Here is a 127,649-nt window from a genome sequence, read left to right as displayed (position 1 = left end):
GGTGAAGCTAGGCTGTCTTCAGTGCAGTAATGTGCATTTGGTTTTTGGATCAGGATAATCTAGGAAATATATAGTGCAACCTCACTATCAAGTTTTCATGAATGAAGTGTCATTCTACCATAAACAGCTAAAGAATGCAGTTTGAATTGCTTTTATCCCTGTTCTAGTTAAATGCAGGGGCAGAATTCAGATGATGTGCTGTAGGCAGTTTATGATTCTTATACATAAAAGGATTCGAAACACCTCCTAAAAAAAGCCCCATAATCTTCAGTCTGTTTGCTGAATGTCAAACATTGTAAAATGCAGTAAATAGTACTGATTGTGTATATAGTTCAATCCCTGTGCATGGTGCTTTAGACTATAAGAGGACACATCACTACCTGAAAATGTTTACAATCTCAACATGGAAAACAATGGAAATGAAGGTAGGGGAATACACACACACTGCACACAAGCAAGCTAAAATATTTTAATATTAAAATAGTATTCTGTGTGCATCTTTACATAGAAAGGCATTATATTGCTTGTAGATAGTACATAACTAATGAGAAGAGACTTTGTTTTAAGGCTATCCATAACTAATATAAATTATTTATACATAAAGATGCTTGTAGAAGACTCCATAATAATGCCACAGTAAAATATTTTTAACTTGCTCCTTGCAAGATATTTTAAATTTAACTAATGGAGAACGGTATAATGTTGCCTCAACTGTATTAACAAACTAGGTTATGTGCTTTCTTAGTGATTTGTGACATAGATACAAGATAAAACAGATGATTAAAGGGATTTAGAGGTAGGGAATATGTTCATCATAATAATAATTTATTGCTTATACCCTACACATCTTGACTGGTTTTCCCTAGCCACCCTAGGGAAATATATAAGAATATAAGAAACATAACGAAACATCAAACATTAAAAACCTGCTGATACAGGGCTGCCTTCAGATGTCTTCTGAAAGTCGTGTAGTTGTTTATCTGTGTGACATGATGGGAGGGCATTGGACAGGGCGGGTGCCACTACTGAGAAGGCCCTCTGCCTGGTTCCTTGTAACTTCACTTCTTGTAGTGAGGAAACCACCAGAAGGCCCTCTGAACTGGACCTCAGTGTCTCGGCTGACCGGTGGAGGTGGAGACGTTCCTTTAGGTATACAGGGCCAAGTCCGTTTAGGGCTTTCTGATAACATAGTTCTCCTTACTATAGCATAGTATTCATTTTTTGTTTGTTAGTACATTTTAAAAAATAAGTCTACGTACAATTTAAGAAATCTAGATTATTCTGTGATAAAGATAAATGACTGAAGCATAACTTTGTTTTATTTCCCATGCGTAACACATTTATTTTTACAGATGTTGAAACTATAGTGGCAATTTGAATGATGAATTCACCACTATGCTCCTTTTCAGAGTGGAATCTTCCCAAAAGACATCACTAGGAATTACTTGGAATTTAGCCTTGTATATCATCTCTCTTATGTGAAGTGAAATGTTTTTGAATGTGAAATTCTGAATGTTAATAGGAAAACTTTTTAAAGTTAACATAGTTGTACTGAATTAGTTAACTTGGACAGCACAAGATTAAAGCTAAAACTTGTTTGCAGGAGTTTAGAATCTGGTTTCTGTTGCCATTAGTTGGTTGGAAGGGAAAACAGAAAAGCCGTTGTCTTCGATATAGAAAACCGTTTTGACTCTATTTCTTACAAACTGTAGGACTCCAAGCCCATTGATACTTGATCAGAACTACATAAACACCAAAAATCAAGTAATCAAAGCAGAAAGGAGGGTGCTGAAGGAATTGGGATTTTGTGTTCATGTCAAGCATCCACATAAGGTGAGTACACGAAAGTTTCTTCAATATTGAACTGCGAAAATGTCTTGATGGTGACAGGAAAGGTAAACAATTCCTAGACATGACAACCTGTATAACTCAAGAACACATGCCTGTTTCTAGGAAGAGGGTAAAACTCCTAATTGTAAGCTAAGGTTAGGGGGAGTGGAATTTTGAATTTTCATCAGAAATGGGGGTTGATAGATTATGAGATTTAAGACTTAAGTTTGCCTTGCTTTATGTTCAAGATGGATGTTCCTTAACATTTAAATGGTGTTTTAATTACCTTTTTGTTTTTCTTCTTCTCTCAGATCATTGTTATGTACTTACAAGTCTTAGAATGTGAACGTAATCAAACACTCGTCCAAACAGCCTGGTAAGTTTTTCTCTTCTCTCTCTTAGCCAGGAAAATAGTAGCAGAAAAAAAACAAGCTTGGTGTCCAATATACCAAAGAATGAACTGTAAGTTTGTAAACGCTTTGTGAAATGTGTGTCGTTGCTTGTTTTCTGCCTACTATTTTCGTGGCTTTCATAGCACATTTTCTTGGAGAACTCAATTTAACTTTGTTCTTTTTTCTACTCTTTGATTAAAGGGTAGCCTCTGATGGTAAGTCATAGAACTCTGCCCTCTGCACCACAGCTCATGACCTGAGGATGGCCTGATTGGCTGCCTCTCTCTCCAGCCAGTGCAGTGCAAGCTCTCAGCCAAGATTTACTGAAGTGGTCCATATCCATCTGGCAGCATCTTCTAGTTCTGTCCGGGTGTCAAAAGGATTTGTATATCTGATTCTAGAAGTATCTGTTCAACATACATATGAAATGTGTATTTGTTTTCCTAGTTATTCTAGTTATGACATGACCTGTCAGCATAAATGGTAAAGTCTAGCTGTAGCACAGATTCCTAATTAACTGCTTTTCCAGTTTTGTCTCAATTTGGATTCTAGTGGTTGGGGGTTTTTTGGCGGTGGGTTGTGCATGCAGAGGGACTAGCACATGCCTAACTATTTACTGTTTTGTGTATTGAGCATATTTTTCGCAACCAGCAAACATCCACAGTAGATTAGTTGGCATGTTTGGAGGTCTCGCCCTTATGTTCAGAAGCAAAAGTTTATTACTAAATTCTGAAATAACAATTTTGAGTACCAACATTTTCAGTGATTAAGAATGTTTTTAATTTGTTAGAACTTGACTTCACAGAGTTTTTATAGTTTATATTTGTATCTCATCTGTATAGATGTCATTCACTTTGTAAAGTCTTTGCAGCCTCTCTGCACATGGGCCGTTAAAAGTCCATGGAAACAGCTGATAAAAATGATTTAGCAAGTTCCAGTCACATCCCACTGTTTTTAGTAGAAGTGTTAAGCACGTACTTAAATCATTCCCATGACATAATTGGAATGCACAAGTGCTTAACCGTTTACAAAAATAAAATGATGCTAAATTGGTATATAAATTTTATGAAATGAAGTACATATCCTGTAGATCTTGTTTTTACATTGTATCATAGGAGATGCATTTAGCTATTGTAGCTGTTAGCACTAAATAAAACATACTGATTTGTTTGACAAAAGAATGAATTAACAATTTAAATATGTAGTTAGACTTTTTTAAAGTGGTCATGTGAACAGATGATTTTAGAGTTAAATCTTAGTTGATGGACACTTCATAGAATAATCATGAGTTACATAATAGTATGTAAAGCCATAGTGACGACTTGCATAGTGAGGACTTGTGGTGATAAAGATTGAACTCAAAATAAAACTCAGCTTGTACTTTCCTGAGTTCTAGAGAGATGACAAGAGCCTGTATGTTGGAATGATCCTGGGGCATTTGAGGCATTTTGTCTTTAAGACTTATTTTGACGTTTTGGAATCTAAATTAATAGTATGAAGGTGAAGAAAAAATAATAAAGTAGATTGAGTCTCCAACTTCATGTTTTTGATTTCATAATAGGCCTTAGAACTTGGAACAAATTCACATTCATATTTTTCAGGAATTACATGAACGACAGCCTCAGAACCAATGTATTTGTTCGATTTCAACCAGAGACAATAGCATGTGCTTGTATCTACCTTGCAGCTAGAGCTCTACAGGTAAGAATTTGTCTTCTGTTTTCATTCATACCTTTATCTCAACAATCTCAAATAAAATTGTCTAGTTTCAGATTCTGACCTGCTTTTGTAATAATTTCTCCTCCAGATTCCTTTGCCTAACCGTCCCCATTGGTTTTTGCTTTTTGGAACTACTGAAGAAGAAATTCAAGAGATATGTTTAACAACACTTAAGTTGTATACGAGAAAGAAGGTAACTGTCTGTACTTGCAGGTGGGGTGAAATGTACTACATACATCCTAAAGATGTGCTCTTTTAGGGAGTTTTGGGGGGGGGAGTGTTGCAATTTCTTACACAGAAATATTTTAAAATTTATATCTAGAAGCCTTCACCCACATCAAGTGTGTAGGAGTGTGTGCTATGCTTTTGAGAGGCTCTGTTTTGCTTCCAAACTCAGCCATTAGAGGAGGGTCTGAACAGCCTGGAACAGAAGCTGTGTATTCCTGGGAGCAAATTCAAGCAACCCTGATGCAATTGCTAAGTTGTATAAATTCCAGGATTCTGTGCTGCATGGAAGTTGCTAGCATGCTGTCATAAAGTAATTTAATTTTAAGCTCCATTTTGGCAACTGACAAGGTTTAGTATTTTAATTGCTTTTTAAAACTTGTATTTTATTTTGTGTGCCTCTTTGGCCACAGTCGAAAGGAAGGGTGGAATAAAAAATTAAATAAGATACTTTGCTAAAAATCAAAGAGATACATGTGTGTGTTTATATGCCCACTCTGGTTCTCCTTGCAGCCTAACTATGAATTACTTGATAAGGAAGTTGAAAAGAGAAAAATGGCACTTCAAGAAGCTAAACTAAAAGCAAAAGGATTAAATCCGGATGGAACGCCTGCCCTTTCCACGTTGGGAGGCTTTTCACCTGCTTCCAAGCCCTGTAAGTTTTTTGTAACAATGTCCACTTGATTCTGCGTCTACTTACTTAATTCTTAAAAGAAAAATCGGAGCAGAATTAGGAGTCCCTGAATGTCTGACTGAGCAAATATTACAGCCTTTATATACAGGCATCTCCCCACTTACATGGGGTTAGGTTTCCAGGTACTGCGTGGATATGGGAAATATAGTGGGGAAACACCCTATAAACCTTTGGAAACCCCTTTTAAAAGGCAGCAGTACTTGCCAAACTGGCATGAATGGTGACTGTCTTCCTCATTACCAGAGGACTCCACTAAACACCACAGCTGCTCCCACCAAACCTCCTTTTTCAAATTCTCAGCACTCCACAGGCCTCAAGAGTCTGTGCAAAAACTGTCATGGGATTGCTAGCTCTTTTTCTGCTCTTTTTGTGCCATTCTTAAGAGTTTAACTTGATTTATTGAATTATTTACTGGCACCACACATATATACAGTCATGCACATGTGGTAAGATACCTGTGCTAATCATTTTAAAGATGAAAATGAATTAAAACTACGTTAGAAAGAAAATAGGGGGAATGTGAAATCTTATAGGAGTAAGAAATTAAATGTAAATCTGTCGTGTGATCAGAACCTTGTTTGATGCCATTTGTAGAAACTTACATTAGCAAATTCACTATAAAGTATAACGTCAAGAGTTCTGTTTCTTCAACATTCTTACCATAAGTTATTTCAATTAATAGGCTCTCCAAGGGAAATGAAAGCGGAAGAGAAATCTCCGTTGTGCATCAATGCAAAAATTATCAAAAAAGAACCAGAAGACAGACAAGTGGTTTCCAAGAGCCCTTACAATGGGTAGGTAGCCGTCTGTAAAATATGATTTATTCACTTCATTCTAAGTTGTATGTCGTTATATGCATTTGTAAATTGATATGATGCTTACTGTTTTAATCCAGTATGAGAAAAGAGAGCAAAAGAAGTAGAAGCAGCAGAAGTGCTAGCAGATCAAAGTCAAGAACAAAGTCCCGGTCCAGATCCCATTCCCCAAGGAGACAGTGAGTATTTAAATAATGGTTAAATATAACTTAAAATATGCTTTCCTTCTCCTATATTTTTCTGAAGGGAAGCTTAGTAACATGAAAATAAAGAGCAGTTAAAGGCTTCTAATGTGAAAATATCACACCTTCTGCTTTGAGACAACATACAAAGTTACTAAAGCTGTTTGAGTAACTTTTATGATTAAACATCAAAAGTTGGCAACTTATAAGCTCTTGGAACACTGAAATGAAATAATAAATATCACCACAGTGTTTCAGCTTAAATATGCAATAAAAGCAAGATTATCTTTTGTGGATTTGGTACATGCGACCTAGCCACTGCTGTGCCAGTAAACTAAATTTTGTCACCCTACTTAACTGAAGAAATACTGCATGAAATAACATTTATGGGAGTTTATGTAGCCCTGGGATTCTCCCAAGTGGACAGATGCAATAACACATTCTTGCACCTAAGAAATCCCGTCTGTTAAAATTTGAAAGCAATTTTTATATATTGTAGACAGATACAGATATGAGTGAGAGAGAATCTCAGGTGTCTGATACGGTTTTCTTTAGTAATGAGGTGGGGTGCTGTTTCACATACTGTAGGCAATAGATAATTTGTGTATTGGGACAAGTTTAATTTTTATTTTGCAAATAGTACAATTAAGAAACAGTAACAAGATACAGCCCCTCCAAAAACCCAGCACAAGTAGTAGGAGGTGACCTCTCAAGAGAGCTATTCGTGAAAATTAGGAACAAAAGACCATATAGTGTCAAATTGATTAGATGTAGATGCTGTTTCACGTTGCGTAAGCAATAGACAATTTGTATGCTGTGCAAGTTTAAATACTGTGCTGTTTTGCATTTTAAGTTACAACAATAGACGGAGTCTCTCTGGAACCTACAGCTCAAGATCCAGAAGCAGATCACGTAGTCACAGCGGCAGTCCTCGGAGGCATCATAATCATGGATCACCACATTTAAAACCCAAGCACAGCAGAGAAGAGTTGAAAGGTGCAAATAGACACGGTCACAAAAGGAAAAAGTCTCGCTCCCGTTCTCAGAGCAAATCCAGGGACCACACAGATGTTACCAAGAAACACAGGCACGAGCGAGGACACCACAGGGACAGGCGAGAGAGATCTCGCTCCTTTGAAAGGTCGCATAAAGGAAAGCACCACAGTGGCAGTCGCTCAGGACACAGCAGACACAGGCGCTGACGGGGCAGACTGAACTGTCCTTTAGTTACACTTGCATATTATACCATGTGCGGGACTGTTTGAAACTTGAAAAGAAGTCAAATTAGGATTTGATTTGAAGCCCAACACCTTCAATAAGTAGGACTTTTTTAAAAAAAAAAGGGGGTGTTGAATTTTTGCACATAAAATACCTTAGCAGTATCAAACTGATTTAAAACAATGATCAGGTTAAATTGTATGTGTTAGAGTTGTATCAATATGAAAACTGGAGAATTTGTTTCTGTACAAATGTACCTTATTTTTATACACACATACTGCAGACATTTCTATTTAAGTATAGTTATTTGTTTAAAATAATGGTGAATACTTTCTTACACTGGTTTTAGTCTGCATGTGTGAAAACCTTTTTACAAGAAATAAAATATACCAACTGTTCTTTTTTTTTTTTTTAAACTACTCTGTTGAATACCTCATTAAATCATCAAAATGTGGCTTTTTTCATACCAAATTGCTTTAACTCTTTAATGCTTGGTAACACAGACACAAATCTGCTTCACTGGAGCTTGATGTTTTACAAGTAGCATGGCTTGATTATTTTTCAGAGTATAATTCAAGGAGTGAGTTGGGTGGAACTAGTCACTAGACTTTCGTGCATGTAAATGGCCAGTAAATATTTCCTTTCCTCCTCATCCCTACTTAAACTTCATATTAGTGTTTTGCAAGCTTGCTGCTCAATTGCAGTAATAAAAAGGACTACAGCCAGTCATCATTGCAGCTTAAATACAAACTGAAAAAGCTGTTGTGCTAGTAATAGGAAGTGCAATAATATTACAATATTTTTAATTCTTGGTTTTTCATGACTAGGAGAAGAGGATGGCCATAATATGTTATCTCTCCTGGAACAAATACTGTGGATCTATTGTAGCTGCCCTGAGCTTTAACTTTCAGAGAGCCTTTCGGTAGCAGGAAGAGGACCCCCTGTATCTTATTCCTCATGTCTTACGTCCTTTTCTGCCACAAAAAAATGTTCCTAATGGTGACCTGTAAACATGCTACCCTTCCCAGCTTGTACAGGAATTTATATGTAGAATTTGATGGGATGTGGCTTAGAAGTTTTGATGGGATGTGGCTTATGTGTAGAGACAATAAGGATAACACTGTCCAACTGGAATAGAGATGGCACACTAACAAATTATTTTGACTACGCCAGCTCGTTCTGATTTTGTTCTTGGCAGACCACTGCATTTCCTTTAAAGCCCCTATTTGGAATGCCACTTAGACTTTTGAATTCAACCTCAGCTGCTGGAGGACTTTATTTAATTTTGCATTTATCACTGCTCAGAAAAAGTCCTAGCATTTTCTTGTTTAATGTTTGTGGCCCATGAATCCTGCTCTGAACCCTGTATCATAACTTTAAAGCCACGCAAAAAGAAAAATACAGGCCTGGATGTTAGGAGGCTAGGCTTTGAATTCTGTTGCCTTATTTACAATAATGCTCGAGGGTTGCTTTCCATCCAAAAAGTAGTCTGCTTTAACCATGTGATTAGACCAGGCTTCCTCAAACTCGGCCCTCCAGATGTTTTTGGCCTGCAACTCCCATGATCCCAAGCTAGCGGGACCAGTGGTCTGGGATGATGGGAATTGTAGTCTCAAAACATCTGGAGGGCCAAGTTTGAGGAAGCCTGGATTAGACTGACCTTGGTGTAAATATTTCCAATGGTGTCCTCTTGAAATTGTCCCCAAAAAGTAATTTTGAGGTTTGGTGTATACCGTATTTTTCGCTCTATAAGACGCACCAGTTTTGGGAGGAGGGAAACAAGAAAAAAATATATATTCTGAATCTCAGAAGCCAGAACAGCAAGAGGGATCGTTGCGCAGTGTGATAGATGCACAGCCTGCATTCGCTCCATAAGACGCACACACATTTCCCCTTACTTTTTAGGAGGGAAAAAGTGAGTCTTATAGAGCAAAAAATACGGTACATACAAGCATTCTAAACTGCTGCAATTGTACAAAATGAGTGCATTGGTTGCAATTCATGGCCCATCTGAAGTACTAGGGATGGCTAAATGAAGGATATTGATGGTTATCACTGAGGAAGGTCAGGAAATAGCATAGAGATGGCAATGTCCTGTCCTGAGTAACCTTGGAATCATAAGTGATCTGAGAAGCTGACTGCCTGGTGTGAGTTTATCATGCACACACACACACACCCTTTTTAGACTGAAATCAGTAGCCCCAGGTACATTCATTGATTATGGTCACATCCATGCCATACATTTAAAGCACATATCCTGGCAACTACTGTTTAAGGGTACTGGGACTTGCAGCTTTATGAGACAAATTCCCAGGATTATTTGATGTCAGCCACACAAACTTTAAGTAGACAGTGTGGATGTTACCTATAAGATGGCATGTGCTGCTTTCACATTTGGGAGCAGGTTATGCTTAAGTTTGAGCCCAGAACATCTGCAGGAAACTAGGTGACACACTACTCCTAGGGTTGGAAAGAGGGCTAGACAGATGTCCTGGTAACTTCCTAGCTGCCACCACCTTGCATTCTCTGCCACTGCTGGTTGTATTGCTGAAAGCAATGTATGACTCCCATTGATTATAGGAGTTGGATTGCACCCTTTGTCCCATGAACCTTGACCTGTGGTATCATCTTTGAAGATAGATTTAATATAGCCTGCTATTTAGACACTGAATTCTTTATAACAACTGACCTCAACTGGAAAAAGACCAAGTTCTCATATGATCATGGCTTTTGCAAGCTCAGCTCACATCGCAAATTCCTTTTGACCTCAGAAACATAGCAAAGCCTTGCTTGATGAGCTCCGAGAGCTAAAAGCACATTTTGCATTCAGAGTTTTAATTGCAGGGAGGACTGCAAGGTGCTATCCAAGTATTAATTTACTTGACCCCAGCCTGCGTCTCTGATATCAACTTTGACGACTGGCAGTCAAGCACAGTCAAAGCACAGCTCTTGGTACACCTATTTGCCACTAGATGACAGTGTTTATTAATAGGAATCGGGATTTCTGATGATGGTCCACAATAACTTGAAGAATGTTTAAAAAATGATTTTTACATCGAGAGCTGCATATGCTAGAGCAGGGGTCAGCAACCTAAGGCCCATGGGTCAGAAGCGACCCACAGAGGTTGTTTGACCGGCCCACAAGCCACCCCTGAACCGAGCGACCTGCTCGTGTACTGCACTAAACCAGCGCAGTATAGGTACTCGCTTCCGCGGTGCCGGAAATTGCAGGCACACGTGGAGATCCACAAAGGGATCTCCATGGGACCGATCCGGCCCAGGCAAGATATACAGTGGTGCCTCACAAGACGAAATTAATCCGTTCCGTGAGGCTCTTCGTATAGCGGTTTTTTCGTCTTGCGAAGCAAGCCCATTGACAGCTTAGCGGTTTAGCGGCTTTTAGCAGATCAGCTGATAAGCGGCTTAGAAAGGGGGGGGAGGGGAAAACCCGCAGGAACTCGCAAGACATTTCGTCTTGCGAAGCAAGCCCATAGGGAAATTCGTTTTGCGAAGCGCCTCCAAAACGGAAAACCCTTTCGTCTAGCGGGTTTTCCGTCTTGCGAGGCGTTCGTCTTGCGGGGCACCACTGTACCTTGCTGACCCTTGTGCTAGAGCTATCAAAAAGTAGGAGCATACAGATGGCGGCAATTTTATCGAGGAGGCTTGGGCTTTCTACAGATTGCTGTTTTCCTGCCTTGCTTGAAGATTCTCTTTTTTTTTAATTATAAATATTTATTAAGGTTTTTAAATATAAATGCACACATAATAAACAATCTTACTTCTTTTACAACAATTTCATCACTTCTTTGGACTCCCTCGCGTCTCCCGCTCCCATTTACATCGTTAAAATTTTTTTCCAAACAAATTATCAACTTGTTTACAATCTCATGTCCACTCATTCAAATATAATCTAGCACTTCTTCCAAAAAATTTTTATATTTTCTTTAGTCTCACTTATCATCAAATTTAAATCTAGTTTAATGGTGGCCAATTTTTTATAATCTAGCATCCTTCTTAACATTCAACCAAATTACAATGTTTTTGTAGATACTTCTTGAATTTCTCCCAGTCTTCCTCCATCTTCTCTTCTCCCAGGTCTCGGATTCTGCCGGTCATCTCGGCCAGTTGCATATAGTCCATCAGTTGCATCTGCCACTCTTCCAGTGTGGGTAGATCTTGAGTTTTCCAGTTTTTTGCGATGAGAATCCTTGCTGCCGTTGTTGCATACATAAAAAATGTTCTATCCTTCTTTAACACCTTCTGGCCAACAATACCCAGAAGGAAGGCCTCTGGTTTCCTTGCTTGAAGATTCTCAGCTGAAAGGCCAATACTACCTGGAAGCACAATCTTGCACAGCAGGTGAGCAGAGGCGTGTAGCCTCGGCTGCTTCTCACAGCCTGCCAAATTTTCACTGGCTGAGGAGCAGCTGCTGAGGAAATAGTATGCCTACTCCAGGACCGATGCTGTTTCCTTCCCTTGTCCAAGGCTGACCCAAAGCTTCCCATCATTCACTATTGGCATGTTGTTGTCCCCCCCCCCCACCTCCTTCACTGCTGTAGGAACACCAGCAGTGGAGGAGAGACACCCATGGAAGATTATGCTGCTACAACCATAAGTATCTCTGGGGGGTGAGGGAGGTCTTCAATATGTCATCCTCCCAGGACAACTTCCCATCCTTAAAAGCACTCTTGTGTTACTGTTGATTTCATTGAGATTTTGGCATGTGCATACTTTTGGCCCATTGAAACCAGTAGTGCTTTGAAGTGTGTCTTTGATTTGTCTGCTCTCAAAGAGAAGTCTCTCTTACAATATGTTGTTGTTGTTGTTTAGTCGTTTAGTCGTGTCCGACTCTTCGTGACCCCATGGACCAGAGCACGCCAGGCACTCCTGTCTTGCACTGCCTCCCACAGTTTGGTCAAACTCATGCTGGTTGCTTCGAGAACACTGTCCAACCATCTCGTCCTCTGTCCTCCCCTTCTCCTTGTGCTCTCCATCTTTCCCAACATCAGGGTCTTTTCCAGGGAGCCTTCTCTTCTCATGAGGTGGCCAAAGTATTGGAGCCTCAGCTTCAGGATCTGTCCTTCCAGTGAGCACTCAGGGCTGATTTCCTTAAGAATGGATCGGTTTGATCTTCTTGCAGTCCATGGGACTCTCAAGAGTCTCCTCCAGCACCATAATTCAAACGCATCAGTTCTTTGGCGGTCAGCCTTCTTTATGGTCCAGCTCTCACTTCCATACATCACTACTGGGAAAACCATGGCTTTAGCTCTTACAATATACTGTATATCAATTGCTCTTACGTGCCACTTGTAACACTCCATTAGCCAGTGTGCTTTCCAAAAGCCTCTGGGTAGCTATTGTGACGAGCCAAGTGCTGTTTTGATCCATCAAGTGATTATATTTTTATAATGGCAGCTGGTTTGCTAATGTGTCTGAAACGGAGGGTCCAACCTCCGGGTTCTTACCTCTCCCAGAGAGGGAGAAAGGTCTTAGGAGTATTATCATACAGAAATACAGGATCAGAAGCATCTTACAGGTCACACTGAGCTCTGGGTTAGCATTGCATCCCAAGTGGGCCATTGTGTGCCCCAGATGGATGGAACAGCTTCATTTAGTTTGGCATTTTTTTCAATAGAAGGGAAAGCAAAGCAGCAGTCTCTATACTCTGGGGCTCCATCTTGAGAATCCCCATTCTCAAGACTTGTCGGTTTGCTGAACACCTGTCTCTGAACCAGACACCTGAATGATGGTGAATGGTGAATGGTCAAATTTATGCAACCATAATTTATCAGTATTTTTTTAAAAAAACCCTTCAATTTCAATTCATATTTTGTATGAACTGAACTAGTATTTTAAACTCTCTTTTTTTAAAAAAAAAATGCTTTGGACAGCCTGCTGTCTTGACAGTGAAATAAGGGCAACCTTAAATGGCTTGACACCGACAAACAGGCTTTGCCCTCCTGTAACACAATATGGCTGAGCAAGAGAATTCACAGCTTCACGCTGGTAATTGCAGCTGCAGCCAGTGGCTTGGCAAGTTCCCAGAAACTCAAGTCATCTAGTGAAGTCATGCCTTGCCAGGAGTCCTGAGTGGAGGGGCCTCGTAATCTGTATAATCTTTGTGCATAGTCAATGTGAGAGGTGACAGTCATCACACTCCCTCTATTGCAGATGCAGAAAGCCAAAGAACATTTAGCAAGAGAAGCTAAGTGGAGTAGGGGTTACCCTGACCAACAACTTGATGGAAATCGAAATGACCTCCTCTCTGACATATGCTGGAGGGAGAACAGCTGTAGCTTCAGCAAACAAGACCACCAGGAGACTATACATAAGATCACTTGGCAAGCGTAATTTGCATTTCCCAGCTCTCTTGAACATTGCAGCTCAAGGGCCGCAAACCTTTCCAGGAACCGCCTGAGGGCCACATGCTAGTGGCAGAATGGTACTTCCCAGCCAAAGAAATGCACACAGCACCTTCACTGACAGAAATAACACAGTTCCCCTCCACCAGTTGATGTACCTTTCCCCAGTGGCCTGCATGCATGTAGCTGGAGACTACGCCTGCACTGAAGCCTCCTCTGCTCTTCCTGCTTCACTCCTCTCCTGGTCCTGGGAGCCAGTGGTGCAGGAGAGCATGGGGAAGCACCCGGCCTTTCATTTGCCTGGCCTGCCTCTCCTCCTCTTCCTTCAGCTCTGAAGCTTCCCCGCCTCTGATTCTTGCCCCCTGACTGGCACAGGCCCACACAAACCACTGCACCCCTCTCCCGAGTCAGACCCCAGGCCCCCTTCCCCTGGCGCACCCTCGTCAAGCGCCCTGCCAGTCCCTGGCACAAAAGTGGCCAGAGCAATAAATGCAAGTTTCACAGTTCCCAGGCAGGCTCACGTATCCTCTATCCTCTGCTGAGACAAGCAAGAAACATGATCAGAGTTCAAGGCTGAAATGGTAGCAGTGCCAGTTAATGAAACAGCTTACTCTTGCTCCGTTGCAGGAAAGATGTAGCTCAAGGCACAGGGCTCGCTCTTTGCCGGTAGCGGTATGTGATGTGGCAGCAGGTCACATCATGTACTTTTGAGAAAGGTACGCAGAGGGATCCTGGGCTGAGGTGCCACCATGTCACTAGGACACAAAGGTTTTAAGAGGATGTTGCTTAGAACACTGGCTTCTTTCTAAACAAGCATTTTCAAAGTTCTGCGTGTTTGGGGTGGGGATAGGGAAGTTCAGGGCGATCACTTCGTAATGTTCTTTTCCGTTATTGTTTTGGTTCACCAGCTTCTTTGCACAGGATCAGGGCTTGTACTAGTGAGTTCTGGAGGGTTCTCAGATAGTTCTTTTGAGGATGGTGTCCTGAGTTCAAAGTATCATCAAGCTAAGTTGCTGTTGTTCCTCTGGGGAGATCATTTCAACCTTTCAAATTTCAGTGTTTTCATACTTTTCTTGTTCTTTTGGATTTAGCCTTGAGCTTTTGTACCTTCACTAAGATGTTGGCTGCTGTCTTAGTCTCTGGGGACCAATACAATTAGCTGAAAGGGCATGACTCAAACTGTATAAAGCTGCTACATCATTATCATTATTATTATTATTATTATTATTATTATTATTATTATTATTATTATTATTATTGTGACACCTGGAAGTGCAAATCTGAATCTTTTAGCAGTAGTGTCCTATTTTAAATTGAGAAATCAGTTAGGGTGGTGCTTGTTTCATTAAGGCTTGCCTGCTTTTGGGGGCCTATATTTCATTTGCTTTGTAGGTCAAGGTAGGTATTTTGCCTGTTGGGGAGTGGAGGGGTTCTGAGCATCATTAGTTTTTCTTCTGCAAAATGGGCATTTTGTGGTGCACATAACCATTAAAACTCCGGTGAGGAACCTGTGACGCTCCAGATGTTACAGGACTACAACTCCCACCAACCTTTGTGTCATTTGCGCTGAAGCATGGGACCTACAGTGGCCCAGGTATTTCTTTTCGCTAATGCAGGGATGATGGGACTTGGAGTCCAGCAAAATCTGGAGAGCTTTAGGTTCTCCATCCCTGGTCTAGAAGATCATAGTAATTTAGTGGAAGAGTTTTCCAGGGCAGTGATGTGACTTCTAGCTAGGCTAGAAACCCAGAAACTTTCATTCCCCCCCCCCCCCAGAATAAAACACTGTCAATACTAGACTGAATTGCCTGTTTCCTACCCACAATTCATTTTCCAGTTAAACAACTATTCGGGTGAATACTTGCTACTAGTAACAGGTGGGCAGCGCAGGACTCATTGATTCACCTAATCCTCTGTCCCATTTGCTCAGGAGGTTGGTACCTGCGGCAAGCCAGATGTTTCTTCTGGGCAGCTGCAGCTAAAGCATGCTCTTTGGATAGGTTTGCTGAAACTAGGGCTGGCCCAAGACATTTTGGCACCTGAAGCAACCCACAAACTGGTGGGCTCCCCCACCAGGGAAGAAGGAGTGAGCAGAGAGTCGGTGGGAACAAAGTGGGGAGGGGGCCAGCAGCACCTCCTGTTCGTCAAGGGGCTGCACTGGGGGTTGGGGAGGGGTCTGCCAAGGACACGGCAGATCCGGTCCCTAAGGAGAATCCCACAGCTGTTGTTGCTACTGCGGCGACAGCAGAAACCAACACATTCCTTGGAGGCCGGATCTGCTGTCCCTGTGGATCTTTCCGCCTGAGGCAGTCTCCTTACTTTGTCTTATGGGTGGGCAGGCCCTGGCTCAAGCCCAACTTCTTCAAAGCAACGGATAAAACTGCCAGTGACAGAATCCATCTTTAAACTGTGACTAAATGCAGACTCCATCAACATCAGCCAGCTTCCCTCCCCCCCCCCCCCGCTCTCCCCTCAGCCAGTGTTTTGCTTAACACCTAACCTGATGAAGAGTTCTGGCAAACTGGAAAGCTTGCCCGCTATTTTGAAACAGTCTGTCTGGCTTGATAAAGGTGTCATAGCCCTGCAGTGTATTTTTGTTGTTGTTTAGTCATGTCCGACTCCTTGTGACCCCATGGACCTGAGCAGCCAGGCACTCCTGTCTTCCACTGCCTCCCGCAGTTTGGTCAAACTCATGCTGGTAGCTTTGAGAACACTGTCCAACCATCTCGTCCTCTGTCATCCCCTTCTCCTTGTGCCCTCCATCTTTCCCAACATCAGGGTCTTTTCCAGGGAGTCTTATCTTCTCATGAGGTGGCCAAAGTATTGGAGCCTCAGCTTCAGGATCTGTCCTTCCAGTGAGCACTCAGGGCTGATTTCCTTCAGAATGGATAGGTTTGATCTTCTTGCAGTCCATGGGACTCTCAAGAGTCTCCTCCAGCACCATAATTCAAAAGCATCAATTCTTCAGTGATCAGCTGTTGCTTTTTGCAAGCAATTCTGACTACCAGTCGGTAGGTGGCAGTTTTGCTACACAGCCACAGGTACGCCAAGCGTCCTTGCTTGAGGTCTCGCATCAGGCAGAGACATCTTAATGCACATGTTTTGAGCACAGGGCATGCATTACAGTGAGGTGGGGCTGTTAGAGCTCAAAAGCAGAGTTAAAAGCACACGCCCCTGGAGACATGTCTGACCTCACTTGAGACCCTGGAGAACTGCTTCCAGTCAAGACTGGGCCAGATACGCCAATGGCTTGACTCAGAATACGGCAACTTCATGCAGTTTGATGCTGGGCAAATCCTACAGCAGGCTGGAGGCAGGAAGCTAGGGCCCAGCCTAATGCAACTATTCCCAACTTTTTAAAACTCTGGTTAATTTATTGTTTATTTTAGATATTACGTTTATGCACCACCTTTTCCTCCAAGAAGCTAGGGAGCGTCTGTAGCCAAGCCTGCATTACTTGCCTAAACCAGACCTCAAGTGCCGCAGTATGGGCTTGGAGGATGGGGCTTCTTTTTGCAGTCCCAAACAGGCAATGAGAAACAGGAAGTTTATCGCACCTTAAAGGTAAAGGTAAAGGGACCCCTGACCATTAGGTCCAGTCGCGGATGATTCGGGTTGCGGCGCTCATCTCACTTTTTTGCCAAGGGAGCCGGCGTACAGTTTCCGGGTCATGTGGCCAGCATGACTAAGCCGCTTCTGGTGAACCAGAGCAGCGCACGGAAATGCCGTTTACCTTCCCACCAGAGTGGTACCTATTTATCTACTTGCACTTTGACATGCTTTTGAACTGCTAGGTTGGCAGCAGCTGGGACCGAGCAACGGGAGGTCACCCAGTCGCGGGGATTCGAACTGCCGGACTTCTGATCGGCAAGTCCTAGGCTCTGTGGTTTAACCCACAGCGCCACCCGCGTCCCTATCGCACCTTAAGCGGGGCCAACATATACCATATGTGCCTGAAGAGCTGTGGCTGAGTTAGGCAACCCAGAAGTGGGCTCTTGCCTGGGTAACAAAGGCTGTGGCCAGCCCTGAATCAAGTCAGCAGGACTTCCTTGGGCCTTATCACCACTTCTCTGTGTGCAGCTCTGTTCCTGGCAGTCCTCCCAAGTACGTTTCTGAGCAATTCAAAGTGCTGGTACCGACCTTCAAAGCATTATAAGAGTGCAAGGGTGCCTTTCGCCCAGGCAAAGAAACTTCAGGGGGGTGCAGGGCACGTCTAGGGAGGGTATGTGTCTTGAAGTGAGTGGTGCATGATCTAGGTATCTCCTGCTTGGACTACTGCAATGCGCTCTATGTGGGGCTACCTTTGAAGGTGACCCGGAAACTACAACAAATCCAGAATGTGGCAGCTAGACTGGTGACTGGGGGCGGCCGCCGAGACCACATAACACCGGTCTTGAAAGACCTACATTGGCTCCCAGTACATTTCCGGGCACAATTCAAAGTGTTGGTGCTGACCTTTAAAGCCCTAAACGGCCTCAGCCCAGTATACCTGAAGGAGCGTCTCCACCCCCCATCGTTCCGCTGAGGTCCAGCGCTGAGGGCCTTTTGGTGGTTCCCTCACTGCAAGAAGTGAAGTTACAGGGAACCAGACAGAGGGCCTTCTTGACAGTGGTGCCCTCCCTGTGGAACGCCCTCCCATCAAGGAGATAAAGAACTATACAACTTTTAGAAGACATCTGAAGGCAGCTCTATATTGGGAAGTTTTTAATATTTGACGTTTATTATTTTTTAATATTTTGCTGGAAGCCACCCAGAGTGGCTGGGAAAACCCAGCTAGATGGGCAGGGTATACTTCTTCTTCTTCTTCTTCTTCTTCTTCTTCTTCTTCTTCTTCTTCTTCTTCTTCTTATTTCTTCTTTCTCCTTTTCCCCCTATGCATTTTACAGCAAGGAATTATTGCTGCACAGCTGTACTGGCTTAATAGGCTCAGCTTCAGTTGTGCCCATTTATTAATAGTTGCACTGCCTGTTTTCTCACTGCGTGTGCTGGTTGCTGGTGTCTATTTCATTTGAACCTAGCACTGGAACATACCATTCAGTATCGGATACAAACAGACTGTGTGCCATTGATTGTGTCCTCCTCCTGATTTGCAACAGCAAATGACACTGCACTCATTTTCTGCTGATGTCACCCTTGGGCTGGCAGCTGCTCGGCTCCTGGGCTTCCCCCCCCCCCAACATCCCTGCTGGCTGGGGCTGATGGGAGTTGCAGTGCAAACCATCTGAAGGGCACTAGGTTGCCAAAAACTGTGCTACAGCAATCTGTCTTTGTTTCACCACGCCATTAAAATTGCTTAATAAGATGCCTATTCTTGGATTTGTCTTGCTGTGGTTGGCATCCGTCTGTCTCAGGAAGCAATAAAAGAGTGCACCTTTCAGGGTGAAGTCAAACTGTTGTTGGAAGGTTTCAGTGCCTGCTTGTGGCTGTAGAGACCAATATGGGAGAGACATGTTTTCTTGCAACTGGGGCAAACAAAGGTGTTTCTTCGCTCTGCGCTTCTTTCTAAATTCCCAACATTCTAAAAACTCTGCAAGTGTTCCAAGATTTAGGTTGTATCCAATGGTAGTTTTGTCTTGAAGAAAGTGCTTCTGCTCCCACAAGTCTGAGCTCCCCTGCTTTTGAACAATTTTGCAATGGCGAGCACCATTCAGGGCTTTCTTTTGGCTGGGTAGCATAATGAAATGCCAGACAAGTATTTATAATATCTCGTGGTGTAAATGGTGTTTTCCCAACTCTGTAGAAGTGTAGATATACTTCTACACTTCCAAATTAATGAATGGCTTATTTCTGTAAATTTAAACATATTTAAATAGCATTTGCATATTTATTCAGTTAGGACTTCCAAATTTACTTCCCCATGGAAGTGATTCATTTCTTTGGCTTGCTCACTGCCGCCCTGTGAGTGTTGCTATTTCCACCCCTCCCATTGACAGAATCTCCTGATCTGATGTTTTGAGAAAGGAGGGGGTGGAAACTGCTCTTCTCTTCCGCTCCTGCCTGACTGCCTGACTCTCTGTGCGGAGAGAGTCTTTTCTATGTAGTGACTAGATGGCTGAGAGGGAGATGTAACACTCATGCAAGCCAGTAGTTTATTAGTTTGTAGTATCTATTAGAAATAATAGAAGTTATGCTTCACAGCTAGCTTCTGCGTCATTTATACTCTGCATGAGTCTGGTGCTCACAATGCACAGCTGTGAGTCCAGTGCACTGGGACCTGTTTTCCAGGACTGAAAGGTCTCTGAAAGTGCTCCAGTCTCCTAGCCCAGTCGGGGCAGAACCAGTTATTGAGCCCAGTCACTGCACATCGGTCGAAAGGCCTACTGACCGTGAGCTCCTGATTCACTCAGTGTGAAACAAGGGTGTCTTGTTTCCATCTGTTGAAGTCGTGGTGTGTGTGTGTGTGTGTGTGTGTGTGTGTGTGTGCATTTCCTGTCTCTTTTCTGCTTGATACCTGTTGTGCCAGCAGCATGTTTTGAAGGGCCCTTGGCCAGATGCCTCCAGTGGGCAACTTCACCAAGCGGCCCCAACTCCTCCTCCTTCTGCCATTTCACACTTGCTTCCTCCTTCTGAGCCCAGAAGGATTAGCGCATGGACAAATGGAGGGGTGCTACTGCAGGTCTCCTCATTTTGGTCGCTGCTTGCATGCTCAGAGAAGGCAGGTGGTCAAACAGTGTGGGGTGAGGAGAAGCAACAGAAGCAGAGCCAGAGGTTGACAGAGGGCCCTGTGCAGAAGGATGGGCCTTGTCAGGTGCCCAGTCAAGCTTACGCATGGTGCCCACTCTGTCCCTCTTCAGCATAGTTTCCCCATAGCCAAAGGAGACACTTTAATATGGTTGCTAGGACCGCCTGGCAGGTACATCAGAGGCTTAGCCAAAAGCACGCTATGTAGTTGGCCCGCGGGGAGAATGACGGTGCCTGCTCTGCTCTGTGCCAGTCGGTCGTGTTGCGGCGCAGCAATTAGGGCAGCGTCACTCACCAGTCTTGGCAGGGGAAGAGCTCCTCTTTCCAAGTGCAGCAGCCTAATTGCAAACATAAAAGTGCTTCCACTACAAGTCCGTGGCACTTAATTTATTGTGGCACAAACAAACGAGTGAACAGGGCATTCTCTCCAGCAGCCTCATTGTGGGCTCAGGAGAGCTAGAAGGGATTAGAAGAGAGAGGCAAAACAGGGTGGTGGCGTCGGAGGCATTTATCTCATGCCCTGGACTCGCAGGGTCGTTTGGGCACTGGGAAGTGATCTCCAATAAAACTCCTGGAAACAATTCCAGAAACCCAGCTGGCGGGATGCAAAACGTGTTAATAGTTTAGAAGCTGCTTTTTCACCCAAAGGCCGCCAAAGCAGCTTACAGTTTAAGACGCATGATCAAATACAAAATCACGGCCATGAAGCAATTAACTGAAAAATAGCAGGCACAAGCAGCAGTTAAACAGAACCCCCAAATGTAAAAACATGACAGCCAGCCCAAAGCATAGAGAATGTGAGCAAAGTCCCAGAAAAATAAAGGTTTCGTATTTGTAAAGGTAAAGGGACCCCTGACCATTAGGTCCAGTCGTGGCCAACTCTGGGGTTGCGGCGCTCATCTTGCTTTATTGGCCAAGGGTGCCAGCGTACAGCTTCCGGGTCATGTGGCTAGCATGACTAAGCCGCTTCTGGCGAACCAGAGCAGTGCACGGAAATGCCATTTACCTTCCCGCCGCAGTACCTATTTCTCTACTTGCACTTTGACGTGCTTTCGAACTGCTAGGTTGGCAGGAGCAGGGACCGAGCAATGCGAGCTCACCCCGTCGCAGGGATTCAAACCGCCGACCTTCTGATTGGCAAGTCCTAGGCTCTGTGGTTTAACCCATAGCGCCATCTGCGTCCCTGTTTCTTATTTGAGACCTTAGCAATTGTTTTTCCTACGTAGCCCACTGACAGTCTAGATCTACTGCTTTTTGCTTTTTTCTTTGCCTTTGAATAGCATTTCTTGACAAACTGGTTTCATTGAAAAAAATATAAGTTCATTGCAAATTGGTTATGCATTACCCCACAGTGTGTTCATTCGAAATCAGAGGTGGGTGGTCCTGGCAATGGGGAGGGGGTGTATCTACACCTGCCTGACGTTGTTGTGTTTTACAGGGTAAAAGAGCTTTAAGCAACAGGAAGTACTGGGATGAGGTAAAACTCTTTGAAGAGCCATATGGCCCGTGCAAGTCACATTTGAATGCTGAGGAAGTGCAAGATGGAAATTTGTTCTGTTAAGTGAGAAAGCAGCTCATCAGCGTAGAGTGACTTTTCTCCTTACCTGGATGTGGGAGGAGTGCAGGGGAGAGAAAGCTTGGCTGAGCCAGGCTTCCTGTTTATGTGTGGCAGGTACAGTGCTTGAAAAGGAATTTGTGTGGGGATGCCAGGAGGGATGATACACAAGTTCTGGGGTGTGGGACTATCTTGCACAACTCCAGTCAGAACACTTTGCCTGCTGTGAAATAAATAAGCAGCACTCACTTGCCCTATCTCATTGCACCAAGGCAATAAACAAAGCAGTGCTATCCATCTAGTTCTGCTGTATTCCTTGGTGATGAATTCCACACCTTTGTGGAATTTTGGAAATCAAAGGATGCATTCATAGCAATGAACTCGGGGCATATACACATGAGGAGCATAAAACTCGACAAGGACGTTTCTCCTGCTGTGTTTCGGGCTGCCTTTTCTATTCCATCACCCGATCACCTAATTTGTTTCCCCAGGTCTGCAACCCCTCCCCAAACTCCTAATCCATGAAGCTGTCATCTGCACAGGTGCAATGGTTGTCTCAAACAATGTGTACATCTCAGATTAACTCTGATCCAAGTTTTCAAATTGGATGGAAGCTGGTTTGAGGGAAAACACATCAAAGAGCAGCATTCCTCAAGAACGTACAGGATAGGTATGGATTGAGGCCAACACCATGTGTTCTAGGTTTCCAACAAATGTGGTGGGAGCACACTAGAGCCCAAGTAAAGGGTAATATGCGCTTTGTAAGAGTGTGCACACACTGTGTTTCACCTAAATGTACAATTTTCTCTTAAGCACGGAACTCAAGAGAACTGCGTTCTCAGAGCCAACAATAGAGACTGAGCAAGGAACCTTCTGCACTCAAAGCATATTTTTAAAAAGGTGAAAAAAAAGGTAAAGGACCCCTGTATGGTTAAGTCCAGTCAAAGGCAACTATGGTGTTGCGGCGCTCATCTTGCTTTCAGACCGAGGGAGCCAGCGTTTGTCCACAGACAGCTTTCCGGGTCATGTAGCCAGCATGACTAAACTGCTTCTGGTGCAACGGAACACTGTGATGGAAACCAGAGCGCACGGAAACGCTGTTTACCTTCCCACCACAGTGGTACCTATTTATCTACTTGCACTGGTGTGCTTTCAAACTGCTAGATTGGCAGGAGCTGGGACAGAGGAACAGGAGCTCACCCCATCGCAGGGATTAGAACTACTGACCTTCTGATCGGCAAGCCCAAGGGGCTCAGCATGTGTGCTACCACTGAACAACAGCCCTTTGCTCAGAATAATTGCAAAAGAACAATCCAAACAGAGGGCTCATCCACACGTCTGCTTGCCTTGCAGCTTTCCCCTGAGGAACCTGCTCTTTGGCACTCAATTGGAGCAAACATTGATCCATTTCCCCCCCAGGAGCAGTACAAAACCAAAACCACTCAGATCCATGTCTAGAAAGCATGTGTCAAGTGCAAAATCACTCTGAGCCATGCTTTCTAGGCAAGGGGCAGTCGGAAGTGTGGATCAGCCCTAAGTAAATGCATCCACCAAAACAATCACAAAAACAAGGTTGCCGATTATCTGAAAACCTAACAGGATAAACACACCCAGACATGTATATTATCACTGAGGAGGAGTCACAGTGTCCGAATGAACTGCCAGGGTTCAGCATGCACCAGCAAGAGGGAACAGGAGAGAGCTGATCAGATTAACGAACAAAAGCTTAAGTATTTACACAGCCTTCCTGTGTGCCTGCGAGTGATGCATTCAGTAATAACAGTAAGAAGGGCTTGGACACATTGCCTCCCAGAACAGAATGGCTACTGACCAGTGTCACGAATGAAAGGGTACAGAGGGAAAGAAAACTCCCTCTTGTTGTTTGTTCCTCTTTCAGCGCATTAATTCTCCATGGTGCATTCCATCTGAGGTGGGGTGCAGCCAAACTTGTGCCGCTCAGATGAACCAACGCACTGAATTTAAGAGCTTGTGCTCCATGTACAACTAGCATTTCCAGTCTCCTTGTGGGTGAAAATATGTGAGTTGGTGTGTGTGTGTGTTCTGCATGTGCAACCTGTCTGCGGTGAGTGTGTGCTCTGTGTGAGTGTGCATGAGAGGAAGGCTACGCATGCACCACAGGTTTAAAGGACATTTAGAGCGCATTCCCCCCTCCCAAATAACCCTGGGAACTGTAGTTTACCCCTCACAGAGCTACAGTTCCCAGCACCCTTAATAAACTACAATGACTAGGACTCTCTGGGGTAAGCCAAGTGCTTTAAATTAGGGTTGCCATATTTCAAAAGTGAAAATCTGGACACAAAAGCTTTTGGGGTTTGTTTGCAAAATCCCTTGACATTTCTAAGCTATTTTTAAGGAAGTTCATCAAGAAATCAACACCAATTTTTGGAAATTCTTCCCAGATGCTATTTTCAACAGACAAATACCAGATATGCCGGGAAAATCTTGGACATATGGCATCCCTATTTAAATGCATTGTGTGGCTGTGACCTTAGCACATTCAACAAGTAACCAAACAAATGAAACAGGTACAAGTGTTTTTCTGATTTTTTTCTGGCTAGTTAAAGAACCAGATATAAAGGCTTAGTCCTAATCGCATGGACCTGTTAATCCAGTCAGACTCACAGAGTTAGGACTGCACTGTTACTAGAGGGTCATTGACTGTACATTTTATTTTTGGTATTCTAGGTGGGAATAAAGGGGAATTCAAATGAAAACTATGGTGGTTGGTGGAAAGGAATATACATGATTACTGCTCAGGGAACCAGAGAAAGTTCAGGTGAGGTTGCAGCTCTGACAGCACAAATAACTAAGTTTATTACTCAAGTTGAACAAAATTAAACGTGATTGGGCCATGACTGTAGCAGCGGCTACAGGGTTAGGCCAGGAACCTACATATGAAACGGGAAGGAATTCATTAGCTGGTTTGAACGCACACACAAATGTGCAGAAGGAGAGAGGGGTATTTTAAGAGAAATGCTTGAAGCTCTGTGCTTCAAGAGTACATCAAGGGGCAGGCAATATCCAGACTGCATTATTCAGAGTTTGGTTAAAGCAAGACCCTTTGTTCCATATCATTTCATTCCAGCTGCTTCTTGTTGTGCCAATATACTTTCCACATACTTTCAATATGTACACACAGGGATTTGTGCTGCTGGGAAGATCATAGGCAGGGAATTAAGATGAGGCAGTGTGGCATAGTGATTAGAACATTTGACTTAAGACCTGGGAGACCAGGATTCATATCCCCACTTAGCCATGAAGCTCTCTGTGTGAGCTTGTGTCCAGTCATGGCCGACTCTGGGGTTGCGGCGCTCATCTTGCTTTATTGGCTGAGGGAGCTGGCGTACAGCTTCCGGGTCATGTGGCCAGCATGACTAAGCTGCTTCTGGCGAGCCAGAGCAGCGCACGGAAACGCCGTTTACCTTCCCACCAGAGCGGTACCTATTTATCTACTTGTACTTTGATGTGCTTTCAAACTGCTAGGTTGGCAGGAGCAGGGACCGACCAACAGGAGCTCACCCCATCGCGGGGATTCGAACTGCCAATCTTCTGATCTGCAAGTCTTAGGCACTGTGATTTAACCCACAGCGCCACCTGCGTCCCTAATAGTAGTAGTAGTAATTATTATTGTTGTTGTTGTTGTTGTTGTTAATTTATTTTATTATTTTTACCCCACCCATCTGACTGGGTTGCCCCAGCCACTCTGGGCAGCTTCCAACATAAACTAAACCAGCCATGGTGCACTTTTTAACCCATTCTCAGTGTTGTTTTTAATCACTGATGCCAAAAGCTGAATTTGAGTAAATATTGAACAATTGGTTTTCACAGCTTGTCATTTTACTTCAGAAAGATGCACTGAAGACACTTTTAAAAAATTGGCCTGCTCTCTAAATTTTGCTTTCAGATTGCACTGTAAGTTCAAAGTTCCAATATTAGCTTTTCCGATTTCACACAAACTCTCTACCATACCCCACTTTCTAATCATAGGAAAGAGGGAAATCAATTTATGGCTAAACCTTTAAAAAAAATGGCAAAGAACATGCTGTGATTTGATGCAAGCTTCCTTTAAAAATAAACAAGTTCAGGCAGTTTCCCACCACTGCTTATCCTTTGATTCCTCTATGACTAAGTGAAATATTTGCCACCAGTGTTAATTACTATGTCAATAAGGATAGAGACATTTTAATGAGAGATTTCCTGTGAAATTATAGCAGTCAGTTTAGTGCCAAGGTTCTGAAGAAAACACAGATTTTTTTCCAGCTGATAAATCACATGCCTGTTATACGAGTTGACTGTTTTTAAAAGAATAAATGGGAACCAAGAGATACTAAGCCTTTGTAGCTTTCACTGAACTCATTTCCGCATAGGAAATGGCATTAATCCCATGTGTATTTGGCTCCATGTACACCTATAGAGGCATAGGCATTTTTACATGTGATGAATTACACACTGGAGTCATGCAATGCACATCATTCTTCTTCTTGCTATTGTTCTTTACTATTTACATCTCGCTTTTCTACTCCTAAGAATGCAGGGTAGTCTATAAAAGGACGAATGGTAATGCAACACAGAATAAACATATTAAATAAAAATAAATAAATTAATGTCCAGTCGCACCTTAGGGACCAACTACGTTTGTTCTGGTATAATAATAATAATAATAATAATAATAATAATAATAATAATAATAATTTATTGTTTATACCCCGCCCATCTGGCTGAGTTTGCCCAGCCACTCTGGGCGGCTCCCAATCAAGTGTTAAAAACAATACAGCATTAAATATTAAAAACTTCCCTAAACAGGGCTGCCTTCTGATGTCTTTTAAAGAGAAGATAGCTGCTTATTTCCTTCACATCTGAAAGGAGGGCGTTCCACAGGGCGGGCACCACTACTGAGAAGGCCCTCTGTTTGGTTCCCTGTAACCTCACTTCTCGCAGTGAGGGAACCACCAGAAGGCCCTCAGTGCTGGATCTCAGTGTCTGGGCTGAACGATGGGTGTGGAGACACTCCTTCAGGTATACAGGACCGAGGCCGTTTAGGGCTTTAAGGTCAGCACCAACACTTTGAATTGTGTTCGGAAACATACTGGGAGCCAACGCAGATCTCTCAGGACCGGTGTTATGTGGTCCCGGCGGCCACTCCCAGTCACCAGTCTAGCTGCCGCATTCTGGATTAATTGCAGTTTCCGGGTCATCTTCAAAGGTAGCCCCACGTAGAGCGCATTGCAGTAGTCCAAGCGGGAGATAACTAGAGCATGCACCACTCTGGTGAGACAGTCCGTGGGGAGGTAGGGTCTTAGCCTGCGTACCAGATGGAGCTGGTAAACAGCGCCCTGGACGCAGAATTCACCTGCGCCTCCATAGACATCTGTGAGTCCAAAATGACTCCCAGGCTGTGCACCTGGTCCTTCAGGGGCACAGTTACCCCATTCAGGACCAGGGAATCCCCCACACCCACCCACTCCCTGTCCCCCCAAAACAGTACTTCTGTCTTGTCAGGATTCAGCCTCAATCTGTTAGCCGCCATCCATCCTCCAACCACCTCCAGGCACTCACATATAAGCTTTTGTGTGCATGCTCCATGATGGAAGAAAGTCAGGATATAAATGTTAAGAAAAATAAATAATCCATTGCCCGAGGCAGCTGCTACACTCTGCCTAATGGTAGGGCCAGTCCTGTAACCAGTTTTTTTCCTCCTTTTTTGTGACGGGGGGGGGGGGGAGATGTAACAGGGGAAGAGGTCTGTTGGACCATTATGTCCTTATATCCTTGAGCTGCAGTGCATTTTGTGGATTAAATTGTTTATAAAATGACTAATGGCACAAAAGGCTCCCTGTTCATTCAGGGGTACCAGAACATTACACCATAACCATGGCTCCATGTTGGCTGGGGTGTGTGAAACTATAGACAGTTATGAGTCTTTACTAAATCAATTATGTTTGAGTTAAACTCAAATTAAACTCAAAGGTAAGAGGAAATAGAAATGCTTTTGATAAATTCCATTTCTGCAGATGGCCTCTCTGTAACCTATTTCCAGGCAGAGGTATGCTTTTTAAATATAAGATAAATCACTTTTACAGCATCTTCGTGCCTCGTGATGATTCAGACAAATATTTCCTGATTCCAGAAGCCCTTCGACGCATCATTACATACAATGCAACAGCCCTATATGTGACTATTTCCTAGTCAAATAATAATATATTGCAGAACAATGGTTTGCTATCAAGGAAACCAAGCATAACAAATAAACAACACTGTCTCTTGACACAATAAAACTTTGGGCTATTTGTTTGCCAACTAATCCTAGTTGCCCAAGCAACAGCAAAATTAATTGCTCTGGTACTGGAGCAAAACACATACATACACTCCAATGTATAAACAGATGCCTTGCATATATAGATACAGGGCAACTTAGAAACATTGGCTTTGTCCCAAACATATTCACAACAATCAAAGATTGTCTTGACAACTCTATTTTGTTATGGTTAATTAGAAACAGAAACTTTACTAGGAAATCTCCAAACCAGGATGTGCCAATTTAAGCACTCATTAACCACTTTATTTTTGCACAAGTAGATTTGACCCTATGAAATACTTTCTGTTTTCACCTTTAACGGACCACAGGCTGTGTAACTTATTAAAACAAGAAGTGAATTGCAGTAAAGGGAGAATGTCCTGAAACAGCCGAAGCCAGGACTCAGAACACATGCTCATTTCACAAGCTTTGCAAACGAAATTCTCATAGGCTATTTCATCAGTAGAATCAATGAAATGAAGAAAAAAATGAGCATTGCAAAATACGGCTTTTTCCTATCTGTTGCCCCAGCAAAACTGTGGCTCCTGTTCCGATGGTCAGTTTTTGCCTTGACTACTGCAATTTTCGCTCTGGTCTTCATTTTCTCACGTTGGCCCTGCGTTCCCAACTCCCTCTCTCTAAGCTTCCCCCTCCCTCTTACAAATCAGTTGCAGAAACCGGGGGGGGGGGGGGGGGCGAGGATGCTACCACAAATGCTAACCAACCCCTGCTGAATTCGCACGATATGAGTGGCGTGCACGGCACTCCTTCTGTTAGCACAACAATTTACACTTGTACAACAGAACTTCCTTCCCTCTCCTCCCCCTGGCATGTGTCCCACGACTGGTGCAGTCACAAAATTTTAGAGTTGCACAGGGAGCTGCTGAAATTTGTATGCCCAAAGTCCGCCACTGCCCACCCCGTTCCCAAATCTGCTTTGGAAGTTCAGGAGAAATCATTTAGGGAGCAGATGGGGGGAGAGGAGAGGAAGCTCTGTTGCACAAACATAAATCCTTGCACTGATGGAATGGGGTTCTAGCACATTGGTTGCAACCCTAGATATATATAATAATAATTTACTATTCATTATCATTCAGTTTCTAAGCAACATAAAGCATGTGCATTTTGTACCCTGCTCCCTGTTCCCAAGCTTTTAAAATATCATAAAAAGCACCCGAGACCAAACTACTGTATTTCAAACAGCACATCATTTATGCTATTGCTTTCTGGGCTTCTGGCTTGCTTGTGTCTTCTATGTATTCAATGCAGACCAAGATATACCATTTTGTCGCCCGGCCTAAATCTTGATCCCTTGACAGGTGACCTTGTATTTGGCTGTATTGGAACACACTGCATTTGAACACAGAGAACCTTGCAGGCAGGCAGGCAGGCCAGCTGCCTTTTAGATGTTCTCATTATCATTACTGCACCAATCTTTTTATTATCTGCCGATCCTCAATGGCCAGCAGTGATTTTCGACTTCCTCCAGATCCCTGTTGAACACATTTAATCACATTGGGGCTAATAAATGGAAGGATATTTTTAACCTAATTTTAAAATCCCTCTGCGTGTCCTTTTTCATTTTGCATTTCTCAGAAACTGATAATTAATTACAGCTCATTTGGTTTGGTTTCGTGCGCAAGCGTTTTTAAAACCATGCGGCAGTGCTGGTTTGGCAGACTGACGGATGAAAGTTACCTCCACCCCGAAATGTCAGCGAGGGTGATTCAGCCCAGCTTGTCCCCATTATTAAACATTTCTATAGCACATTTATCTGTAGCGAAGTGAGGCAAAGTTTACAACAGGAAAACCTTGCTTCTTGGGTTTTGACCATATTACATTAGACAATATAAAACTTATAAACACTGTAAGATTTAGCATAAGACAAGTTGCAGTATAATCACATGCCAGTTTTCCTCCACCCATTTTATTTGTAAGCCGTCTTTCCGCAGTTCAAACCGTGCTCAAGGCAGCTTACAACATGAAAAAAATACATAACTACTATATAACAAAAGTAGTCATAAACAATAAATAAAACACTTGAATTTTACATTGACACCACAACCAGCAGCCATTCAACATTCTGTGAACAAATTCAGTCCTCATTTGCTTGAATTTTCTTTTTTGGGGGTAGGGTTCTCCACAGTAGGTTACTTTCCAGGTTTTGCTTTCTCTCTACTTTTGCAAACCTTTGGGTTCCACTAATGAGCCTGCTGATACTTTCCTATTTTGTGTGGAGTGTGCCCTTTTTGCTATATAGGGAGTGGCACTCAGATAACTGAAATTGCTATTAACATATATGATAAAGAAATGAAATTAATATGCCTCCCCAAATTCTCCATTGCAAATCACTGACACTGAATATTCACTAAAACTTTTCATTTGAAGAGCAGTATTTGATAGCTGACACGAAGCCATCCATATTTGACAGCCAACATGCAGTTGTATTCAGCATTTCAATGGAATTGTGACAGCTGGCAGGCAGTGATGTTTAGATTTTGACAGAACTTGGCAGGAAACACAGCACTGTTGAATATTTGACGGTTGACACGAAACTGTATTTAGCAAATAGCTGGCTTTTGAACTATTTCCCCACATTCATTTAACCGACTGGGGAACAGTCCTGCTAAAAAGTCAACAGAAACAATCAGACTTTGAGTTTGGGAAGCAAGTAATTCATTTTAATGACTTTTTATTCCCCCCTCAAAAAATAATAAAATAAAAACCTGCTGGCATCTAATAGCCATTGATGTCTCACCCAAATCTGATGTTTGGTGCTTGAACTCCCCACACAGTCTTTGCCCTGATTCCCAGGAAAACTGTGATTGCAAAAATGAACTGCAGAAATTGGTGCTCAAGGATAAGCCTTTGGTGTGAATCACTCATCTGAGGTTTTCAGCTAGATTAATCATACTTCCTTTCTGTTCATAGACACTTGTTCGTGTGCCAAGACAGCAGCCATTTGTTGATCCTGGTGGCTCATCCTAACTCCAGGGAAAAGGGAGGGGGGAGAGGAAATTGATTTACAGTGGTACCTCGGGTTACATACGCTTCAGGTTACATACGCTTCAGGTTACAGACTCCGCTAACCCAGAAATAGTGCTTCAGGTTAAGAACTTTGCTTCAGGATCAGAACAGAAATCGTGCTCCGGTGGGGCGGCAGGAGCAGGAGGCCCCATTAGCTAAAGTGGTGCTTCAGGTCAAGAACAGTTTCAGGTTAAGAATGGACCTCTGGGACGAATTAAGTACTTAACCCGAGGTACCACTGTATTTATTTTGCGGCATAAAACCAGTGAAAGAAAACCCTTACTCACAGGGTCTTTATTTCTTAGCTAGGGTGGGGAGCATTATTTAGTCCATGGGCCACATTGCCTTGTAGGTAACCTTATATGGGCTGTTTGCCAGGGGCGGGTGGGCAGCAGAGCCAAAAGTCAAAGCCAAAGGTTTCTTCTACACATGCACACACACATATCCAGACAAACATGAGACAATATTGCAGTTTAAGGACACATTCTTGAGGAGGGCCGTTGAAGAATGTGGCCTGAGGAGAATTCCTGTGTTGTGTGCATGCACATCCATGTGCACTTGAACGTGTGCATGTGCAGCTTAATAATTTCAGTGCTTTTCTTCCTATATACCGACAGGGGGCCATGCAAATTGTACCATGAGGGCAGAACAGCTCACTCAGACAGATGGGCACCCAGGCAAGTCAGAGAGGAACAGCAGCAGCTGCCCTCTCCTGTCCTGATAGTTACTCTATAGCTTGCCTGGGCCATAGTTTGGCAGGTGGGCAAGCAAGTGGCCAAGGCCAGTGAGGGGCTGAGGAAGTCAAGAGAAGGTAACTGGAGGTCGATGCCCGGAGCAGGGCCGGATTTAGGTTTGATGAGGCCCTTAAGCTACTGAAGGTAATGGGGCCCTTTATATGTCCAGCTGTCCTTTGTCAACAACAAATTGTCACTGTTTTTTGTGTTGAACATATGCTATATGGTGATTTATGGACCTAATCGGTGTCTAAAGCCATTCGCACATAACAAAATATGTATTTTATCAAAGTAATTGTTGAACTGAAATACAATTAAGATGAAGTATATTAATAGTGAAATACAGTGGTACCTCAGGTTAAGAACTTAATTCGTTCTGGAGGTCTGTTCTTAACCTGAAACTGTTCTTAACCTGAGGTACCACTTTAGCTAATGGGGCCTCCCACTGCCGCACGATTTCTGTTCTCATCCTGAAGCAAAGTTCTTAACCCGAGGTACTATTTCTGGGTTAGCGGAGTCTGTAACCTGAAGCGTCTGCAATCTAAAGCATCTGTAACCTGAAGCGTCTGTAACCCGAAGTGCCACTGTACAATTAAGAAGAAGTATATTGGGGGGATCACTGCAGATAGTGACAGCAGTCACGAAATTAAAAGATGCCTGCTTCTTGGGAGAAAAGCAATGACAAACCTAGACAGCATCTTGAAAAGCAGAGACATCACCTTGCCAACAAAGGTTTGTATAGTTTTCCCAGTCGTGATGTATGGAAGTGAGAGTTGGACCATAAAGAAGGTTGATCGCCGAAGAATTGATGCTTTTGAATTATGGTCTGGAGGAGACTCTTGAGAGTCCCATGGACTGCAAGAAGATCAAACGCATCCATTCTTAAGGAATTCAGCCCTGAGTGCTCACTGGAAGGACAGATCCTGAAGCTGAGGCTCCAATACTTTGGCCACCTCATGAAAAGAGAAGACTCCCTGGAAAAGACCCAGATGTTGGGAAAGATTGAGGGCACAAGGAGAAGGGGGCGACAGAGGACGAGATGGTTGGATAGTGTTCTCAAAGCTACAAACATGAGTCTGACCAAACTGCAGGAGGCAGTGGAAGACAGGAGTGCCTGGCGTGCTCTGGTCCATGGGGTGACGAAGAGTCGGACATGACTAAATGACTAAACAACAACAACATATGGGGGGGGGGTGCAAAAGAATGGGGCCCTAAGCTTATATGTAAATCCAGCACTAGCCTGGAGGCAGGCAGGCTGGCTGACATGCTCTGAGGCTGGGTGAGACTGAGTAATCCAAGGTCATCCCGTGAACTTCCATGCCTGAGCAGGGATTTGAAGTTGAGTCCCTTTGCTTCACAATCCACATTCTATCCACTAGCAATTGGGAGCTGGCCTGCCTGATCAGACACACTGATAAAGCAAGCTCCCAGACCACATGAGGCGCTGTAGATGCTTATTGTGGACCTTGCTTACTTAACATGGGCAGGCAGTGTTTTTTTCTTTAAAAAATGTTGAGGGGTCCTCTCATTTTGACTCAAGAAAAGCACCATTTTATAGTTCAAAGCGGGGGAAATAAATACAGTAAATGGACCAAAAGCCGTCATTGGGGGGTAGCAACAGAACGGACGATTCACTGGGCTAGAGAAGAAACTAAAAATTTTAATTTTTTTAGTTTCTTCTCCTGTTAGATTCACAAAATGTTTAGGGGTATGCACCCCCCTGTGTCCTCCTAGGGAAAAAAAGCACTGGACATGGGGACTAAGCGGGTGTATGATGCACACAAGGATGTTGTGAGGGGCAGGGTTAACATGCACACCCTGATCCTGTCCACACTTTTGAGTGTTTGCATGTTCAGGCCGATACCTAAGCACACCTTTTCGAAGAGGTGCTCCTAACAGTAACAAGAAAGCAGCTTATGTTGTCATTTGCACCTCTGTTTTTGTCCTCTCCCTTTCCACTTCCTAGGTACCGCTGTTGTCAATTAAACCTAATCCTAACACTTCTGAGCGGACAGGGGAACAATTTGCAAAAAAGAAGGAGGCCCTTTTTGTAGCCTCAGAGAATTTAGGAGTTGCCTCGTCTTCCATCTGAAACTTGGTTCCTAACGAGTTTCGACCGAAATAGAGTCAAGGCCACACGCTTCCTTAAGTATTAGTGGTTACTCAAAATATTTCAGAGAACAGCTGAATAGTATGCTGCTGACACAGCCAGGGTTCCAAAGTCTAGTAGCAAAATGTGGCGCTGAAGATAATCAGTCTGAAAATATGTCGAAAACAATAATAAACACTCATCTCCTGTTTACAGTGGTATATTCTTCAGCAAAGGAAGCGGAACCTACAATCTGGAACAAAAAGGAACCAGCCAAGTGTCTAAGCAGCAGTACTCTGAGCAGCCCTCTGCCTGACAAAATGATTCAGCCACATGGTTTGGCAAATATTTATGAATAACGAATTTGTCCATGGAAATCTGGAGGAGTGTCTGACAAACCACCAGCTGGAAGGGGAATGTGGCTGACATAAAATATGACTTGTAACAAACAGCTGTTTCAAATTGGCCCTCGCAAATCAGCCAAAACCCAGCAAAACAGTGACCTGCCTGCCTGCTTGTTGGTTTATTTATTTTTTGCTGCACAGAAAATCCACAGCGAAGACAGCTACTCAGTATCAAGTCATACAAGCTGGTCTTTCGAAAGTGGTTTTGTGTCTGCTCCGATATGTATCTAGGCTGTGATTCATCACACCCTGGAAAACCCTTTGGAAGCAGAGAGATTTCTTAGAGTAAAAACAGAAGAAAAATACCCGTGGATCAGCTCTGTCTCTGCCCTAGCTAGGCATTAGGCATTACCAACAAAAGAGGGCACCTATTTGCCTCCAATCTGCATAGTCTAATTGATATGTCTAGATGTACATGTAGAATAATTACTATAATCTAAATGAAAATGCATTAAGCTCACCATAACAGGGAAGGCTGTGGCCTGGTGAACTTAGTCTGCTGACCAGTGTTGATGGACAACTTCAAGGCCCCTTTCTGCTCTCCCTTATGTTTCTCTATGTGTATCCAACTAAGTCAAACTCAAAGGAGACCCTTGAAATTAGTGGACCTGGCTACTAATTGGAGGCAGGAACGCTTCTGAATACCAGTTGCTGGAAATCCAGAGGCATAGGAAGGGGGGTGCAGTGGGTGCGAGCCACTCCAGGTGTCAACCCTGAGGGGGGTGACAAAATTATCAACAATTACCGCCCTCCCCTTCGAGAGGTGGGCGGGGTTTGCGGCCTGGATTCCAGATGCCACCCTCCTTGCCTTGGGGCAATCAGCTGCGGGTTGGGGCAGGGCAAAGGCCAGGAAATGGCTGATGCTACTCGGCCCAGTCTCATTTTGTTCCCCTCCAGGCCGACTTCCTGTGTGGTGAGCCAGTGTGGTGTAATGGTTAAGAGAGGTAGACTCGTAATCTAGTGAACCGGGTTCGCGTCTCCGCTCCTCCACATGCAGCCGCTGGGTGACCTTGGGCTAGTCACACTTCTCTGAAGTCTCTCAGCCTCACTCACCTCACAGAGTGGGGGATGAAGGGAAAGGAGAATGTTAGCCGCTTTGAGACTCCTTTGGGTAGTGATAAAGCGTGGTACCAAATCCAAACTCCTCCTCCTCCTCCTCCTCCTCCTCCTCCTCCTGCCGCTGTGGCAGCCTGCCGAAGATGCTGCCTGTCCTGCGCGCCCTCTTCGGGCCCCAATCCCCCTCTGAGAAGCCCCTGCTGCCCCCGAAAGTGGAGTGTGTGGGACAATGGCACCGGTCCCATTTTGCCCACGCATGGCGCCGGGAGGAACAGCGCAGCGCTACCCTGTGTTTTCGGCAGCCCGGCCTCCCCTTTGCTGATCCAGCAGGCTCTTCTTGTGTCCAAAGTTTGGCCCAGCATTAATTTTTATGCTGAAACCTTGAATTCACAGCACCGCTACCCACCTCTTGGCTGTGATGGAGGAGGAATATATGTTTTGGAGAAACTGTTATATTCAGAGTTTGCTTCTGTTAAAAGGAGGGGGGTGGGAAGTGGTATCCATGAGAGTTGTAAGTGAAAAATCATGCATGGAGAGGTGGAAGAAGCTTTTTTTCTTTTTTGTACAGTGTGGAACTCTCTGTACAAAACCTTCACAAAGTTGGGCAGCACGTAATGCCAGTCCTTGTTAACAACAGCTATATGGAACGTGTGTGTTCTCCCTCACAACCAATTATTTGGACAAGTGAACAAAGTCATCTTCATGCTGATGTCGTAAAAAGCAGAGCATCACTGCAAATTAATTCGTGACATGCCTCATCTTGACTTTTATGGCTACATAAGCCAGAAATCAGAGTTACTCAAGGCTATATATATATATATATATATATATATATATATATATATGATTTACACACAAAGAAAAATACTGTGGAGCATAGCATGTAAGATTGTGTAATTTAGTATCTGTGGGTTCTCCTGATTCTGATGGGCAAAACACATACATTCAGACTAATCAAATCAACACATTAGCTCAACCACATGGAAACCATCACAAAATGGAGGTGCCTCTACATGAGGGGCAATAAACGTGCACCATTTTGTTGCCCTGAATGAAATGGAATGCCACTAACTCCAGCCAGGAAGGGGCAGTGTCAACATGCAGAGACTCCATGTACTGGTAATTTGAGTCAACTCATGCAAAGTGTTTCTATATATTACAGCCAGTGCTATTTTTCTAGAAAAAGAGTTGCTGGAACTTGCCATGAACACCTCCCTCATTCTCCTAGAATGGCAATGGCGGTCACCTGAGAGGTGACAGAACTGAGTTCCAGCGAGTTCCGGCTGAAAAAAAGCCGATTACAGCTCTTCCAATCATAGAGAGTGGCAGCCACAGGGAAGCACTTCTCAGTAGGTTGGCATGACCAAGATAGTACACAAATTGGCCCTGAACTCTGGCCAAAGGAGAGAATTACAGGAAGCCAGACTTACAGGAGCCATCCAATGCTGTATAGGTCAGAGCAGACCATATTATATACCCTACACTCTGTAAAATCAGCCAGGCTATGAACTCAGCTTAGGAATCTTCTCTGCTCTGGAACATTTCAGAAGCATAAGAAGAAGCTGCCTCAGTCTATTTGTCTGTCTAGCTCAGTGTCGTCTGCTTGCGCCTCTCTATGGTCTTGGTCTTTCATCACCTGCTGCTTGTTGACTGGATATTCCAGAGACTGAACCTGGGGGACCTTCTGCATGCATAGATCTACAAGGTTGCACAAACTCATTCTCATAATTATCCTCTATCTTAGAATAGATTTTGAGATTTTTCCGTGTTTTGTGTTTCAACATGTAATCATCTGCTTCAGATTTGCATGCAGAGCAAAACTATACTATAAAACAAAACTATAAACACAGAAACCAACAAAGGAAACCGATGAAAACCAACAAAATCTCATTCCCACGATATGGTCTGAAGGCACATGGGGCCACTATCTTGCTAAAGCTAAGTTGCAGTCGGTGCTGGGATAAGAGACCACCTTGGATGCTACTTTGAATTCCCTGGTGGAAGAAAGGTGGGACGGAAAGGTAAATTAAGTCAATAAACAGTGACACATCTCTGTTGTCTTTTAACTTTTCTGCACAGATAGCAGAACTGCACACAGCAACACACTGACAAATTCAGCTTCAGCCCACTGAACCTCATCCAATCTCCTCTCGGCTTTCCTAGACTTGCTGCATTCCTCTGAGCATTGCCTTATCTCACCTTGACCTTTGCACTTTTGTTCCTGTTCAGGAGCTTAAGCCTGATAGGGAGATGGGGTTACCTTTGCAGCTCAAGCCATTTTGAGCTCTAAAAATAAAAATAAAAATGTCATCTTGAATTGTGCATGAAAGGTTATTTGAAAGCGACTGCAGGCTCCAGAGCATATCAGACACACCAGCAGTCTGATTACATTCACAATCTTTCTCCAGTCAATTACAATACCATTCCCCATTGAGGAAGGGTAGCTATTTTTAGCAGCATGTGAGAAAACCAGCGTCAACAGCCACAAACAGAGATTAAGCCAGCAATGGGTGGAACATGAAAGCAGAATGGTTCGGTCACCACACCCAGGGAATCAGCTGACACACGACCTTTCTCTTGGAACTATTTTCTACTTTATGGGGTGTCTATTTGAGGCTGGGTTTCATCTGGTCTGCACATGTGGTCCTTTCTTGAGGGCTTTACGGCGACAAATGCTTACATTCAGACCTCATAACTGGAACAATGAAATTTGCCACCCACATAATGCTCCACCCACATGTATACAGGAAACAACTGGCTAGTAAATCAATTTAGCATGGGGTCTGGGCATGCTTATGCTCAGGAACATGGTGTCGCTGGTCACAAACCATACGTGCAGTTTTATGTGGCTCAGAATGGCCTGGAGGTTCACGCACGTACGCAGCGTTTCAGCATGTCAACAATGAGGTGTGTTCCGAACGCGGAGCTGATTGACTGCAGGTAAATGGCTGTCACCAACCTACCTTTGTGGTGGGTGTGGCGAGTCAAATGTACAAACTTTATGGTCTGGGACACCCAGAAGCCCTTGCATATCTGAACTCTGAGGATCAGCAAAAAATATTGGTAGTGAAAGAAGTCCATCTAGACAAGACTCTCATTGTGAGGAAGGACATACCAGGCCTCCCCCTTTCCATTGGCTTTCTGATAAAAAGATCTGAGACCAAGAATACAGCACACATCAAGAACGCATGGCAACTTGCCTAACGTGTTACAGGAAACTAGTAACACACAGTGGCACAGGTCTTCACCTGGGTGTGCTGACAGCCTTGTGACCTGTGAATGGCTTGAAGCAGGTTATACCAGCAACACCCCCTTCATTATCCTTTTAAAAGAGGTTTTGTAAGAGAAGGAGAAAGAGATAAGTAGAAGGGGTTTTTTTTGGGGGGGGGGGTTAGAGAGAGACAGAAGGAAAACAGAGGGAGAAAGATAACGGAGGGGGGATGGTAGGTTTTTTTAAAGTAGATAAGCATTTTTTTAAAAATTGCTTGGTGGGTGCTGAATTTCTACTAACTCCCGGGGCTTACCTGACAACCATATTTATTTGGATTATCAGAACATTACCTGCCTTCCTTGGAACACAGTCTCACAATGTTACCAGCATGTTCTCAGTTTTGACGTATATTAGCATTAGGAGATTTAGGAAACACTGCAGGAATAAAAATGTAGACATTTATAACTTTCACGTGTGTTGTAAGAAAGCAAATAATTCAGCACTTACTATGGGGGGCTTTGTCCTCCAAAATATGAAAAGGTAGAGGTCTCCATGCATTGTTCTCAAAGCTCAGCACGCCACTGTAAATTATACATATTACCTTGTGCATGACAAGACGTGGAATTGCTTTGGTTTTTCATTTAAAGATGCTCACATCATGGTTTTTCTGCTACTTATTAAGGTCAACCCCTGGTTACAGGTTACCCACAGGACAGAGGCATGCAGGGCATGGAATGAAACCTTCCAAAAGCTTATCCACCCATGTTTTCTCCTGCCAATTAAAGGCTTTGTAGCTGGGCCTGACATAGGGCAGTGGTGATTTCATATGTCAAGGAGAGCTAATGCACTTGTAATTGATTATTTTTCCTAGGTCTATCTATCCTCAGGGGAGTTGTGGAAGATATCAAGAGGCAACAACAACAGAACATGACAGAAAAAACGTGTCCCACACATCAGCAACTCCCCCCCCCCCCGAAAATCTAACCTATGATTGAAAGGCCATTTTTCATGGGAGGGAGGTAAACAAAAACAAATTGCTACCCTGCCTATTTTAGGAACTGAGAAATGAAGGGAAAATGTTCTTGTCCATCGAGTCCACTGTCCTGCCAATGTACAAAGGTTCTTCAGATAATATTTTCCATGGGATTTTCCGCCCTGTCCAGTTTTAAAGTGAGCAAGTTATGATGTTTCCATTTCTATTCTAGCCTCGAGGGAACAGAGCACAGAGGACATCCTGCCCTCTCCATCTTGTTTGCCCAAACTTTCCATTGCTAAAAGTTATCTTCTAGCCTTGGAACATCCAACCTTCTTTTACTTTTGGGGGAGTTGTTGATGATTGCAATAAAAAAATAAATATAGATTTAAAAGAGAATTCCTGGATGCCAAGAACCAAGTTTGGGGCAAGTAGTTTTTGGTAACAGAACCCTAGCAGAGATCTTAAATCGCGAAATATGTAGCAAAGCATGGAAATATAGGCTGCCAGACCTTTAAAATATGCCCTTGTGAGTTCCAAAATTTCCTTCTTCTCCTAGCATAGAACCCCCCTCCCCCCCCACACACATTATGTATTTGCTAGGAGATGCCTGATCAGTTCTTTGTGTTGGCCAAGATATGACAAAACATCATTGTTGAGACTCATCCCTGTAGAGGCAATATTGGGATAACATTAAAGGCCCACCTTACTTGGCCTGTAAATGCTCAAATATGTTAAATGTTTTGAGTGCGTAAGAAAAGCTGCATATCAGTGCGCACGATTGTGAACACAATTCAGCCAAAACTCAAATGAAACACTTTTATAGCAATTGGTGACAAATGTTGAATTATTTACTTTTTAAAACAATTCATGGTGAAAAATTCACATCTAGATAATAGATTCTTGTTCATACCTCACTTCGCTTAGAGATAAACTGCTGAAAGTTTTTTTTTTAAGTGGGATATAATTTTCTTGAAATAAAAAAATAGAAATAAAAAAAATAAAAATAAAATAAAAAAATTGAAATAAAAAAATCTCCCAGGACATTCTATACAAGATCTCAAAGTAGCTGTTTTACTACAAAGGAATTTCAGAAATAGACTGGAAAGAGAAGCTGCTGAATTACAACTTATCACCAAACTTAAAACCATGGAGAAACCTGGTCTGAACAAAGACCTTGGATTCTTATCTCATTATACATGACAAAGCCATTTTTCACCTTTTCACCCCTTGCTTTTTCCTGTAAGACCTATTGCAGTCGTTAAGAGTCGTCAACAGGCTCATCACAGCTATCTGCCAATCACCCATTCCCACCACCCTTCTGAGTAATACCCCTCCCCACCTTCTCACTATATAGAAGGGTCTGGAAACTTCTGTTTCAGTGTATCTGAAGAAGTGTGCATGCACACGAAAGCTCATACCAAGAACTGACTTAGTTGGTCTTTAAGGTGCTACTGGAAGGAATTTGTTTTGTTTTAAAAAAATAGAAACGCTCATGTATGCAACTTTCAGAACAATGTAGTGAAATCGCGATGTCCGGTTCTCAAGTAAGTCAAGCAATACTGTTGCTGTTGAAATAAATATGGCTCTTAGCAAACTCCTGGAATTTAGAATGCATACACCATATGCCATCAAACCACATGCAATAAAATGAAAAAAGCAGGTGATAATATAAACGTTTCCTTCCTTTGCTTCACTTCAGCCTGCATTCTGCCACTGGGAGGCACCTCTGACTTCTGGAAGAAGAACAGAGCATCACCAGAATTAACAGTTTGTTCCTTGGAAAGTCACAATAAAATGCTTTGACGGCTGCAGGAGCTTGCCAAGAGTAAGGAAGAAGCTGGTGAATTATGCCTTAGATGACTTTGGGTTTATGACTAGCTGATTCCTACAGTTCCCCGTGTGCTAAGCAGACCTCCCCATGGCTCTGCAAATATTGTTACAAGGTTTAGGTGCCCTTGCTTCCTCCCAAATGGCTTTCTATTCCTACTTATGTTCATGTTTGCTGAGCTAAGACTGAGCTTGCCATCTATGACCTCGTTTATATACCGTATTTTTCGCTCTATAAGATGCACCAGACCACAAGACGCACCTAGTTTTTGGAGGAGGAAAACAAGAAAAAAAAAATTCTGAATCTCAGAAGCCAGAACAGCAAGAGGGATCGCTGCGCAGTGAAAGCAGCAATCCCTCTTGCTGTTCTGGCTTCTGGGATAGCTGTGCAGCCTGCATTCGCTCCATAGGACGCACACACATTTCCCCTTACTTTTTAGGAGGGAAAAAGTGAGTCTTATAGAGCAAAAAATATGGTAAGCAGCAGAACTAAGGGAGTGGGAAACAACAGGATGCTGTGGACGAGATAGGCTTTTAATTTTCTCCAGCAGGGCTTTTCTTGCTGTACCGCCTCGGACTGCAGACAGGAAATCCAGTTCCCAGTTGCTTATTAATGTGAAAATTCCACGCAAGTAGAAAATCAGCACACCAGGAAGAAAGGTTCTTCTAGCCCAGTTCTTTCCCTGCTGTGCTGTCCTCTTCTTACAAGGATTTTCCTTTTTCTTTTTCTAATGTCGGAGAACAACGATGGGATTCACGCATCTGCAACCTCAAGTGGTTTAGTCAACTCAACCTCTCAGAATTCTTCCAAGTAATACCGTGGTACCTCGGGTTACAGACACTTCAGGTTACAGACGCCACTAACCCAGAAATAGTATCTCTGCTTAAGAACTTTGCTTTAGGATGAGAACAGAAATTGCACGGCAGGAGGCCCCATTAGCTAAAGTGGGTACCTCAGGTTAAAAACAGTTTCAGGTTAAGAACGGACCTCCAGAACGAATTAAGTACTTAACCCAAGGTACAGCGAGGTGTGAATGGATTGCAGGCCGGATATTCCATTTTTACATGTTTCCTCCATGCTCTTTCTTTAAAATTCCCAATATGTAGAAAATCAGCACAGCAGAAATATAGCTAGGCTAGCCTCTTATCTTCCCTGCTTTGCTGGCTTTACATTTGACTGGAGTTTCACATTAAGGAAGAATTCAGAAGTGTGATCTCCTTCTCAGAACCCACTCTGTAACCTCGGCACTCGGTCGCCTTGTTCTGCTGCAAGGCCTATGTTTTCTTTATTAGCAATGGCATTTATATTAGTTTTAACTTCCACCTTTGCTAGGGGGACACACCAGTTCCCTTTTCCCTGCAGGAGCATCAGGAATCCATCTCAGAATACAAGACCAACCCTTTGCATAAGCCATTTAAACCCTCCCTGACCCTCCCACCAAGACTGCGATTTAAAATATATATATATATATATTTAATTTGGCCCGACCCTGAGAGATTTATTACCTCAGCCTTTCGGCAGACAGACATCCATGGAGCTTTGTTTCAGAAGAGCCCCCCAAGAAGAGCCCTTTTGGTGTCTTTCAGAATTCCCCCCTCTGAGAAGCTTGACACAGAGAACGAGCGACCAAGACCCTCTTTGCGCCTCCTGGTGACCCCCTCCATGGAGAAGGTCAACCTTCCTTTCATGAACAAGCACCAGCCACCCACCGAGCTATTTAGAAAAAAGAAGCTTAAAGGGCAGCTCGCTGCCAGCACTCACATCTCTCCAGGTTCCCTTTTGTCACTGAAACAACCCCTTGCCCTCTTTGCTTCTCTCGCCTCCCTTTCTCAGCTGTTTGCAAACTTTGCTAAAACGGCCCCAGATGAGTCAGAGTGATCAAGTCGCACTGGCGTAGATCTCTGGCTGATCCAGGAAGCTCCAGACTCAGCCAGAGATCCGCTGCACCCTCAGCTGCTCAACCGGGCAGGTCTCACCATAGGATTGAGATTCCTGCATCGGTTGGGAATCCTGCATTGCAGGGGGTTGGACTGGATGATCCTCAGGGCTCCTTCCAACGCTGTGATTTCGTGATGATGCCATGAAATCATCAGTGAGTGCATCACAATGCATTCGCTGTGGCCAATTGCAGTTGGGGTGAAGAATGTTACTGAATACATCATACCAACCGTCAGAACGAATGCAAGTCATACTAAAGAGGAAATAAGCTGTTATCTCCAGAGGTGATGCTGTTATGTGAACAGAAACGGCCCAAAAGCTCAGCATCTCCTTCGCTCTGCTGAGATTTCATTGTGAAACAAGATGGCTGCCTCCTCCCTACTTGTGTCCTGGGAGAAATGGACAATTGGGCAACTGGGCATGTGCAGGACAGCTCCCAGTCAAGGATCTTGTGTACTGCTGGTGTGGAAGGGCCTGTCTTAAAGAGGGAGAAGCCCAATGCCTAGGTTTCCCCCAAGATTTATGGATGAAGGGTGTCATACCAATTTAATAAATAATAACCAATGAGGGACTTGCTTGCTGGCAATGTTGCTGAGTTAATGGCGACTGACTTGACTATAAAGGAGGCAGGCAGGATTTTGTACAAGATTCTGGAGGGGCCCAGAAGTGTGGGGCCCAGGCAGCTGCCCTTCCCTCTAAAGCCAGCACTGTAGGACCCTTTGTCAGGTCATCTCACCCCCACTCCATTGCCATTTGCAGAGTTGTTCGCCTTCTTCCCAATGAATATTTGAAAACCCGATATTCTTTCTAAATCAACAAAAGTGTATAATAACTAAACCCACATAGATTTCTTTCTTCTTCTTTTTTTGTAAGGCCTAAACTAGAGGTCGCCTGATGGGGCCCTAGTCTGTAAATATAACAAGGGTGGTCTCACTTTAACAGCCAGATGAGTGTTCAGGAGAGGGGCCTTCTTTCTCTCCCTCCATTGCTCCAGGCACTTTCCCTCCTTTCACTAGTGGAAAAACAAGCAGAAATCTTTCCTACGTCTTTCACACAGTGGGCCCCCTGCACAAAGATTGCAGCTCTTCCACATCTTCCAAATTGTTTGAGAGCTGCAGCCTACTCTGGCCTTTACTTAGGCTGCAATCCTCTCCCTGTTTACCTGGGAGCAAGCCCCACTTCATTTACTCCTGAATAGACATAGAATTGCACTGTGAATGGCCCAGCCCAGTTTGACATGACTGCGCCTACTTCCAGATTCTGGTAGTGGGGCTCGTCTCACAAAAGAGTTCTTCAGATCCAATAGGTCTGTGTGTGCATTTGGCATGTTGGCTTAAAGCAGGGGTAGGCAACCTAAGGCCCGGGGGCCAGATCCAATCGCTTTCTCAATCTGGCCCACGGATGGTCCGGGAATCAGCGTGTTTTTACATGAGTAGAATGTGTCCTTTTATTTAAAATGCATCTCTGGGTTATTTGTGGGGGCTGCCTGGGTTGCTGACCCCTGGGCTTAAAAACATAGAATTATAGAATTGTACAGTTGGAAGGGACCACAAGGGTCATCTAGTCCAACCCCCTGCAATGCAGGAATCTTTTGCCCAGTGTGGAGCTCGAACCCATGACCCTGGGCTTAAGAGTCTCATGCTCTACTGACTGAGCTCTCCAGCCTTGTCAGAACATAAGAAAAGCCTTCTGGGTCAAGCCAATAGCTTGTCCTGTCCTCACAGTTGTCAATCAGATGCTTGTGGGAAACTGGCAAGCAGGACCCGAGCAAGACTTGAGCACAAGAGCCCTTTCTCTGCCCTTGTATGGCTTCCAGCAACTCGCATTTAGAAGCATTACAGTGGTACCTCAGGTTACAGATGCTTCAGGTTACAGATTCCGCTAACCCAGAAATAATACCTTGGGTTAAGAACTTTGCTTCAGGATGAGAACAGAAATCGTGCGGCGGCAGCGGGAGGCCCCATTAGCTAAAGTGGTGCTTCAGGTTAAGAACGGACCTCTGGAACAAATTAAGTTCTTAACCCGAGGTACCACTGTACTCTCTTCAGCATAACCATCATGGCTAAGAGCAGTACTTTTTTTTCTGGCAGTACTCAATGGTACACAGTACCATTTCCATCAGCAGGTTGCACTGTTCCTCTTTGGCTGCCCTGCAATGCGCACTCTCCCTGGACGCACTGCTGTGCTGCTGCCTTGCTGCACCATGAATTCTCTGCCCCACTCTATGGTGCAATTATAGTGTCTGCAGGGCCGTCTTTACCTGGGGGGTGGGGGGCAAGGGGTGCAGGGCACCCAGGCGCCAAATTCTGGGGGGGCGCCAGGCGCCCGCCACTGAAACCACCTAAGCTCTTAACTATCTACCTGTTATGAAATAATAAATAATTTTGATCAAGCTAGAAAAACAAAATACATATATACCTACGTATTACTGAAATGTATACCTACTGTTTCACTAAAGGACTTTCAACTTTGTGCACTCATTTACCGAAGATGCGCCATGCCAGCAGCGGCGCTTGTCATTCACAACAGTGGCGCTTGTCAGACTAAACGACAGATTTTCTGCAATAAAGAGAACTGTGCATTACGTAACTGCAAAGGAGTCGGGGGGGGGGAGCTTTCATAACAATGGCATTGTGTGGACAAAAAAAACTTGTGCGCATAAGCTGCACTGACTCCACAATAAGCTGTTTATCTTGCAGTGATATTTGAGAATGCCTTTGGCAAGCAGCGGAACTGAATGCAAGAACTCAGTTTATCTCTGCAATTATTTTAATATATTTATTCAGCATTGCCTCTGCTTCAAGCTACAGTTTCTTTTCATCACCTGAGTCTTGGTTACACTGAATACCACTTCCAATTTTCATTTTTGTTACTGATCTGCTCAGATATTCACTGTACAGTGGTACCTCAGGTTAAGAACTTAATTCGTTCTGGAGGTCCGTTCTTAACCTGAAACTGTTCTTAACCTGAGGTACCACTTTAGCTAATGGGGCCTCCTGCTGCCGCTGCGCAATTTCTGTTCTCATCCTGAGGTAAAGTTCTTAACCTGAGGTACTATTTCTGGGTTAGCGGAGTCTGTAGCCTGAAGCGTCTGTAACCTGAGGTACCTCTGTATTGTTTCCTAGATACTTTTTTTTTTTTTTTTAAGGTATGGTTTTGGTTCAGCTCCCCTCTCCTCCAATATCTGAGGGATCTGTTTGGTGCCTGGTGGGCCTGTTTGATGTCAGTCAGCTGAGTACATATTTGCAGTGGCTACACCTTAAGCACTGAGCAAGGTGCAAATGTTCCCCTGAACATTTTTAATGGGCTGTTAAGACCATAAAAAGTGTCACCAAAACAGAGCGCTCCATTTAAGTAATTGAAATGCAGTAACACGGTGCAGCTGTTGGGCTGTATATTCAGCTGACCTAAAGAACAGATTGAAAGACAAGGACATGAGGCCAGTCTCCCCCTCCCTCTTTCCATAACTCAAAAGAAAAGCAGAGCGAGGCCCTTAAACAAACTTACCCTTTCATGGAATGTGTTCTGTCTGTAGGCATCAGGGTGTAGTTGGTCTTTGTAACAGCTGGGGTACATTGTAGGGTAAGCAGTCAGGTTGAACAAATCTATCAGTTTTGGCTTCTCTCTATTTCTCACTTTTCCATCATAAAATTCAGTTGTGTACATTTCCACAGAAATTTGCAGTGTTAAAAAAATCCTCCTGAAAATTCATCAGTTTTGTGTGAATTCCCCACCACCACCACCTTTTTAATGTTGTTTTGACTAATCTACATATTTGGCAAGCATTTTTCCACAATACAAGGCATTTTTGCATGTTATTTTAACAAATATAGACACTATCCCGCTCCAAGGGCCTTCTGGCAGCTCCCCTCACTGTGAGAAGTTGAAGTTACAGGGAACCAGGCAGAGGGCCTTCTCGGTAGTGGCACCCTCCCTGTGGAATGCTCTCCCATCAGATGTCAAGGAGATAAAGAACAACACAACTTTTACAAGGCATCCAAAGGCAGCCCTGTATTGAGAAGTTTTAAATGTTTGATGCTTTATTATGTTTTTATATGTGTTGGAAGCAACCCAGAAGGGCTGGGGAAACACAGCCAGATGGATGTGGTATAAATAATAAAATTATTATATTATTAATGCTTACTTATCCCTAAAAGATGCATTCGTGTACACATTGTTTGGTTGGAGGCCCTTCTTTTAATCCTGCCACCATCACAGGCATGATTGATGGTGACGTGGGAGAGGGCCTTCTTGGTGGTTGCTCCCAGACTTGGCATTCCCTTCTTAGAGAAGCTAGACCAGCTCCCTGCTTCTTGCTCTTCCACCGGCAGGTGAAGACTTTCATTCCTGCAGGCTTTTTGGAACTGACTGCTCTGAAGCAAAGAATAGTGCTGACAGTCAGGTGCCTGACTTAATAGAGATGGTTGCCTCTGTATAATGAGCGAGATTACATACAGCCCAATCCACTGCGTTCAAACTCAGCAGTCTCCCTGTATTTAACAGGTTTGCTCCCTAGTACTGTAAGTGGTTTTAGAACTGCAGCTTTGTGAATGTGCTGGGCCTGGGGGTAACCCGTGAAACACGGTCTAGGACCAGTCCAGAATCCAAAGGTTCCACTAGGAGTCAGTCCGGCAGGGCCAAGGCAGGACATGAGGCAGGAAACCAGGCGAGGATAGGTACAGGATCTCAGGCAGGATCTAGCATACAGCAATGTTACTCCTGTAACCTAGGGTGGGGTCCGATAGCCTTTTATCTTTGACAGGGTAGCAGCCGGTCTTGATCCCCCGGCGACTCACCTCCCTGTTTCGCCCGAAGGCGAACGCTCCTCCTGTGAGTACTCAGGTCTCTTCTTCTCTCAGACCTTAGTCTCTGCAGCTCGGGAGACGTCGGTGGGTTACTAGACCCAGAAGCCGCCTCAGCCTCCCCTGACCAAACCAGTAGTGGAGCAGCTGTAAGTGATGGCCCTGCTGAAGGCAACGAGGTAATCCCCACATCTGGAACCAGGGCAGGCTCAGGCCCCTGACTCGGCCCAGCTGGTGTTTGTTGCAGGGGAACCTGTGCAGACTGGGACTCTTCAGGATCAGGCCCCAGACTTGGTTCAGATGATGCCTGAGGCAAAGGATCCGGTGCAGACTGAGTCTCCTCTGGTTCCTAGTCCGACCCCAAGTCCCAGGCCATTACAGTGAAGCAATCCTGAGCACGCTTGCTTCCTTACTCAGAAGCGAGTCTTGCTGATTTTACTCCCAGGTTCCATGGGTCTAGGTTTGTAGCCCAAACAAGTTTTGCAAGGATCACTAGTAAATGCACCCACCTGGTGTGAACAGAAACAGCTTTGTTTCAGAAGACAGAGAGCCCTTGGTTGAAGAGCCTCTGAGAAGGTAAGAAAAGGCTGTTCAAGCCCAATTGCAAAAATAAACACAAGAGCCCTCCTTCCTCTTAGAAGCTGCTCCACTCTACCATGAAAAGAAAAAGTGAGTGCCAAGGAGTGTCCAAGTAGGGCTTGAGAGCCCGTCAGAGCTGCTCCCCAATCTGTCATAACAGCCTGTGGTATTGCTTGGTAATGACTTGTCCAAGTCTCTCTAGCCCAATTCAGAATGGCATTGATCTATAGCGTAATTGCATCAATGCATCCGCCTCTGACCCAGGTGGCAAAGATCTTCCAGTTCTGCGGTATGAAGGACGCAGTGCTGGAAACACAAGCTCTTCACTCCCTTTATACAGTTATGGGGTCTACTGGGCAGTGGGCTTCTCATACTGTTCATGCATATTTCCCCATCCCCCATCTTGCTGTACTAAGAAATATGCAAGTACTCAAAATGTTGATTGGGGATGCAACATTGCAAAATTGCATGCACTGTTAAGTGGGAAGACATACCCTTCAACCTTTCTTCAATGAAAATTGGGAAGTCCTACTCATTGTTGTTGTTGTTGTTGTTGTTGTTACTACTCCGCCCATTTGACTGGGTTGCCCCTGCAGCTTCTAGCTAATAATAATAATAATTTATTATTTATACCCCGCCCATCTGGCTGGGCTTCCCCAGCCACTCTGGGCGGCTTCCAACAAAATATTAAAATACAGTAATACATCAAACATTAAAAGCTTCCCTAAACAGGGCTGCCTTCAGATTTCTTCTAAAGGTTTCAAAGTTACTTATCTCCTTGGCTCGGGGGTTGCATAACTCCATATCTTCCAACATTTCTCTGATGAAAATAGGGACGTCTTCAGGAAATGTGGGACATTCCGGGATCAAATCAGAAACCGGGACGGCTTCTGCAAATCTGGGACTGTCCCTGGAAAATAGGGACACTTGGAGGGTCTGTGAAGATCCAGTCCTGCACTGTGTTGCTTCTGGGGGGAGGAGGAGTGGCCCCGACTTTCTCCCACAAAGATGCAGCTGCTTTTCATTGTTTCTCATTGTTCTCACTCACACCTGACTTTACTTTCTGCCCCTGACAGCCCCAGATGGCTCCACGCCATTCAACACGACCAGTTGTGATCAAGAGCTGTCTCAACCCAACTCAGATGAGACCCGGATCCCTCCAAAGAGAACCAGTTTGGTTTAGGATATGGGCTTCAGCCAAATAGTAGCCCTAGTAGTTATTACTTGGACAGCAAACTAAGCAGGCTCCATAGGTCACCTGGTCTCAGTGTCCCCCTTCTTTGGTGACAGGTATTGTATTTATATTTAAATTTCTAAATTTGCATCTAAAAATATAAAGGTAACACTTTGATTAAAAAGGACATGGCAGAGTGAAGCAGCCTCTAAGAGGAAGGTGGGCTCTTGTGTTTATTTTTGCAATTGGGCTTGAACAGCCATTTCTTCTCAGAGGCTCTCCAGCCAAGGGCTTTCTGTTATATTTACCGTGTAAGGATAAATTAGCATATGCTTTTCTTGTGCAATGCTGCATCCTCTTCTTTGGCAATGTGTAAGCAGCCACTAGAGGCACCTTCACATTTTTATTGAGATATGAGCTCAATTTTGTGTTCGCAAGCATGGGTTAGTTTTTCCCCATTTTGCTTTATTACCTTTTAATATTTTAATGCTTTGATTAAAAAACAACCACCGTTACCCCCCTGGAAATGTCTCTGTCTCCTTTAGGATGGAGCCTAGTAAATCATATGGAGGAACGCAATCGGTTGCCTTATATACCGAGTTAGACTTTTGGTCCCTTCGGCTCAGCACTGTGTACTCTGACTGGCAGCAGCTCTCAAGGGCTTTAGACAAGACTGTTTCCCAGCCCTACCTAGAGATACTGGGGATTAAAAAAGTACCTTTTGCATGCAAAGCGGATGTTTCACTGCTGAGCGATGGCCAAACTTGAGTGGTATATAAGCAGAGACTATAGAGATTTATGGCTTCCCAGTATGCGTTGTCTGGCAGAACATGGTATTACTGCTTGCCCCAGGAAATGCTGGCTGATCTGCAATCCTAGACTTTATCTCAATGTTGCTGAGGATTTCCAGTGTCAGGCCTTGGTAATCCTTTGCATACAGATGCTTCTCATCTTGCAGTTTCAACTCCCCCTTGTAAATGGCTCTGGGATTTTGCACAAGCCTCAAGCATTTGTATAGGAGCAGACTTGATTTGCACAGTAATGAAAGCAAACAAGATCCTGACCTCTATCTATGGGGTACCATTTGTTGACTGCAAACGGCCGCAGGTGCCAAAACCAGACCTCCAGAATGAGACAGGTGGGGACCTCTTTACAATCAATGCTTTTATTTCACTCTGACTTTCATACACAATCCTCCTTTTGAAACTTTGTTACACACACACACACACACACACACACACACACGCAAAAAATCCGAGGAGAGCTTTAAAGACCTTTTTCTATCATGCTGTTCCCTGCAGCTGGCCTTTTGATTCGGAATGTGTTCAATGTAATCAAATGCCTATTTATGCTAAATTGTTCGTCAACTTTTTGCTGCAATTGAGACATTCAAAAGCTCCGAAATATCTCCAGCTGTAAACACGGACCCTGCCCCACACCTTGATGCCTGGAATCAATATGGGTCCCCCCCCCTTTTTTTTTTTATCGCATCTGCAAGAAATAAACAAGACATTTTGACAAGCATCTCCTACCCGGGTTGCCCAGGAAAATGCAGAGTGCATTGCATGTCCTTCCTTGAACTACAACCAATAACAACCTCTAAAGCCTTTCCTTTGACATTTTTATGGTTCCATTATGTCATCTTCATTATGCTCTCAGCAAGCTGATGTTTGGAATGGCCCCCAAGTAACTCGTTCCTTTTAATTAGAAGACTTAACAACCTACATTGTCGTTAAAGCATCGCGCTGAAGGACTGCTTGCGAGGTAATCAAGGAGTACCCAACATACTGGCAGCTGTGCCATAATTTTGAGGGGGGAAGTGCTCTTTCTCAAATTTTCTAACAAGAGCTGGACTCTGAATCGTGCACCAAATACAATACCTAGTCCTGTTTTCAAGAAGAGATTGTGAGGTACAAAGACGGAACGCTATATGTTATGCCAGAAAAGGAAAACACGTCAAACCTTCATTTTTCCAAATGAAGCAAGAAAGCTGTACCGGATGCTAAAGGGCCCTTTCAGTTCTTTAAGGCATGAGGAACCTTTGGCGCTCCAGATGTTGCTGAAGTGTAACTCCCAGCAGCCCCAGCAAGCATGACTAAGCGCCAAGGATGTTGGGAGTTATAGTTCAGTGACAACTGGAGGGCCAAAGGGTCCTCACACCTGCTCTGAGGTGATCTCTGGGCCATTCCCTCTGCTGGCTTTTGTGGCATGTGTTGCCACAGACATTTTTTCCTCTGTTCAAAGGTCAAAAGCTAATAGGCACCTAACTTCCTCTGCACAAGACACAATTTGTCTATACAGTCATACCTTGTCGAACAGCTTAGTTCCCGAACGTTTTGGCTCCCGAATGCCGCAAACCCGGAAGTGTCTGTTCCGGTTTGCGAACTATTTTTGGAAGCCAAATGTCTGACGGGGCTTCTGCAGCCAATCAGAAGCCGCACTTTGGTTTTCAAACGTTTTGGAAGTCGAATGGACTTCCAGAACGGATTCCGTTCGACTTCCAAGGTACGACTGTACTGCCCTTTACCGTACAACATATTGAAACACACTAATGAAAATTTCTAAAATCAATCAAAATAACAATACAAGTAAAACATAGCATAAAGCTAATAGAGGACAACATGGGATAACGAGTAAGGTAAAAGATAACAAGTACCAAATACTAAGCTTACTTAATTATATTTCCTCATTTCCTGGTGGAAGGGGTACCTCAGTTATGCAGACTAGGTATAAACATAGTATTGGGAAGCAGCCCAACCCAACACAGATTCAACTTCTCAACAGAGTCAGGGCCAGTCCAAGACATTTTGTTGCTTGAGGCAGAATCGCAAATGCTACCCGCTCCCACCAGCAGAAAGCACCCAAGGCCAGTTTGAGACAGAAAAATCCCACAAGCACCTCTCTCCTTTCCTAGACAATAATACGAAATTGGGTCCCGTCCCCCCACCGCCCTTTCACGACACCCAAAATCATCCACCTGAGGTACCAGCCTCAATCTACCTAATGTACTAGGACCGGCCTGGAGAGGTGATAAAGATTTTCACTTTGATGCAGCCCTGGAAATGCAAGAAGGAACACCTGAGATCAAGAACGCTTCTTCATGTACTTAGGAGCCTCAGATGAGGAAAACGAGTTTTGGTAGCCAAGAATATAAGATAAAAAATGGAACACACCATGCAGTGAATCCTCAAATGCTGGTATTTATTAACTTAAGAAGCAAATGAGGTCCAAGTTAATTGCCCTCCCAACCTCGCCGATGGGAACCCATCATTCAAAGAACACATTCAAGTTTCCAAAATGAGCAGGATTTAGAATGTAAAGGTTATTTAAACAATAATATGATGTGATGAAGGGACACGGGTGGCGCTGTGGGTTAAACCACAGAGCCTAGGACTTGCCAATCAGAAGGTCAGCGGTTTGAATACCCGCAACGGGGTGAGCTCCCGTTGCTCGGTCCCTGCTCCTGCCAACCTAGCAGTTCAAAAGCACATCAAAGTGCAAGTAGAAGGTAAACGGTGTTTCCATGTGCTGCTCTAGTTCGCCAGAAGCGGCTTAGTCATGCTGGCCACATGACCTGGAAGCTGTATGCCGGCTCCCTCGGCCAATAAAGCGAGATGAGCGCCGCAACCCCAGAGTCGGCCACGACTGGACCTAAAGGTCAGGGGTCCCTTTACTTTTATGATGTGATGAATCTCTGGTAACAATATAATTTATGTCTAAGAAGGCAATGCTGTCAGTTCACGCTGTGTCAGTCTCCTGCAGCGTGAGATGGAAGAAGCCATGCAGAGCTGCCCCCCCCCCCAAAAAATTTGCTGCCTGAAGAGACAAAATGGCAGCCACCATTCCCTGCCTCACAAGCCAACTAAACTGATGGGTGAATCTTGCTTCAACGCAGAGGGACTGTGTCATGGCAGAAGGGTCCTTTGGAGGGCACCGGACAGGACACACCCAGCTCTGTTTTCCTGCAAAGGAAAATGGCTGGGGAGGACTGAGGGAGAACGGCAGGATGGAAGGCACTACTATAGCTGCTTCTCACAAGCCCCAGCTCCTGCCACCAGAGGCATCTTGCTCATTTGGTCCACTGGTAGGGCTGGCCCTGGCAGAAACACCCCCACCCCTAATCTTTCCTCATCCCGAGCTGGACTTTGCAGCCAACTGCAGCCAGCATTTTTGCATGTGTGATACCATTTGTGCTAATAACGCAGCACGCTGTGATCTTCGGGCTGATGCAGTCCAGAACTAGGTGTCTTTGGATAGACTGTGCCGTATTACTAACCCTTTGGGATCAAGAGTTTTGGGAGCCTACGGAAAAAAACATTCTGTCCTGCAATAGGCACAGAGCGTTCACTAGTAACATTGGGCTTTCATTCTGAGACTTGTGTTAGCGTCAGTCATCGTCCCTTAAGGAATTATGTGAAATATTTTTAACTCCTTGGGCCTGCTTGCTCTGCATTAACTATAAAACGAACCTTTAACGGATGCTTGCTTACTAGACTTAAAGCAGTGGCAAAACATCAAACAGCATGAGTTCCTGTGCACGTCTCTCTACTTTCTGTTCTAATAATTGGGGAAATTTTGTTTCTCCCCCATTGCATATTCTAGTTTAAATAACGGCGTAACTCTGTAATAAAAGGATATTTGCTGCCTTGTGGGTACAAAAAGAACCTCCTTTTATTTATTGAGAACGCAGGTCATTTATTATCCTGGTGCCAGTAGAAATTCATGACAAACACAGGGTTCTGGGTGGCAAGATTGTAATAACTCGATATTTGTAACCCTATGTTTGCTCAGTGGACAGAAGAGTCTCTCTTGAGGGCTGGACAGAGATAATGTAAAAAGGCAGTGCCTTGTTGGAGAGATTTTGTGTCTCATGTATTATCAAGTTGCGATTCTGGCATTGCAGGGGGTTAGACTAAATGACCCTGCAGGTGCCTTCCAACTCTACAATTCTATGGCCCAGGGAGGAGTTCACAATACGACATTGGGGGCTCAGGGTGTCCATTGCACAAATTGTACCTCCAGCAGAGAAACCTTTTGCCAAAAAAAAAAGAAAAAGAAAAGCCCCTGGCAGAGCGCTTTTGAAACAACCTCTTTAAAAGATGGCGGTGATTATTATAATCTGCTTCAGAAAATGATGGATGCTGTTGAAGACTGAGCATAAATGAATACTCATTATTATTATTTGTTCCTGGAGCGTGTGCAACATACTAGGTACTTACAGGAGGAATAAATACTTTCCAGTTGCTGTAATCAAGAACACATATTAGCAAAACAACAAGGCTTGTTGAAAGAAAACAGAATTCTGAGTTGGTAGAATGAACTACACTGCTTCAGACTGTAGGAGGCTGGGTGATTAAAAATAAATAAATTAATATTTCCAGGCCTAGCATGAGCCCAAGGCATTACCAGTCAGCTGCCAGGGCCTCAGGACCCAACTGTTGCCCAGGGCCCGCTGTTGCCCAGCCCAGCCCAGCCCAAGCCCCCTCTCCACTCCAGCACCAGGCACAAGCCTGGGAGCCACTTTTCAGATTTCCTACGATGTCTCTGATGTAGCATTTGGTCAGATCCCTCTTGGAAGGCAGGTGGAAGGAACTGTGCTCATCAGCCTGTCACTGAAGCCACTGATTTCGGAACAGGCCCATCCTCTCACCCCTTTAGCCCCCCACATGAAAAGCTCCCTGCAGCTGTGTTTATTAAAAAGTACTCTTCCCATCCATTTGCTGCTGCCTTTCCTGTTCCACCACTACTCTCCTCACCCCTCAGTCACCTTCCACAGAATCCCCATTGTCCTTCCCTCCAAGTTTACCAGGCAGAAGCAGCAGTGGGGGTCCCTCCTCTCCCCCTTTACATCTAGCACATGGCTGGTAAGGCTCCAGGCAGCCACCATTTTATTTTCCTAAGACTGCTTCTGGGCCTACCAGTTGCCCCAGGCCTAGAATTGAAACATTTTTTTAAAAAATTGCAGGAGCGAGGTGCCACTTTTAGGGATGGTTGGACTAACATAAAATGGCACCTTCCGTGCAACTACCAAAGCAGGAAATGCCTAATTAAAAATCTCAGAGAGCCTTTTGCTGAATCGGGTTTGCTTCTGAGTAAATATTGTGGAAGGATATTTATTGGCTATGCTAGGGAGACAGGAATTGATGGAAAATATAGCACTGTATTAAGCGCTAATTCCACCTGCTAATTGCAGAAAAGCATCGCCTCAGCCGTAGAAGCAGCTCCATGGAGAATTCTTTCATGAAACATGCACTTAGGATAATATGACATGGCTTCTTTGCCTCCATCATGACTAATTAAATCCACTTACTCCAGCCTAGCGGGTCCAAAGATCAGACTGATAAAAGGTTCTTATATTTCTGTCTAGTTAGAAGCTAGTGTCTTCCTGCATGCCCTAGAATAAAATATCCATCCTAATATGAAATACCTTGCAATATTTTCTGCCTCCTCCAGACATGCCTTGTTTTTCCCCTCTCATTCACTGGATCCATTAACCACGATTCCAGCTTCTTTTAGCTTCGGTCTTCAGCTAAAAGCAGAAAGGAATTAAAAGGAAACAATTCCCGTTTCATTCCGGCCTGAGATGGCACACACTTGTTAGTGAAATCTAGCTGCACCGCTTGGCAGAGCACTTCAAAGATACGATAGTTACAGAGGGAGCCTTTTTTATTTTTAAAATGTGCCTTTACTAAAAGGAACATTCCAGAATAAAACCATGCTCCTTGTAATATGCTATTCTGCTGTCAAACAGTTTGTGCCACAAACCGTACCAAATTTGAAAGTGCCTTAGCTTAGTGAATAATATAACTGGCCACATGAAGAAGAAAACATTGTGATAAAGCTAGTTCTGGCTGATAGGATTCTTCATGTTTAATAGAATCTAGGTTTGATGGGGGCATCTCAGTAGGACACATATAGTTGATACAGAGCAGTGGAGGTGTTGAAAATAAACACACACACACAAATTTATTTGCTTGTAAGATGAACTTTTGAAACTATTGCTTCTGCTGCTTCCTGACACTCATTTAGCAAAAACTTCCAACAATTTTGCTGTTATTATACAACTTATGGCTGTTCAGCTCATCGCTGAGCCACCATCAACATCTTCAGGTCATTTGGCTTCCGCTCAGTGTGATGTTTTTAAAATTTTGCGGTAGTTTCCTTTGCCCCACAAGCAGTTTGTTTATTCCTCAGGCAAATATTCTGCTACCTCTCTTCATTCTGCAGTGCTTGGCTATTTGCACATCTAACCTCGAAGTCAGAGTGAGAAATACTGGTCCTTTACGAATACTATTTGTTTGAACAGAGCAATTCCACCACAGTACAATCATGCGAAGTAGGACAAAACCAGAGGTTGCGAGGTGGGGGAAAATATTGCATGTTTTTATTAACTTTTTAACAATGGAGGCACGCAGCGTGAAAAATACCACTTCAGGATAGTGTAGGTGTGAAATACTTTAATCAATTTACTATATCCTCTACACCCGTTGTAGAGAGGCCTCATTCTCATCAACGTGCTATATCTGTGTCTGCATTGTACCACTTCAGACTGAATACATATCCTGTACACACACAAATGTTTTAGCCCAGTCTTCTCCTTGCCACACTAGTTTTCTACATGCAGGAACAAGGCTAGGCTTGACACCCCTGACATCTACTTTGCTGTAGGGAAACATTCCCACCCTGCTCTTCAGTTTATCCTTTACGTGAAGCCCCATCTGCAGGCAGAAGCCCATACACAAGATTGCTACTTTAGTCGGAACCAGACCTAAGTCACCAGCATTTACTAAGCAAAATGCCGATTCATGATTTCAGTATAAAACATAAACATGTGTGAGATTAAAAACCACTGCTTAGCTTAATTTGATGTTGCTTGTATATAAAACAACAACACTCAGCGCTAGAAACATGCTAATTGCCCGACAGTAAAATCTGGTATTTTCCCCTGTGGGCCACACTGAGGTGGCCTAATGACCTATGCCACTGTTTTTTTCCTGACTCTTCTCAATAAAAGAGAGAGAGAGAGAGAGAGAGAGAGAGTGTGCAGCCCTTGACTCATCACAGCTCACTCATCTGTCTTTTTAGAACTGCTGTGATTCTCTTCCTGGATTCATCTAGAGATGTTTTTCTGCTTGGGGACTGCAGCGCAGGAAGAGCAGGCAAGCTTGCGTTCATGCTGCTTTTGTACCTATTAGAGAGCGGTGCTTTAGTGGCTCTTGAAATCCCACAGTGTCCCGAGAATGTTATTCCTTTCCCACAGTTTGGGCTCCTCTGCCCGTGATGGCTGACCAGTGCAGCGGAGGTTAGGCTGCCCTGACTGAGAGAACACTGTGACAATTGGAAGTTTCCACCGAGTTTCTTTAGCTCCACGACTTGTTCTTTGGCTTGAGCCAAGGCTTCGGTGAGCTCATACCGTTCCTCACACTCCCTGCGCACTGTGTCCTGGAGAAGAGCATTCTGCGAGCATAAAGAAACACATATTTCATAAGGCATTTGTCAGGGAAGACAAAAAGGAAAGGTATAAATATTGTGTGCTTTCTTCTTAAAACGTAGAGGACTCAAGGAACAGAGTGAACAAGCGACTACGCATTATGGGCTGAAACGCTTGAAAACAGATAAGCAACGTATTCATGTCAGTAAAAGTATTGGCTGCCGCATTCTTCTGCCTTGGGTGTGGTGACAGAACATCTGTGCCTAGGATGCAGAGAGGTACTTTAGAGTTCAGATGCGCTCAGGGCTCTCTAAAACTGTCTTTCCTTTGAACAGTGCGGAGTGCCATGATTCATCACAAACTGCTTTTGAAACTCACCTCAGCTTCAAAAGAGGTTTGCTTTTTTGGAAATGCTTGCTCCACTTGGTTCTTTGGCTAGACACAAAACTGTCCCTGGATATAGCTTGATTAAAATACTATATACCACTGTTCATTTGTTTAAAATACCAAATATACAAAAAAAACCCCACATAGTCAAAAGGTAACTTAGGCAAGAAGAACCTGCTGCACAAATATAAGATTGGGGGGGGGGCAACCTGGCTTTCCAGTAGTACATGTGGAAAGGATCTAGGGGTCTTAGTAGACCACAAACATAACAGGAGTCAACATTGATGCAGCAGCAAAAAAGTTAATGCTATTCTAACCGATAGTGTCCCAATCAAGGGAACAACAACAATTTTATTTATATGCCACCCATCTGAATGGGTTGCCTCAGCCCCTCTGAGTGGCTCCCAACAAAATATGTAAAACTCAATAAAACATCAAACTTTAAAAGCTTCTCTATACAGGGCTGCCTTCAGATGTCTTCTAAAAATCAAATAGTTGTTTATTTCCTTGACATCTCATGGGAGGGCGTTCCACAAGGTGGACGCCACTACCAAGAAGGCCCTCTGCCTGGTTCCCTGTACCTCCAGAAGGCCCTCAGAGCTAGACATCAGTGTCCGGGGTGAACGGTGGGGTTGGAGGTGGTCCTTCAGGTATACAGGACTGAGGCTGTTTAGGGCTTTAAAGGTTAATACCAACACTTTTAATTGTGCTCAAAAATGTACTGGAAACAAATGCACCAGTGTTATATGGTCCTTGGCAGTAATCCTTTGTATGCGAGTTGTGATATTGTTGAATGTGAGTAGTTTATGTTTGAGTGGCTGGTCGATAAGACAAAATGTATGAGGCAGTGAAAGGTTCTGGTGGCTGTGCGGACTGCTGAGTGAGATTGGCAAATTGCATGAAAGTGTGCTATATTGCTTGAATAATCTTCATTATGCTGCCTTATTAATGCTCTCTGGTTTTATCTGTATGGATATTCTTTGTACATTTGTTCCTTTATGTAAATTATTTGACATGGTTTTTATTGTACAGTGATACCTTGGTTTAAGAACAGCTTAGTTTATGAGCAAACCCAGAAGTAGGTGTTTCGGTTTGTGAACTTTGCCTTGGAATAAGGACACATTCCGCTTCCTGTTGAGTGTGTTCCATTTGTAAATTGAGTCCCCCGCTGCTATGGGAAAGCACGCCTTGGTTTAAGAATGCTTTGGTTTAAGAATGGACTTCCGGAACGGATTAAGTTTGTAAACCAAGGTACCATTGTACTTATTATGTGTGTGTATATGTGTCTCATTCATACACTCTCTCTCTCTAAATGGTCTGTAAATTAAATAAACAAAAAATAAACAAGATGAATTATGTCTACATCATTCATAATTTTATAAATCTGCCTTGGGTTGTCCATTTTATTTTCAACCACTTTTCTCAACAGAATTGTGGTTAAGGTTAAATGAGAAAAGGATGATAATGGTAGAGGAAAACATCCACAATGATACTAGATCTTCAAGCTGCATTTAATAAATGGAGCAAAACCCTTTTTCCTGAGTCATAGTGGGTAACCCAGCATTAAGAATTATACTGTGCAAGCCACATTGAACTGAATGTCAGTTGGATGCCTTTTCCAGCAACTGTATAGAACTTAGATTTGCTGACAACAGAACTGCAAAGGCCGTATATTCCCCCCCCCCCCCCCCAAGGAAGCTCACATGGTTCAGAAATGTCTTTGGCGATGTCTATGTGCCTCAAGCCCTTGGAAGGAGTGAGTTGGAATTTTTTTAACACACACATCTACCTTCACCTTCATTGCAGCAAGACCACTCATCTTTAAATGGATCCGAGGGTGTGGCTTCTGTCTGATGCCTGGATGTGGGCTAGGACTACAGCTGTCAACTTTCAGATTTGAAAATAAGGGATCAGCAGCCTTGAAAACAAGGGACCAGCAGCCTCACCTGTCCCGGGGACAGTCTACGGGATATCTAACAATCCGGGATAGCAGCGGGAAGTAGTGGGAAACAGCGCTGGAATAAAGGAATCCCCCCCCAAAGGGAAGGTTGACAGCTATGGCTAGGACCATGCCACGAACCCAATGGGGACCCCTCGGGGTGGCCCTATTTTATGTAAGTTATAGGGCTCCTCTTATTGGTGATTTACTCTTAGTTGGACTCCCTGCAGACAGGTGGGAGTCGAAATACAGCCTGGCTTCACCCAATGCCTAAGCCAAATCACTCACATCTGTAACCAATAAAATTGTGGCCTATTTGTACCTATAAGCCAAAATACTTGTGTACATGTGTTTATTATCTGCTAAGTAACTGTGGGTCATGGGGCCTTGGCATGCAATAACCATTGAGCATTAAGGGCTGGAAAAGCGTTAGATGGTTTTGCATTTTATAAAGAATTAAAAGCAAAAAAACCCCAATAGAGTCAAGGACATTGTGAAGGATCTGATTCTAAATTATGAGCTCAGTCTGATTTCATTAGTAGTCCTATTTCAATCTGAATCTGAATAATGAGGTCTTATTTTAGTATGAATCCAAAATAAGACCTTGTTGAGAGAGACAAAATCACATCAAGCAATTTTTAAAATATTTAAAAGCAAAGGTGGTTCTAAAATATTTAAAGGTGATATATTCACTCTTTCATCAATACCCCAAAATTTACCAGCTCCCACCCTGCAAGCAAGATCAAGAAAGTTTGAGGCAAGAAATAAAACTGAACAGCCTCTGGTTGCAAATGTCTATTTGAATGGCTCAACTTTTCCACCTTTCAGTGGGAGACAGGGGGGCATATGGTACAGTCTCAGAAATAAACATATTTATTTTAGTGGCAAAGTTTTATGATGAGCTAAAAAGCTACCCAAACTCACATGGGTCAGTACCATATGGCCTAGTTGTATCGGTTTATGTTTGCTCTCAATTCGATATTGTGTTTAGCAAAATTTTGGGTTTGCTTTATTAAAAAGAGATATGAATCAAGGACTTTCTCTCTTATTGACTGCATAACATCATTAGGGTGGTCTACACCATTAACAGTTGTACAGAAGAGGAAATTTCAGCAGGTGTAGCTTGCACCTGTCTACCTTCGTTCTAATGCCACACAAAGGGAAATATCTGGATTGTGGAGATTTAGCAAAACATGCCATCATTTTACCCAAACAAAAGGATAAAACCTAACCCTCATGCTTCTATCTCTTTCCCCTAGGACTAGGATAGTGAACCTGTGGCCCTCCAGTTGTTGTTGGACTACAACTCCCATCCTGGCTGGCCATCAGCTGGGGCTGATGGGAGTTGGTGTCCAACAACATCTGTAGGGCCACAGGTTCCCCATACCTGATTTTTGTTTTTATCCATTGATCAGTACTGTGGCAGAGGATCTCACTACGGTCCCTATCTGAATTGCTGCTTTGCATCCATGCTGGCTATGCATGTTTTAGAAAAGGGCTTATTCACATGAGGGCTAAAGACATTAATATTGTCTTGTTTGGCCCTTAGGTTGCCTTATCTGCAGTACCCTTTCCAAAATATGGCATGAATTTGTAGAAAGGGATGTAATCACCAGGAGATGGCCTATGTCCCTGAATAGGCTTATCTTGCCTGATCTCAGATGGCTGCCATTTTGTGAACTCTTTTTGATTTTGGTGTTTGGCTTCTCAAACGTTTTATACTCTCAGGAATCTGAGCTATTTAAATCATTTTTATTTTTTTAGAAACCTCCCAGTTCTTAGCCTCTTTTTGGCTGTATTAGGGTTTTGATTTTTTCACTGTTTAATTATTTTATTATAAGCTACCTTGGGCATTTTTAAAAACCCAAAACTGGGGTACAAATTACTTTTAATAAGTAATCCAATCAGTTGTCACAAGGAAAATTAGCACGTCCCATTTGGATTGATAATTTTTGACATATGGCTCATAATTCCCACCCACAGCTGAGTCTTTGGAGTTTATTGTATTTTGGAATATTCTATTTTGGAATGTCTTGTTCTGCCCTATGTACTACTATTCCTGCTATATTTTGCAAGATTCAAGGTCACTACCACAGTCTGACTGAACTTGACAGCTACATTTCACAGGGCACTTTTATTGTGTCTGGGGCACTTTGTCTGCAGCTAGCAGAGAACTCCCTGGAGACTTCAAAAGGATATGTGCTCTTTGTTGGAAGAGAAGCGGGAGCGGGGAGAAATGTGGACACAGCTTCTGTTGAGGGTCACGCGCAGAGTGAGACAACCTTGGTCAATCTGCAGCATGACACTGCTACCACAAAGGATGTCTTCACCCTGGGGCCAGACGATACTCATTCAGGAATGATGTTGCCATGGATTTTACTGCATCATTGTTGCTGTTTCTATAAGCTGATAAAATTCCATGAATATGTCCCAATAGAAAGGTTTCCTTAGATCTTTCCTCATACTCTGGGGCTTGGATCAATTCCCCATATTCCTGGTTGTATCCTGCAAACCAGACATGCTCGAGGGATGAGTTCACACACAATGGCTCATCACTTGATGGCAGCAACACTCAAATGTGTGAAAGTCATTGCAGCTCAAATGCTACACAAAGATGTACCTCTTCCCAAAAATTTGTTACATCTGACATGACACTTATCAGTGGAGCCAGTTCTATTCAGACAACTATGGGTGCTTTCAAGTGCCGAGCAATGATACCTTTTTGCATGTTGCTCTGAACATCTGAAAGTCAGCAGCATTGTGCAGTGTCCCTGCTCTAGACATCCCTGTGCCTGACTGTTTGCAAAGAACTTGGTTGGCATCCATCTGTCTTGGGAGATAATGAAGGAGTGCGCCTTTGTGGGTGAAAACAAACTGTTGGGAAGTTACAGTGTCTGCTGTGGCTGTAGAGACCAATATGGGAGAGACATGTTTTGTTGCAGCTAGGGCAGATGAAGACATCTGGTTGGGCTGCTACAGATGCACCATGGTATTTCTTCTCTCTGCACTCCTCCCAGCAAATAACTTATGCATGTACTATGGTATACTTGTAGGGCTTTCTGGGAAAGCGGGTTTCTTAAGTATTGGAGGACGCGGGGAGAACCCTACTACACTGATGCAGACAGTCAAATGAGCATGTAGAATTTGGGAGCCAGGTCAGTATGTGCAACCCCACTCCCCTCTTCCACATGTTCAACATAATGGGCTTAACAATCCTAATGCAACAAACCACTGTTTGTTCAACCAGGAACAAGCTCTGTGTTCCCTCCATCTCTTCCATTGTGTCTTAACTGAATACTTCCTTATTTCTTAGCACAGATTCTCATGATGTCCAAACCGGGAAACTGTGTTTTGAAAGATCCCTACATACCAGGACATCAAAACACAAGTTGATCTTGGTTAGATATTCTAGTTTTTGGCTCTGATGTCCTGGACGAACACGTACACATTAAGCAACCAGGAAGGTACACAAGAGAGGAGGAAAAGGTTGGGGAAGAAAGACTGTGCAGGTTCATGGCTTGCTCCCTAGTTTGTTGGACTAGGATGGCTAGGTCTCAACCAAGACAAGGCACGAAAAGGACTTAAGAGATGAGACATTCAATTGTGAACCCTGGTTGAATTCATACCTCCTCTTGAACCTGACTCATTTTCTGAATCAACTGCGTTTGCTCTTGAGTCAGTTTTTCCAGCTCATAAGTTTTCTTCTTTATTTCTTCTCTCATGTCTTCTGTCACTGAATGATGGGCGCTCTGTTCCTCCTGCAGCTGGAGCTCAAGCACGGCAACTTGTTTTTTTAAACTTAGCCATTCCTCCTCTCTCTCTCGGTGCTTCTCTGTAAGCTTGATCTGGGCTTCACAGAGTTTCTTTTCAAGGGTGCCCACTTCCATCTTCAGGTTATTCGTGGCACTGGATATCAATGCAGGTATCTGAAAGACAAATAATGGCATTCCTTGGTTTGCAAGGCGTGATGGCAAGGCACCCCTTTGGTTAAACACATTTTCAATAGGGTTAAGTGAGGTTTCAAAAGATGGAGAAAGATGTGAAATCATCACTTCATAAATCAGCAGTGCTAACAATAGTTCAGATAAAATGTGTAGCCTTTTTTTCTTTAAAAAGGGGTGGGTTTTTTCCAGTTTATTGTGGACTTGATGCTTACACATTTTACACCGTGGACCCACACAATATTGTCTTCCTTAAAATGCCATTAAGTATTATTTTCCCATTTAATCAGGATTTATCTTTTCAGGGGGGGGGGAATGGATGTTGAAAGGAAAAGCAGAATGGCATATCTGGTTTAAAGTGGGGGCATGGGACAGCATCTTGATGAGGATAATTTTTTGTGGAAAATGCAAAAAATATGCATTATTATTATTATTATTATTGCCTCACCTTTTTCCTAATGGGATTCAAGATAAAGATAAAAACAATAATTGCAAAAAACATAGAAAATAATAATAATTAAAAACAATTAAACCATGACAGAATTAAAACTATATACATATATAATATCTGTTTAAATCCAAGTCCACGATAAACAGCTGTGTGGGCATGCCTGTTCTTTATACAAGTGTATTACTGCAATAGGACAAGAGAGAGAGCAAACTGCACTAGATCAAGGACAGATCACAAATGAATGAACAAGGAATATTTATTATGTTATATGTTTTATTCATTAATTTACTTTGTTTTCCAATAAACGAATAAAATAAACGGCGAAGAACTAAAAAGATCCATAAATAATGTAGTTGAAAAGTTTTAAGTATCCAGAAGTCAGCATTGAGATAGAAAGTTTTACTCATGGAAAGCCTTGCAAAACAAGCAAGAAAGCAAGCAAACAAACAAACAAGCCTTTGTGACTCTGTGTGAGGTGGGGATGTTAGCTACTGGATTTACTCAGGGAGGCAGTTCCATAATGGAGCCTGTCCAATGAAAAGGCCCTGTTCCAAGTGACTGCCAGTCTGATCTCAACAAATGACAAGGCCTCCAAAGGAGATCCTGTTTCTCAAATTCAGAAATTCTGAGGTGATCCTTGCCAAGTGAGCTGCAGCGCTGCACCAAGGCATGGCGAGGGCTGTGAGAGAAGTTAGTGGCTGTTCCCCTCTACAGAAGTGGCTGCCAATGGCTTCTCAGCTTCCGGTTTTACTTGGGGTTGCTGTATTTCAAAAAATGAAAATTCAGACACAAAAGTTGTTGAAGGTTGGGGTTTTTTTGGCAAAGTTGCTATATACGCTCAGGTTTCCCCGGACGTTTTTACCGATTTCTGCAAATTCCGCCTGGATGCTATTTCTGACGGGCGAATCCTGGCTATGACCGGGAAATTCTGGACATATGGCGGCCCTAATCCTATCTTCTTCCCAGCCAGCTTCTCTTTCATTGAAGAGGAAATGTCCATTTTTGAGGGTGGTGGGTGTAGAAGTAAGAAACTCCTAGCCACCTTGCATACAAAAGGTAAGACACACCTCTTCCTCACAAAAATGTGAAGAATTTGCTTTCCTCCACCTCCAGCCAACTGGATTAGGGAGAGAGTTCATTCCCTCTCCAAAACTTACAAAAATCACTGGGAAGATACTTGGGTCCAGCGCTATTGGAGATGGAACCTGGAACTTTCTGCATATTCTCCTCTATTGAGCTTTGATCACTCCCCCCCCCCCATGGTCTTTATGCATTTTCAAAACTGGAGAAGCCAGAGCAATTTTTTTTCTTTTAAATAAAGAATCGGGTTAGGAATTTTTGGCTTCTACCAAAATGTAACACTGCATTGGTACGTGGGTGGCGCTGTGGGTAAAACCTCAGCGCCTAGGACTTGCTGATCGTATGGTTGGTGGTTTGAATCCCCGCAGCGGGGTGAGCTCCCGTCGTTTGGTCCCAGCTCCTGCCCACCTAGCAGTTCGAAAGCACCCTTAAGTGCAAGTAGATAAATAGGTACCGCTTTATAGCGGGAAGGTAAACGGCGTTTCCGTGTGCTGTGCTGGTGCAGGCTCGCCAGAGCAGCTTCGTCACGCTGGCCACGTGACCCGGAAGTGTCTTCGGACAGCGCTGGCCCCCGGCCTCTTAAGCGAGATGGGCGCGCAACCCCAGAGTCGGTCACGACTGGCCCGTACGGGCAGGGGTACCTTTACCTTTACCTTTAACACTGCATTAGCTTGATTGCACATTCTTTTATCATTTGATAATCAGAATTTACTTCAAGCACATAGAGACATGAGAATTGCCGTGTTTACATGATGAGTTTTCCTGGGAAGTCACTTCGGACTCTTTGAAGAATCAGCCTCAAGGGGCAGAGCTCAAGAAGTAAAATGAATGGAAAGAGTGTTCCTGACTCATTTCTTTTCTGAAGTTGGGTAAATGTGTTTAACAGCAGAACTGCTGCCTCTGATTGATGGATTTCACAGTCACACAGAAGAACATTGTGATCTGTAAAAGTCCGAAGGGAGTCGCAAAAGGGTGTGCCTGAGACTCCCAGGGATTCCTCAAATTTTGTAGACAGGATTACAACTCAGAAATGACAATCTGGGCGTCTTGACTGTATAAACAAGTCCAGTTTGAGCAACATGCTGTAACTAAAACACTCTTTTGTTGCTTGCCCATGTCAACAATAACTATTGATTCTGGGATTGTTTATTGATGTCAGCTCTAAATCTTCAAAACCTAGACTGTGACTCTGTCTGTGTCTAACACCCTGACTGTGTCTAACCGCCCCATGGTATCATTTGATCTACATGATGAAATTAAGTGAATTCCCCCCTGCCGGTGCATTTGTCAAAATCCCCAAACAGTTTATTTTTAGTTGCTAAAACCTTAAGGTGTAGCTGGTCATCGTGATCTTTCTGATATTTTGCAATCAATTCCTGATGCTTTTGTTTCTCAATTTCTAGTTCCATTCTGGCTTCCTCTTTGAGGCTGAGAATCTCCTCTTTGTGACGAGCTTGTTCCTTTGCTCTATCAGCTTTGATCTAGAAAGCGAAAAACCTGGGTGTCAGTAAGTATCTGTTCAACTCGTATCTTGTTTTACAATGAACGTACAGGCACCCAATTCAGAAAAAGGCGGTGTTAAAAAATTATGTTCATCAAGATGAACAGCCTTTATGTATCTATTTATATCTATACATTTTCATTAGTATGAAATATACAAAGCATGCAAAACCATAATATATATATAATGCTAATCACAGAGAAATATAAAAGCTATCAGCAATATTGTATGAATACACACAGATATAGATAGCTGTTGTTGCCATCTGAAGTGCCTGATGCACCACTGGTCTCTAAGCTTCACACAGCCAGCTAATCATATGCATGTTTACTTGGAAACAAGTACCTCCCTGCTTGATGATGCTCAGTTCCAGTTAGTGTACATAGGACTGCAGTCTAAGCTCCATTCCAATTGTTTTCAATAGAACTTAAGTGCATGCCAACATATTGTTTTGATGATCTGAATATGGGTTGTATTGCTACGAGTGAATCATTAACACAGTGATTTTGCCTAAAGAGTTGCCTAAATGGGTTCAGGGATTTGTTCCCCGATGACTCTCACCTCCAAAATGCAACACCCCTCAGAGCTAGAAGGCAATGCAAAGAAACAGCTTGAAGCCAGTCTGAAGAACGAATTTGGGGAGAGGGAATGGTGGGACATTTGTCTGTGGAAGGTGAAGTACGGGCTCTTTCTGGAAATCTTAAAAACTGTTAAACACGTCTCTTTGCTTCCATTTGCATAGGTGAAAATAGTCTCCACTATTCTTTCCCCCTCTCTCCCAACAGAACCTAAGCTCTGTAACGGAACCTCAGGAATTTCTCATTGCTCAAGGAAGTGAGAGCACACCCAGAACTTTTGCTTGCTCTGAAAAGCATTATTTCGATTGTATCTCAAAGGCAAATTAGCAGAATGACTGGAGCCCCCACAAAAGGATGTTCTCGTTATTGCAGCTTTCTAATCAGAGATTCACACCTTGGCGCACTCTCAAGCTCTCATTATGAGAATTTCATGAACATTTACGAGAAATGTCAACATTTTTTGGCACAGAAAAGCAGTGGGGGAGCTCCAGCCTTTCAACCTGGCAGCTGTACGGATTTGGCCCACAAGGCAGTTTGGTGCAAGCCATACCCACGTTCCCCACACTTGATATAATGTCAAATGTGGAGCAAGTTGAAGACACGGGTGAAAAGGAACATGGCGGCAAAGGACTATCAGGAGTCTTTAAATGCACCTTCAATAGTTCCTTGGCAGGCAGGGCTTATACTTGATGCCTTTTTAATGTGCCCTTGCCCTCTGCTATGCTCATTTTGCTGGGCTGATGCCCAACCTAGAAAGAACCCCAACCCCAGTCAAATTGAGTACTGCTGGACATCTCTTTGGGGAAAGAGGGGAGCACAGCCTCAGCTCCCAGATCGGGCTTTTTAACCCTGTGAAATGTGTGTGCAGCACCCATTCTGTGTATACTTCTGCTTACAAATCAGGATAATTGTGTTTTTCCTATCAGGACATCACCTCTGTGCTGGTAAAGAAGTGGACCTCATCACTGCTGAAGTGCAGCACAAGTGTTTATTATATGTTGCATGTGCAGGTCAGGGAAGTGGCTGAAGTACACTTAAAACATTACCAACAAGGGGCTGAAATGAAAGTTGACTGGCAGTATTGACACATCACTGGAAACTACTCTCAGGATGAAAATGTTTCCCATTTAGCAAACACCTGAAATCAGGGGAACTAATAACCATAATAATGAGGATTCTGAAAGACATTTCTCAATTATCTTGTTCAAGTTGCATAGCAACAATTGATTTCTTCTACTTGCAGAGCATTTTTATAACTCCGTGCATTAAATGCCAAAACACCACTTGAAGCAACTTAATTTTAAAAGAGATTTTTTCCCATTTAACAAAACATGTGGATTGATTTTTTAAAAAAAATAAAGGGAACACATTATGCCTATGTAATGGCACAATGACCCAAGAAAAATACAGCAACATCTCTTTGGTCTGATGAGAGCATTTTCAGAACACTTGACATTCAGCACATTTTAATACTGGTTAGCAAATCTAAGTGCTGTCTCTTATTTCTGTTAGTTCTTTATCCATTTTAAATGTCAAGCTGCACAACAAATTCTGATGGTGCAAACAGAGTGACCTCATGCTAAAATTATATCCTATATGTGAGAAATTAAGTTGTTTAGGACAGCTTGATATATTTATTAATAAAAGCCTAAAATGATGATGAATGTGTATAATCTGTGCCTACTGGGATAAAAGATGTGAACATTAAGAGCCTGGCATTGAAAGCTTGGGGTTTAATGACCAATCATGAGTAAAGAACATAAGTAGACTTTTGAGGAAGTTGTTTGAAACAAAAGATTGCAGATCCCTCAGCCCAGACACCTGAATAGAAGACAGAGAACAGCTGTCTAATATGGAACTTATTCACATAATCAAGTCTGTAGATGAGCCATTATATGTTTGTTATAATCATGAAAACGAGGCACCACAGAAAGAACCTGCAAAAAACCCCGATGGCATTCAGTGGAGTAAGTTCACACATTCAACTGCAAGTAACCAAGTGATGCATGTGTGAACTGCTCAAAGAGGGTTTTAAAAAGCAGCATATCAACATGTCTGAGGTTTATTGCATGAACAAGCAGTGTGGTTTGCAAGAAGTGGAGGAGACCAAGAGCAGATTCTTCACCGTGAGAAAGAGTTCAAAAGGATCTTGAAATATGGTCAAGCTTGAAGCTTTCCTTGTTGGGTCGAATTGCTGTTATAAAGATGAATGTATTGCCAAGAATGTTGTTTTTGTTTCAATCATTGCAAATTTTGGACAAGATGGACTGTTTCAAGAAGCGGCAGAGAGATATTTCTAGATTTGTCTGGCAGGGCAAGAAGCCCAGAATAAAATTTAAGATACTAACTGATGCAAAGGATAGAGGTGGATTTGCCCTGCCAGACCTTAAACTCTATTATGAATCAGCAGCATTTTGCTGGCTGAAAGAATGGCTGCTTCTTGAGAACACAGACATTTTGGACTTAGAAGGTTTTAACAACGTTTTTGGGTGGCATGCATATTTGTGGTATGACAAGGTTAAAGCACATAAAGCATTTAAAAACCATATTGTTAGAAGAGCACTGTTCAATGTCTGGATAAGGTATAAAGACTTACTTGAAAGTAAAACCCCAAGGTGGTTATCACCGATGGAAGCAAAGGCTCTGAAAAAACTCAATATGGAGGCCAATTGGCCAAAATATTGGGAGATTCTGGAACAGGAGGGTGACAAATTGAAATTGCAGAGTTTTGAGAAATTAAAGGATAAAGTGCGAGATTGGCTTCATTATTTTCAAATAAGGGAGGCCTACAATTTGGATAAAAAAATTGGCTTCCAGGTGGAAAAATCAAAATTGGAAACAGAATTGTTAGAACCCAAAACTAAGATACTATCAAGAATGTATAACTTGCTGTTGAAATGGAATACTCAGGATGAAACGGTAAAATCTGCTATGATCAAATGGGCACAAGATGTTGGACATAACATTATGTTTGCTGACTGGGAACAGTTGTGGACCACAGGTATGAAATTTACGGCATGTAATGCCTTACGAGAGAATATTATGAAAATGATATACAGGTGGTACATGACACCAGTCAAGCTTGCAAAAATCTACCATTTGCCCGATAATAAATGCTGGAAATGTAAAGAGACTGAAGGTACATTCTTTCACCTTTGGTGGACGTGCCCAAGGATTAAGGCTTTCTGGGAGATGATTTATAATGAAATGAAAAAGGTATTTAAATATACTTTCCTGAAGAAACCAGAGGCCTTTCTCCTGGGCATGGTCGGCCAACTGGTGCCAAAGAAGGACAGAACTTTTTTTATGTATGCCACAGCAGCAGCAAGAATACTTATCGCAAAGTATTGGAAGACACAAGATCTACCCACCCTGGAAGATTGGCAGATGAAAGTAATAGACTATATGGAATTGGCAGAAATGACTGGCAGAATCCGAGACCAGGGAGAAGAGTCGGTGGAAGAAGATTGGAAGAAATTTAAAGATTATTTACAGAAACACTGTAAAATTATTGAATGTTAAAATGATGTTGGAACGAAACGAAGTGGTCTTAGCAATAAGGTTAAAAGGAATATGTAGAAAGGGATTGATATTAGATGAAAATTCGAAATTATAATATGTGATGACAAAGAATTAAGAGAAAATAGAGAGGGTATGGCTTTGCTGAATTAAATATTTGAATTGGAATACAAAAAAGGGAGGTGTGAGGAAGTCATGAAAATAAGTAAATGAACTGTAAGATATAGAAAGAGGGATTTATTTGTTTTTAATTGTTTTTGTTTTTCTTAGTGTTTGTATTTTTTGTGTTTTCTTTTTACCATTTTTGTAACTTTTTTCTTGTGGAAACTTTAATAAATATTACTTTTAAAAAAAGCAAAAGGAGACTCGCCACTTCGATACTTCAGTAATTAAGCAATATATACCAGTAAATACCTTAAACAAACAAACAAATTGTAAGGACTTTCCATAGCCAGTCAATAGGTGATACAGTTCTGCTTGTATTAGATTAGGAACTGGAGGAAAGTTGGGCACTAATATTATCAGGAGGTCCCACGCTAGTGTATAGAGCTGCATTTGCCTGTTGCCCTGCAGATTTTTTTGACTACAACCCCCACCACACCTGAGGGCACCAGGCTGGCAAAGGCTGATACAAAGGGTCTGAGACATGTTTTGTCTCAGCTGAGGGATCCTAGCTCACCTTCCCAGACAAATGTTGCCTTTTGTGTCAAATACGGTGAACACACAAAATGGCAGTGGAAGTGTGCTCCCTGGTCACATAATGGCTGAATATTTTGAGTTGTGTGTTTTATAGCATTGGGTCTTTAAGCAGAAATGCTAACCCTGCCTCTCCTGCTTTTACATTCACCATGTTTTTAAAAATGCCATACGCTGCCCTGTGTTTCTGTGGAGTTGTATGTTGGAATAAACATTTTAAATAAATAAATCAGTATTTTTTTGTAGAGTAACCTTAATTTTAAATGAAAAAATATGAAAGCATAGCTGAACAGAAGCTGTTAGGAAATGGTTTTTGGGATATGGAGCTGGGTCAGGAGGAGATTGGAGCTTTTGGGACATTTGGATTTGGAGGATTTTTGAAACAAGATTTGGAACGCTTTATGGATCCTAGCTTTAACTATGGAAATCTGGCTGCCCTGTTAAGAAGGAATAAAGGCATTGTTGGGATGGAGCTCCCCCGAGATCTGCTTTTTAGCACTAAAGATTATGAAGAAGACCGGCAGAAGGGACGTGAAGGAGAGTTAAGAGCCTCGGATATAAGATCTCCAGGTTGATGGACTTTTTGGAGTTGACAGAAGGGATGGCAGAGGCTGAGACCAGGGAGAGGAGACGGTGGAAGAAGATTGGGAATTTAAAGTTTATATTTGGAAATTTTGTAAAATTTAATGAGGGAGAGAAAAATCGTGGAATGAAATTTTTATGACCCTAGTGGAAATGTTTTAAGAGTTTAAGTTCAAATAGATATATTAATTTTAAGGAGAAAAAGAGGGAAAGGGTTGGCTGAAATATTTAACTGAATTAGAATACAAAAAGGGGAGGTGGGAGGAGGTCAAGGAAACAAGCAAATGAAAGATACACTATGTGAAGGTTTGATGTGTTTTTTGCTTTTGTTTTTCTTTTTTCTTTGACTTTTTTTGTTTCTCTTTTTTCTTATTTGTATGGTATTCTTCTTTTTAATGTCATACATTGTTTTGTTTTTTGTTTAATTTGGTGTTTTTCTGTTTTATTTGTAACCTTTAAAACCTTAATAAATATTATTTTTTTTAAAAAAGGAAATGGGTGTCGGGCACATTTGCCTGACAACTGACTGAAGTTGGAGAAAACAAATAAACATGACACTGGAAATCCAGTATTACCTTTTCCTGCCAGTTCTTTTCCTTCAGCACCTTCTGCCTCAATGTTTCCTGCAGTTGCTCCATTCTGCTCCGATGGGAAATCAGCAGAGACTCCCTAAACATGACAAATATCCATGAACACAAGAGTTTCTATGGAAAGGGGGGGGGGACTAGCTCTAGCCTATGAGATTTATCTTCCCTCTCACCATTCAACTACAACGCATGCTCTCTCTTTCTAATTAATTTTGTTTGCTATTACTGCAATGGGCTCAGAAATCTAGTCAGAGCCCATGTATGCTTCACACTACAATTAAAAATATTGATGTAGTTGACTCCAACTCTTTCATGTACCGCACTGTATTTGTAATATTACTGATGTGCAATCTTGTGAATACATTGATGTAAAATACTCTCTGTGCCTGAAATAATTTTCAGTTCATATGACTAGATAAATATTGACACGTGTGGCATCAGATGTAGGCAAGGTGGGCATGGCTTCACAAAAACAGCCTCGTGGGCCACATGCAAAGGCCTCAGCCCTGATTTCAAGGCTCTCATCATTCTTCATTCCCAGTCCTCTTTGGGCACAGAGGTCAAAGCAAGTACTAACATGCCCAGCCCCAATTAGATGGGAGCTGGTGGTGGTATGGGTACAATTTATATTCCACTCAACTATCTCCCAGAAAAGCAGCTTCTACTATGGGAAGAAGGAAATGATTCTGATAGCCAGCTGATCCCCAGACTTAAAAGTGAGATCACTCTGTGACCTGCAGAGTATTCTGGGTGTGTTGCCCTGGAAAAGATTTTCCTTGATTTAAAGGAAGCTGGCAAGGGCTGGGAACACTTGTTCTAATTAAAATCTCATTGCTTGAAACAATGCCCGATAGATGCTCTGCAGGGTTCCTCTGAGTACACAGAGCTCTGTGCAAGAAGGTCTGTGAATTTTTGCAGTGTTAAGAGAAAGCACCAGCTTCTGCTTACATGAAGAACTGTGAATGTATCAGAGCCCTTGGTTGGTGCCACAGGGCAGAGGTGGGTATGTTGTGATTGCTGATACATCTGGATTGCAATCTACTCCAATCTTTTCCTCTTAAATGCCTCTTTCTCAGAAGAAGTACTTTCAACATTTATAGATGGAAAAATGAACATTGCAGGGAGAAAGAACACTCCTAGCATTTCTGTCCCAGCCAGTGAAACTTTATTCAATTAACTATACAAATAAATGTTTGCTAGCTTATGAAGGTCTGCTGTGGAGAAGTTTAGCAAGTGCAGCTTCTCCTGTGAAGCAAGAACTTGCACTTGCTGGACTCCTAATTTCCGTTACTACTGCACTGTTCTGAAAGAAGCAAGAGCCCATTCATTCAAAGTTTCACCTTTAATTTCTATGCGGTGACATTATTAGTCACCCGGTGGTGGGATTTATACATACATGAAACTTCCACTTGCTCAACTTCCACTGAACTGTGTGAATTAAGTGGGGCTACATGTTTCAACAAACAACAGAATGCGGACACCATTTGGAAAGGCTACAAAATGACATCTGCTCAGTGACTGATGGGCTACGGAATCTAAAGTTTGTTGGGCCTCTTGACAGACCATGTATTTGGAAGAGAAAGACTAAGGGTCAAACTAGGTGATAAAATATCATGGTGGTTTTAAAACAGCACGATTGGATTGGGGCCCTGACACTGAGAGAAGGGGTTAATCCTCTTCTCTGCACCATTCTTGTCCCGTCCTACCCAAGTTATTTGCCCCACGGGAGAGAAAAAATGCATATCCCACACAAGTAGCTGAATATTATCCCTAGGAAGCAAATGGGCTGCCCAATATAGATTGGGAACATGACACAGAAGAAGGGTTAAGCCCCACTTCCCCAGCACTGCAGTTCCAGGCTGAAATCCTCCTCTCCTCAGTGCTGTTTTTAAACTTTAAGAAACAATGGGAGATCAGCTCACATATCTCCAGACATCTTGTCTTGGCCAAATTTCAACCCCACTCCATGTCTAATGTAATCCACATTGTGTTTCCACTTAGGAGCCCTTTACAGAGCAGAAACATGGTATTACTGGGGCTACTGTATTGAATAAATTGGTAATGTTACAGTATTTCACTGGGACACAGTTTGAAAATTTTATAAATCATGCAGAAGGTCCCAGGTTCAATCCCCAGCATCTCCAGGTAGAGCTGGGGGAGACTCACTGTCTGAAACCCTAGAGAGCCACTGCCAGTCAGTGTTGGCAGTACTGAGCTAGATGGACCAATGGTCTGACTCAGTATAGGGTGGCTATGGGGGAGCTTGGATTAAAGAACCTTTAAGAGCCTATCCAAAACCCATTGTCAGTAGATGTTGAATCAGTCTGCAGAATTCACATCTTAGGTAATGTAGTCAAATTAAACACCACCACTATGGGCCAATTTCACTGTTAATGGTTTCCCTCTGAAGAATGCATGCAGAGAACTATGTCGAAAGCTCTGCAAAATCCACACAGATGCTCCATGGGTATTTTTTCATAAAGGAAATGAACCAATCTCAGCTTCAGTGGAAGGGTCTGCCTTAGAAGATGGTGGACTCTTCTTAGCTAGAGATTTTAAGCCAGGGGTGGCAAGCCATTTTAGCTCCAAAGACTACATTTTTTATCAGGATCTGACTTGGGGTCAAATTTGACAAGTGGGTGGCTTCACCCACTTGTCTAAATTCCATTTGCTCACCTCTCAAAAGTGGGAAGTGGTTTGTAAAAGTCTCCATCCTTCTTTTTTAAGCCCCCAACCTTTGATCTTTAATCTCCACTCATCAGCTGACAAGAGGTGATTAAATCCTCTTGCCAAGGCTGCACAATCCTGTTCTATGCTGGGAAAAGGGCAGTGCAGCCAATACATGATTAAATCCTCTCCTTCGACCTATCAGCTGACATTGCCAATGATGTCAGCTGATGGTCAGGTGGCTATTGCTTGGGGGAAAGGGCATGGCAAACCAAACTGGACCCACTGGAGAGCCAGGATTGACTTGTGAGCTGGAGATTCTCCACCCCTGTTTTAACCAGAGCATGCATGGCCAACGATCATGGATGTCATAGCGGCAGAATTCCTGCATCAGCAGGAGGTTGAAATAGTTGACCTTTGAGGTTGCTTTCAACTCTGTGGTTCAAATTCTACATGCATGTCCCCTGTATCCACACACACCCCATAGTATTGCAGATTGGGAGCAGTAACTTGAAAACATGCAGCTCAGGGAGGGGAAAGGTTATCCCACAAGAGTTCGGCAGAAATGAGGTGTTCACTAGACAATTATAATTATTTGCTTACACTCTTATGAAAATGAAAACACCTGCTGTATAAATGATGCTGCACTACTGAGGATAATAGATTCAGGATTAGACAAATTAATGGAGGACATGGCTATCCCTAGCTACTAACCCTGGGGTTGTAGCCAATGCTAGCCCTACTCAGAGAAGACCCATTGAAATTAATGAAACTAAAGTCATGCTCATTCATTTCAAAGGGTCTGCTCTGAGTAGGACTAGCATTGACTACAGCTCTTGGTGGTTAAGTTCTTCATCACTTGCTGGGAATCTCAAGTGGAGAAGGTGCTCTTGCCCTCATGTCTCTCTTCTAAGCTTCCCCTAGGCATCTCACTGGCCAGTGTGAGAAGAGGATGCTAAACTAGGTGGGTTCTTTGGTTTGATCTAGCAGGGCTCTCCTTATGTTCTTATGTCATTTCATTGCAAGCATTATTTGAAGATACCTTTATTTGAAGAAGCACCAGAAAGATCGCTCATAGGATAGCATGCTTAGAGAAACAGGCAGGGAACAATTTTACAAGCTTTTAAAAATATATATATACATAAAAAGAGATGAACATAATTGTTATACGTGAATATCATCACTGAAACAGATATGACGTAGCTGAGAACTGATGTGATGCCTGTGTCTGATGTGAACTACTGCATCATTCAAACATCAAGTTAGCCTTGAACTCACTAGGTTGCTTGAGATAAGCTACTAGATCCCCATCAGCAACATGTGGACAATATTACTGAATCATCTGCCAGAGATGTTAGCAGTGATCATGGAGGGTGGTTGTGGAGGGCAGGAAATAGCCACTGCTGCTGAGCAGCTAGCAAATGAGGTGGTTGGGGCCCCACACTCTTAATTTCAGATGCTGGTGGAAGGCAGGGGGCAGTGCAGGCCTTCCAAGAAACATCCACTTATAGAACAATAGACTAATAGAATTGTAGAGTTGGAAGGGACCACGAGGATCATCCAGTCCAACCTCCTGCAATGCAGGATACTTTCGGCCAACACGGGGTTCAAACCCACGGTCCTGAGATTAAGTCTCATGCGCTACCAATTGAGCTATCTCTCAGGACACTTGTAAAGATGTGAATTCTCCCTCCACACAGATTGCTGCTAAGTGGTGGTCGTAGTATGTGGAGCATCTGAGACATTTTAAGTACTATATCTACTGCACCCAATCCAGAGGAAATCAGTCATGATTTACCACTGGAAACCAATTAATTTATTTATAGTAAATGTGTATGTCGCCCTTCATTGGTAAATCTCAGGGCAGTTCACATCATGCAAACGGGGTTTGTTAGCTGTCACAAAGTTCTCTTGATGACTTAAATGGGATTTAAACATGATTAATTTCTTTTAGATTGGGGTCAGTATTTCTGTTCTAATCCTATGCAGTTAAGGCTGAAATCCTAAACACACTCACTAGAGATTAAGCCTTACTGTGTTCAATGGGAATAGGCTTGTCCTAAAAATATTCCCTCCCCCCCCCCCATTATTTAAAATATTATTAGTTCAGTGCACAGTTAATATGCTGTGCTCTGTAATGATTTATTTTGGGTGTGGAGGACTGTGAAGAGTCAACTTGTAGGGGACTTTCAGTTCGACGATATTCTCAGAAAGAAAATCTAGGCAGAACATCCTGTCCTGTAACGCTATGCATGGCTAGTCATTTCTGATTACCTTTCTTGCCTAAGCATTACCACTTCTTCCTCTCGCTGCTTGAGAAGACTCTTAATCGTTTCCAGTTCGCTCTCCAAATGGTCGGTGCGTTTTTTTAGCTCTTCTTCTTTCCTCTCTTTCTCAATCACCTCTTCCTGTAAACGTCCAGATGCTTGTTGGCAGGCAAGCAAAGACTCTTCTCGCTCTTTCAGGGTATTAGCAAACCTAAACGCAAAAAAAAAGACCGCATGTCATAACCGAAGCAGTCGGTAAGCATATATAAAATGCATTCTGACATGGCCCTTACGGTAAATGCGAACACTATGCAAATAACTCTTCTGCATTATACCAGTGTAGTTAAGTCAGTGTACTGACTGTGTACTGATGAAATATATAAAACAGCACAAGAAAGAGAGCACGATACATTACTATTGTCATCATTTGTTATTAATAATTCTGTGCCTTAAAAATGTAAACATTTTACAAAAATTGATGAGGGGAAAGGGAGTTGGGGAAGAAGAGGAGATATGAGAATAAAAAACAGAAAATCAGCACAAAGCAAAAGAGGAGAAAAACTAAGATAAATGAAAAATGTCGGTAAAACCATCATGTGAATAGAATAATTTGATTTTCCACATTTCAGAGCAGCATCTGCATACAGTTGTAATAAATTCTGACTCATACTGAGATGTGGATGCTCCAATTTCAGATGTCAGTTTCTGGAGTTCACTTTGATAGTCTTCAACTTCTTTTGACTTCTTTCTAGAAAATAAAATTTAGTATTATAAATCAACTTGCCTTTACAAAATGAGCAGAATCCTTCTCATACAGTAGCCTTTATTTGTTAATGGTCTCAATAAGACGTTTTATTTTACCTCTTGGCAAAATACAAACAGGAGAGTGTTACTGAGCTTTTGCCCTGCTTGTGGGGGGAAAATGCTGGACCAAGTAGGTTTTCTGTCTGAGTCAGGTGAGCGCTTCTCGTGATCTGAAAACAAACTGCAACTGCATTTTGTTTCAGTACATACTTATGTTGACTATTTAGCTTTAGATGGAAGATTATTAAAACAGTTTTTTTAAAAATCTGCAACAAGAATGATTTTGAAGGCCATTGTTAACACATGCACACATCCCTTCCATTTAAGTGGTGACTACATTTCCTTGCTGATGCTCCAAATTATTGGCACCTTGAATGAAATTACGAGCAATTCTCCTCCATATCCAAAAATTCAGAAAAAGTATTAGGACAGAGTCCGGAGAGGTACTTATCATAGGAGTTGATGTTTTTTGCGTGGCTGTGGCCTGTTTCGGATACCCTTTTGGCTAAAGGTTAGATGAGCATACAAAGGAAGTGTACTTAGAAGACATCTGAAGGCAGTCCTGTTTAGGGAAGCATTTAATGTTTGATGTATTACAATATTTTAATTTTTTTTTTTTTGAAGCCGCTCAAAGTGGCTGAGGAAGGCCAGCCAGATGGGCGGGGTATAAATAATAAATTATTATTATTATTATTATTATTATTATTATTATTATTAATTATGTCACTTAGTAGGAGCTGAAAAAAGGATGAGGAAACGAGAATCTGAAATAAAGGGCAAGTAGAAAGTGGGTAAAGATGGGTGGGGTATAAATAATAAAGTATTCTTATTCTTATTCTTATTCTTATCAAATTCTTGATAACAAATTCTTTATGATGCAGTAGTACAATGCCACAGTGTCCATTCCCTATAATTCCAGCAGTTTTTCCAGGTTTTAAAAGACATGTCCCTTTGGATTGTTTTGCTCACAAGTGTTGTCTTTCCTTAAAATATATGGGTAGGCTAGGGAGTGGGGTGAAGGATCTGCATAGAGCTCTTCTTTGCCTGGAATGATTTAAATCAGGATGGCTCAGAATAACTAATACTTGACTTTTGTGACTTGATGTCACAAAAAACTATACCAGACCTGGCATCGTTTCTGACAGGTAAGGCAGAATGAGGACTCAAGGATTAATCCAATCATCCAGAAAGAGAGAGCAGTCACATCGTGGCATTGGAAAACTCTGCATTTGTATAAAGATGTGGGGCTTGTACTTTGACTAATTTATTGTTTAGATTTTGTACTTAACAAATGTCTCATTAACTAAAAATCCAGGCATATTGCAGGAGCATTACATCACTTTCAAACATAAGCCCAGTAGGAAATGCATAACTTGGACAAGGCAAATACCTGCTGTGTATTGCTATAGCCAATATTTGGAAACAGCTCAGCTCATGCATAAGGAACCACTGTACACGCCACTGACTAAGGCTGACCAAACTGAAACATGTCTGACATTCCAGGTACTCATAGAACTCCACAGAAGAATATTTAGAACCTCTCGTGTGTTGTGCTGAGTTTTTCTTTCATACTCATAACCCAGCCAGATGGGCGGGGTATAAATATAAATATCAACAACAACAATAACAACAACATGCTGTGGATACATTATTGGGAAGTTTTGAATGCTTGATGTTTTAGTATGTTCTGATATATACTGTGAGCCACCCAGAGTGGCGGGGGAAACCCAGCCAGATGGGTGGGGTATAATAATAATAATAATAATAATAATAATAATAATAATAATATTTAGTCAATTGAAATCTCTGCATTAGACAGGTTTTGTTTAAAATTTCTATTTCCACGTTTTTTGTTTTTGTACTTTTCCTTTCCACATCCATGCCAAAGTTCAACTTTTTTTTCCTTATCTACTATTTGTGATAAATAGTGCAAACACATTCGCTGACCGTTTCCTCATTCTGCTTTGTCAAAATATAGGTTGAAAGTAAGGCACAACAGTACCAGAAGTGTGGCTTCTACAGATTAAGGTAGGGCCTTCGGAGTATAAAGACGTACTCTTCCAACCTCAAACACTTGCTATGACTTCAAACCTTTCCAGTCTCCCACTGTTCTCCCACAGTACTGTCAGAACTCAGGATCTGGAGGCAAACTGGAAGCTCAGCCAAGAAGCAAATGGGGATGGTAGTCTACGAATGGTCAGGGCCAACCCTGCTACTTGGCAACAGGGTAAAAACGACATGCTTCAGGCAGCAACATGAACTGGGTCGGGACAGATAAAGGCAGGAACTGATGTCTAAATGGTATAGCAATACTTTTCAAAAACTTGGCTCAGCACTGAGAGCAACTCAGACAAGAATCAGATGGAACCTTGCTATCACATTTGTGGCACCTGACCCTTGTCTGAGATGGTACGTGCAACAGCACTCTCTGCCTATCTGCAGGTGTCTGTTGCTTTCTTCTCAATTTTGAATAATTAACAGTACAAAAAAAGGGTTAAGCAGTCATTCTTTGCCTACTGGACTCTAATGAAGGTATCAGCTTATTGTAGTTGCAATTTATTGCTGTATGTAAGATGCTGGTTGTCAAATTAATTACTTTGGTGCTGATGTAGTGAACATAATTACATATATTCTGTAACTTTGTGTTTCTTTTTAAAAAAATGAAGACAGAATTTTGAACGCCTTTTCATTCATTCCTTTTATTCTACTTTCAGAAGTAAAAAAATAATTAGACAACTGTCCAATGATTCATATACCTAATTATTGTCAAATAACTGCTACATGAAAGTAAATACATTTGCTGAAGAATGTCAGAAGACCTTTAAGTCTAAATAATTTCTTTTGAAATTTGTCAAGTCAATGATTTCCAGAGCAGGCTGTCACAATGATTTATGTAATTGCTGAATTCAAGCATTCAGTTCAAAAGAAAGTTCTACAGCCATTACATGTGGCATGGAAAAATGATGTCTTTACTAAATATCATTATGTGTTAATGTTGCCAGTAGGCATCCCTTTGAAATGTATAGATATTCTTTGGCAACATGATTCAAATATTCAAAGATTATAGCTGTAAATCCATGACATAGACACCACAGATGCTAATTTAGTCTGAATGCTGCTAATTATATACTAAAAGGACCTACGGTAATTCTGGTTACCAAAACTAAAACTAGGAAGTATAATGCATGATAAACTTTGGAATAAGGTCAAAACGGTGAACTCAGTGCTGCTGCTGCTGCTGCTGCTACAAGACACAGACACACAGACACACAGACACACAGACGGGGCGGGGGGAGAGAGAGACTTGTTTTTGTAGAATAAATATTTCAGGAACCTTGCTGCTGTTAGCCATGGGCAAGCTGCCATTCTTCCAAGCAACCTGGTTGCTTCAGATGTCACTGAAGTTGCCATTTGTGATATATATGTACAGGTGGGCACTTGAGAATATAGATTTTGTGGGGGGGGGCACCTCTTCAAAATCTCTCTCTCTCTCTCTCTCTCTCTCTCTCTCTCTGTGTGTGTGTGTGTGTGTGTGTGTGTGTGTGTGTGTGTGTTTTCTAGTGTGAAAGATTTAGGAGGCCTGCCCCATCCCCACAGCCTCAGAAGTTGTATGCCTGCTGATCCATCCATCTCCAGGCACCTGAGTCCCTGCCTACATAGAAACTCCAAGGATTTATCTTCTCACCAGATGTTTCCTTGATCTCCTGTTTGCCCTAGTGATCCAGGTTCAGTGGGATTCATTTGAGCAGACAGGAGAAATTTGCTTGGCTCTTCTGCTGACAAGACCACCAGACCTCCCAATTCCCTTACTCTCCAATTGTTCCTGTAGCCTCAGGGGCATTTTGTAGCCGCTGCCCCCCCCCCCAGCATGTGTCAAGATATCGACCCCCTGCTGGCACCAACCCACTTCCTTCCTTGCTTTGATTAATCCTGGCCAGGTTCTTCTTGTTACAGAGCCGCTATCAGTGCGATCCAAAATGTCTTTACATGGATGGCTTGCTTAAATGACTATTTACTGAATAACTACACAACACTTCAGAGGAAAAGTGTTTCTGTAGCGCCGCTGATGAAGTAACAAAAGGAACTGGGCATTCTCACCTCATGATTGAGCTGCAATTTCAAATTACAGACAATCGCTTCCAGTTTTTGCTCTCTTCTATGGAAGTTCCGTAAAATGAAACTTTCTGTTCTATCTTGCAGATGGAAATCAAAAGGCATGAATGGAAGATGAGCTTTGGAAAATGAAGGAGGAGGAAAAGGGATATTTCTTATTGTACTCAGCAAGTATGCCGCCCAAATGGAGCCAGGCCCCTGGGTGATCATTCTTGCTGGAAATGTCTGCTGAGGAGTGATAATAATTGACGCCTGCTAGACGGAGAAAGTCCCTCCAACATGTTCCAGATTCTGTGCACACAGAGCATGGACACACTGCTTAGTTATCTCTTTGTTAACCATCACTTGGTCTGACATAGAACAACTGCTGTTTCTTCCACATTTGCCAGGGCTGGTTGGACATGCACTTCTTTATTCAGATCAGAAAATTAACTGCTTTAAATATTTACTGTGGATTTTGGTTTGAACTGTGAAAGGCCTTTTCCTATTGAGAAAAAAATGATATTGTTGTTTAAAATGTCTATGTGGGTTTAACATGGACTGGTTTGTTTGTTTTTTTAAAGAAATCTATGAGCCTACTCATTCATTCCTTGGCTCCTGAGAATCTGCCTAGGGTTAGACAGGGGTGGGGAGGGGATCTTGAACTTACACCACCAGCAGCCAAGTACCATTTTCCGGTCTACATCACCAGCCGCTGGGTGGGTCCTAAAGCCCAGCTCAACAGGCTCACTCCTGCTGTGGGAGATGGTTCATGGTGTCAGCAGCCCACACTGAGCACTGCTGGTCAGTCATTGAAGCTGTCCGATGGCTAGTTCTGACTGAACCATCTTGCTTCTACAAATGTCACACAATCACCACCACAAGACCGTGGGGCTGCCTCCCCTTTAGTACCACTCAGAAGCTGATTTTCACACTTTGCCTCATATCACCAGCCGCCACTAGCTCACACTGCACGCTTCCTCCTCAGCTCTTCTCAGAGCAGGAGAAAGCTGGTGACTGCATCATGCAAGGCTGAATTTACTGGGGCACAATACTTCCCTCTCACCTGGAGGAAACTAGAGGGAAGTAGGGAACAAGAGAGAAACCATGCTTCTGGTCTCTGGCTTCTGGTCTCTGGCTGAATAGGCTAAATGTGTCATATGATGCCAGACTCAACACCACCAATATTTGATGCAGGAGTAGAGAAGACTATGAGAGCACCACAGAAGAAGGCAGGCACACAGAAACAGATGCACTGCTAGTCTGCTGGTTAAGGTCAGCCAGAATGTTATTTCAGTGCTCAGTTCTGAAATATAAATTAGGCACATATTTAGGAATATATGAATCTATCCTTAATTTTCTTGTCTTTTCTTATGGTAAGTATAGGTGAAACAACAGGGAAGATTGGGACTGGGGGGAAAGCCTTCAGATTGGGGGAAAAGTTGGCAGGCATGTATTACAAATGAGTGATGTGCTGCCTGACACTTTAAATGTGGGCAGTGTATGTTCTCAATGTAATTTAAACCTAGTATGTGGTCATTTACTGTAGCAACCACCAAACACTGAATTTGTGGTACTGGTTTTTCAGTAAGTCAGGAATGAAAACAGGCAAGCAGCATAACAATTCAAACCCCACTAAAGCTGGAAACTTGGAGAAATTTCTCATCATTATAACATTACTTCACCTATTAATAACTCTAGTTAATCTTTATATTTATACTTAAACTGAAATAGAATATACTACTTCGCTAAATTAGACCCAGACTCATTATGGAAACTCATTATGGTATATTTATGTATATGCAATCACTGTGTTTTTCATTTCAATTACTGTTAAAATATTTGGAACGCTTAGCAACAGGGTATTTGTAGATTTGATTTTCCACACCCCCCCCCCCCCGCAAAATGTGAATGCAAGAATGTACATGTCATAAAGAAACCATATATATATTTCAAGGAAGGAAAGCCTGTTGAAAAGAATGCTGATTGCTGTCTTTTGAAATAACAATGCATGTACACTACCTCTGAATGTAAAATGCACCACAAATATAAAAAGGAATTTCATTCCTGAATTTGTTATGGTTAAAAGTCCACTTTTTATATAGCAAGGAAAAAAGTATTAAGGGCAAATATTACTAATCATGACTGTATCTAATGAATGCCGGGAACTGTATGATAGTGGGAGAGCACATGCTATGCTTTCCATGCAAAAGGTCCAAATTTCAACCCCAGAAATTTCCTGGGTGGGCTGGAAAAGTCTCCTTTCTGAGATGAAGCAAAGACCAATGGTCTGACTTGGTACAGGTAGCTCTTTTAAGACCTGTGCTTGTGGGCATAGACCATCCAGCAATGCGAAAAGGGATCTGACACTTTGTCCTTCTTGTGAGGATTCTCTGGCCTTCACAAGCAGGGGTTGCAGGGAGCTGAAAAGCTCCCCTGGGAGCGTGATAGACCACAAACAACCTCTTCCCTTGGATTTATTAGAACCAATAGAGGTTGTAGACAGGATACTAGGCTAGGTGGACCATTTGGTCTGACCCCCTAAGATGATTCTTATGATGGTTCCAATGGATTTTCTACTTGTTGAGGTATCATTTAACCGGAACTGGCTATTATGGGTAATGAACTTTTCAACATTCTTGCCAATAATGCTTCTTCCACTAAAGTCTGTTTATACCGGCTATATCATTTCCACATGCTCAGTGGCAGGCCTCCCTCCTGTAGGACAAGAGTTTGGGCTTCTTCCTACAGACTGTGTTGCGGTCTGAACAAGCCAAGCAGCCACTTGCTCGCAGTGCATTCTCCGCCCATATTTTGCGGCAGGCTTTTCGGCATCTCTTATATAAGCATCTGCCTTGACTTTGGGTGTGTGCAGGTGTTTTTCACTTAGATCTCAGCCTCGCTTGTTCCTTTTATGAGCTCTACACTCTGACTTGGCAGGATTTCCTGTTTTCTTTGTGGCTCTTGCATTCACGTTGTACAAATGGGTCCCACCACCACCACCACCTTGCTGCTGGAAATTGTACGTTGGAGGAGTGAGAGGGTTGTGTGCCACTGTTCCTTATCACCGCAGTGCTAGATGCCATGTACTCAGAATCTGAAACAAAAATGGGCTTTTGTCCATACTGGTTACTTCCCACAAATCACGTCAGCCTGACCCACACGTGACATAATATGTGCTTTCAGGTGTGGGGCAGGTAAAGACGTAGCTGCCACTGCAATCAGGAGCCTTAAAGTGGCCAACCAATGGCTATTGATCATGATAACTACTATGGAGTTCCATGTTTGGAGGCAGTGGACCTTTGGTTTGATCCAGCAGGGCTGCTACGTTCAATTTCCTTGCAGTGTAAAAGATTCCCAGTATCTCCTGAATTGTTTTTCTAACTTCTCTATTCATTCAAAAATACACTATGCATGTAACCTCATTAACTCTCTTGATCCCCAAATCTAGCAGTGGCAAGGATATTGAGTTGGAAGTTACAGGGTCACCAGCAGAGGAAGAGGACTGGGTTTCTGGCTCTAAGCATGATGCTGGTGTTCAGGAGCCCACTGAAACCAAGACTGGCAGGCAGCACCAAGACCCATAGGACCACAGCCGGGAAAATAATAATAATAATAATAATAATAATAATAATAATAATAATAATAATATTTTTTTATTTATATCCCGCCCTCCCCAGCCAAAGCCAGGCTCAGAGCGGCTAACAACAGTAAAATGATACAATGATTGACTTTTTTCCAGGTCTGAGGAACTGAGTGTCCCCCACTCCTACAGTACAATGGCGCAGGGAGTACACCAAGTGGAAAATCCAGGAGCACAATAAGAGAAGTGTCTGTCTCTTTAAAAGACTATTGCTCTCCAAAATAAGAGGAAACATAGGAGATCAAAAGGGTTCGTTTCATTTCCAGCTCTCCTTGGAACAAGTTGCTCACTAAGACATCTATAGGTTGCTTCATGGGATCAGAAGAGGACAACAACCTACAATGTAATAAGGCACCACAAGGATAATAAAATAGTGTTATGAGTTTGTGGGTCCCAGACTCCCCTAAATTCCTGGGTCCAGTAGATGTTAAGATTTAATTAAGGCTTGGGGTGCTAAGCTGTGTGCTTGACACTTCTAATCCCCTGGAATCAGTAAGTGTTAAAAGTTAATTAAACTAAGCTAGTTTGCTGTGAGGTGATGGGCTATTAAGAGATAAAGCCATAGCTTAGGTTAGAGAAGTTAGTGTTAGGAGTGATGTCACTGAGAAGGAAAGCAGCAAGCTGGGGGCAGGGAGAGAGAGAGCAATGTTGTCTGTCTGAATCCAAGGCTGTGACTATGGGAGAAACAAGACCCTCAATGAGGTGCTAATGCTGCGAACCCCTCAATTGTAGGCTCAGGTTGTATAGATCTGTAAATAAACCCTGTATCTTAAAGACACCGCAGCCTCATTCTGAAAGGAAACATGAACCCTAGGTAAGTGCTCAGAGACTGGGGTGGTGTGAAAGGAGATTGAGGCTGCATGCAACAATATGTTCCATGTCTTATATATCTTGAAAATAAAAATCAACACTACTCTCAGTCCTTAGCAGACTTGAGTAAACTAACCTTGTATTCATTATCTCTTACATTTTAGCACATAATTACAGGGGAATCAGGCAGAAAAAAACGATACCTGTTATGAATAAAATTTATACCTGATATGAATAAAATTAAGTGTCTTACACAAATAGTTCTTTATAATGGCTGATTTCGGCAGCTGCTTTCTGGAACTCGTGCTCAATTGTCTCTACTTGACTTGTTAAATCTGAAATGAGAAATTGTTAATATATATTATCATCATTTAACATTATTATTCCATCCTGCATTCTTCCACGAAAGCCCATAGTAGGCTGCGCACATTACAGCAGGTAGTCTTTTTTAATGCTCTCATTTGCATGTCACTTTAAACCGCAGTTAAAGGAAGTGGAACATGGCCATTGAAGCTAGTAGCCATACCATCCAAGTTGGTGGCCATCACTCTCTCCTGTGGGAGCTAGTGCAATAGTTTAATTGTGTGTTGCATGAATAACTTTCTCTTACATGTCCAGACTCTTCAAATGTTCAGCTTCAGCCATATCAGAGCTTAGCTCCCAGCAGTTCAGGAGCAGCAGGAATGAAGGAAGAACCAAGCGCCCATGATTTCAGCATCATACACCAGCATGCTGTGAATTCACCTTACTTCATCTGTGACTTAAAGTGATACAAGAACAAGGCACCTTTCTACAAAACCAGAAGTGTATAATAAACATCCTGTATATAAGCGTTTTGTAAAAAAAAGTCAAGCAGCATCAACTTCTGAAACTGATAGGCACTGATAGGAATTGGTCTTTCAACAGATTTTGCATTACTGATAGGAAGTAATTAGTACGTTTATTTTGTTTTCTTACTGTCTATTCTGGACTGATTTTAAACTTGCACATAATATTGTAATAACCTGTACTCTAACAAATCATTCTGGAAATAAAAGCCACCAGTTTATACAACAGTCCAATAAATCCAATTTCAGGAAGGATATTCTTAAAAAAATATTTTTGTGCTGTCCTATTCTTAAGGTGCTATAAATTCTTATACACTATCATTAGCCTAGGGAACATTTCTAAAAATTCAAACAATTGATATTTTAGGCAGCTGGTATAGACAAGTGATGATACTATTAACTCAGAGAGGGCAAATTCACACTTTACAGTTGGTGAGATTTTTGCAGATGTAGGAGTCACTCCTTCATCAGCATCCATGGGGCTAGTGTAATGCACACGGAAACGCTGTTTACCTTCCTGCTGGAGCAGTACCTATTTATCTACTTGCACCCTGGTGTGCTTTTGAACTGCTAGGTGGACAGGAGCAGGGACCAAACAACGGGAGCTCACCCTGTCGTGGGGATTTGAACCGCCAACCTTCTGATCGGCAAGCGCTAGGCTCTAAGTGCCCCATAAATAACCTCACAACCAAACAGCATTTGATGATAATTGCTGCATTAATCTTGGCACCCCTTGAATTTGAAACTATTTCTACCCTGATGTACTTCATATGTACATCACAGATAACTCTATCGTCAATGTTGTCTAGCATATCCAGAGTACCTGGGTACTGCATGTACATAAGGTGTGTAATCTAAATAAAAATGAATGGAAAATGAATGACAACTTAGATAGAACCTTCTTAAGATGATGTTAAAAAGAAGAGGACAAATGGCTTTGCCCAAACATTAATTTGCTTTGAACAATTACAGTGGGCCATACGGACAAATGATCACTGCAAATGATGGAGAAAATAAAGAAGTTTCACAGTCACTTCCCCCACCCCCAGGAGTTAATCTGTCAGCTTTTGTTAGCACACAGTGGCTGCCAACTTGCCTTGCTTCCTGCACCCTGCTGTGGGTATACTGAAGCACCTCAGATTGTACATCTCCCAAGCCTGCTGTTTTCCCCTCAGTGAAATCATTTAAGCCAACTGACTGGCAGTGGCAGGGAACAACAATAACAAAGCTTCAAAATGCCTGGACTAAATGCAACCCCAGAGAAAGACACACAAACACACATACAAACACACACAGCCACAATAATGGGAAAGTACCCGAGAGCTTAGCATTCCAGAAAAGCAGCCATGTCAGCCTGTAAATACGTGGTTGCATATAGCCTTGGGTGCTTAGTTTCTGAGTGGAAAGGTGACTCATAAATGTTTTAATTAATAAGAGCAGTAGGAAGACAACAGGTACCTTGGACTTAGTGACACATGACAGATTAAATTCTATTTCTTTAGTTCAGTGGTTCCCAATTGGTGGTCCATGGACCCCAGGAAGTGTGCACAACCCATCCAAGGGGTCTGCAGCACCACTCATGTAACAAAAACTATCATAGATATATCAAAAAAATCAAAAGTAGGGGGTCCATTGCTTGGCCTTTCAAAAACAGAGGGTCTGCATTTCTTAGCTAATTGCTTTACTTACTTGTCGCAAAAAAAAAATGGAAAGCTTCATTTGTATTCAGAATATTTAGCTTATGTTTTTCATAGAACAATGTTTTTTATGCTGCCCTTCAGATATAAGCATGTGAAAAATCTGACAAGGACAAAAAAACCCAACCCACATAACTGTAGATTATATCAAAAAGGTATTGTCAACAGCTATAACAGAAGCAGTCATGGCGACCCTTTCGTTACAGCTCGAACATTCCAGAGATATTAAAGATGGCACACAATGATGTCAAATGTTGAGATAACAATAGGTGAACCTTTTACATAACCCCCCAACCCATCTTCTTAGTAAAACCTCATTTACAGAGAGGAAAACGAAAGTACACGCAACTGGAAGAGCTGTTACGTAAATATGTTTCAATAATTATTTCAATATAGCAATGGCAAACCTAGACAGCATCTTAAAAAGTCAGAGACATCACCTTGCCAACGAAGGTCCATATAGTTAAAGCTATGGTTTTCGCAGTAGTGATGTATGGAAGTGAGAGCTGGACCATAAAGAAGGCTGGTCGCCGAAGAATTGATGCTTTTGAATTATGGTGCTGGAGGAGACTCTTGAGAGTCCCATGGACTGCAAGAAGATCAAACCTATCCATTCTGAAGGAAATCGGCCCTAAGTCCTCACTGGAAGGACAGATCATGAAGCTGAGGCTCTAATACTTTGGCCACCTCATGAGAAGAGAAGACTCCCTGGAAAAGACCCTGGTGTTGAGAAAGATGGAGGGCACAAGGAGAAGGGGACGACAGAGGACGAGATGGTTGGACAGTGTTCTCGAAGCTACCAGCATGAGTTTGACCAAACTGTGGGAGGCAGTGGAAGACAGTGTTGGAATCCTGCCTCGGTCAGAGGAATGTGCCACGCTCCAGGCACCGGCTGAATTCCTTGTTGACCTCCCCCTGCGACTCCCGGCAGGAAAACAGGCGAGGTCTGTAATCGGCGATCCTTCCCAGATGTGAGAAGAACACACCACTTCTTCTCTCTCCTCCTTGCTATCCCCAGGGAGGGGAAAGAAACAGACAGAAATGTATCTACATGCTTTTATTTCTGTCTTTTGCAGCCATACAGATAAACATGTCTGCACACTCCTTACATCAACAGCAGAGAGAATATAACTCCACCCATGTACTTCCAGTACAGGTCAGATGACACACTGAGCTAACATCCGGTGCTCAGAACGGTGAATGGACTGCCCCTTTCTTCCCATGGCAACAGTCACAAACATCAACATCCTGTCTGGCTTTCCAGCCACCTGCAGCTGAAGAAGCTGCTGCTCGCTGCTGCATTGCTCCTTTTTGGTAACAGACAGGAGTGCCTGGTGTGCTCTGGTCCATGGGGTCACAAAGAGTCGGACACGACTAAACGACTAAACAACAACATGACAGATAATTCAGCTGGAGAGATCAATGTGCTTGAGTAAGCTGCCTTATGCAGACCATTGGTCCATCCAGCTCAGTACTGTCTGCACTAGGAAACCTTTGACCCTCCAGATGTTGCTGAACTGAAATGCACATCAGCTCCTGCAAGCACAGCCAGCACCCAGGGAGGACGGGAGCTGTTGTTCAAGAACATGTGGAGGGCCAAAGGTTCCCCATACCTGGTTGACATTGACTGGTTGCAGATATCCATGGTTTAAGATAGCAGACTTTCCCTGCCCTTTCTGGAGATGCTGGCAATTGAACTTGGGGCCTTTGTATGCAAAGAATGTGCTCCACAAGGCTAAGCCACAGCCCTTCCCCAACAGGAGTTTGTCCTGGGATAGCTCAGTAGGCAGAGCATGAGACTGTGAGTTCAAGCCCCAAGTTGGGTTAGAAAACCCCATGTGGTCCCTTCCAACTCTACAATTTGATGATTCTATGAAATATAAGAGAAATAAGTATGCTTTACATATCACTTACTCATTCTCTCACACACAAATTATCAGGCCTCATCAAAATACATGAAGAAACAAGAAGTTCCTTAAGAAAATTGGTATATTGTAGGATTAATGTTACAATTAACCTAAAAGTTAAGCACCTGATGAGTCAGTCTAATCTATGAAGGGTTATGCCATAATAAAATTTGTCATGTCTTTAAAGATACCACAGAAAGGCAACAGAATACCAAGGCCGCATGGCTGACAACTAAATCTGTCACAGACCTTACACTTTTTCCACTGGAAATGCCTACATTTGATGACAGCATGTGTGCAGAAGCTGCAATGTGTGGGGGCCATTCCTGTCAAGGATTGGCCTCCACATTCATGCCAGCCACTACTAAAAACACATACTACACCAAGTATGTAAAACCTCCAGGTAATAAGGCTGATTCGTGGGGTGAGCAGCCTTTGCACATTACAGCTTGTGCATACAGCCGCTTGCCACAAAGAGCATTTACAGTGGTACCTCAGGTTACATATGCTTCAGGTTACATACGCTTCAGGTTACAGACTCCGCTAACCCAGAAATATTACCTCAGGTTAAGAACTTTGCTTCAGGATGAGTACAGAAATCGTGCTCCGGCGGCGCGGCGACAGCAGCAGGAGGCCCCATTAGTTAAAGTGGTGCTTCAGGTTAAGAACAGACCTCCGGAACGAATTAAGTACTTAACCCGAGGTACCACTGTACTACAGTTTCCTGTCAGGGTGTAGGGGGCATTACATGAGGATCAGCCTCAGGTTATTGATAGGACTGTTGCTGTTCTGAGCTCTTTGGAGGGAGGGAGGGAGGGAGGGAGGGAGGGAGGGAGGGAGGGAGGGATAAAAATGCAATAAATATGTTTACTGTGCTTGTTGACGTCATGGTGTTGAGGATCTTATTTTACAAGCAGCAAGAGAAAATTGACAATTATTTTGCATGCCTGTCTCTTTTAGGTTATGTTCTCTGCAAAAAGTTCTAGTCCGGTTAGTACACTGAAACATTAAGCACATGGGAAATTAAATTACAAATAATGGCTTTCTGCACACATTTTTTTTAGTCTTTCTGGCTCCCCTAGTGGGAATAGATTGTTTTGTTAGACATTTCTTTTAAAATGCTTCCATTTACAGCAAAGCAGAAACATAACTGATTAAAATATATTTTGGTTTGATTAGTTATTTCCCGGGAAAATAGTAATTCAGCCTATTAAGTTTTTATTTTTATTTTCCTTCATGACAGTCACGATGTTGTTGTCTGTTTGCTAAATACCTATACCACCCTTTATCCACGGAACATAGGGAGGTTTACAATGTAAAATGTTTATTGAAAATAAGAGAACATTCACCCTCTTCTGGGGATAAATAGGAATTTAGTTTACTGATTTTCCGGTCATACTGACCTCTAAGAACAGAAAGGCAGATTAGAGAAAGAAATATGAATATTTAAAACTACTTCAGTGAGAACAAAATGTGCAATTATTAATATGTGGTTTTTATTTTTACTTGCCAACTATAACTGCTCCATCACTGCCTGTTACTCAATGCATTTATCACTCTTAATAAAACAACTAGTTCTAGATAACTGCAGCTTCATTATAACAAAGTAATTAGATGTTTGCAGTTTTTCCCCCAGCCCACTGCTTAAACTTTCTCCAAGTGTGTTCGCTATGGCAATGGAATATTAGAAAAGGGGGAGGGAGGGGCATCTCAGTCTGTGCCTGCTTTCCTATCTGCCCCTTACAGTGGTGATGTTGCAGCACATAGTAAAGAGGATCTTGATCTTATGCGGCAAGAAGAGCAACGGGACTAGAAATTTAAACTACTGCAATGTGTTATACGTGGAGCTGTCTTTAAAAATAACTCAGGAACAGCAATTGGCCCAGAACAGGACTGCAAGATTCTCCACTGGAACGGAGCAGTTTGATGCCTGTGTTTTGCAAGTTGCCCATCCATATTCATGTACAATTATTGTGCAGCTTTGACCTCTGAAGTCCCAGGCAGCTTGGGACCAGGTTATCTGAAAGGCTACCTTCTCCTTTAAGTATTCCAATAACTTCAAGGTCTTCTTTGGAGGCCCAGCTTCAATTTCCCTGTTGAATGATATGAGGTGGGTAGCCAGAAGGCTGTCTTGGAAGGAGCATCTCCGTTATGGAACCACCCTCCTAAAGTCGGTTTGCCCTATGCAATCCTTGTGGTCTTTTAAGTTCACCCAGGCTTTCTAAGTAATTTATCTAGGGTTTGCAGAAAGTTTTGGGTTTCTTGCTGTTATTTATGCATATTTTATGGTTTATGCCTTATTTTTTTTATTTAAATGTATACTTCTGGATTGAAAACAACTCAGAGAACGTTATGCTGTGCGGAAGCAAACAAATGTCAAAAAATAAATAGTGTGTGTGTGTGTGTGTGTGTGTGTGTGTGTGTGTGTGTGCCACATGAGCTTGTGAGGCTCAGGCAGGTGTTTTACATCTCCTTCATTGTGCCCAGATCCAGTGGATTCCTTGGCGTTACATGTCAAGGGCTCCTTCTGCAACAACAGCACATGCTAAAATGGCAAATTCCTCTGTTCATTGCTGTATCACTGTTACCATTGGCCCTGTAATGAAAGCCATTCCGTACCATAACTACCGCTGTTCAGGACTTGAAATCACATACTGTGAGAGCAGCAGCACTCTGCAATTACACTGTCATTTTGATGAAGCAAAGCTACTTTTTGAATAGCACAACCTGTACACTTTTAGAATATTTTAGTTGCCGGTCAGGATCACAGACTGAATGATGGCATTGGCTTTGAAATGAAGTTTTTGAATCAAAACAGACAGGCAGCACACTTTTTTTAAAAAAAACAACAACACCTGTTAATGCCTGCATTGGACTTGTAAAATGAACGTAACACGATGCGTCTTCAGTTTCAGAGAGGAGACCACAAGTCACAATTAGGAGAGGTCCCAGGTTGTGCCAAAACAGACAGGCGTTGGATGAGCCTAAGAACTCTGTGCCTGGCTCGATTCAGGCTTCACCAGGGATGCCAAAGGCACTAAAATGATCAGCTAGAACAAAGGGTGCCTCTAAATGAATATTAAAAAGAGATTCACAATACTGAATTCTCTTTTGAGCTCTCATTTTAATGCATTTATTTATTATTAAAAGTTGTATCCTGTCCACATGCTGTTGCAATGTATCCATGCATCCAGAATATTATCTAATCCATCAGTAGAATGTGCTTTTCTCCACTGGCATGCTGCTCCATCACTGCCACCTCATCTCCTGTTTGACAAACAAAGAGCCCTACGGCTGAGTGCCTAAGATGGAAGTAGTACGACCTCCTCCTGTCTTTGGCAATCAGCTGCTAGGAGCTTTATGATACATAATGCAGACACAAAGCTAGTGTGTAGCACGGTACTTAAAAGGGACTCCTCGAATTTTGGTCACATCCATGCCATATGTTTAAAGCACATGGCTTCCCCCAAGAAATCCTAAAAACTATAGTTTCTTAAGGGTGCTGGGAATTGTAGTCCTGTGAGGGGTCAACGACAGTTCCCACAGTTATTGGGAACACGTTACTTCCGGGTTTCGCCACTCGCACATGCGCAGATGCTCAAAATGACATCACGCGCATGCGCAGAAGCGGCAAATCGCGACCCGTGCACATGCAGACGCGGGTTGTGTTCTGCTTTGGATGCGAACGGGGCTCCGGAACGGATCCCGTTCACATCCAGAGGTACCACTGTACTCCAGGTTCTGCTCTGGCTTCCTGTACGTCGGAGAAAAATGTTGTGGAGAGATTTGAAGGGGAGAAGTGGTAGATGGGAGAAATCCACCTTTCCCCAGCCTTCTGTGTTTCCTCAGAAACAAGTTTCTGGAGATTAGTAAGGCTATTAGAGGAGTCTGGCACATCTGGTCTAGCATCCTGTTCTCAGAGTGCACATGGGAAGCCCAGAAGTAGGATATGAGTGCAACAGTACTCTCACCCCAAAAACCAAAGTGGAATGAAATTGCTGTGGTAGTATGAATGCACTCTATGGGCTAGTTAGGATGTAATGAAGAATAATGGTTTCTCAGTACATTAATGAACAGTTGGTTCATGAGCAACCCTCTCCCCATGTGGCTGTAAGGAGATTGGGAACACTGCTCTTCTTTCAAAGTAGCCACAGTTCCTCGTTATGTCTGTAGTTGGGGAACTGTGGCTGATTTAAACAGTGATTTCAAATTAGCCGGGATCTGAAAGTACATTTTGATCCTGGCTTTCTCCTTAACATATCACCGTTTAAAGAAACCACAGTTCTCTTAAGCTCAAAAATAATGGGGAACTGTGGTTACTTTGAAAGCAGAAGTGAAAACCATAGAAACAGAGGAGGAAGCACATGTGAAATGATGGCGCATGGAGATTTGTACATGTACCTCTAAGAATGGCCGACTACAGCAGGATAGAAGTTTTAAACATGCTGCTTGTCAGTGAAGCCAGCTGCTTGTTCTAAAATTAACACCCACCTTGTGTTTTCTTCTGTAGTTCGTGACATCTGTTTTGTAATTCACTCTCTCGTAAGAGAGTCGCCTGGAGTTGCTCAGCTTGCTGCTCAGCTGCGTCTGATATCAACCTTAAACGCTGCACCTCCTCCTGGAGGAGCAGATTTTCCCTCTGGCATTCACCCAAGCTTCGGTTCAGACTGGATATTTCTGAAAGGTAATTGGATTTCTCATCAAAAAATAAAAAATAAAATTCCAGATACCATCACAAGAAAAATGACTGTCCTCGGTTGTATAGAAACAACTATTCAAGAAAGAAGAATGAATTTCAATTAATTTTTGCTGGCTATTTAAGTACTGCAGATTCAGTATCTACACCTACGAAGATGCCATCACTGTTAAAATAAATTATAAATAAATAAATAAATATGATTTTGATATCTTTGTCCCAGCTTCAATTTAATTGTCAATTTGTATAGTATTTCTGTATTTGACAAGTACCAAGCATATGTGCTGCTCCTCATCCAGACTTCCTTTGGCTAAGTATGCATAGTTATTGCCAGTCACTGCTGGAATATACATGAATTGTGACAAGTCAGGGCTGAAGGACCAAAAATCAGAGGTAATTGTAAGTGTGGTCTGTATTGCCAAGTGCATAAACAGTTACAGAATTTCAAAATGGCACTGCATGCAGAGGGGCACAATGTTCTCAGGTTCCTGAACCTTAATTTCTTGCCATCCAAACTCAACATTAACAAAAGAAGCACTTTTAGAATGACGTATTACAGAAAGAATGGGGAAAGCATGCACATATTTTTACATTTGCCTCATGTAAGATAGTCAGAACATTTCTGCACTAGCTACTCAGAAAAACCAGAGACAGTGTCGTATTCAGCAAGAAAAGCACATGTATCAAGTCAGCTGCTCTCAACATTTACAAAACCTTCCATAGTTAACTGACCAAAATAACAACACATCTGAATAGGAGGAGCTGGGATTTCATGCAGATTACAAAAATAAAAAATGTGCATAAAAAAGAATCAGGGTCACATATATCTAGGGCAAAAACAACATTAAAATGGATTTTCTTATAACATATATTATCTAATCAGATGTCTGACCGGGGCCCAATGTCAAAATAATTCACTCATATCCCTATATCCTGCTATTCTGTTCTGAAAAGCTGCAGTGAATTTAACACTCGCACAAGAACCTGAGATCACCTGGAAACAGAGAGAACAGCAGTGGCAGAGGCAGCATCCTGCCAATGTGCCTCTTTTGCCCTTTGCGAACAAGAACACAGCGAGTTCTCCCATTGCCAACCCCTTGAGGCGCCTTTGGAGACTTCAGATTCCATGACCCTTCATCTCTATGACTTAAGGGGAAGGTTGACAGTTGTTTTTCCTGTGAGGCAGAAAATTCCCTGTGTTGGATTTTGTTCAAGTCATTTCAACGTGACCCATAAAAAACGGTCAACAGTCATAAGCTACTGCATGCAGCTAATTTTTGTGGGCAAAAGCTGGCAGGGAAGGGAGAGGACTGAGTTTTGATTTTAGAGACCTGGACCCAAATCAGAGCTCAGCTATGAAGATCGAGGAAGCCATTCTTTTCGACGCCGAGACCTCATTGATGTGGGAAGCCCTTGGTAAGGCTGTACCCATTTCAACTCACAAGACTAAATGCCCAGTGATAGCTTAAAAACTTTCTTTAAAAAGCACCTTTGCATAGGAAAACAGATTTCAGTGAGGCTGGGGCATAAGGCTTCTCCCTGACATCTCGCTTTTTCTGTAGCTTTATTATAATTAAAGATACCATCATATCGCAGCCGACCATCTAAAGTAGTACGGGCAGTGCACAGGTTTACTGCCTCAGCAATAACTAGTTTTTAGTCAGATATACTTTACAAGGGTGCTGCGAAGACAAAATAAATCAGAAGTGTAAATCACTATTAAAAGTCTGTAGAAATGACCAAGAATCAGATGCTGGGGAAATTCGTAATCTGGTAATTTACCTGTCAATGCTGTTAAATTAATCTTTTTTATGTGTAAAAAAATCTCTCCTTTGAGTGCACTCCATTGGCTTAGAAAGTCAAATATTCCTCCTTTAACACTGTGTACCTCTCCTTTGATAAAGGGAAGGAGAACAAAGGCTTTCTTTAGGATGAATTTATGTCGTTCCAATGTTTTTCTGCCAAAAAGGAAAAGAAGAACTAATTGGTAAATGGTTTTTTAAAAACAAAATAGCACTTTGAAAAAGAAGCATTTAAAAAAATTATTGATTTATATCAATAAAAGAAGCTAATTGAGTTTTCTGCCTTGCAGTTGGATTCATCAATACTTGGAATATGTTTCAACATTTTCAGCTAAGCTTCATATGGCAGTTATGACTATGTTTACCAAATACCTCTCTATCTCGTGCAGCTGGCACACCTAGCACATGCACTTTTGAATTCAACTTGCATGATTATTTAGAATTATATCATTGTTTGGACAAAATGGGTGCTCTACAAAAGATTACAGCTAATATTCAGACATAATTTTCATGGATTAATTTTTTTAATGCCAAACAATTTGTAGGCATCTTGCATTTTTGGATAATTTTCTGATTCAGAAAGACATCAGTCTGTCAAAAATCTTGATTTGTGGTAGAGATGGCCAAACTTTGGCTCATGAAGTATAGCTCCACACAGTTAAACAAATGAATGTGTATTAATGAAGACACTTGTAGGGAATTCCTGTGTGAGGGCTTTCAGTTTGCTGAAGCCATTCTCCTTTTTACTCCCAGCCACAAATTGGGATCAAGGGAGAAGATGGGGAAATACCATGGTGATTTGTTGTGGTCCAGTGCAGGAGGTTTCCAGGGATTATGTGCTAGACTAGGGAACTGAGAGAAGAAGTAAGCAGGCTGGTTAAGGGGAAGTTGGGTAGAGAAGAGCAGCAAAAGAAGAGGCATACATAGGTAGACAAAGAGGCTTTCAGGAAGTTGGACAGTGATGACAGAACCACAAAGCTCGATTTAGGATAGCAGTTGACAACAGAAGACCATGTATAATTCACTTCTCAGCTGCATCACTATTAGATAACTCTTGGGCACAGAAACTTTGGACATTGCCAATACTTAGTCTGTTTAGAAGGTTATAGAGCTAGACATCATGAACACTGGAAAATACTGGACACAATTTAAAAAAAAAACACTTTGGGGTCATGGACGGGGTGAAGTAAAGAATTCAGACCCACTATAACTCCAACCTTGCCAACAAAGGTCCGTATAGTTAAAGCCATGGTTTTCCCAGTAGTGATGTATGTAAGTGAGAGCTGGACCATAAAGAAGGCTGATCGCCGAAGAATTGATGCTTTTGAATTATGGTGCTGGAGGAGACTCTTGAGAGTCCCATGGACTGCAAGAAGATCAAACGCATCCATTCTTAAGGAAATCAGCCCTGAGTGGTCACTGGAAGGACAGATCATGAAGCTGAGGCTCAAATACTTTGGCCACCTCATGAGAAGAGAAGACTCCCTGCAAAAAACCCTGATGTTGGGAAAGATTGAGGGCACAAGGAGAAGGGGACGACAGAGGATGAGATGGTTGGACAGTGTTCTCGAAGCCACAAACATGAGTCTGACCAAACTGCGGGAGGCAGTGGAAGACAAGAGTGCCTGGCGTGCTCTGGTCCATGGGGTCATGAAGAGTCGGACACGACTAAACGACAACAACATAACTCCAACCCAGAAATGCATGTGGAGTTATCTATGTGTCTTTTTGCTTTCTTCCCCAAATGGCAGTCCCCCCCCCTTCTTCCCCTATGAGGAAGTTCTGAACCCAGATTACAGCAAAATATACTTTCACTTGAACATACAATCTGTTATTTGTGATTGCTTGCAAACCAGAATGCCACCTGCTTGTCTGACAGCATAACATCTGAATGCAACCTATGACATGGGTCACATGATTACCTATGTTGTGGTTGACTGGGAACAAGCCAAAGTGAGCCTTTGGGTGTGTACTTTTTACCTTTACTTCTCCCTATGTGACAGAAGGTGAGTGAAAGGTTCCACATTCACTTCAGAGCAACTACAAACTCAGAGAATTGTGGTTTTCCTAATTAAAGTTTGTTAACAAACCAGAATCTGAAACCACCATTGAATTGTTATTTGTTTAAACTAACTTTGGTTGGAGCAAGCTATAGTTTCCAAATACAAATGTAACACACCTGATCTACTAATCATAGTTTACGGAAAATCATAGGAATGAAGCATTTCAATAAAAACATGTGGCAGCTAATGTTATGATTTTACCAGATATATCCTACTGCGTGCATCACAAAAAAAAGTTATTTCTCCTACCTACTGCCTTCTGAAATCTCTTACCGCAACAGCTGTGTTTGTCTGCATGAAACTTCATTCTCTTTCTGGAGGCTCCTCATCTGTTCATTTAGATTTTGCATTGCTGCTTGCTTATTTTCAAGCTCCAGAGATAAAGTTTTTATCCTATAAGAAGTGTAAAAAAAAGGAGGGAGGGGGGTTAAAAAAGGTAACACCACCATCTGCCTAATAAGAAATCAATGCCTTGGATCCAAAAGTACCCTTCCTTGAGAAAAAAAGCATCTTCTGTTCATGGAAGGGCAGCTGCTGATTTAGTGGAAGAACGTTGCACTAGACATGTGAACTAAAGCCCTGAAAGGCTATTGTTAAAGACCTGATGATACAGTGAGGGATGGAGGAACACCCCGGCATCCTGCTTGTAAATATTGTACTGACATATCTGCCTTTAACACCAGTTGTAAAGTCATGTTTTGCTCAGCATCTTCTACTCAGCAGATAGAATGCTCCAACATAAGCGCTCTTTTTTTCTTTTCTTTTCTTTTGCTGGCACAGCAGATCTTTCCATTATCTTTTGATCACTGCACAGTTTTAAAGCAGAAGGATTTTTGTCTTCTTTTCCCCATATTCTTACAGCCGGAAGCTGGTATGATTTTGCTTTGGCAGGAAGAACAAGGGGAGGCTGGTGGTGGCGGCGGTGCAGAAATTAACAGCAAATTTAAAAACTAATTAATTGTAAGATATTTTATACTTCCTTCAATAACCACAAAAGGCATTCAAGATTCGGATTACATACAGTTTATTTAAATTTAAGACTGTTTATCAATTAATTAAAAGCCTGGCGATTAAACTAAAAGGCTTGAGATGATTAGCATTCTTAGACTACAATTCAAAGCCCTGGTAGGCAGTGGGGGGATGTGATGAAGTGGCATAGCCACTGTCACATCTGTAGCCCCGCTGCTCATCCCTGCTACGGTGGGACAGGGCAGCTAAGTCATACTTGGAGATGTAACTAATTTAAGTTCACTCATTTCAGCGGGTCTACTGTGGATATTCCTTTAGTAGAATACAACACATGGAATACTGAGGAACTGACCACTCAGTCATGCAAAGACAACCTGCCTTAGATTACTGGCTCATTCACTCACTCACTCATTCATTCATTCATTTCTGTTGGTAAATAAAGGTCTGCTAAACACTTTGTAAAGCCATCCTTTTGTGGTACCTTCGTGACAACCAGAACTGGCTTTTTAAAGGCAGCTGAAGGTAGTTTGAAAATGATTCATGCTAGCCATCTTCATGCATTCAAAAGGGGGGCAATGTGCATGGGAGGGGGCAGCCACTGCCCCCAATCAACCTATGTCCACTATGCACAGGGGTGTTTTGTGAACAGCTTGAATCCAGACTAAGTTGATTTTAATGGTGACTTAGTTGATTTTAATGGTGACTTACACTGATGTCAATGGGACCCAAGTTCAACTCCTTTGGGGTTGTGGTCCACCTAGATTCTACTCAGAGAAGATGTGCCGAAATAAACGGACAAGTTGGTTATGTCCAGTAATTTCAATGAGTCTGCTACATACTAGATACAACCCTTAGTCTGGATGCAACCCAGTGTGCAGTTTGGGAGCCCAGCCTGCTATCAAGATGTTCCACCATCATCACCATGTTCATCATCTCCAGCTCTGAATGGCTGAAAAAAGCTGGTGTGTTAATTTACCCCACTTTCAGCTCAAACCAATTTGCAAGTTTTCTGTACTCCAGAAACCTGCAAAACTGGTTTGACCTGAGGCAACGGTAGGACAAAAGGAAAATATGGGGAGGGTCCATATCAGTGGTAGAGCATATGCTTTGCTTGCAGAAAGTTTCAGGTCTGATCACCAGCACCTTCTCCAGTTAAAAAGATCAGGTAGCAAGTGGTGTGAAAAACCTCTGCCTGAAACCCTGGAGAGTCCCTAGCTGTCAGAGTAGGCAATACTGAACTAGATAGACAATGAGGGCCCTTTTCCTATGTGAATAATACAACATGAAAAGTGAAACCTCTTAAATCACATGCAAACGTTTAAAAAGCTATCTGTCCCTAGCCTTGGTGTTCCTTGTTAAACCTCTCACAATGGAGTACATTTCTTTACCCTATAAAACACATCCCACTGAAGCTGCAAACGCGCTGAAATACCAGACGCGATCAGCAGATCCAAAGGATGTAAGAACTATGGTGTGTGAATAGCACAGTCTTATGCTGTGCCCTTATCTCTGGCGTCCAGCTTCTGCCAATTGGATGCCCTTAGATAGCTATCAAGCAGTTTTCACTTTTTAAGAGAATCATAGAATCATAAAGTTGTAGAGCTGGGAGAGACCCTGAGGATCATCTACTCCAATCCCCTGCAATGCTGGAATATGTAGCTGTCCCACGACTTCCGGGTTAGCGCGAACGGCTAATGGCGGATTCCCTCCGAGCTCCGGAGGGAATAGGCTCTGCTGAGGACGGGTCTTGCCGTGCCGGCGACACGGGGACCCTCAGAAACCGCAGGCGCGGAAGCCTGCGGACTTGGTGACTCGGTGGGCACCTTAAGCGCCCTCCCCGACCCACGAAGAGCCTTTTTAAAGGCTGCGGAGAGGGTACGGAGAGTGGCGTGGTGCTGAGAGTAGACCGCTACCTCAGTAGAGCGAAGCCGCAAGCCATGGCCGGAGAGCGCTGACTTTCTTCCCAAAATTTGGACTGGATAACAAAGGACCCGTGAGTAGTGGAATTTGGACTTTAAAAATTTTATCCTGTGAATTCGGCACGATCGGGGGATGTGTTAAAGGGAAGTCCGCACCCCCTCTACTTATAGACGTTTCAAAGCAAGGAACGGAGAATTAAGGCGGAATGAATACTGTTTTGATGATTTAAAAGTTTCTCACAAATTTGATAGAACAAGATTTTTGTGCTGGAGAGAAAGGGAATTTGGAACTTTGTGTGTATCCCCCCCAAAAAACCCGGGAGTGTCCTATTTGGGTCCCGGAGGAAGAAGTGAAAGGAGTTTGACAGCTGTCAAAGAAGCTGTCAAACGGGCGGACAAAGTAAAGAATTTTGCTATTTAATAACTCTTGGAATTAAAGCTGATACATTTGGACTGAGGCGATTGGAAACAAAGTATTGATAATAACAAAGTAACAGATTATTGGAAAAGGACTACTAAATAACTGAAAGCCCCCTAGGGGGAATTAGTGACATTACAATGGCTGCAGAGGGAAAATTACTGGCGGAGATAGAAAAAATGTTTTTTCTCGTGGGAATCCTGCAGGAGCAGAGTATGGCTCTGAGTAAAGTTTTTATGACCTTGAATCCTGAAACAAACAACTCTGCTGAATGCACAAAGGAGATGTACGATAAAAATTCTGCAGCTGAGCAGGAAGAGATGCCTTTGGAATTGACAGAGAAAAAAGAAGGAGTTCAGACACTACAAGTGGAAAATATCAACCAGAAATCTGCAGCGTTAGAGTATGAGCAAGAAGACCTCTGGATTACAGACCTGCGAAAGATGAGAAAGAAGAAGAGAGAAGCCCCTGGAGTACTTGGAATATTAAAACTAGAAAGAACAAAGCAATATGATTGGGACTTTTCTCTTGAGTATGGAAAACTAGATGGTCTTTCGCAGCAAACACTCTTCAACATTCTGAATGAAAGAAAATATGATCTGACTCTGACTGAACTCCTTCGGGGTCTTAGGACCATCAAAGAGGACTACCAATATAGCTGGCAGAGAGGGACTGACAGAGAATCAGACGCCTCGGACGTGAGGAATCCGGGCTAGAAATATTTTTTGTTTGTTTTCTGGACATTTGTCTAGGAAGGGACAGAAACCGGGGCAGGGGGGGGAGAGAATAGAATTATAAAATGTTATGTTTTGTTTTACTTGGTCAATGTGACCTATAATTAATATAATAAAGGGAAAATTTGTGAAGGGGAAGTTAGATCGACCTTAAAAAAAAAAGAAGTTAATGATTATAAGAGAATTGGATAGTTGAATACAGATAAACAAAAGATTTTAATTTTTAAAAGCAATGTGAATATCTTTAAGAGGTTAGGTAAGAACTTGCTGAATTAATTTTGGAATTGGGATGTAAGAGGAGGGGGTGGGGGGAAGTCAATGAAAGTGGGTAAAGAAACTTAGGGTATGTAATTGTATTTGTGTGTTTGTTTGTCTTTGCCTTTGTGTGTGTGTCTGTTGTTATAAAATGTAAAAACCCAATAAAAATTATTTAAAAAAAAAAAAAAATATGTAGCTGTCCCACACAGGGATCAAACCTGTAACACTGGCATTATAAGCACCATACTCTAACAGGCTAGAAGTCATGGGGTTGCATCCCACGAAGCTCTACTCAGAGCAGCCTCAATGAAATAAACAGAGCTAATGTCATCATGTCCATTAATTTCAGTAGGTCTACTCCAAGTAGGATTTAGTACGATTTAATTCACAAATGTATGCATTTCTGTGTACTCATGCATCTCCAAAATATGGAGAAGCCCCTATGTTATTTTTCAGTAGCCTGACCTTGACCACTTGACTGGACCCCAAAAAGATTTCACTTCAAAAAAACAGAATGGCCAATGAGAACAGTATGGAGCCAGCATGGTAGTGGTTAGGAGAGTCAGACCACCACTGGAGAAACCTGGATCCCATGATGAAGCTCGCAGTGATCTTGGACCAGTCATTCTGTCTACCTAACCTGACACACAGGGTTGTTGACAGGGATGTGTACAGTGGTACCTCAGGTTACATATGCTTCAGGTTACATACGCTTCAGGTTACAGACTCCGCTAACCCAGAAATAGTGCTTCAGGTTAATTATTATTATTATTTATTTATTTATTTATACCCCGCCCATCTGGCTGGGCCTCCCCAGCCACTCTGGGCGGCTTACATAAAAACTGAAGAAGTGTGCATGCACACGAAAGCTCATACCTAGAACTAACTTAGTTGGTCTTTAAGGTGCTACTGGAAGGAATTTTTTGTCATAAAAACCAAAAATACAGTAAAATATTACACGTTAAAAACTTCCCTGAACAGGGCTGCCTTAAGATGTCTTCTGAATGTCAGGTAGTTGTTTATCACTTTGACATCTGCTGGAAGGGCGTTCCACAGGGCGGGTGCCACTACCGAGAAGGCCCTCTGCCTGGTTCCCTGTAACTTGGCTTCTCGCAATGAGGGAACCGCCAGAAGGCCCTCGGCGCTGGACCTCAGCGTCCGGGCAGAATGATGGGGGTGGAGACGCTCCTTCAGGTATACTGGACCGAGGCCGTTTAGGGCTTTAAAGGTCAGCACCAACACTTTGAATTGTGCTCGGAAACATACTGGGAGCCAATGTAGGTCTTTCAAGACCGGTGTTATATGGTCTCAGCGGCCGCTCCCAGTCACCAGTCTAGCTGCCGCATTCTGGATTAGTTGTAGTTTCCGAGTCACCTTCAAAGGTAGCCCCACGTAGAGTGCATTGCAGTAGTCCAAGCAGGAGATAACCAGAGCATGCACCACTCTGGCAAGACAGTCCGCAGGCAGATAGGGTCTCAGCCTACGTACCAGATGGAGCTGGTAAACAGCTGCCCTGGACACAGATTTGACCTGTGCTTCCATGGACAGCTGTGAGTCCAAAATGACTCCCAGGCTGCGCACCTGGTCCTTCAGGGGCACAGTTACCCCATTCAGGACCAGGGAATCCTCCACACCTGCCCGCCTCCTGTCCCCCAAAAACAGTACTTCTGTCTTGTCAGGATTCAACCTCAATCTGTTAGCCGCCATCCATCCTCCAACCGCCTCCAGACACTCACACAGGACCATCACTGCCTTCACTGGTTCTGATTTAAAAGAGAGGTAGAGCTGGGTATCATCCGCATACTGATGAACACCCAGCCCAAACCTCCTGATGATCTCTCCCAGCGGCTGCATGTAAATGTTGAAAAGCATGGGGGAGAGGACAGAACCCTGAGGCACCCCACAAGTGAGAGCCCAGGGGTCTGAACACTCATCCCCCACCACCACTTTCTGAACACGGCCCAGGAGGAAGGAGCGGAACCACTGTATGACAGTGCCCCCAGCTCCCAGCCCCTCAAGACGGTCCAGAAGGATGTTATGGTCGATGGTATCAAATGCCGCTGAGAGATCCAGCAGAACTAGGAAACAGCTCTCACCTTTGTCCCTAGCCCGCCAGAGATCATCAACCAGTGCGACCAAGGCAGTTTCAGTCCCATGATGAGGCCTGAATCCCGACTGGAAGAGATCCAAATGGTCCGCTTCTTCCAGGCGTGCCTGGAGTTGTTCGGCAACCACTCGCTCAATCACCTTGCCCAAGAATGGAAGATTTGAGACTGGGCGATAGTTGGCCATCGTGGCCGCATCTAAAGATGGTTTTTTAAGAAGCGGTTTAATAACCGCCTCTTTCAGTGGGTCTGGGAAGGCTCCCTCACGGAGGGAAGCATTCACCACCCCACGAAGCCCATCGCCCAGTCCTTCCCGGCTAGCTTTTATAAGCCAGGATGGGCAAGGATCCATGAGACAGGTGGTTGGTTTCACTCGTCCAAGCAGCCTGTCCACATCCTCGGAGGTAACAGATTGGAATTGATCCCACTCAACTTGACTAGACAGAACTCTAGCACTCTCCCACCCTGAAGAACTTTGCTTCAGGATGAGAATAGAAATCGGGCTCCGGTGGCATGGCGGCAGCAGGAGGCCCCATTAGCTAAAGTGGTGCTTCAGGTTAAGAACAGTTTCAGGTTAAGTATAGACCTCTGGAACGAATTAAGTACCACTGTATAATGTATGCTGACCTGGGGTCTTTGGAAGAAGGATGGGATTAAGACATTAGTTTAATAAAACACATACAGTCTGTACACTGAAGACTTGCACTCGCTGGAGAGTTCTCCCCAAAATTTAACAGGCTTTTGATGAAAATGACCGATGTTTGCAGGATGCTGTGAATAAGGCGTTAAACATTATTAAAGGCAGAACTGAATGTCCTTCTCCTTGGACATTTTAATCAAACATACTGAAATTTTTTGAAATGAAACACAGGCATCTAATCTTTATTCAAGGCAATATAAAATATAATAGGGAAGTATAGGGTTACACCATTAATATGCACACCAGCAATTCCTTGCCAACAGAGGCCTTTAGCAACACCAGAGACTGGTAGCTTTTGAAAACTGAATTGCTTAAGCTAATAAAACTTGCAGTGACACTTCTTGAACTGAGCTTATTGTTCCTTATAAAGTAATTCTATTCATCTGCATTTTACTGCAACGATTCAGGCTAACATTTGATACCCATAAATTACATCCCGTCTCCCTTTTGAAAAATAAACAGGAAAATGAACCACCAACAACTTCGTCATGTTTTCTTTTGCCAAAAAAAGAGCAATTTTTTTGTCTGATTCCCAGGATTGGGTGATAAATATCTCCCGGGAATGCCTTGAAAAGAACAGCCAGCTCTCCCAGTTTTGCTGAAAATTGTACATGACATAATTCTTACTGGGTGTGCAATAAAGAAGTGAGTACAATCAATTATTTTTAGATCAGCACTTCTGAAGTTGGCTGGTCCATTCCTTCTCCCAAGTAGGAACACACCTCTTTGAGGATCCCCCAGTGTGATTGAGAAAAAAAGAACATGAGGTTTACATGATAGTGGCTGTTCTCAAGGCATAGTTGAATTTCCAAGAGGCAGTGTGGTGTAGACTAGAACTGGAACCCCTCCCCCCAAAAAAAAATTTCAGGGAAACATACAGAATTGCAGAGTTGGAAGGGACTCCAAGGGTCATCTAGTCAAACCCCCTGCAATGCAGGAATCTCAACTAGATCGTACATGACAGGTGGCCTTGCAACCTTGGGAGAAATCATTTGCAATGGGGTAAGAATAAGGGCAAAGTAGCAGACACTCTCCCAAGCTTAGTGTCCGGGGAAGTGAAGGAAGTTTCCTTCACTTTCCGTTTGCAAGTTGCCTTCCTTCAGTGAAAGACAAACATGGCTTAAGTTTGGATGATACTGTACTGGTTTAATATTCTGTAACATCTTAGACCAGGGGTCAGCAAACTTTTTCAGCAGGGGGCCGGTCCACTGTCCCTCAGACCTTGTGGGGGGTCAGTCTATGTTTTTTTGGGGGGGGGGAATGAATGAATTCCTGTGCCCAACAAATTACTCAGAGGTGTATTTTAAATAAAAGCACACATTCTACTCATGTAAAAACACCAGGCAGGCCCCACAAATAACCCAGAGGTGCATTTTAAATAAAAGGACATATTCTACTCATGTAAAAACATGTTGATTCCCAGACCATCTGCGGGCCGGATTTAGAAAATGATTGGGCTGGATCTGGCCCCCGGGCCTTAGGTTGCCCACATCATGAGTAGCCAAACTAAGGCCCGGGGGCCAGATCTGGCCCAATCGCCTTATAAATCCAGCCTGGGGACAGTCCGGGCATCAGCATGTTTTTACATGAGTAGAATGTGTAGTTTTATTTAAAATGCATCTCTGAGTTATTTGTGGGGCATAGGAATTAGCTAATTTTTTCTCCGCCCCCCCACAAAAAATTATAGTCTGCCCCCCCACAAGGTTCGAGGGACAGTGGACCAGCCCCCTGCTGAAAAAAGTTTGCTGACTCCTGTCTTAAGACTAATCATGCAGCTTACAAGGCAACTCTAGTCCACAAAAGCTTGTGCCATTAAATAGACTGTTGGGTTACAGTTAAGGGAAGCAGGGCCACTCCATAGGCTCTGCTGAGAAGCCAGCTTCAGCTGGCTTTTCCACTCCCTCAGTTATCACCTGGCAGCAGCCATTAAGTCAGGCTGCAGGCAGGAGGGAGGGAGGGAGGGAGGGAGGGGAAGAAGGCCCACTCTATAAACTCAGCTGATAAGCCACCAACTTTGGCCTCTTTCTCCTTTCCTTGAACTGTTTCCTTTCCAGCTGCTCATCATCAGAACTTTGTAACTGAAAACTAGTGCCTGTGTTTGCTTTCCCCTCTCCTTCCTCCCAATCCCTGTTTGTCTTATGCTGTTATTGTTCAAAGTATTGTAAGCCTGAGAACTGTCCTATTTTTAATCTTTGTAAGTCAAACTGGGAGCCTTTGCAGCTGAAGAACAGGGTAAAAATGCTTTAAATCAGTGGTTCTCAAAAGGTGTGACAGGGGATGATGGCAAGTGTGGCAGGAAGAGTCAAAGACAATCAAAGAAACATTTAAACATTTCAGTATAGTATAGTATAGTATAGTATAGTATAGTATAGTATAGTATAGTATAGTATAGTATAGTATAGTATACTTATTATTATTTTGCACAATATGGATAGATCTTTTCAAAATGAGAGCAGGAGCATCAAGTGATACTGAGGACAATCCTAGTTGAGATCTTTTTGTTTTCCAATGTATTTCTTAAAAATAAGAAATTTGGTGTGGTGCAAGCAAATTTTTCCCCTGAAAGTGTGGCCCAGAGAATAAAGTTTGAGAACCACTGCTTTAAATAAAACAAGCCTTTAAGGTGCTGCAGGACTTCTGGTTGTTTTGCTGTGAAGACCTAAATCAAGTACCTTCCAGAAGAGTTTTTTGTTTCTTAGGCTTCTGAGGAAGAAAGTCAGACTCCTCAAACTTCTATGAAGCTGCAGTTGCTGAATATTGAGACAGACCACCTCTGGTCCATTAGTCTGAGATGTTTTTAACTGGAGAGAAACCTAGGATTAAACATGAGACCTCCTGCATGTAAACATATGGTCAGCTGCTGAGTCATGATATGCTCCCCTCACAGGCCTGTTCATAACAGGTGAGACTACTTCATTTTCTTGAAGACCTGCCTGCTTTTCTCAGCAATATATTTATTTGACTCTATGAGAGTATAAAATACTGGTAAGTCATGACAATTTCAACAGTGCCTCTTGGTGTCAAGGGAAAGCACAGTGCTTTAATGACAAAGGTTGGTTATAATTTTTTTGGTTCAAATGTGCAACAAAACCATGCCCTCCTGACTGTGTTTCCCACATCAAAAAGTCAAACTGGAGAAAGAAAACTCTTTGTCACTTTCCTAATTTTTAGCACATGAAACCATGAAAAGCATACTATGCTCCATGGATAATTAACTCTGGGCACTAAATGGGGGGGGGGGGGGAATAACAACTAAGAACATGCTGATCTCCTCTGCACTTGCACAGTTCACATAAACTGTGAAACTGAACATCTTGCTATCACAGCCAGCATATGGTCATCTGCTAAACACAAGATAAATTGGCACAAAGCGAGATATCTTGAGAACCAGTGCTGATAAGGAAAATAGAAGGCAGGAGAAAAGAGGTCAGCAGGCATCTAATCCAGGAAAAAATGACGGGTCCTTCCTCAAGGCTGTGTAAATGGTTAGCAAACACCATAAAATCTTGCTAGGGGACCTTAGCGGCCACATTCATTTTCAATTTCATACACAGACTTGTATTTGCACACATAAAGAAACTGGAGGCTTGCTTCCGAAGGTAGATGAGAAGTGTAGTTGGGGAACCATCTGTAGAGAAGCCTAGGCTGGCAGGATTTCTCTCCCCAACACCTCCTGCTTTTGAACAGCATTCCTATGCAATGACAGTTTCAAAAGTTGATTTCCCTGCAGCATGGGCTGATCTTGATTTGATGGGTTGATTTCCCTGCAGCATGGGCCTCAACTAGAGCCAGGGCCTTCTCGGCTGCGGCTCCAATCTGGTGGAACGCTCTGTCACAAGAGACTAGGGCCCTGCGGGACCTGACATCCTTCCGCAGGGCCTGCAAGACAGAGTTGTTCCACCAGGCCTTTGGTCAGGGCGCAGCCTGACTCCCTCCTCTGGCAACCTGCTTAGAATCTTGCTTAATTAGTTGCCATTAATTTGATTTTAATTGATTTTTATAATGTAATATTTTTAGAATGTGTGAATATCTGATTGTTTGATTGTTGATTGTTGTTAGCCGCCCTGAGCCCGGCTTCGGCTGGGGAGGGCGGGATATAAATAAAATTTATTATTATTATTATTATTATTATTATTATTATTATTATTATCTTCCAGAAACACACCCTAAAGCTGCCCTGGGTGCACAGAGCTAATTGGCCAGGCCTATGTATTGTATATCACAGGCAATGGCAAACTTGACTTCTTCACATGCATACACAATCAGTGGAGAAATTGAAAGCTGGAAAGCTGGCGATAGTTTTAAAATAAATAAGATTCGTCTTAGATTAGCAAGTATACAGATATTTGATGTGCAAAATAAGTAGAATTCCGAATTGTCATTTGTCAGTCATCTGAAACTGTGATTTGTATTGATATAATCTTATTCAACACAAAGCAATTCCTTCAATAATATTTTGGGAGGCATTGATTTATTAATATATGCAAACACTAAAATACAGTGCCTAGAAGAACAATACTGTTTAATCAGGGTTACTGTTGTATCTTATCAGGTTTTTCGGTGACATAAGGATTTCTTTTACACAATTATCACCTTCTCAGAATCACAAATGTGTTTGGCTCTGAGCTTTGTAATTTTCCTGTCTGTGTGCAAGCCATCTTGTGCTAGGTTAGCCCGTTTCTTTCTAGAGTTTAAGTGACTTTGAGTTTTGCTTAGCAGTTGTTCAAAACAAGGAACGTATTAAGTTTCTTGTGTCTGGAATTGGCTTTGGACTACAGTGGTACCTCAGATTACAAACACTTCGGGTTACAGACTCCACTAACCCGGAAGTAGTACCTCGGGTTAAGAACTTTACCTCAGGATGAGAACAGAAATCGCACGCCGGTGGTGCAGCTGCAGTGTGAGGCCCCATTAGCTAAAGTGGTACCTCAGGTTAAGAACAGTTTCAGGTTAAGAACGGGCCTCCGGAACGAATTAAGGATGTAACCAGAGGTACCACTGTAGCAGCAAGTTTTCTCTCACCGTAGTGCAAACCACTGGAAAAGAATAGCACAGTCTCACAGTCTAGGGTTGTCAGACACAACATTTCCTCCTTCAGGGAGGACATACATGCCGATAAGCACATTGACAAAGATATGGGTCAGATAAAGCTCAGTCGGCTAAATTTAAAACAATACATTGAAAAGGAAAACAATGACATTTCTCATGCTTCTGGCACTAGGTTATATCTTGGTATGGAACACAAGTGACAGCTTTCAGATTACATATTAAAATTATACACAGGAGTTTGTAGGACAGAAATATCAGTAATTTGTAAATTACAAATAAAGAGCACTCAAGAGGGATAGCTATATTAGTCTGCTGCAGCAAAAGCAACAAACCTTTGGCACCTTAAAGAACAACAGATTTAACGCAGCATCAATTTTCCTAAACTAAAGTCCACATTGTCAAAAGATAATGGAGATTTTTACACGGATAACAGTTCAAATGTGATAGAATCCAATTATAGAATAACATCTACCCCTGACTAAATAACTATATTGAGAAGCATGTTCCCATGCAAGAAACCTGAGCTGTCTGCTGACTAGCAAGTTTGCGTATTAGCTCGAAAGAGTAAAGAGACATCCATGCTTTGTGAAACACTAGTTTTAGGAGAATAGCTGTGTTTCCAAAAATGTACTTTCAAAACAATCAGAACTATTTCTATTTCCCACATGGTATGACCTGCTGAAACAGATAACACAGCCTACAGGATCCTGCGTGCTTGATAAAAAACCTCCAGCTGCGCTATCTGCAAGCCTTTTCTGAGAATGAGTCACACTGAGGGTATCCAAGTCAGAGGTCACACATTCATCAAATGTCATTCAAATATATGAAGAAGGGGTACAAATCCAGATTCACACTTCACAAAGATAGCACTCCTATATCCGGCTGGGCCCTGCTAGATCATAGCTCTACAGCTAGCAACTTTAGAATAATGTAAACACATATTCCATTCAATCAACATGAAACCAGCTTACCAAACTTCATAGACCAACAAGGCCAAATCAGTTAATGCTGAGGCGTTCAAACAGGAGTTCCCGGGTGATTAGCAAGCCTTATTACCCAATGAGATCCCCTCCGCCCCTGCTTCAGGTGTTTCTTGCCTCAAGGACCTTTGCACTCTTCCTTTGTAAATTGGAGAAAAGTCCACAGCTCAATTGTCTGGCAACACCTGGGCTCCGAATGCAGTGCATTCAAGTGAAAAGATCAATAGCCCCTTATCTTTTGTACACAAGGCACTTCCTCAAATGTCCACCCAGGCCTCAAACCTATTCTTTTTAACCTTTTCCCCTCTGAGTTTTGATGTCCTGTTGTTCCTGCCTTAGTTATCATACAATGGATCCTGGCCCTGCACATTTACCCAATCCCACCCTTGTTTCCTCTAATAAGGCTTTCTGATGCTGTCATTTTTCAAGATTATGATGCCAAGAACCATCTTAATAGATGTGGAAGTAGAGGTGAGTGGCAGAAAAACAAAGAAACAACCACCTGTAACAGGAAACACAAGCCACTGCAAATCTAGAATAGAAAGCCATTCTAAGGAATCATTCATAATCATTATTATCCTACCTTACAGAACTGTTTTACTAAGATAATGTATGAAGTGCTTCCAACATTCCAATTCAAATGCTAGGTATTATTATTATTATTTGCTGCGATTGCTCATGTCATACCTAGTCTATCTGGTGCCACAAAAAGATTTTTAGAGGCCAGTATTGTGAGTGATAAAACTTTCGCATTTCAATACAATTAAACAAGTACAGGGGTATTTCTGTTTCAGCCAGGTGTGTTATCTGTATTAGGATTTGTAGCCTAAAGTTACCAGTATGGGCCAAATGACATTAGTGTTCAATGTAGATGCGACAATGGCTGCCTGCAAACCAGCTTTCTATGTTTCTGTGTAACATGGTTTAGAACTCAGAAGCTAGTCCATATGACATGCACTGCTTTCCCCCCCTCCCTCATCACCTCTCTCATACAATTCCCTTCTCTCCTTCTGGAGACTCATAGTTTGGAATTACATCAAATGCTTAACATTAACCAACTCCTCTGAGTTTGCAAATCTATTTCAACCCTAGCTTCAAGTTCTGGTGAAGACTGCAACCCTGGTAAGCGGTTACCATCGTTGGTGTTAGTGCAGATGTAACACTAAACCATGGTTAAAGCCGACAAGGGAGGGAAAGGGGGCGTTTATATCAAAAAGGAAGTGGGGAAACTCTTGTCTATGTTGACTCTTGATTCACAAAGCAACCCATGACTGAGTTCAAATTTCCCATGTTACAGCTGGAAGGGCAAAATCATATTCTCACCTGTCTTTTTCACAACAGGGCAAACCTTTAGGTTGCTAAGAAAATTATTAAACTGGAGTTTCACTTCTGATGACACCAGACTTTAAAATAACTTTCCTACCATGACGTTACTGACTGGTACTAAACAATTCAAGGAACAGACACTGACCTCTAAAGAATCAGTCAAACTATGGTTTAATGAACATGAATTCATCGGGATGCAAGCTGGGTCTGGCAAGACAGCCAAAGTTTGCTTTTCCTTGAATGACATTAATGAGTATGTTACTTTTTAAAAAACAAAGACGAATAGCACATTCCAACCTTTCTCTTTTTGATTTGCTAGCTGCTGCACACTGTTCAAAATCTTGATTTAGCTGCTGTAGTTTCTCTTGAAGTGTTTTCTCCCGTTCTATGCTGCCTTCATAAAACTTCACCTTCACTTCCATTGCTTTTACTTTCTCTTCCAGCAGCTTAAACTCATGGAGGATCAAATAGCTGACTCCGCAATATTTACACACTGTCTCTTCCCGGGACATCTAGAAGGGAAATGGTAAGCAATATATTTAGAGAATGGATTAAATGAAGTGAAGTAGCAAATCACATACAAAGCTGAGTTAGGCCACTGGAACATCAAGCCTCATTTGTTTACTTTGACGAGCAATGACTTTCTGGAATCTCTGACTGGAGTCATAGGTGGAATCTAGACACCTATAAAAAACGCTGCGAAAATGCTTTTTTTTTTAGCGTTTTGAAAAATGTATTGATTTGCCATAAGCTCATCATCACCATCTAGTGTCACATTTGTATAGTGCACTTAAAACGTTATATTTGCAGCTGTTTAGCTGAGTCCATAGAATCATAGAATTGTAGAGTTGGAAGGGACCCTGAGGATGCAGGAATATGCAGCTGTCCCATACAGGGATCGAACCTGCAGCCTCGGCATTATCAGCACTATACTCTAACCAACTGAGCTATCCTGGGATTTTCTGCATTCAAAGGATGTGCTCTAGCAGTGAGCTACATCCCTTTCCCAACTGGATATAGTAGCATTAAAAAAAAGTCTAGGGGGCAGCAGAACAAGAAATCACAGCTGTTTCTCCCATCAATTAAACTGTTTGCTATATTAGCCAATGAAGGAGCAAAACAGAGATTAAGATCTGACCAAAAAGAAGAAGAGTCTTGCTACTTGTAAATAACAAAGATCATCTGAGCCCCTGCGAGTGGGAATTTCTATCTGGGGAGGCTCTCCTGTTCCCTTTTCCTGCTAGCTGTAGCAACATGTAGGTGGGTGTTGCTTCTGAACAGAATTACTGTAGAGACAGAGAAGCCATTTCTACAGTGGGAACAGTGTCTTCTGTCGGGGGTTGCTGTGTTCCAGTCTTCCAACTCTGCCTTTGCCATCTGTTAGTTGCTGCAACCAGCGGGAGATGACAACAGAAAAATAGAACATGGTTGCGCTCAGGCTACTGGGGCAGCGCCATATCTCCAACCCCTGGTTAAAAGATACTGAAAGTTGCGAAAGGTCTCCATCAGGTCTCCACATAACCTAACAAGGGGAGGAAGCATTTCTCGTAAGAAGAGCCCTGCTGGATCAGACCAAAGGTTCATCTAGTTCAGCATCCTGTTTTCATAGTGGCCAACCAGATGCCTACAGGAAGACTGCAAGCAACAGCATTCTTTCTACTTGTGCTCTCTTTTGTTCTTTTTTTTAAAAAAAATAAATAAAATCAAGATACTGAGTTATTGACTCCTTTGGAGCACTTCAGACAAATGAATTATCATCTCTTGCCTGACAAAACCACATCTGCGGTCCACCAAAACCATGATTAGGGTAGTGTTCATAGAGAGCATCATGTGATACACTGCACGTGTCACTTATGAGTCACACAGAAACTATGAAATCTGGCAGGTGTGGGATTATTAATCATCGACACAGGATGTATTTCAGCACACAATTACTTATTTGGGTGAAGCTGAGTTTCTTACAAACAAAAAAAAAATTATAAGCCCTGCAGCATAACTTTGTTCCCCTTACACTTTCAGTTCAATAATTCTCCCCTGCAAATCACAACCCAATTTAATTACTCCTGCTTATGTGTATGTGCACAAACAGAAGTACTGAAACAACATTACTCAAGCATGTAGGATTACTTAACGACATGCAAAATTTTACCTTGAGAAAAGAGGACAAGAACCACAGAACTTCCATGTGAGCACACACATTTCTATCTGTGCTCCTGGGGTTCCCTTATTGAAAACATTTGAATTTTAAAGCTACCAGAATCTGCCAAATTATAATTTGGCATTAGAATCTGGTACAGATGTAACAAAAGTTCTCAGCACTCAGAAGCTAGTCCTGGTAACAGGTCTGGTGATGTCCTCCCTACACCCCCCCAAACAAATTCCCCACCTGGAGGACCACCCCAAAATAAAAATATGATACAGCATGAATCCCTCCTGCATGTGCACAGGCCACCGGACCATGTTACTTTTTAACCACCTAAGAAACCTTGCTATTGTGGAGACAATCATACAAACACCAGCACCAGACTTTAGCTTAAACAATGTTCTTGAAGGGAACATAACAACTGTATTGCAAGATTAGACCAACACAGGTAGGCAGCTCACAAGAAAAGCATGGCAGTGATAGCTTTCTCATTTGCTTGCCCCCAGTATCTTGTACTTAGAAGCATGTGGCCTCTAAACATTGAGTGATCATATGTAATGTCATGCAGCCATTACAATAACCTCCAGCAACTCTGCAAACCCAGTCAGCGAAGGCAGTTTAGGGTTCTGAAGGGTAGGATAGAGCAATATGTAGTAGTGGAAGAAATGGCAATTTGAGACAAATAGGGGAGGCTAGTCATCAGATGAGCAAAGGGACATGGAAGGGAAACATAATGAATGGGGCAAGCAGAAGCAAGGAGCAACCTAAAGAGGCCTCCTATCAAGCAATGCAAGTTGAATGACATTCTCTTCTGAGATCACCAATGGTCACCAAAGGGAATTGGCAATATGTATGCAGCCTAAATCACCACACAAACCAGTAAAGCATTTATAATGCTGAAGTAATTAAGTAATTGCATGATTATTTACCCAAAACCATGTTGGGACAGGACCTGTCATCAAATTATCAAATAGATTGTCAAAAAAAAACCAAAAAACCAAAAAACAAACAAACCACCCCACAGCATATATAACTCCTCATATTTCCATGAATGAAGAAACACTTTGACTATACTACAATTATTTTAATTTTATATTCCACTCAAAGCCTTTGAGAGAAGAGGAATGACTGTTATCTGATAAGAAAGCTTCCTGTGAAGAAGGGGGAGGGAAAAAGAGATTCAAATGTAAGCAAAAGGGAAGAAAAGACAGTCAAGCTTTGCAGCAGTCAAAACAATGAACACTAATAAGATGTAATTATGAGACAAGCCATAACCAAATTAAGCATTCCAATGCCATACCTCAGCGCTATGCATTTTAACTATTCTTTGATAAAACTATGCGTCTGAGATGTTGGCTCCAGGACTACTATGCCAGCCTTTATTTACCCTAATTCTTCTTTTTGCCTTGTGAAGCCTGATCATAGCTACAGTGGCTCTGAAGGAAATGAAAAATTAATTCTGTTTTTCCTGGCAGTTACAACCTGTGCTTGGAAATATGAAACTGTTATTCAGAATAAATACCATAAGGTTCCAAAGTACTTAAATTACTTATTGAAAGGGGACAAACTGAGCTGTAATGTGAAGGGAAGGGAGGGACTGTTATCCCAAAAAGAACATTGTGATTTCTTGCAGCATCACTGCTTCTGTCTTTCAAAATAAACAGTTTTAGACATTCCACTTCATGTTTCCAGTATGAGAGGGGAGTGGAGAGGGAGGGAGGGGGATCCTGCTTGCGGTCTATCTGGAAATGTCACAGAAGTGTTAATTACATTATAGTTCCTAAAATGAACAAGATGCTTTTAGCATTGCTAACGAAACTGGGTTGTGTTTAGTTGAGAATCATCACAGGCTCATCTTCCTTGCTCTTCAAGAGCTTGATTGTACCTTTCACTGTATATCCCTAATCTCTCATGGGGGTGCGTGGGCAGGGGGTGGGCATCTTGGGACTCACTCTGACACTTGTCAAGATTTTAGTTCTCCATATACATGCTTGAAGCACAAGTAACTTAACTGCTCTTTGATTAAAGTATGATTAAAAGTGCCAATAATACATTTTAAGCATAAGCAACATAATGGATCAATTTGATCACAACTTAACATGCATTTGAGCCGCATCTGTCAGGTCTGTGCCTATGATTTCTGAAGTGACAAAGGAACCTAATCTTGTCCAGATTGCACATTATACAGCAACAATTCCAATTTGTTATGTTGCACATAATGGGAATATAGAGGAGGCTGGGATAATATGACACCAGGTGTGTGTGTGTGTGTGTGTGTGTGTGTGTGTGTTTTTAAGCCTTTTATTTGCATATCCCCACCATTCAGGAATATGTTGCCCTGCCCATGGAGGATCCATTAGGCTAGAATGCTGAGTTAAGGTGGGGAGGGACCTGGGGACAGAAGGACGTGGAACAAAAAATGCTAAGGGTTGTCCATTAAAAACCAGGAGAGTTTTGAGAAAGCAAAGGAATTTACTTGCAGGGTTCCCTTAGACTGATTGGCCATTGTGAGAAAAGGATGCTGGACTCTTCTTAAGTTCTTCTTCTATTGGCACCAAGTAATGATGTACAAAATCAAGGCTGTGGAACCTTTGGCCCACGAAGGGCTGATGATAAATCAAGAGAGGCAGGAAGTTTGCTGCCTTTCAGGATTTCATCGCTCTTTCTAAACCTCTCTGCCATCCCATCTCTCTCTTCCTTTCTACGCCACGCCATGTCTGTGGGCTGTAGGTTCCCTACCCCAGTACTAATTGAAAGCACTCAGAGAAACAAGCTCAATATTGCATTCCAACCAAGAATCCATCCCTTTGGGTAAATGGAGATAACTGTAACTGTGTTATATACAGAAGTTTACTTCCTTATAGACATTGCTTCAAACCAGGGATTGAGTCAGAGGTCAGCATCGTGGAGACCTGCCAAGGCTCATCAAGCCCCAGTAGGGGGCCTGATTTCAATCCCTGGAGACTCCTGGCTCTGATGATGTTCCTCATCTTCCTGTTGCTGCCTGTTCACCTGTCTTCGCCAAGCAAGCAGAGAAAAGAATGAGAAGCAGCAGTGACCACAGCACAACTTAACATCTCCCTTTCTCTTTCTCTGGAGGTTGGTGAGGATTTGGCCCGAGGTGGGGAGATGGAAGCAAATGGATATAGCAACAGTGGTGAGGAGAAGGAGATGGGTACAGCGTGAGTGGAGGATCAGCTATCTTGCCCAAGGGCCCCCTGGAACTGGCACTACTTCACACAGAAACACAGGAGTAAACGTTGTTTAAAAGGTTAAAGGAATCAGTACTTGTAGCAAAGTACCGCACTGCCTGTACTACATATGAAAAGGATCATGGGGTCTTAGTAAGTAGAACATAAGCTTAACATGAGCCAACAGTGTGATGCAGCAGCAGCACATGCACAAAAACGTCGCTAATGCTATTCTAGGTTGTATCAGCAGAAATATAGTGTTCAGCTGAAGGGAAGTCATAGTCCTGTCTTATTCTGCCTTGGCCAGACTACACTATGTCCAGTTCTGGGTGCTACAATTTAAGGAGGATATTGACAAACTGGATTATGTGCAGAGGAGGGTGACCAAGATGATCAAGGGTTTTCTCCTGCTCCGGAGGCAAGAACACGAACAGTGGCTTCAAGTTACAAGAAAGGAGATTCCAACTAAACATCAGGAAGAACTTTCTGACAGCAAGAGCTGTTTGACAGTGGAACAGACTCCCATGAGACCTTGGAGGTTTTCAAGCAGAGGCTGAAAAGCTATCTGTCACTTATGATCTAGCTGAGATTCCTGCATTGCAGGAGGTTGGCCTAGATGACCCTTTGGATCCCTTCCAACGCTACAATTCTATGACTCACAATTTTAGTATAGCTCTTATTCCACTCCCCGCAATGCATTATGAAAGACCCTCCTGCCCCTCCAGGTAATTTGTGCTGTCAGGTTTAATAGGACCAATTACCTGCTCAGAACTCTGCAAGTGCAGTCCCTGATCTAACAACAGGTAGTAAATGTTTTCTGAATGCACATGCAGATCCTCTTCCAGCAAGGGAATCTATGAGTGGAAGCTTGAACAAATCTCCCTTGTTCAATTAAGAATTATTATATATGGCAGAAAACTGGAATACTAATCCCTCTTTAATAATGAAAGTATTATTTCTTCAATCTTGCATTTAAATAAATGAAATGCCAACAGGCTTGTGACACATTATGCATTACACAAATCTCTCATGTGCCACTGTATCCTGTTCCCATCCCCACATCTGTTTTTAAAATGTGTACTCTGGTGTCCATAGTCATATTTAAAGGCAGCTCATACTGAAAGATAGTTGCAAAATATTTACATGTAAAGCCTTTTCATTTTAACTTTCAGAATTATAATTCCTGTTTAATAAGGCTGCTGAAAAATGTGCAGTGCGATCATATATGATACCCATGTCAGAAGTGAATCCCACTGGGATTTATCCAAAAGGTATAGGATCACAGGCTTAGACATGACTGTATTACCAATACAATGAAATAGATAAGTTACACATCAAGAACATTATCACTGAATACTGTTATTAGACAGTGCAAGCAGATACAGTTACCCAGTTTGTGGGTACATACTAACAGAGCTTCGTGCAAACAAGCAGGCTCCCAGACAGATCATGGCTTGTATTTTGACTGGAATAAGATGAATCACAGGCCTGGGTTGGGCATAATGCTAAAACAGTTCACAGAAGCACCACAGTAACAAGACCAGAGGTGGAGCAAAGCGGCTGTGATCTTCTCCATAGGAACCTGCATGTTTGTTCATTAATGCTAAACCATTGAATGAAGCCCTTAGATATATAATGTTTTCTTGAAATGGCTGCAGAGAATCCAGCAATGGGAAGCATTAAAAAACTTGATATAAAATCAATATACCGTATTTTTCGCCCTATAGGACGCACTTTTCCCCCTCCAAAAATGAAGGGGAAATGTGTGTGCGTCCTATGGGGCGAATGCAGGCTTTCGCTGAAGCCTGGAGAGCGAGAGGCGTCGGTGCGCACCGACATCTCTCGCTCTCCAGGCTCCAGGAAGCTATCCGCAAGCCTTGCATGCCGGGGGGAGTTCCCCCGGGCGCGCAAGGCTTGCGGGCGGCAGCCGGCAGCACGGAGCACGGGGCGCCCTTCGGAGGACCGCGCAGGTGTCCGCAAGCCTTGCGCACCCCGGGGATCTCCCACCAGGAGTGCAAGGCTTGCATGCGGCAGCCTGCAGCGCGGAGCACGGGGCGCCCTCCGGAGGACGCCCCGTGCTCCACGCAGGTGTCAGCAAGCCTTGCACACCCAGGGGATCTCCCCCCGGGAGCGCAAGGCTTGTGGGCGGCAGCCTGCAGCGCGGAGCACGGGGGGCCCTTCGGAGAACGCCCCGTGCTTCGCGCTGGTGTTGGCAAGCCTTGCACACCGGGGGGCGCGTGGGGCGCCCTGAAGCAGAGCGCCCCTCGCACCAGGCAGACATTCGGCCAGCCCCACAAGCTCGGGGGACAGCAGGGAGGCGCAGCACCGCCATCCCACTGTTCCCCGACCTGGTTTTGGGGGGAAAATAAAGGGGGAAAAAATTCCTTTATTTCCCCCCCAAAAAAGTAGGTGCGTCCTATGGGACGGAGCGTCCTATGGGACGGAAAATACGGTAAATCAAAGTGTCCTCACTTTCCAGGCTACTGTTATTTTTCTTTATTTCTTACTCCTCAGCCCCTTTTCATCTATTTTGCAAAATTACTGTACTTCAAAGTCCTGTCCTACTCTCGTTCAATCCCTCCTAAGTATCAGTCTCTAGTAGGCATGATAAAATGGTAATTTGGCTTCTCTCTGTCAGGGCTTAAAAGGGGAAACCAAGTGTCATTTTTAATTATTTGGTATTTGTTCAAAAACAACTATATGAAAACACTACAATTTCTGTTGAAATACAGTCAATTATCTTTCCAAAAACACTGGCTTGCACAGAGTACTTTATCTCATTGCATGATTTACATTTAAAAACTGAACTGAAACAAAGGAATTCTTCTATAACTAACATATTCAGGTTTCACTCAATTTCCATTTTTTATTTTTTGGTGATTTTGGTCATTTTTGTCACTGCCCTGGAATAATTGCAAAATGCTGCCTCATTAACAACTTCTATCTGCAGTTCTTGTTATACAGTGGTGCCTCGTAAGACGAAATTAATCCGTTCCGTGAGGCTCTTCGTATAGCGGTTTTTTTGTCTTGCGAAGCAAGCCCATTGACAGCTTAGCAGATTAGCGCTATTAGCGGTTTAGCGGCCAGCTGTTAAGCGGCTTATCAGCGGATCAGCTGATAAGCGGCTTAGCAGCTTAGGAAAAGGGGGGGAAAGGGGGGGAAAACCCGCAGGAACTCGCAAGACATTTGCGTCTTGCGAAGCAAGCCCATAGGGAAATTCGTTTTGCGAAGCGTCTCCAAAACGGAAAACCCTTTCGTCTAGCGGGTTTTCCGTCTTGCGAGGCGTTCGTCTTGCGGGGCACCACTGTACAGCTACTAAGGGCTTCAAAACCAACATAAATAGTGCTTCTTAATTTGACATGGCACAAACAGCATGCCATTACAAATATGACTTTATTTCTTAACATCTTCTCCAAACAGTATGGCTTATGAATGTATACTAGTAAGAAAAGCCATATACGTATCACGTGCAGGTCTTCACAGAAATGCATTCTATATATTTTAATTAGTAAGTGATTTTTGTGCGTCTACTGTTGTTCTTTCACCAATTTATAATTATTTTTATTCTATTGCTCTAGAGAATTTATACTTTTGATCTCTGGATCTTTTGCGCCAGTCCCTCCTCCATGTTCAGCAATGCATGTGCATCACACATTACTGGGCATGTGGAAAAAGGCTGTCAAATGGAATCTCTTTAAGTGCACAGAAGTTTGCTATTGAGGGAATGGGTTGAGAGAGAAAGACAAAATCATTCCCTATGCTGCTATTACATGTCAGTCACTTTTGAGTATTTTAAACATGAGGAAGAAAATATTTATATCTCTCTAAAGCAAGATTCTTCTCTTCTAATGGTGTATTAGTCATATTTTGCACAATCGGGAAAGCAGCAATCCTAAAAGAGCACAGTCTGCACTGCATTCAATGATCTGGTACTATTTATGGTATACTTTTTAAATTCTCATGGGCTGGATTCTAGACACATCAAAGAAGTTGCAAAATTTGCATGAGAAATCAGGTTAGCAAAAATGGAACTCCACAGCACCATCTGGTATCACAGTGTTAGAATGCATAAACAACACATATAAAGCATTTTTTCTTTCCCAATGGAGCTGAGCCCCTGTTGAAACCTGTGACTCATTAAAGAGAAAAAAACCTTTCTGTAATTCAGAGGACATAAGACCCATATCATCCTGCTGCCTGGCCAACTTTCTAGTCTTCCTCCTTCGTTATCAAACCAAACCCTTTCATTTCCAAATAGCTTTTAGTTGGCAGAAGCTAAATCTGGCTGCTTTACAAACCCTCCCATCTCAAGGTTCCTTTTTTCTCCAACTGTCAATTTTTTTTGGGGGGGGGTGTTCATGGGTTTATTTGCACAATATAATTTCTTTAAAAATCCCAGGCACACAACTCCAAGAGGCAGCAAGCATGTGCAAATATTAATATATATCGAGCAGCAACAGACAGGACGGAACTATGGCAAGAGTTCTGTTATGGACATGACAACAAACTGCAGACAAATAAAATAAATAAAATATACCAGAAAGCAAAAGCTGCCAAGTTTGCTCACTGTAGCATACCTTTCGTATTTCCTCAGGTAGCGGATGCACAGGAATATGTCGGTCCATATCCTTCTATGGTTTAAATACAGATTTGCAAGACTGGCACACAAAACTGTTAAAAGATTATAAACAGACAAAACTGGTTATAAGTTTGGAGTTGAAAATTCCCCAATATGACCTGCCTTGCTTGTGTTTTACCTTGGCAGCTCAAATGTCAGGTGTACAATATTCCCACCCAACAGCACAATCTGACAACAGCATTTGCACATGGAAAGGCATTCAAAAGCAATCAGCTATAACATGGACACAAAAAAATCAGGTGTTTGTGGGACAGAGTCTGACACCTGACCCGCAAGGGTGCTGCTAGTGCACTGATGTGGGCAGAAGATAGCAGGTGGCTGCTGCAGGAGTTTTGAAGCATATACACTCACAATGATGGTTACCTACTACATTGATTGGGCTGAGTCCAAGGCACCAACAGATACTACCTCTCCTGTCCTACATATCAAGAAAAGCAGGTGCTTTGGAAGATTTACTCTGATTTTTTCAGAAACACCAAGCTTTGGGGATAATAGAAGGGGGAAGGAAGACTCCATCTACAGTATACTATAGCCACTCCCATCAGCTCCCCTCATGATGTAAAACATGGACACGGGATACTACAGTAAAAAGGGAACCAATCCTCATTTTCATAAAGCTCAATGGACTAAAAACAGATTATCTCACCTGTGCATATTAGTCACCGGTCACAATAGAAAGGAATATGCCAGATGGAAGAACGGTGTGACTCTGCAAGGATCCTGCGGCCCGCCAGATATTGTTGGACTCCAATTCCCATGAGCCCCTGCCAGGATGGATCATGGTCAGGGATGATGGGAGTTATAGCCCAGCATCTGGAGGGCCACCGTTTCCTCATCCCTGGTGTAAGGCAAGTTCCTATGTACTGTAAGCAGGGGAGGAAGGTATCCAGAAGTAGCAGCTGGTAGCTGCCACACCTATCTCACCTCCCATCTTATAAACATGGTGTAGAGTTTAGTGCGCTAAACAAGGAGATCCAGGTTCAAATCCCCTCTCAGCCATGAAACTCATGGCCCAGTCTCTCTCTCTCTCTCTGCCTAAACTATCTCAGGGTTTATGTGAGGATTAATAATAATAATAATAATAATACTCAAGGAGGCTTCCAACAGATTAAAACAAAATACAACATCAAACATTAAAACCCTCTCTGAACTGTCTTCAGATGTCTTCTAAAAGTCAGATAGTTGTTTATTTCCTTGACATCTGATGGCAGGGCGTTCCACAGGGAGGGCGTCACTACCAAGAAGGCCCTCTGTCTAGTTCCCTGTAACTTCACTTCTCACAGTGAGGGAACCGCCAGAAGGCCCTTGGAGCTGGATCTCAGAGTCCGGGCTGGACGAGGGGGGTGGAGATGCTCCTTCAAGTACAGTGGTACCTCGGGTTAAGTACTTAATTCATTCCGGAGGTCCGTTCTTAACCTGAAACTGTTCTTAACCTGAAGCACCACTTTAGCTAATGGGGCCTCACACTGCCGCCGGAGCACGATTTCTGTTCTCATCCTGAAGCAAAGTTCTTAACCTGAAGCACTATTTCTGGGTTAGTGGAGTCTGTAACCTGAAGCGTATGTAACCTGAAGCGTCTGTAACCCGAGGTATCACTGTACACAGGGCCGAAAAAAGGGGAGGGATAACTATGCACACAGAGCTTCCTGAAGGAAGAGTGTGGCAAAAGTGTAATCACAAATGCACAAACAATATGAATATTTTGCAAGTTACAGGTGAGAAAAAGCACTGCCCCTGCCCCAATCCACTTCCCTTCTTCACATAACCATTAAAATACAAGTCCCCATGTTCATCTCCTTTGCCTCTGGTTCGCCTAGGGAGGCGAAATAAATGAAAATAAACTTCAGCAGCCCAGCTGGAATCTGCTAAGCCAAAGCAACGGGGCTTCACTTTTGTGGCAAAAAGCAGGCCATCGTTGAGCCAAGCGCCTTGCTTGCCCCAGAGAGCAAAACGCAGAGACCCGCGGAACTGCCTCATGCCAAGACCCACTGCGCTATCTAGGTCAGTATTGCCGACACTGACAGGCAGCTGCTCTGCCCCAGGGTTTCAGGCGTAAGAAGTAAGCCCTCGCCGAGTAAGGCTTACTCCCCGGTAACTGAGGCGCTTACTCACCCAAGCAGGAGGTGAGCAGGGCAGCGCGGAAACGGAGGGAGCGCGAAGCCCTGCGGACACACCGGAGTAGGCCGCGCCGCTTCCTCGTTGCCCCGGCAACGAACTTGCCCGCCAGGCAAAGAAACCAGAAGTAGGGCAGACGCTAAGGGCGGAAGTCTCTCCTCTGGCTTCGCGTCCTCCCACCGGGCGTGCGCGGTTGCTGCCGAGCGTTCCACGGCGTTCAGTCAACACGTGCCGCTTATAGCCCCGGTACTGCGCGCGTTTGATGGGAAGCAAGCACCGCTTGAGCGCAATTTCATGGATTTAAATGTATATACCGCCCTTCATCGAAA

At 42.9% G+C, this 127,649-nt stretch overlaps 2 protein-coding genes and 1 long non-coding RNA gene across 12 annotated transcripts in view; 2 read left to right on the top strand and 1 right to left on the bottom strand.

Moving 5' to 3' along the window:
- Window positions 1-7,485, top strand: part of CCNL1 (cyclin L1) — a 12,794-nt gene extending 5,309 nt beyond the window's left edge. Inside the window, exons 4-11 of the mRNA XM_081863472.1 lie at window positions 1,713-1,833; window positions 2,142-2,206; window positions 3,824-3,923; window positions 4,030-4,134; window positions 4,680-4,821; window positions 5,543-5,654; window positions 5,756-5,854; window positions 6,711-7,485. Coding sequence (XP_081719598.1) covers window positions 1,713-1,833; window positions 2,142-2,206; window positions 3,824-3,923; window positions 4,030-4,134; window positions 4,680-4,821; window positions 5,543-5,654; window positions 5,756-5,854; window positions 6,711-7,059 — 1,093 coding nt within the window. The 3' untranslated portion in view covers window positions 7,060-7,485. The remainder of the gene's footprint in view (window positions 1-1,712; window positions 1,834-2,141; window positions 2,207-3,823; window positions 3,924-4,029; window positions 4,135-4,679; window positions 4,822-5,542; window positions 5,655-5,755; window positions 5,855-6,710) is intronic.
- A 49,676-nt stretch (window positions 7,486-57,161) lies between these two features.
- Window positions 57,162-127,447, bottom strand: LEKR1 (leucine, glutamate and lysine rich 1). 10 transcript variants are annotated; one of them, XM_081862439.1, is made up of 15 exons: window positions 127,318-127,434; window positions 125,569-125,623; window positions 125,144-125,237; window positions 118,676-118,811; window positions 115,530-115,744; window positions 101,048-101,167; window positions 98,692-98,867; window positions 96,705-96,890; window positions 88,036-88,117; window positions 79,104-79,181; window positions 78,441-78,644; window positions 73,488-73,581; window positions 67,362-67,517; window positions 64,191-64,490; window positions 57,162-58,264 (listed from the first exon to the last, which is right to left on the bottom strand). In XM_081862439.1, the coding sequence occupies exons 4-15, from the start codon at window positions 118,688-118,690 to the stop codon at window positions 57,866-57,868; spliced, it is 2,025 nt and encodes a 674-aa protein (XP_081718565.1). In that variant the 5' UTR covers window positions 118,691-118,811; window positions 125,144-125,237; window positions 125,569-125,623; window positions 127,318-127,434; the 3' UTR covers window positions 57,162-57,865. The 10 variants fall into 10 exon arrangements, with proteins under 10 accessions (XP_081718565.1, XP_081718562.1, XP_081718560.1 ...); XM_081862436.1 differs by lacking the exon at window positions 118,676-118,811 and having other exon boundaries at window positions 125,557-125,623; window positions 127,318-127,433; XM_081862434.1 differs by lacking the exon at window positions 118,676-118,811 and having other exon boundaries at window positions 127,318-127,433.
- Window positions 81,216-85,401, top strand: LOC309342446. Its single transcript, XR_014156823.1, has 2 exons — window positions 81,216-81,265; window positions 83,438-85,401. It is a non-coding gene; the product is annotated as an uncharacterized lncRNA (long non-coding RNA).
- Window positions 127,448-127,649: the final 202 nt, after the last annotated feature.

This window comes from Podarcis erhardii (genome assembly GCF_964252035.2).
Source record: "Podarcis erhardii genome assembly, chromosome: 5".
NCBI classification, from domain to species: domain Eukaryota; kingdom Metazoa; phylum Chordata; class Lepidosauria; order Squamata; family Lacertidae; genus Podarcis; species Podarcis erhardii.
This window is presented reverse-complemented; position numbering and strand designations above follow the sequence as displayed.

Bases quoted from the DNA above. Each gene is read 5' to 3' on its own strand.
- LEKR1 (XM_081862437.1), bottom strand. From the start codon at position 125,191: ATGGACCGACATATTCCTGTGCATCCGCTACCTGAGGAAATACGAAAG. The intron at 79,182-88,035 runs GTAAGACACTTA...TTTATTTTCTAG, and splicing joins CATTATAAAGAACTATTTGT to AAAGAAGTCAAAAGAAGTTG. The intron at 67,518-73,487 runs GTAATACTGGAT...TTCGCTTTCTAG, and splicing joins AAAAGAACTGGCAGGAAAAG to ATCAAAGCTGATAGAGCAAA.